The sequence below is a fragment of the Mobula hypostoma genome, chromosome 10 (genome assembly GCF_963921235.1).
Source record: "Mobula hypostoma chromosome 10, sMobHyp1.1, whole genome shotgun sequence".
Lineage (NCBI taxonomy): Eukaryota > Metazoa > Chordata > Chondrichthyes > Myliobatiformes > Myliobatidae > Mobula > Mobula hypostoma.
The window spans coordinates 34895449-35039627 of NC_086106.1; the positions used below are offsets into that span (position 1 = coordinate 34895449).

General features: G+C 43.2%; 1 protein-coding gene across 3 annotated transcripts; it reads right to left on the bottom strand.

Annotated features, from left to right (window-relative positions):
* Window positions 1–17224: 17224 nt before the first annotated feature.
* On the bottom strand, window positions 17225–90686 carry LOC134353273 (zinc finger protein 665-like). Of its 3 annotated transcripts, none has more exons than XR_010019570.1 (4): window positions 90373–90686; window positions 88330–88522; window positions 84632–84698; window positions 17225–17596 (listed from the first exon to the last, which is right to left on the bottom strand). XR_010019570.1 is itself a non-coding variant. In XM_063061305.1 (4 exons), exon 4 carries the CDS (start codon window positions 82924–82926, stop codon window positions 81289–81291), a length of 1638 nt encoding a protein of 545 aa, XP_062917375.1. In that variant the 5' UTR covers window positions 82927–82948; window positions 84632–84698; window positions 88330–88522; window positions 90373–90686; the 3' UTR covers window positions 80394–81288. The 3 variants fall into 3 exon arrangements, 2 of the variants coding, with proteins under 2 accessions (XP_062917375.1, XP_062917374.1); XM_063061305.1 differs by lacking the exon at window positions 17225–17596 and adding an exon at window positions 80394–82948; XM_063061304.1 differs by lacking the exons at window positions 17225–17596; window positions 84632–84698 and adding an exon at window positions 80394–82948.
* Between the last annotated feature and the right edge of the window lie 53493 nt (window positions 90687–144179).

Consider the following 144179-nt stretch of genomic DNA (forward strand, 5'->3'; position numbering starts at 1 on the left):
AACCGAGGGCTTCTGCAGCTCGAGTCTCACCAATACCCCAGCAGGTCAGGATGACTTTTCTTCGTGGTCTTCCGGAGCATCCACCAAGAGGTCCTTGACATCAGGCATTCCTGGAAATTCGGGGTTTCCCGTCACTTTAGCTACTTCCTCAGGCCGTAACACGACTGGTTTGGAGTGGGTTTACCACACAGTCCCTCGTTTATGCTCATCATCCAGCCCGGTGTGGCTACACACTTCCTCAGAAGCAGCTCGGAGACAATCTTCTCTGAAAGCTCGCTCCAACTTTTTCCTTGCAGGGTCCCATTAGCCTACTCATAATAGGGGTATTCGTCCCCACAAGAGCTGAAGTTTCACCCTTTTCGACCGGGTCCGGGCGAACTAACACAAATGTATCAAGCACCTCGGCTACTCCCACATCTTCCTCCGAAAAGTCCAGATTCAAGGACAAGTGACCATCATACGAGTAGTCATCCGTACTAAGACTCCAGACCTCTAGCGCATTGAACTGCGTCAATGGTAAATGCGTCAAATGCTGGTTGTAAAACAAACGGTACAGCAGAGTAACCTGAGAGCCTGTGTCAAGCATGGCTCCAGCATAAATACCCTCGATCCGTAGCGAAACACTGGAGCTTGGCCCCACTAAGCCTTCAGGAATCGATTTTTTTTTGCTTCAGGGTGTTCGTTGATACATTGATTGGAACGTATTCCCCCCGAAAAGCCAGGCCGTTCCCTCACTGGGTTCTAAGTTTCCGACGTCTTTCTCCGCTTAGGTAGCTGGGGCTCACTCTCCGAAGATTTCCCGGCCTTGACGAACCCGCCTGAAGTGATTCTGTTCCCCACAGTTATCGCAGAGAATACCGGAGGCCCCCCTTCTCGCTGGACCCCGTTCATTAGCACCCCTCTGATTAGTCCGTCCCGTCAGGGGGTTCGACTCCTAGTCGGCTTTGTCACGCGGGATGGTCGCACCCGCAGATAACAACGTGGATATCTCATTTCTAAACTCTGCCACGAGTTCCCTTATCACCCCCGAGGGAGGGCTATCAGGGATCACCAGCAACGGAGGCTACTACCGAGGACTGTACCCTCCTGACGGAGGTGTGACGCGCCTCTGTCGCATTCTCCTCCTCGCTTAATTCTCTGATCAGCTCGACAAACGAGGGAGTGGGGCACATCTTCAGAGACGTTTGGAGACCCCAAGCGATCATGTCATGTGTCTGTGCGTCTTTCAGGTAGAGAGCGATCTTGGGGGTCCATGTCCACAGCTCATTCAGAGTGGCAGCACAATTTGATACTGTGGTAAATAAAGCGAATCGCGTGTTTGTCTTTATTAGTCAGAGATACGTGTTCAAGCCTCAGGAAGTAAAGTTGCAATTTGATACGTGCAGAAGAGGTTTATAAGGATTCTGTCCGGATTAGTGGTTATGTCTGTATAAGGAGAGCTTGGGGAAACTAGCGTTGTTTGTACTTGAGTGGCCTATGAAGTGGAGACCTGAGAGCATTTTAGAAAATTACGGGAAGCATATAAAGTGACGGAAGCCGAAATATTTTCAAGAGGATTGAAATGTGTAAGACTAGAGAGCATGCATTGATGGTGAGAGGGAAATTTGAAAAGAGAGGAGCGGGCCATGCATTTTACATAGAGACTGATGTGGGTTTGGACTCGTCACTCGCATCCTTAGTCTTTACTTCATTATGAAATGGTATTTCCTGTTAATGGCAATCGAATGAATAAATTGGATAGGCAAGGGAACCAAGATCAGAGACCATGTTTCTCAGATAGAGCCATTCCTGTTCAGTGACACCATTGGACGTGGCCGAGTATTCCAACAAAATACTTCATTATCTCTTGAAATTAATGTGCTATCCATGTCAGAGCAATAACCAAGGCGCAGAAAAAAATTTGAAAGCAAATTGAAATCAATATTCAAAATTCCGTCAGTCTAACAAGAGAACATATGATGGCATTGCCGTGACTTTATGCATGTGCATTCATACTGAGAGCTTAGGGTGATTCTTGATTCCTGGTACCAGGTCTAGATGTAAGGAGGTTGGTACTTAAAATCAGCTGATGGAGTTTTGAGAAACAATTCCTCTCTTCGTTGCTCCATTCTGTTGTGAAAGAATAGCCCAACGAAAGAATGTAACGTACTGAACGACCAGTAAGTGACCGTTGCGCCCTTATCTTAAGTCGCCATCCGTTATTGTCCATCTGTTGTTCATTGAAAACCGCAATATCTGGGGTCGGGTTTGCCCCGTGCTGCTTTTAGAAGGAGGCGTTCGCTTAATTTCAAGAAGTAAAACTATGAGATGAGACACTGAAAACAATTATTGACAGATAGAATAGGTGGGTGGAGGCGGCAGTAGTTTTGTACAGCTGTTTCAGTGAGCGGAGCTGCCACCTGCCCTGCGTTGAAAAATCAAAGCCACAAGCATATTCATTGGTGATGTTGGACGAAAGTGAACATCTGATTCAATTAAGTCTTTAACCTGCGACTTTCCAATGCACATGTTTTGTACAGTGGCCTCAGAAACTCGCTAGCCTCAGAAACTCTTCAGATATGATTTTATAACCGATCACCAGTACAATTAATATATACAGATGCCCAATATTGCGTGTGCGCTTCAAGCACACGCTGATCAAAACATTAAAACTCTGTTTCTCTAAACGATTTTGGAATCAATAACGGGAAACAGCAAGACAGCAGATGATATTTTAAAAGATATTTTTTGCCATATTCCGTCAGAAGTTACATTCCAGAATGAGTCAGAAGTCAAAAATTGCAAAGAAGGAGGGAATTCAATTCTATTACAATCGGCAGGTTAGTAGTGCAGCTGCAATTGATGGAGCACGGGATGGCAAGTCTCCGTGTTTGATAGATTCATCTAAGAGTCTGAAAAGTAGTGGCTGCTAAGATGGTTTTTGACTTTTCAAATAACATTGGATTGTCGCTGTGATTTTCATGGATGGACCTGAAGTTAGACGGCATGGGATCCAGGGAAGTTTGGCCAGGTGGATTCAGAATTGGCTTGCCTGCAGAAGGCAGAGGGTGCTGGTGGAGGGAGTACATTCAGATTGGAGGATTGTGACTAGTGGTGTCCCACAAGGATCTGTTCTGAGACCTCTACTTTTCGTGATTTTTATTAACGACCTGGAGGTGGTGGTAGAAGGGTGGGTTGGCAAGTCTGCAGACGACACAAAGGTTGGTGGTGTTGTAGATAGTGTAGAGGATTGTCAAAGATTGAAGAGAGACATTGATAGGATGCAGAAGTGGGCTGAGAAGTGGCAGATAGAGTTCAACCCGGAGAAGTGTGAGGTGGTATACTTTGGAAGGACAAACTCCAAGGCAGACTACAAAGTAAATGGCAGGATACTTGGTAGTGTGGAGGAGCAGAGGGATCTCGGGGTACATGTCCACAGATCCCTGAAAGTTGACTCACAGGTGGATAGGTTAGTTAAGAAAGCTTATGGGGTGTTAGCTTTCATAAGTCGAGGGATAGAGTTTAAGAGTCGCGATGTAATGATGCAGCTCTATAAAACTCTGGTTAGGCCACACTTGGAGTACTGTGTCCAGATCCGGTCACCTCAGTATAAGAAGGTTGTGGAAGCATTGGGAAGGGTACAGAGGAGATTTAATAGGATGCTGCCTGGTTTAGAAAGTATGCATTATGATCAGAGATTAAGGGAGCTAGGGCTTTACTCTTTGGAGAGAAGGAGGATGAGAGGAGACATGATAGAGGTGTACAAGATAATAAGAGGAATAGATAGAGTGGATAGCCAGCGCCTCTTCCCCAGGGCAACACTGCTCAATACAAGAGGACATGGCTTTAAGGTAAGGGGTGGGAAGTTCAAGGGGGATATTAGAGGAAGGTTTTTTACTCAGAGAGTGGTTGGTGCGTGGAATGCACTGCCTGAGTCAGTGGTGGAGGCAGATACACTAGTGAAGTTTAAGAGACTACTAGACAGGTATATGGAGGAAGCTAAGGTGGGGGCTTATATGGGAGACAGGGTTTAAGGGTCGGCACAACATTGCGGGCCGAAGGGCCTGTACTGTGCTGTACTATTCTATGTTCTATGTTAAGTTCAATAATGGATTGCAATTCAATGTATCACATATGTGGAAGGAGGTCTTCGCATTTGTTTAGCCTTTCTGAATTCTATATGGCAAAACTACTATAAATGTCGTCCTAAGCCAATCAACATTGCTGCTGTATCTTCAAGTCTTTGAAATTAGTCCCTGGTCCTACGGTAACTGATGGGTCAGTGGTGTAACAGATAAGCAGCTTCAAGTTCCTGGGTGTCGTCATCTCCGAGGAAATATCTTGGGCCGAATACCAATATTTCATCTCATTTATAATGACCACTATTCTCAAAAATCTAGTGCTGTGCAATCGTTTGCCCAGTGACCACATGTGCACACTGAATTACTTTCTTTAGGAAAAACAGTATAAATAACCCAGTCCTAAAATCTGTAGACAAAGCATCACGTATCGACACCATTGATTCAGAAACCGGAAAAGGAAACGTTCGTGAAATATACTTAAAATGCCATCGAGATAAAGGGTAACAACCTTTTGTGCGCAGTTTAAATTCCTTTGTGCACTCATAGCAAAAGATGCATGTGCGCGCGCACACGCATACCTGACGGGAAAAATTGGGCAACACATTGAGGGAATCACGAATTAGGAATTTGATAAGATTTGCGATATCACCAAATGCACTCGCAAAATTCTTCAGATGTACGGTGGAGAGTATTCAGAATAGTTATTTCACCGCCTTGTGCAGAGGTTCCAAAGTGTAGTATCAAAAGAGTTTTCAAAGGGTTGAAGGAAGACTTAGTCATCTGCTTCACAGACGTAACCATACCACCATCATGAACATTGCAAAAGACAGTGTCCCAAGAAGGAGGCAGCCATTATTAAGCACTCTCACCAGGCGAGATGTACCCTCTTATTATTGCCACCGAGAAGAAAGTATAAGAGCCTGAACACCCACCCTCAGCTATCATATTTCTGGGAACGGTCTTTGAACCTATAAATACCTTGCGATTCCAATTCTAAGTGCTTATTTATTGCAACTTATGTTAATGCTATATCTTGCACTGTACCTGTGTTGTGAAGAAACACATTCAACGACATACTATATGTCAGTGATAATAAAACTGATTTACATTCTGATTCCAATTTCAAACAGAGTGGAATTGAAACCCATCGAATGCAGCCTAAGTTACATGCTGCTGTGCATTAAATATGTTGTCTGTTGTTGTCTTAGACAGACATGATAGTTTTACAGGGTACAGTTGTAATTTATCGGAGTGATCTGAAGATGTGGTCCTGATGTTTGGAAGAATTCAACGAAGGAGTAGTGAGAAGTCAGGGCATATATGTACTAAGTAAGATAAAATGAAGAGCTCCGATTTATAGATCAAACGTTGTGGGAAGTTCTGAACATGATGAACAGATTCTGGTTTTGCCAAATGCTGAATCTTGCATAAATTGTTAAGTAAAACATTTAAAGGAGGTATAAAGGATACAATTGGATAACACAAAAATGACAAAATTTAATGAAACCTTTTGTGCAGTTGTGACATGACACCCAGCACCCGTGTTTAGTCTTCGGACCGAGAAAAGCTTTCATGTCCTACACTTTCTTCCACAATCTGGCTACCTGCCATAACCTTCAGGCAACTATGCACTCAAAATGCATTACTTCGCCCGTGTCTCAGATATATTCGACCTATTCAATTTTGAGATATGTTCAGTTTCCCAGGAAATCTGGAGAACGAACTTGGGGAAATGTCTTCATTTTCCATTATATGCTAATTTTCCTGTTAACCACAAGTTTACAAATCATGACACCGATATTCTCATCCAAATTACATTGAACAACCAAGATATTGCTTCTTGAATACCTTTAAGCGTATCTCATGGATGTTGCGCTGCTGATGCTGCAAACCACCAGGAAATATCCCCATCGCGCACCACAAGCTCGGCAGGACTTGTTTTTGGAAAACCGATAAAAGCATCACGCACACACTATTCTATGCATTGCATTTACTTGTATATCGGTTTGCGGTCACGTTGACATGCATGCTCTATGCGCGTAGCATATTGTATGTACTCATTATGATAAAGTAAATGTACTTTCAGGAGTATTTGTGATAGCAAAATGTCTCGCCAATGTTGCAACAGCCGTGATATTTTCTGTTGTATTTGTGGCAAGTATACGCTTAAATGTCCAAGACGGAACAGGACTCCGCTTGTTACTAAGACATATAAGCTATACTTTGGGTGCAAAGTTCGTGATCAAGACAGAGCCTTGGCTCCTCACATTTGTTGCGCAACACGCGCTGTACTTTTAGAGCTTGGCTCAGAGGCGCTCGAAAGTCAATGACGTTCGTTGTCTCGATGATATGGCGAGAGCAGAACGATCATGTGACAGACTACTACTTCTGTCTGACCAGTGTGTCTCTGCTAAAAATAAGTAATCCATTGAATACCTCAATCTCCCTTCAGCCATGTGCCGCATGACAAATGTCTTCCAGTACAGAAGCCACCAGAGATATGGAGTCTAGAGAAAGCAAATGAAGCTGCCACGATGTACGCACCAGGTATGGAAAAAAGACAAAGATATTGACACAGATTTTGAACCTTTTAGAAGCTGTCTCGATAGCCAAAAGGTATGTGTAACAGTGGAGAGAAATTGCTCTTTTCTACCATATACTTTCCCCTTCAGTCCTGTGGCTCTTCCACCTATCGTGTCTCATCTTAACACATCATTGTCACTCGCCCATCCTCCCCACTGTTGCTTTCCTTCCGTCTCCCACGTGGGTTCACCTGTTTGTGTTTCCACCCTCTCCACGCTGTTCCATGCGGCTTCTGCCCTCCTCCTTTTCAGTCTTCATAAAGGGCCTCGGCCTGAAATTTTGACTGCAACACACAAAAAATACTGGAGGAATTCAGCAAGTCAGGCAGCATCTAGGGAAATGAATAAACAGTTGACATCTCAGGCTGAGATCATTCACCAAGACTGGAAAGGAAGAGGGAAGATACTGAATATGAAGATGGAGGGGGAGGAGGAGGACAATAAAAGGTGAAGGCAGCTGGGTGGGGATGACTGAGAAGATGGGAAGTGATACGTGCAAAAGGAGAAGAGCTGGAGAAGAAGAATTTTGATGGGAGAGAAGAGTGGATGACGGGAGAAATGGAAGGAGGATGGTCACCATGGAGGTAATAGGTTGCTGAAGAAAAGAGGGAGCAGGCCAGAGTGTGGAAATGAAGAAGAAGGAAGAGGAAAGGAAAGAATTAAAGTACCGGAAATTCCAAACATCAAAGTTCATGCCATTAGGTTAGAGGCTACCTAGAAGGAGTACGTGTTGCTCTTACAGCATGAGAATGGCCTCATCATGGTAGAAAAGCAGGCTCTGGACCAACATGTTGGAACAGAAATGGGGATCAGAATTGAAATGATTGGCCACCCAGAAATTCCTCTTTTAGCGATGCAGCTGAAGGGCTCACAAAGCGGTCCCTCAATATATTGTACATCAGATCTCAGCAATGTAGAAGAGACCACGCCCGGAGTATCGGACACATTCAACACCGATTTGCAGCTGAGATGTTGCCTCAACTGGAAGGGCTGTTTATGGCCCTCAATGGAGGTGATGGAGGAGGTCAATGGGCAGGTGTTTCACTTCTGCCGTTTGCAGTGTAAGTGCCAGGACGGAGATTAGGGGGGAGGACTTAATGCAAAAAGGAATCACGCAGGGAGTGATCCCTATGGAAAGTGAGAGTAGGGCCGGGGTAAGTCCACTTGAGTTTAGTGGTAGAGTCCCGGTGAAGATGGCTGAAGTTGTGGAGAATGCTGTGCTGAATACGGAGACTCGGGGGTGGCAGATAGGAAAAGAGGCATTATTACCCTGTCAAGGTGGCGGGAAGATAGGGTGAGAGCGTATGTCCAGGAAATGGAGTGCATGTGGGTCAGAGCAGCATCAATGGTGGAGGAAATGTCTACTGTTCACTTCCCGCCATAGATGCCACCTGAACTGCTGAGTTCCTTCAGTAACTTGTGTTGCATTTTATTCTTAAATGCCCTCTTCACCTTGCCTGAAAGCTCCGTAAGCAGGAACGCAAAGCTTCCAGAGGTGTCTTTTTTTTTACTTATAAGTATTATCTAAGATATTATAGTTCGTGTCTCCAATGTCCCCATTCATCTGCGTTTTTCACTACTTTCTGTAAAGGAACATATCCCATTTTATAGAACAAATCGTGGTTTAATTCTGAAAAGCAAAACGTGCAAAACAAATCATCAGAATTTACATCAAATTACAAAATAAATAAATATTTTCAGAACCTCAATTTCGATCCCCTCCGTATAATTTCAAGCAGCTAAATATTGACAGGTATGCAGTCATTTTGATTCTGATTACTTTCGTAGCAAAATTAAATCCTAGCGTCTGCCCCGAGGCTATATAGCTTAAAAGCTTCCAAATTGTAAAGGAACTAAAACAAGGAACTGGTATTTTCGCAGAAAGTTATTATGGCAGCCATTTCAGAAAACCTCAACATATGTTCCAGAACAAGGTGTTTTATCTTGCCATTGACAGAGAATGATATGATTCTCACAGTTATTCTATATTCCAATATGTGTTTGTTTAAAGTTAGTGAACTTGTTCGTACAATTGAGAGTGAAGGAACACAGCCTAAATTTTGGGTGTTCTAACCCTTCCGAAAGCCCTTCAGTCAGAAACGTTTCTCGTAATAATTTATCTGACTTTGATGTTAGGTACACTTGGAGAGAAGTTAGTATATACCTTTACCAAACAAACCAGATCTGAATTTCTTCCTGGCAAAGGGGTACAATAGGCTTTGATGATAAATTGACTAATGTTTTAAGTGTGGATGAATCCTTTTTATGGATAAGACTCATCAATCACAGTCACAGATGATTTAACAAACGACTTTGAAATAAGGCATCATCATAACGTCCAGAGAGCAAGTATGCTTTTAGTATTAGGCCCTAGGTATTAATGTGCAAGGACAGGTGGCTTCATGGCTCCAATGCTCAGTTACGGGCAGCCAGCTACCATTCAGCAAGCTGGGCACTATTTTCCTGCAATATATCAGCATATTATCTAAGATAAACATTTTTGCAAACTTTATTTCAAATCATAGGGACCTACGTGCATTACATACCGACAATGCTTGCTTTCTATTTACAGACCGAGCACAGTTTAAGTAAATTAATTATTGTACTAAATCTCTTCAGCATTTTTACTATCTGGGGAACTATGTATGACTAAATTCTAGATTCTAAGATTCTGCAGGTGCAAAAACATTATTATGTAAATCAGGGGCGAACCCACGCCATGCACTCATTTCCATAACCGCAATGAAACTAAAATAGCTATTCGGAATATGACTGAGCTATGCAAACTGGAATAGGAGCAGGAAACACCAAGGGGTGTAAGGCAGTGATAACAAGGGTAAAATCACCATTAACTTCCTTGTGAGTAAGAATGGCAAAATAAACAAATAATTTCAACACCATTTTGTGAGATTAGGCTGTAGTTCTGCAGATGTAATGACACAAGTCAGTAACCTAGTGGACAGATTTTAGAGGTGCGGAACAGCAAGAATGCATTAATCTGTCAGGATTTGTTCCTGTGATGTAGAGATAAATAGACTTTCTCAATTTATGCATCGAATTTAAATTATGCAGTTTTGCCCGTAATGCGTTGGGCAGTTTTGAATACTCATTATCTGGCCGTCCTCTTCGTCAGAGTGCAGTTTCCACCCTACCCGCCATCAAAGAGGTATATACAGGGAGGTGTCGTAAAAGGGCCAGTAAAATCATGAAAGATCTTCCCACCCTGTTCAGGGAGTGTCTGCCGCTCTCCCATTAGGGAGGACGATATGTAGCATTTACACGAGGACCACCAGACTCAAAAACAGTTAGTTCGCAGAAGTAGTAGGGTCGATCAACACATGCACCCACAAGCCACCCCTCCACACCCCCAACAACAACTACTTTAAAATTTCCTGTCAGTCATCTTACACTCAGACAATCCTGTGCTTGGCGTCACTTCATGTATACAAGCTATCTTCTATAGTGACATTTAATATGTTGTCACTATTTATAAGAGACTACTAGACAGGCATATGGAGAAATTTAAGGTGGGGGCTTATATGGGAGGCAGGGTTTGAGGGTCGGCACAACATTGTGGGCCGAAGGGCCTATACTGTGCTGTACTATTCTATGTTCTATGTTCTATATTTTCTCAGCTCAAGTCGGTAAAACCTGAGGTACGGGCATAACCAAGCACGCTCTTTATTATTATTACAGTATTACGATTTCACCTTGTTGTGGTTTTTTTACTGCATTGGATTCCGAATAACAATTATTTCGTTCTCCTATACATTGTATACAGGGGATTACATGAAGCAATCTTGAATCTTGAATCCTGAATTTTGATCAAAGTTTCAATGTATAGTCATTAGGCCTCAGTTTAGAAATCAAACTAGAACAGATTTGAAAGGATATTAATTCCTTCGGTGATTCAGAGTGCTAAATGAGAACATACGCGTATGTCGTGGAAATGCAATTCTCTTCAAGACTGCTCAGTCATTCCTCAGATTCTGGGTGATCTGCACTTTACTTTGCATTTTGTTGCTTGATCACCAGAATCTTTCATAGTCAGGGGTGGAACCAAGAGATGCCTGAACTTTTCCTCCAAGGATAATGGAGATTAACGAGATATTTCATGGACGTATTCGATGTTATTTGGTTATTTGATAGAAAAAAACTGAAGAATCATATTTGAAATTTTGAAGAGCTGAAGACCAGCGGGCAATAATGTTAAATATATGACAATAAACCAATGGGAGTATTGTATTTACTCCACGAGTTCTTATATTCTGGCAATTGACAAGATATTCAGCAACTATTTTCAATTAATATACAGTTTGAAATTAAATGTTCGCCAGTACAGACGAGGGGAGAGGGTGCTGGTTGAAACGGCACTATAGATTTCTAATAAGGCAGATTGGCCATACAGTATGTTGACTCATTCCAGATTTCTATGAATGCAATAAATCGCAACATGTAAAAATAGAGCCCATAGTGATGTGCATGAACGATATCTGTGCTTTGCTTGCACTTGGTTCAAGAGTTATTAATTTTTATTCGAAAGGAAAACAGCACCCACAAATATGTGGACGCTGAACAATCTGGTACTTATAACCACCCCGCCACAAAATTCATCCAGAGAAATTATGATTTTTATTTATAAATCATTTGGCTAAGGTTTAGACACAGTTTTGATGATGTCTGGAAACCATAAAACCTGGCAACTCTCAAACTGGACGCTGATAATCAGGTGTCATTTCACAACTCTTATTGATTGCACTGTTATTTTAATAATGATTAAGAGTGAGTTGTGCGGTTTATAATTTGTTGAATTGCAGTTGTTCTGCTTTTCAGACACGGGACTTTCTTTAGGCATTTGTTTCAAATTGCCATTAAGATGCGCGTGTACCAGACGAGCCTGGCTGGAGGCGAAGCTTCTTCAGGTCAGACAGTCATAGAATCATACAACATAGATGACGCCCTTTTGTCTACCACATCCAATCTGACTCTTTGTCCATACAAATTAATCCAATTATCCCACGTTAGGTCTGTGTGCTGTTGCGTACCCCGTAACTGGGTTGCCAAACCAGCAGAAATGGACCACTTAGTTAGAGTCTGGATTACTGGAACTAAGAAGGTTTTATTAAAGAAATAAGCAACACAGTACTCTAATCATAAGGATATAAATGCAGCAAGTTAGCGATGATAAAACACACATGTACACAGAACTAGGATAATAGGATCAATCAAGCTCTATCGCAGTCTAGGGGTAAAATGATCAGTCTCAAGTGACACAGAGGTCAGTTCAATTTAGTTCAGTTCTCAGTAATCGCTGTTGTGCCGTTGGGGGAAGAGAGAGATGCAAATCGGATTCCAAATAGACCTTCGATATTCCTCGCAATTAGCTTTCGGGCGAGCCCTTTGTAATGCCTTCTGAGGTCACCGACTGTGACCCCTCCGTTCCAGATACGATCGTTCTTCTGCGGTGACCCCGGTACCCAGGCAAGGGCAGACACACACACCAGGTACCCGCCGACCGTATCTTTCCACCCTGTGCGTCTATGGCTGGTCCCGCGACCAGACCCAAAAACTCTCACCAATTAATGGGGGGGGGGGGGACACCGCTTTCAGGGTCTCGTTACCTCGTGGTGTCGTGGTGTGTCTCCTGCCTTAGCGAACCTGTTCCTTTTATCCCTCTGCTGGGGTATCGCCTGTCCATCAAACTTCAAACAGTTCAGGTTCAAAGCAACCGGTCTTGACAATACTCGGAACTGTGTCTCCTTTTCGTTATCTCTCTCGTCCTCCTTTAACATTTCTGAATGTTCCCCCATTGTCCTTCTTATCAGCATCAATCTTCTGATAATTTGGTCTGTTGTCACATCCCTGTCCTTCAAGGATTTTTACCGGGATAAAAATTATAGTCATGAATTATTAGATACACACAGATATACATGTTTATCAGCTATTTGGATAATACAGAGAATTTCAAGTTGTCAGGACCTTGACAGACAGTCAGCAATCACATTTTCCGTTCCTTCTATATGTGTTTTCTTAATAATCCTCGAAAACCAGGCTCCAACTTAGCAAACTTCATAGTGGCCGAAAACAGCTGTGATCAGCGTAACTTCTCGGTGATTTTCGTCCCGGATACAGATAACAAGGGTCGTCCCATACCAATTTAGCATTCTTTGGCAAGAGCTTAGTAAGAGGGTGGGTAATATCCGCAAAGTTCTTGCAAAACTTCCTATAGTACCCCCCCCCCCCCACCATCTCCAAGAACATTCTCAGGGCTCTCTTGTCTGTTGGGGTTCGGACGTCAGAGATAGCCCGCACCTTATCTTGCATCGGTGCCAGCTGCCCCTGTCTTACCACAAATCCCAGATAAGTGATTTTCCGTGGCCAAATTCACTTTTTGCGAGGTTTACTGTCAGGCTGGCTTTAGACAGCCGTTTAAACAGTGCCACAATGTGCTCTTCCCACGTGTCACTCCAGACCACTACTTCGCCAACATTCACTTCTGTGTTCTTTAGCCCTTTTGTCACTGAATTAATCACTCTATAGGGATGTTGCTCATTAGGCTGCCCTGATGTGAAAACAACTCCATGTCCCAGCTCTTTGCATCACCTCAGGACATCTGGACCTATGTGGGCGTGCCGTTTAATTAGCTCTCTTAGCGGTTCGCTTTGTTCCGGGATTAAGAGAGAGAACTCACCAGCAAAGTTGGTCAACACAATAGAGGTCTCCCATCTGGTCAGCACCACACTTATCTTTTCAAAATGGATTTTCCCCTTATCAGGTGGCACCCTAGCCTCATTAATTTTCATGATATCACCAGCTAGATCTGTTTTCTGATCGTGGTGAGCTTTTAACATGTTAATAGCCTCTAACTGTGTTAACTCACGTCTGCAATAGTCAATAATATCCTTCCTCCTGTGCAGCCAGTAAAACTCTTTCATGATTCCGCAGACTGTTTCCTCCCCCCCCCCCCCAAATGTCCACCGAGGGGTATCTTGTGGGCCAGGTTAAGAATCTCATCCCCATAAATTTTTGGCACCATTCCCCATTCCTCATCTGCGGGCACGGTACTTGGTCTCCCTTTCTTCCTTAGCACTCCCTCCTCCACACAATAGCCCACTGGCTCCCTTTTTGATTCTGCGTCACAGAGAGCTGTCTCCACCAAAACCCTCAGTTCCTCGTCTAGCTCCTGTCCCTGTACAAATTCCTTCCTGGCTAATGCTAAGTCTGTTTCAGCTCCCTCACTTCCCCCTGTTCCACTACGCTCCTTCTTTTCACTTTCTACCTCCCCCTGGTACAAGTCTGGTAAAAACGTCTCAGCCAATTCTATATTTACGTCGGCACACGCCGAGTCACTGCGCAAACGGGATGAACCTGTGAGTCCATGGGCGGGGCCTCAGTGCTGGCAGGCTAACTTGTCAGTTTTACTGCTGAGAACACATTTGCGCCGGCGAGGTCATTACCGAGTAAGACTTCCACGCCTTTTCATCGGTAATTCGGGCCTCACCCCGATCGTGACCGGTCCAGAGACCAAGTCGCTTTTTAGCTGTATCTGGTGCAAAGGTACCGCCTCAGTCCGTTTCCCAATGCCTTTTATGACACTTGCTTTCCCAGTCTCGGTCTCTGAACTAAAGTCTAACACGCTCTTTCATCTCAATAACTGACACGCTCCCGTGTCTCTCCAGATCCGCACTGGAACTGGGTTTAACCCCTCCTTCACCGACACCAATCCGGCCGAGATAAACCTCTCGCGCCCTTCCTGCACTTTGTCAGACCTCTTCTCTCCTAGCGGTTTGTTTACCAGCTCAGTACAGCCAGTCGGAACCACCGCCTTTCCTTTTCCCGTCTCCTTCTTTGGGGCAAAGCATCTGGACGCAAAGTGTCCGACTTTCCCACAGTTATAACATACGACCCCAGGAGACTTCCTACCAAACTGCTCCCGGTCTACCTTATCCTTCTGACTAGTCCCCGGCTTACTTTCTGACTTTTCTGGCGGACTCTCCCCGCCGTCCTGACTACCCTTCTGGTAGCCTTTACTCGGGGCAAACTTCGTTTTATGTGTCAACGCGTACTCATCCGCTAACTTAGCAGTTGCTGCTAAAGTGACTGCCTCTTTCGCATCTAGGTAGGGACTCATACCTTCAGGGAAACAACCTTTAAACTGCTCAATCAGGATCAGCTGTAGCAGTCTGATATAATCCCCATTTACCCCCATCGAGGTGCACCAACGCTCACAATATGTCTGCAGCTCATGGGCAAACTCTAAATACGTGCGGTCCCACTGCTTCCTCGCATTCCGGAACCTCTGCCGGTATGCCTCCGGGACCAACGCATAAATCCTGAGGACGGCCTCTTTCACCACCTCATACCTCTGCGCATCTTCTGCGGACAAAGCCGAGAAAGCTTTTTGGGCTTTTCCTTTAAGTATACTCTGAAGCAAAACAGCCCACTTATCCCTCGGCCAGTCCTGACTTGCAGCAACTTTTTCGAAATGGAGAAAGTACCGATCCACATCGGTATCGTCAAATGGGGGAACCAGCCTTACCTCCTGGGTCGCCCTGAACCCTCCACCTTGGTTCGGCACGAGCCCCTGCTCTGCCCTTATCTTTAACTTCTCCAGCTCGAATTCCCTTTCCCTCTGTTTCTCCAACCGCCTCTCTTCTCGCTCCAACTGCCTCTCTTTCTCTTGCCGTTCTAATTGTTTCTCTTCGTGTTCTAGCTGCTGTACCCGGAACTTGTGCTCGTCTCAATTTTTCAATCTGTACCTGTACTGCGTCTCCACCAGGTTTTCCAACAGATATCACCTCCAGCTCCCCTTGGGGAAACACACCTTTAGACACATAATGCTCTAAGATAGCTCTGTGCATCTCCTCTCTCCTCATTGTCGACTTCCCCTTAACAAGATTCAACCGTTTGGCCACAGCTGCCAATTCCGCTTTCCTGGCATCCTCTAATGCCTCCAAGGTCGGCGCCTTTAGAAATTCCTCAATCTCCATTTCTGCTGTTTGCCTTTTCTTTCTTTCGGGAATTTTAACACAATCAATTTACCGCGTTCCAAATTTAGCGTTCAAAATCGCGGACGAGAATCCCATTTATGTTACGTACCCCGTAACTGGGTTGCCAAACCAGCAGAAATGGACCACTTAGTTGGAGTCTGGATTACTGGAACTAAGAAAGTTTTATTAAGAAATAAGTAACACAGCACTCTAATCATAAGGATATAAATGCAGCAGGTTAGCGATGATAAAACACACATGTACACAGAACTAGGATAATAGGATCAATCAAGCTCTGTCGCAGTCTAGGGGTAGAATGATCAGTCTCAAGTGACACAGAGTTCAGTTCAATTTAGTTCAGTTCTCAGTATTCGCTGTTGTGCCTTTGGGGAGAGAGAACGCGAATGAATATGCAAATCGGATTCCAAACAGATCCTCGATATTCCTCGCAGTTAGCTTTCGGGCGAGCCCTTTGTAATGTCTTCTGAGGTCACCGACTGTGACCCCTCCGTTCTAGATACGATCGTTCTTCTGCGGTGAACCCGGCACCCAGGCAAGGGCGGACACACGCACCAGGTTCCCGCCGACCGTATCTTTCCACCCTGTGCGTCTATGGCTGGTCCCGCGACCAGACATCGAAAAACACACCAACTTGTGGGGGCACACCGCTTCCAGGGTCTCGTTACCTCGTGGTGTCGTGGTGTGTCTCCTGCCTTAGCGAACCTGTTCCTTTTATCCTCCTGCTGGGGTATCGCCTGTCCACCAAACTTCAAATAGTTCAGGGTCAACGCAACCGGTCTTAACAATACTCGGAACTGTGTCTCCTTTTCGTCAATCTCTCTCGTCCTCCATTAACATTTCTGAATGTTCCCCCATTGTCCTTTTTATCGGCATCAATCTTCTGATAATTTGGTGTGTTGTCACAGCGCTGATACGCATTGCCTTCTCGTTAATCTGCAAGCCCAACTGAGCCATTGCTGGGGTTTAGATGAATGCAATAACGTTTGCTGTATCCAGTCCTTTCAGATTTTTCTTGATATGGTGTGGACTGAAACCGGTAGGCTGTAGAGTGTCTTTCCTGAAGGTGGAGATACCAGGAGGAAGTGGAGATTAATCAATTGTTCAGCACTTGGGGTTAAACATGCTCACCGATGTCACAATCGTGTACAGTCATATTATGTCCCACCATCATTGAAGATAGGGATATTCTTAGAGCCTCGTCTACTGAAAATAATTTAAAATTCGCTCCTTTATCTTTCTTATTCAACAGCAAGACGCATGAGAAAACAAAAAAAAACATTTTCAAGGTTGTAAGAAATGACTTTATTCGAATTATATAAAGAATAATCTCTCTCTCTCCCGACTGTCACCACGTTCAAATCTGACACCATTTTGTTGTACAATCTTGCAATTTGTGTTACTTGGCATTTATCGAAGACGGATCACATTTTATTCTTTTCTTATACTTCACTTCATGATATATTATACCAAAAAGCAAAATACTACATTGCAAAAACTAAACTACAGTAAGTACAAACTTAATATCAACAGGAATATTATAATTAAAGTTCCATATGGGTAATAAATCATACTGTATAGTTGGGACCTGATGCTATAATCGGCTAACATCTCCGTTCAGGCAGGGAGCTAAAATAAACTGTATTACAAGCAGGACTAGTATCACAGTTTTGGAAAGAATTGAAAGGATTCTAAGTTAAGGGTGTATCTGGACAATGATCTACAATTCCAAAACCTATTCCTAAAATTGGGATCACACATTTGCTTTGACAGCATGCGGTTTTATTCCATAGTGTGCTTAGTCAGTCGAGGTTAAACCCATTGAAGCGAGGAAAAGTTCTGTGGAGGTACGACTTTCGAGAGTCTTTCCGCGCATTCAGATCGCATTCTCCCTGGAGCATGGTCCATGTTGTTGATCGGATTACATCCAGCATCCTAATTTCACCTAAAATAAGCAAAACATGTGTTTATTATATGTCTTAAATCACTCTTATTCGATTTCCTCCTGTTTAAATACGAGGTGTTCTGCCCATTGTACTGACACACATTACCATCTCCGTTTGAAACAGCCTCCCCATTGTAATCGAGATCATTTGGAATGTACACCCATACTTGTCTTCCCCTGGGAAATCCTTCTACAGTGCACGCCTCTTCCTCCGGTTGCAAAGTACATTCTTGTAATCGATGACCTTTGGAAAAGGGCCTCTCATTCAGATTGTACAGGGCTTGGAGTAATGCAGTCATCCACCCCTGTAAGGTGTGGTTTGATATCCATAAGATAATCTGCTGTTTCGAATGTTCATTCATCCTCTCACTCAGTATGATTCTTATGGGTAATATGGTCCCTGATATGCCAAATAAATGTTTTTCCTGGAAGCCCAGTACTTTACTGGTTGTCCGTCAAAATGAAAACCATTTCCCGTTTATATTTTTGGGGATCCCCATAGTAACTAATTAACTTCTGCCATCACTCCCGAGCAACACACACACAAAATGCTGGAGGAACTCAGCAGACCAGGCAGCATCTATGGAAACGTTTCGGTCCGAGACCCTTCATCAGGACTGGAAAGGAAAAGGAAGATGCCAGAATAAGAAAGCAAACAAGCTAGAAGGTTATAGATGGATAGAGGAGGGGCAATGAGTTTGGAAGCTTAATCTAGTAGGATACAAATGTGCATCAAAGGAGAACGGGAAGGAGGAGGGGCACCAGTGGGAGGTAACAGGCTTAAGAAGCCAGAGAGGTGAATTGAAGAAGAGGGAAAGGGGAGCAGAAGTATCGGAATTTGGAGAAATCGATGTTCATGCCATTAGATTGGAAGCTACCTAGATGGAATATGAGCTGTTGCTACTTCAATTTGAGAGTGTTCTCATCAATGAAGAAGAGGTGGCCATGGACTGACATGTCAGAAGGAGAATGCAGATAAAAATGAATATTGATGGCACTGGGAAATTCCGGATTTGTAAATGAAGCAGAGAGACTCAACAGTGTGGGCTCCCCAGTTCGTCGGCAAGGAACCCCGACCCCGCAATGATCACCACTTCATCAGTCTCTAGCCATCCTCCTCTTCTTTGACACCCTCCTCTGGTCTTCTGCCTATCCTGAATGTTTTCATTATGGACGAGACATCATTCGGCTCAGATTCAGCACTCCATTCTCCTCATTGAACCTCAGACCTTATGAACGCACTGCCATCCACTCTGTCCCCAGCAATCCAAACCTTACCATCAAACCCGCAGGTAAAGGGGTGCTGTTGTGGTGTGGCGGACTTAGATCAACCTTGATAAGGCCTGGTGACAACTCTCAGCACCTCCTCTTACTTGCCCCTTGAAAAGAACCTCAGTAAGGACAATCAAGAGATTATCTCCAATACTATCATCAACCTCATCAACTCTGAAGATTTCCAATACACTGTCAACAAACTCATTGTTTATTTACCCCGCACTTCACGTGTCTACTTCCTACCCAAGATCCACAAAGCTGACTGTCCCTGTAGGCCTATTGTTTTTGCCTGCTCCTGCCCCACGAAGGTACATCACCAGGGAAGTGAGGAGTTGTTGCATTGTCCACTGCAGTGGACATGGCTCACTCCAGAGAAGCTGATTGTAGTGGATTAGCCCGAGGGCTTTTCGAAACACCAATGGACCAAATTGCTGAGTCAGAAAGGGCAAGAGCTGTGGCACTGTGTTTCATGAAGAAGCTACTTGTGGTACTCGGATGTACTTGGGACATCTTGTTCACCTGAAATGGAACATCTATGATTACGTGCTGTACGTTCTGCGTAGTGAGAGAGTTATCCTTAGTGAGCCTGGCTGCAGTTGGCATGCTGACAACAGCAAGCACTCGAGGTATTGAGTGCCACGATGAAGAAGTAAGAAACTGTGCACCACAACATCATGGAAATCATTGTAGGGTACTTCATTTAGGCTTATTTGGAAAAATCTCTGGCAAGTTATCATCACCATATCACCTGGAGTACAAGAGGTCTCAACACACTTGGCCACTGTCATACTACAATTAGGAATGCCTATCATTCGATCTCTACTCCACATTTTGTGAAATCTGATCATCTGGCTGTTCTCCTCCAATATACATACAAGCAGAGGCGAAATCACAAGGCTTCAGAGGTACGGCCAACAATGAGCTGTCCCGGGAAGTAGAAGAACGGCTACGGGATTGCTTTGAGTCAGTGGACTGGGCCGTATCCAAGCAGTCTTCAGAGCATCTGAACGGAAATGCCATGGTTTTCCCAGGCTTCTACAGATCGTCATAGACGAGGTTGTCTGGGGTTCAAATAAAAAGCTATTTGGAGTCAGGTGTTCCAAAATCATTGAGATGAGATTTGAGGTGTGGGTTATAGAGGTGTCCTACCCTACTACCCTATAAAAAACGACACACAGATTCAGGTTATGGCAGAGCCTGCCGTCTCAAGAAAGAGGCACCAAGCCTCAATTAGAATATCTTTCAGAGGATCTTTGAAGAAGAATTGTGGAGATGTTTGAAACTGGAAAAGGCCACTAAAGCCTTTCTAAAGACATGAGTGTTCATCATTCCACAGAAAGAGGTATTGGAGGAAACTAAGTACTGTTGCTACTTTCCCTAGGAGTGCGCATCCTGCAAAGATCACAACAAGAGCACATCGTGCAGTGCTGAGGGAGGTGAAAAAGAACCCAATGATAACAGTATAAGACCTGCAGAAATCTCTAGAACTTGTTAAAGTCTCTGTACATGTGTCCACTATAAGAAAACACTGAACAAGAAAGGTGTTCTTGGAAGGATACCACGACGTAAATAGTTGCTGTCCAAAAAAAAATACATATTGCTGTATGTCTGACGTTTGAAAACGCCCACCTGGATGTTCTTCAACACTTCTGGGACAAAGCCCTTTGATAGCTGAGACAAAAGTTGAGCTTTTTGGCAGAAATACATATTGCTATGTTTGGAGGGGAAAGGGCACTGCACACTAACACCAAAACCTCATCCCAACTGTGAACCATGATTTTGGGCTGTTTTGCTTTCTCGGGGCCTGGATAGCTTACAATCGTTGAGGGAGCAAAGAATTCAAATTTGTATCAAGAATGCCAGGGTAGCAGGCCGTTACCTGCAGCTTCATAAGGTCTTCACAATGAGGGACAGATGTGAATAGGAACAGGATATCCATAGTGAAAATAAGGCAATTATGAAACCGAAAGCTGTTGAAGTGATGGAGAACATGTGAAGTGTCACAGATGTAGGAATTAGAGTTGTTGTTAGGGATAGGAATGAACTAAGCGGGGCAAAATAGAGATGATATATGCAGATATGAGTTCGTGGGTTCTTTGTGTTCTGAGGCTTTGCCCTCTGATCGGACTTATCCACTTTAGGAAGCACCTTCCCCACCTCCGCTCTATCTAGGTCATTCAATACTCAATATGATTCAATGAGATTCCCCCCATTATTGTGAACTCCAACGAGTTCAGACCCAGGGCCATCAAATTCACCTCCTATGAAAACCATTTAATTTCGGGATCATTCTTGTGAACCACTTCCGGATCATCTCAAATGTCAGCATATTCTTTCTTATACAACGTGACAAAATTGCTCACAATACTGCAGTGGAGGTTGATATGTTCTTGATTTAGTAAGAGAGTCAATGATTACCAGGAGAAGGCAGGAGAATGGGATGGAGACGCATAATTCTCTCCGTGTGGAAAATAGCCCACGCCTTTATTCCTTTGACCAAAGTGCATTACCATGCACTTCCCTACACTATATTCCATCTGCCACTCATTTGGCCATTCTCCTATTCCATCTATGTCTTTCCGTGGACTTGCTACTTCATCAACACTTTCTACTCCTGCACTAGCTTCTTACCGTCAACGGGCCTTCTAGAGATCCAAGTAGACAAAATCTACTGACTCTACTTGGTCTGTCCTGTATTTATTTCTCTACAACATTGCAACAGATTTGTCAGGCAAGACTTCATCTTCAGGAGACCATTTTATTTTATCATGTGCCTCCCCAAAACTTCATCCTTAGTAATGCACTACAGCACTGAAGTTAGTGTACCTGGCCTGTAATGTTCTACCTTTTGCCTCCCTTCCTTTTGAAAGAGTGGAGTGGCCTTTGCAATTTTCCAATCCTCTGAAACCATTGCATAATCAAGTGATTCTTTGTAGATCACTATTAATACTTCTAAAATCATACAGTGCTGAAAAAGTGTGAAACAGAGTGATTGACAGCATTTGAAATGAATCGTGGGAGCACAGGAATCAGGTTTGTGGCTTTGAGCCGAGTGCTGGAAGGTGGGGTTAATACTGACGGTTGCTCACTGGTCAGCGTAGGCATGCTGAGTTGAATACCCTATTCTATACTATATGATTCTATGACATTAATTCCCATATTGTTAATAAGGACGATTTTCTGTGTCAGCGCATCTGTCGTTGAAAGGACGACCTATGTTTATTTTTTTTTCCTTTTGGTGGCATTGTTGAAACACAAACGTCGCGTATGTTCCTTCAGGTATCTTCGACAACCAAGAAATCAGCCTCACCTTTAAGCTTATTTTGCTGAGTGCTTACTATTTCTAATATTATTCGTCCTTTATTTGAATCCCAATTAAGCAGTCTTAAAATTCACGTCTTTCTCCATTTACCCCTCCGATCTCTGTAATCTGTCTCTGTCAGCCTCTTAACCAAGCTCAGATCCCTAATTTTCCCCTATTGAACATCCCCATATTTTATCACGTTACAATTAGCTTTGAATTATTGAGGACCTCGAATTCCTTTGGTAAATGTTCCGGTCTTTTAACATTCCTGTTATCCTTTAAAACTTCCTCTTTGTCCTAGCTTATTTTAATATCGCCTGATGAGGTTCAGTATCAATTGATTCCGATTCTGCGTAGCACAATAAGCATAGAACATGAAGCATGGAACGGTTCACCACAGAACAGCAAAATTGATTCAATAAAACAGATTTTGATTCAATAAAAGACAGTTGACTAATGTCTTCAAATAATAAATAATTACAGAGGACCTCACGTGGTCTGTACACACCAGCTGTGTGGTGAAAAAGGCACAGCAGTGCCACTTTCACCTCAGACGGTTGAGGAAATTTGCTATGGGCCCCCAAATCGTAAGAACTTTCTACAGGGCTACATCACTGCAGGGTATGGGAACTGTGCTTCCCTTAATCTCAGGGCTCTGCAGAGAGTGCTGCGGACACCCCAGCTCATCTGTAGTTGCGAACTTCCCATGATTCAGGACATTTACGAGGACAGGTTTGTAAAAAGAGCCCTTAGGATCATTAGGGACCCGAGTCACCCCAACCACAATCTATTCCAGCTGCTACCATCCGGGGAGTGGCACCGCAGCATAAAAGCCAGACCAACAGGCTCCGGGACAGCTTCATCCACCAGGTCATCAGACTGATGAACTCACGCTGATTTGAGTGTACTCTATATTCCATTGACTTTTATATTTATTATAAATCATTATAAATTACTATGATTGCAAATTGTACATTTAGACACAGATGGAACGTAGAGATTTTTACTCCTCATGTATGTGAAGGATGTAAGAAATGAAGTCAATTCAATGCAATATGATGAAGCGTATCAAAATCAACTATTTGCATAACTGAGCATATGATTGCTACTTCTAATTCTATTTTAAATAAAGTTACAATCTATTTAATGCTCTTGAATTGGTTTAAAACATTTGTTGGGAAAGTTACTGATTAAATTTCTTCGACAGTGATGTGAATAGATTATTTTTATAAACGTTATTGCTAAGACTGAATGATTAAAATCCTTCTGTAATAGTCATGAATAAAATAAATTATTCATTTAATAGTTTCCGTTCTTTTGGAACATGTCGCATTCTACAAAAGGTTATTTGATTGATCGTCAGCCTCAACGAGCGTTGGTTGCCTGAGTTAATTCCCTAACTTATTTCCTTTACTCAACATGTAGGTTTAATTAGCATTCTGTTTCAGTTTTATCATTATCACTGAATAGTAAAAGCTACATGAAAAAGTACTTGACGGCATGAGAAATTGAGCCGAGAATTTCCAGTTGCAAAAAAAAAAGTCAATGAGCATTTTATTGCATTCTCTTTGTTGACATTCTGACAGTAATATGTCACAAGTAGATAGCAAATAGTGTCAGTCAAAACAGCGATAAGCACCACCAGCACTTGGGTCTTCGGAGACTCTATCTTCCTCTCACTCCACCATCTCTGAACACCCAAACCTTCTTTTTCCTCAGACACAACCCCCTCTGATCCCAGCTCTCATCCATGTCGGGTCTTCACTATTTGCTTTGACCATTCCCTTTTTGAGTCAGAATGTCCTGTTCTCAGTAAAGGCCTCACCTTTATCCTCCAGCACCCACACCTCTGTAAATTCCGCACCCGCCACGACGCTGAGCTCTTCTTCCGCTGCCTCCGTTTCTGAGCCTATTTCTTTGGCAAGGACTCTCCACCCCGTAGCGATGACTACTTCTTCCGTTTTCAACTCTCCTACTCTTCCCGGATACCCCACCCTGGTGTCTGCCTGCTCTGGACCTTTTCTTTGCCAACTGCTGACGGACATCAACCATCTAGACTTCAACACTCGTCTCTCCAATTATAATCTCACTACTTCCGAACGCTAGGCTTTCCACTCACTCCATAACAACCCGAACGTCATCATCAAGCCCGCAGATAAAGGAGGTGCTGCAAAAGTCTGTCATACTACCTCTACCTTGCTCAGGCCCAACGCCAACTCTCAGACACTTCCTCTTACTTACTCCTGGAACTGGACTCCATTAAGGAACACCAGGCCATTATATGCCACACCATCACCAACCTCATTGACTCTGGGCATCTCCCATTCACCGTCACCAGCCTCATCGACGATTACATTGGTGCTGCTTCCTGCACCCATGCTGAACTCTTCGACTTCACGCACTTTACTCAATCTGCCCTCAAATTGACCTTGTCCATTTCTGACATCTCTCTCCCCTTTCTCTATCTCGCTCTCTCTATCTCTGGAAACAGCATATCCACTGATGTCTATTTTAAACATACGGACTCTCACAGCTACCTAAACCATACCTCTTCCCACACTGTTACTTGCAAAAACACAATTCCCTTTTCTTAATTCCTCCGTCTGCACAGCATCTGCTCTCAGGATGATGCTTTTCATTCTCGAACGAAGGAGATGTCCTCCTTTTTTCATAGAAATGGGCTTTCTTTCCTCCACCAGAAACGCTGCACTCAACCGCATTTCTTCCAATTCACATACATCTGCTCTTACCCCATCCTCCCGCCACCCTACCAGGGATTGGGTTCCTTTCGTCCTCACCTGCACCCCAATGGCCTCCGTGTCCAGCACATAATTCAGTGAAACTTCCACCATCTCCAACAGGATCCCACCGCCAAGCACATCTTTTTCCCCACCCCGCTCCCCTACTCTTTGCTTTCCGCAGAAACAGCTGCCTACACGACTCCCTTGTCTGGTTATCCCTCCCCACTGATCTCCGTCATGGCACTTATCCTTGCGAGCGGAACAATTGCTACACCCTGTATATCGGTGAGACCCGATGTAAATTGTGAGACCGCTTCGCCGAGTACCTACGTTGGAAAAAAGTGGGATCTCCCAGTGGCCACCCATTTAGTTCCACTTCCCATTCCCATTCTAATATGTCTATCCATGGCCTCCTCCATTGTCGTGGTGAGGCTACACTTAGGTTGAAGGAACAACACCTTACATTCCGTTTGGGTAGCCTCCAGCCTGATAGCATGAACATCGAACAACACACATAAAAGTTGCTGGTGAACGCAGCAGGCCAGGCAGCATCTCTAGGAAGAGGTGCAGTCGACGTTTCAGGCCGAAACCCTTCGTCAGGACTAATTGAAGGAAGAGTGAGTAAGGGATTTGAAAGTTGGAGGGGGAGAGGGAGATCCAAAATGATAGGAGAAGACAGGAGGGGGAGGGATGGAGCCAAGAGCTGGACAGGTGATAGGCAAAAGGGATACGAGAGGATCATGGGACAGGAGGTCCGGGAAGAAAGACAAGGAGGCGGGGGGGGGGGGAACCCAGAGGATGGGCAAGGGGTATATTCAGAGGGACAGAGGGAGAAAAAGGAGAGTGAGAGAGAGAATGTGTGTATAAAAATAAGTAACAGATGGGGCACGAGGGGGAGGTGGGGCATTAGCAGAAGTTAGAGAAGTCGATGTTCATGCCATCAGGTTGGAGGCTACCCAGACGGAATATAATGTGTTGTTCCTCCAACCTGAGTGTGGCTTCATCTTTACAGTAGAGGAGGCCATGGATAGATATGTCAGAATGGGAATGGGATGTGGAATTAAAATGTGTGGCCACTGGGAGATCCTACTTTCTCTGGCGGACAGGGCGTAGGTGGTCAGCAAAGTGGTCTCCCAGCATGAACATTGATTTCTCAAACTTCCAGTAATGCCCTCCAACCCTCCGCTCCTTCACCATTTTCCATCCCTTTTCCCCTCTCTCACCTTATCTCCTTGCCCGCCCATTGACTCCCTTTGGTGCTCCTCCCCCCCCCACCCCCTTTTATTTTTTTCCATGCCCTTCTGTCACATCTCGGTCTACAAACCCCCTAATGAACCATTCATGTGGCCGCTTAACCTAAATCTCCAGGACAAAATGTACCTCATTATTGGTAACTTTAATAGCCATAGCACCAACTGTGGATACGAAGATGACAATGCAAATGGAGAAGAAGTTGTATCATGGGCTCTAGACAACAGCCTTGAGCTACTATACGAGTCAAAGGACACCTCTGCCTTCACAAGTGCCAGATGGAGAAAAGGATACAACCCAGACCTTGCCTTTGTTACCTCGGCAAGCTTCAACCTCTTCCCAAAGTGGGGATACCCAAATCCCAACACCGCCCAGTCCAGGTAGAATCCCTTCCAGTTCTGAGACTTGTACCATCAAAGTACCAACTAAGATTTAACCTGAGAAAAGCGAATTAGACATCTTTCGCAGAATCCCTTGATGAACTTATCGATGTCATACCACCAGAACCTGATCAGTATGATGAATTTGTCCTTCTAATCTGGAAAGTAGCGCAGCAGAACATAGCTAGAGGCTGCAGAACCAAATATATTCTGGGATTGACTAATGATATCAAGCAAGGTTATGATGAGTATGTCAACTTATATGACCAAGACCCGTTTGGTCAAGACACAATTGGAATGGAAGAGTCAGGTCTGTCCATACTGAGCCAAGAGACACAACAGCGTTGGAAGGAACTGATAGAAAACACAGACATGACCAAGAACAGTAAGAAGGCATGGGCAACTATTCGAAAACTCAACTCAGACAATAGACCACCACAGAGAATTGCTGCCGTAATACCCAATCAGGTTGTCCACCAACGAATACTAAAGAGATGAATAAATAACAATGAACGGAGGCAAAAGGAAAAGCAACATCAGGAGATGGAGTCAGCTCTCTCAAACGGGAATAACAACTTTCTACCTCTCACCCTAGAAAAATTAAAGGATGAAGTATCATAGCTAAAATTCAACAAAGCTGCTGGCATAGATGGGATTCTTAATGAATTCCTTAAACATCTTGGACCTAAGTCACTCCACTGGCTTCTGTCCCTTTTTAGCTGTTGCCTAAGATCATTAAAAATACCTAAAAGTGGAGAAGAGTCTGAGTTGTTGCTCTCCTAAAGCTTAATAAAGACCCCAACATTCCAAAAAATTACAGAACGATTTCCTTGCTCTGCACCCTCTATAAACTCTACGAGAGACTCATATTGAAAATCATAGCGCCCTTAGTTGAAGATCTTCTAACACCAACCAAACCGGGTTCAGGCGAGGCCGCACTTGCTCCATACCACCCCGAACCCGGTATCTTGAGGATGGGTTTGAAATGCGACAAATTACAGGGGCAGTGTTCGTTGACTTACTAGCAGCATACGACATTGTAAATCACAGAGGCCTTCTGCTGAAATTATCTAAAAGAACGAAACTACAGTCAAAGTAATAAGAAGCCTCCTGGAAAATCGCAGATTTTATGTAGAAATGAATGGAATTAAGAGTAGGTGGTGTCCACAAAAGAACGACTACCACAGGGATCAGTCCAGGCACCTCTACTATATAATGTCTACACAAACGACCAACCAACCTTTCCGAACACACGCAGGTTTATGTATGCAGACGACCTAAGCATAGCAACACAAGATAAATCATTCTAAGAAGTTCAAATACGACTTAACAGCAGTCCTCGAAGCAATGAAGCAGCTCGGAAACTGAAGATCTTCTGGTGTGGGAAGGAGCTCAAACACCATTTGATTCGAATTTACCTGGGCGTAACACTGGATAGGACGCTCGCATTTGCCACCCACATCCAAAAACTCCGAGGGAATGTGGGCTCTCGCAATTCTCTCTTGGGAAAAAAAATAGCAGGCACGAAACGGGGAGCTAATGCTCACACACTTAGATCAACTGTCCTAGCACTCTGCTATGCACCTGCAGAATACCGTGCACCCATATCGGGCAGATCAGCCCATACGAAGAAAATAAACCCGTTGCTTAACGAAGCCCGCCGAATAATCATGGGCACACTATGCCCCACACCCACTAACGTCATTTACAGACTTGCAGATATCGCCCCCGCCCCCCTGAGATCTGAAGACACACTACAACAAAAATTGAAAAAGGTAGACAGAACTCGGATCCACGGCACCCACTACATCATCATGTGCCATTTTCCAACTACCTAAGATCGAGGAAAAGCTTTGCTACAGTGGAGGAACTACCGCACGGAATATCCCCCCAAACATATAGGATTGACCTCTGGCAACAAACAGAAGCCAGATCCCCACCAAACAATACAGTGCAAGACCCCACCGAAATGTTGCCAGACGAGGCACTGCTAGACAGACGGAAGTGATGCACTCTCAACAGAGCGAGAGCGGGAGTTTGTAGGACGGGAGACAATATGGTGAAGTGGAGTTTAAAGACCAGTGAATCCTGTGAGCGTGGCGAAAGGGTGCAGAACATTGAACATGTTCTGCGCAACTGCCCACTCTCACCTGATTTAGCTGACACTGACCGACTCAACATCAACCAAACAACACTAGAGGAGCTGGCTGTTTTGGTATGACAAGTTATGATGTTAACTTCGTCCCTCCCCCTTCAGGTTTCACCCTGTCTCCTTGTGTTTCTTTCTCCCCGACCTTTTGAATCTACTCCTCAGCTTTGTTTTCCGGTCCTGCCGAAAGGTTTCAGGTCAAAACGTCGACCATACTCTATTCCATAGATGTTGCCTGCCCTGCTGGGGTCGCTCCAGCATTTTGTGTGTGTTGCAACAATAAGCATATAATCTATTGCCGAGATAATTTATTTTTCTCGTGATTTTCAAGTTTTTGCTTGATGGTTCACAGTATTAGATTTTGGCTTCTCCCGGGTTTCTAACAGGATGAAAGGTTTCGATCTTAACATTAAAGAATTGGAATGTTACTCCCGTTACCGCGGTGATGTCAAGGTTCAGGTCTGTGAAGTCCGCATTCCGGTTCATAGTCCGGTCCATCGATCCATATTCCAGGTTTTTCGGTTTTCCCTTTCCCTGTTGTGTGCCTTAATTGAGGCACATGATTCTGATTTTGGGCTGGCTACATAAATAGCTCCTGGGTTCAGCTTCATTTTCTGGACTGTTCCTGTCCCTTCCTTTCATTCTGTAGTCCTCGCCTGCTACCTCGCTTGTGTCCATGCCTCCGCCAGGTAGGTTTGGCCATTTGCCGCTACCTTGTGTTAGGAACTGTCTCTGTGTCCACTCCTTCGCTACGTAGATCTGGCCGTTTGCCGCTACCTTGAGTTAGGAACTGTCTCTCTGTTCCATGTCCCAGCTCTGTGTTACATGTTCCTGTCCTCTCACGACCGAGGCTCTGCATTCCTGTCCTCTCACGACCAAGGCTCTGCGTTCGGTCGGATGCTCTTATATTAACAGACCGATGTGCTGCGCAGGGTCTCCTTTCATGGACATTTGATTGGGCTGAAGGCCATCACGGTTCCATGAAAAATGCGGAAACTTTCCACATACAATTGGACTACCAACGTAAATAAATAACCAAGAAGTGTATACATTTACAGCTGCATTGTTCTTCCAATGCGAGCAGACAGACAGCTTTCGGGTTATGTTAATGCATTTTTCTGCACACCGCGAGTGCAATATCATCAGGCCACTCCGTAAATACCAACTGTGATAAAAGGTCAACAGGGAAGATTGGAGACTTCGTTTACAGCCGAAAAACATAATAGATTCCTTCTTTTACAATTCTAAATGATAGCAAGATTATAGACTCAACTGTCTATGCGGGACCATGAGAAAATCTGCAGATGCTGGAAATTCAAGCAACACACATAATGTGCTGGTGGAACGCAGCAGGCCAAGCAGCATCTTTAGGAAGAAATACAGTCAATGTTTCGGGTCGAGACCCTTCGTACGGAAAAAAGAGATAGTAAAAGATTTGAAAGTGGGCGGGGGGGGGAGAACCGAAATGATAGGAGAAGACAGGAGGGGGAGAGATGAAGCCAAGAGCTAGGAAGTTGATTGGCAAAAGAGATAAGGCTGGAGAAGGGGTAGTATCATAGAACTGAGGGCCTTGGAAGAAAGAAAGGGGGAGGGGAGCACCAGAGGAAGATGGAGAATCTATGCGGGATCATATTACTGTGCATACTGTAGAGATTGCGGTAAGGTAAGGATGGAAGACCACAAGCCGGAAAGGATGACTGCGGTGGTATGTTGTCAGATGAGAGAAGGGAGACCGCTGGGGACCAAATTAGCCATTGCGAACAGATCGGTGAGAATGACTGTGATAGTGTTTCATTAGAAGAACATAGTGTCCCTTTAGAGAGTAAGTAGTGCCGGAGACAGACAAGATAGAGATAAAAGGATGTAAAATACACCTAACAACTAAGGGACATTTGCTTTACTAACTTCATCGGCTGTCAGCTTCAAGTTGCGATTTGCTTTTCACACCTTGCAATTGTAAGGGACTCAAAAACATGTAACTTACCAAATGGTCAATGTCGTTAACTGACAGGCCAATCTGCATTAAAAAAAATAGCAGTTTTCTGTTCAGACACTGTGGGGACAGGGGCCATGCTGTTCTATTTGTGTATAAGTAAAATAAATAATTTGAGTCAGAAGGTTGCGTGTGTTCTGCCTAGGCCCAGTGATGTTCGTTATTTTATTATCAGCGGCTACAGTTACTTGGAGGTTCCACCGAGGCGGCTAATTCTACGGAAAAAGTAAGTCAACCCCGGTAGACGAACAGTCTTAAATCCTAGGCTGCTTCTATTCAAGCAGAGGGCTGAGTCTATTGCTGAAATGTACGTTTTCCTCCAGTGTGAAACAGTCAAGTCAAACCAACATACATAGACTACAGCATTAACAAAAAGATTTCCATGGTCTGGATATTGTCCCACATTAAGTTGCAGTGGTCCGGGTTGTGCCCTGCATGAAGCAGAAAGAAACTCGGTGAGTATGTGGTTAAATTCCGAAACGTGCATCTCGATTGTGTGTGCGTGAATGGTAGCATGAAATTCCCCTTTTTCCGGACCTCTAAAGGACTCAGTACATGTTTGTACCAGAAGCCATTAGGTATGTTCCAAAGTGTATTATGTTGGTGGAATGGACTAAGTGAGTCTACAGACGCCGTTAGAGAATGGGAAATGTGAGACTATCGAATGGCCTGTCATTGTTTAATGTAGATGTGAAATGCTAAAGTCATTAGGTGAATCATGTAAATAGGTAAAGTGAGCAAAAGTTAAAGAAGGGAAAGGCAGAGAAAAAACAGACAAAAGATAATAATGTTTACCTCAGTGTTTCAAAAGAAATATTTAGCACCAGAATCTGAGAATGAACTAGATGTTGTATCCCTTTTCTGGATGGCTGCCAGTGACTAGTGGTGTTCTGCAGGGGTCAATGTGGGAACCACTTCTTTTTATGCTATGCAATATATAAATGATTTAGATGATGGAATAAATGGCTTTATTGCCAAGTTTGCAGATGATATGAAGATCGGTGGAGAGGCAGGTAGTGTTGAGGAAACAGGTAGGATGCAGAAGGATTTTGATAGATTAGGAGAATGAGCAAGAAAGTGGCAAATGAAATACAATGCTGGAAAATCCATGGTCATGTACTGTGGTAGTAGAAATAAATGTGTGGACTATTTTCTACACAGGGAGAAAATCCAGGAATCTTGAGTATTGTGAACAGTTTTTGTCCCCTCATCTCAGAAAAGATGGGCTGCCATTGGAGAGGGTCTAGAGAAGATTCACAAGGATAATTCCAGGAATGAAAGGGTTATCTTATGAGGAACATTTGATGGCTCTGGGTCTGTACTTGCTGGAACTCAGAATGATGAGGGGGAATCTCATTGAAAGCTTTCAAATGTTGAAAGGCCTAGACAGAATAGGTGTGGAAACAATGCTTCCCATGGTGGGAGAGCCTAGGACAAGAGGGCACAACCTCAGGATAGAGGGCACCGTTTCAAAACAGAAATGCAGAGAAATTTCTTTAGCCAAAGGGTGGAGAATTTGTGGAATTTGTTGCCACATGCAGCTGTGGAGGCTGGGTTGTTAAGTGTATTTAAGGCAGAGATTGATAAGTACTTGATTGGACATGGCATCAAAGGATACGGGGACAAGGCCGGGAACTGGGGTTGAAGAGGAGATCAAAAGAAAGGATCAGCCAACATTGCATGGCGGAGCAGAGATGGGCTTAATGGCCCAAGTCTGCTCCTATGTTTCATGGTCCAATCCACCTCGAGTATGGCTCATGTGACACACCGGAAACTTGTAATTTTTTTTTTTTGTTTTGAACAGCGTAGCTGTTTAGATAATACCATTCTCAATATATGGGGTTTGCAGTTCTTTGATTCAACAGATATGGAAATGGGATGATGGACATAGCAGGAGTAAACATGGGGATGGAAGTGTATGTATTTATTTGCAAAAAGCCTGCCTACTGGTATTGAAGATGCCGTCTGGCCAAGGCAACTTTGGGAACAGTTCCCACCTCCACCACCACCAGCACCATGGACAATGCAGCTTACTTTAAATAATAAACACAAGAGATTCTACAGATGCTGGAAACCCAAAGGAACACACAAAAAATGCTGGAAAAAACTCAGCTGGTCAGGCAGCATTTATGAAAATGAATGAACAGTTGACGTTTTCAGCCAAAACCCTCTTCAGGACCGGAAACAAAGGGGGAAGACAACAGAATAATAAAAAAGTTGGGGGGGGGGGAGGGAAAGGTGGACTAGCTGTAAGATGGTATGTGAAGCAAGGTGGATGGGAAAAGTAAAGCAGTGGAGAAGAAATCTGATAGGAGAGGAGAGGGAACCAAGGGAGAAAAGGGACAAGGAAGAGCACTAGGGGGAGGAGAAGAGGTAAGAATCCTCTTAGAAGGAATAGAAGGATAGGGGGTGGGGAAAGTACAATAAGGAGAAATTGATATAAAGGCAATCAGGTTGGAGGCCACATGGACAAAATATGAGGGGTTGCCCCTCCACCCAGAGAGTGGACTGCTCATGGAAAAAGAGGAGGCCAGGTTCTGACATGTCCGTACGGAAATGGGGATAAGAATTAAAATGATTGTCCACTGTTAAATTCTGCTTTTGGCTGATGGATTGGAGGTGATCAAAAAAATGGTCCACCAATTTACATTAGGCCTCATCAGCGCAGGCCACAACAAATTTGTAGGTGAAGTGTTGCCTTACCTGGAAGGACTGTTTGGGGCCATGAATGGAGATAAGGGAGGAAGTAAATGGGTAGTTGTAACATTTCTGTATTTACTTTAAATATCCGTTCCTGAACCATACTTTGGATTTTGCATTATTTTAATTCGGACCGTTGTGAAATGCCACCTGACAAAGCCTGCCTGTTATTTTTTTTGATGGTTTTTCCTCCCGATATGATAGTGAAAAACAGTGAAAGCTTCTAGTGGACATCATATAATATCTTAAGCAGCACAACTATCTTCACTCCTGTTTGCTCAAGCAGATGAAACCTTTTTGCCTAAACAAAAGCCTGCATCTTTGCAGCCGGTGCACTGAATTTCAGTATGCCTTTGGAGTAGTTCATGATAAAGGGTAATTATGGAATCTACATGGGTTTCCCACCTCCAGAGCGCCAATTAAACACAGTCCAATTACTAACTGGGCGGATAAACTAACGAAAGGGAATAAAAGAGATAGCTACTTTATGAAGGCAAAGGCAGATCTTTAAGCCCGGGTCACATACTTTATAGACATACTTATTCCCAGATAGATAGACATACTTTATTGATCCCGAGGGAAATTGGGTTTCATTACAGCTGCACCAACCAAGAATAGAGCATAAATATAGCAATACAAAAACCACAAACAATCAAACAATATGCAAGCTATGTCAGATTGAAATAAGTCGAGGACCAGCCTATTGACTCAGGGTCTCTGACCCTCCATGGATGGAGCAGCAAATTTCGATGGCACAGGCAGGTACAACCTCCTATGACGCCCAGTGTTGTATCTCGGTGGAATATGGCAGGAGTCCAACAGCAAAAAGTTCAATATCTGGGCTACAAACACATTCCTCGATCGTAATATGACCAGGATTGCACCATCCGTTGTTAACCTGAACAGAAAGCCCCTAGCTCCTTTATGCTTACCACTCTCAGTGCACTTCAAAATGTTTTGGTGGGTATGTGCTCGTGCAGCCATGTTTCAGTAAAACACATAACACTGCTCTCCTGAAATGTTCTCTGACTCCTGTCTAGTGCCATCAACTCGTCCATTTTATTACCCATCAAACTTCCCTTCTCCATAAGTCTCTGTTGTCTCTACCCGGTCCTCTTTCCTCACCTTTTTGATCCCCCTAATTAAACAGATAGGCATCCATACTATGAGTGAACTGTGATACAACACTAACACAAGCTCTTAAATGTTCACATCAACAGGTAATTGAAGCCCAGTGTTGTCACTGGAAAATTTGAATATGGTTTTTGAGCTGTGATTAGCCAAACAGTCAGGTGTAAAGCAAGTAGAGTGAGGGGCTAAGCACACAGCCATGTGGTGCACCTATACTGATAGAGATCATGGAGGAGATGTTTTTGTCAACCTGAACTGACTGGGGTCTACAAGTGAGGGAATCCAGAATCCAATTGCACAAGTAGGTATTGTGGCCTAGGTCTTTGAGTTTATTCATTAGTTTTGAGGGGTGATGGTAATAAAAGCTGATCTGTAATTGATAAGTAACATTCTGGTGTATGCATCTTTGTTGTCCATAGGATTATGTGAAGAGCCAATGAGATGGCATCTGCTGTGGACCTATTAGTCTGGTACACAAATTGGAGTGGATTCATCGCCAATGAGGTAGGAGCTGATATGTTTCATCACCAGCCTCCCAAAACAAATAATCACCATGGATGTAAGTGCAACTGGGCAACAGTCATTGAGGCGGGTCACCAGGCTCTTCCTGGGCACGGGTATGATTGAAGTCTACTTCAAGCAGGTGGGTACCACATACTACCAAAGTGAGAGGTCAAAGACATCACTAAACACACCAGCCAGTTGGTCAGCACAGGTCATAGAACTCAAATGCTTTCAATGAATTCACCCTCCTGAAGGCAGCCCACACATTATTTTCAGAAGCTGTAACCAAAGGATCATCAGCAGATGTGGCAGTTTGCAATTGTTCCTCTGTGTTCTGATGATCAAAACATGCATAGAAGGGATTGAGCTCATCTGGAAGCAAACCCCTGCTGTCCCCCACATCGCTTGATTTAACTTTGTAGAAGATAACAACATGCAAACCCAGCCACATCTGTCGAGCATCCTTCATTGTTTCCAGGTTGGTCCAGAATCCCATCTTCACCCCTGAGATGGCTTTCCACAGATTATACCTGCACTGTGTGTAGCATTCTTGGTTTCCTGACTTGAATGCCTCTGATCTGGCCCTCAGCAAATTTTGGATTTCATGGTTCATCCAGGGCTTCTAAATGGAGAAGACTCTTAACAATTTCATGGGAACAGTCTCATCTACAGCTGTCTTAGTCAAGTCTGTATAACCCTGACTGGTAATCTTTGATATAGCTGTTAGTTAGTTCACAGATGACAGTAAAATAGGGTGATAGAGTTATAGAACACTACAGCACAGAAACAGGCCCTTTGGCCCATCTGGTCAATGGCAACCTGTTATTCTGCCTCTGGATAAAGGCAATTAGCAGGAAAGGTGTAGGTGGTGTAACTTTATTGGAGTCTTCTTCCTAACTATATTGTAGAAAAATCATCACCAACAGTGAGATAAGTGTAAGATCATATGGCAACATTACCAGTCCAGGCAATGCCCTCTATTAGACAGTTATTGTGAATGCTGATTCAGTGACACGAGTAAGCGGGAAGATATGAGCATAAGCCGATAAGGTATAGGAGCAGAATTAGTCCAGTTGGCCCATCAAGTCCGTTCCAGCTCTCAGCCCCAATCTCCACCGTTCCCCAGTATCCCTTTATGCCTTCACTAATCAAGAATATCTTAACCTCTGCCTTAAACATAACCAATAACTTGACCTCTATAGCCACCTGCGGCAACAAATTCCACAGATTTGCCACTCTCTGGCTAAAGAAATTCTTTCTCAACTCCATTCTAAAAGGACGGTCTTCTGTTCTGAGGCAGTGTCCTCTGGTCTCAGACTCTCCCACCACAGGAAACGTCCTTTCCACTTCCAATCTATCAAGGCCTTTCAACATTCGATAGGTTTCAATGAATTGGACAGTGACTAATCACTACACGGGAGCATGAGAAGAGAGTTACCTTTTCACTAAGGTTTACACTGAGGATTAAAAAGACAGAACTTGGTGGCAGTTTTTTGGAGTTGGACTGTGACCAATCACTGAACAGGACTCTTTAGAAAGGGCAAATAAAAGAAATGCAGGCACAAGCGGAGGTATCTTTGTTGTGAGTGGGCCAGTGTTTAGAGTGCCTTTGGCTCATCAGGCTTGGGTCAGGTACGTTTCTCTATTTCTTTTTAGTTCTTCATTCCTTGCCTGTTAGGGCACAGTTAGTGCAGTGAGAATGCCTCTAGGAGTCATGTTTTGTTTTGTGTGTGAAATGTGGGAATTTTAGGAGACCTCCAGCCACAAGAATAACCACATTGCAGCAGGCTCACTGAGCGTCAGCTCCTCAGGGAACATATTAAGGAACTGGAGCTGCAGCTTGGTGACCTTTGGCTCATAGGGAAAATGAGGAGGTGATAGATAAGAGCTACAGGGAGTTAATTACCCCTAGGATGCAGGTGGCACATCTGATAAGTGGGTGACAATCAGGAGAAGAAATGGAAATGGGCAATCAGTACAGAGTACACCTTTGCCCATACCCCTCAATGATGAATTCACTTTGGAAACTCTTGAGGGTGATGACCTGCCGGGGGGAGCTGCAGTATTCATGTCTCTGGGTGCTGTGGCTCAGAATAGAGGTGAAGAGGACTTCTGTGTTGATAGGAGATTCCACTCTTAGGGGAACAGAGATGAGATTCTGTGAACGTGATAGACACCTGGATAGTAAGTTGTCTCTCAGGTGCCAGGCTCCGGGATGACTCGAATTGTGGGTAGCCAGAAGACTTGGGTATACATTGACACCAATGACATAGGTAGGAATGGTGATGAGGTCCTGAAGAAAGATTTTAGGAAGGTAGGTAGAAAGGGGAAAGTAAAGATCTTCAGTTTGTATGTAAGGGGTTTCTTCTTTTATGTTACTGCTAAGGCTAATAAAATGTCTTCTCTGTAATATTAACTGCTGAGTTAACGGTAGCAGCGTGTTTCGGTTATAGTTACTGATAATGAGAATTGTATTCATTTGCTAAACAACTGGGAGAAATGTTATTCTTTCTTGTGTGTCTGTAAGCTGTTGTTTTCGTGGGCTTTGGGCAGAAGGTTCGATGGGTTCGACAGAGAGAGGAGACGCGATGCTGTAAGCTGGGCGATGGAATGGACACTGAGCAGGAGTCCGAGGCCCATGGTCTTCAGCGAGGAGAGGAGATGAGGACAGACTCGTGTAGAGCATTTGGTCGACCACCGAGGGTGGTCCCATTGGAGGTCGGTGGAGTTCGGAGGACATCGACTGGAGGAAAGGGAGACCTGGTTCTGTAAGAGCTCCAACGAATTATCTGTGCACAGAACTGATAGAGTTACTGACTTGGCACCTTTATTGTATTTGTTTCTACTAACCCATCACCAGGAAATACTTATAAAGTGTAATCATTTAATCGCATATGGTGCACTTTCTGTTATTTGACGAAAGTGAGCTGAGCGAGCCTTAGGCTTACCAGGAGGCTACATGTAATATCTGGGTTGTTGCCTATGTCATGTACCAGTGAGGGTAAGATTAGGATGACTTAGCAGATGAATGCATGGCTGAGGAACTGGTGCAGGGGGCAGGGATTCAGATTTTTGCATCATTGGGATATTTTCTGGGGAATATACAGCCTGTAGAAAAGGGATGGGTTTCACCTGGACCCAAGGGGAATCTATATCCTTGTGGGATGGTTTTCTTAGAGCCGTTCAGGAGATTTAAATTAATTTGGCAGCGCCATAGGAAATAGAGTGATAGTATTGAATATGAGGTAGTTGGTAGGCAGTGTGTAGTGAGACTACTAGCAAGGGAAAGCTGATGATTTGGCAAATTTGAGTTGACTAGATGAATTGTAATGTAAAAGATGGACAAAATCAAAAAAACATGAATACAGGGCCGAAGGCGTAATATTTGAATGTGTGCTATAAACAGAATAAGGCAAGTGAATTTGTACACAGTTACAGATTAGGAAGTATGATGTTGTGGGTGTCACTGGATCATGGTTGAAAGAAGATTATAACTGGGAGCTTAACCTGCAAGGATACACATTCTATCTTAAGAACAGGCAGGTAGGCAGAGTGGGTTGGTAAAAAATGAAATCAAATCTTTAGAAAGAGGTTACATCAGGTCAGAAGGTATTAAATTGTTGTGGGTAGAAGTAAAGAACTGCAAAGATAAAGAAAAATACCCTGGCAAGAGTTATATTCAGGCTCCCAAACAGTAGGAAAGATGTGGTCTCTAAATTACAAATGGAGATAGAAAATGCATACCAAAAGGACCTGGACCCATTGGAATTTGCCTATAGTCACAATAGGTCAATAGCAGATGCATTCTCCATGGTTCTCCACACAGCTTTAGACCACCCAGACAACACAAACACCTACGTCAGGATGCTGTTCATCGACTGTAGCTCAGCATTTAATCCCATCATTCCCACAATCCTGATTGAGAAGTTGCAGAACCTAGGCCTCTGTGCCTCCCTCTGTAATTGTATCCTTGACTTCCTAACTAGATGATCACAATCTGTGTGGATTGATGATAACATATCCTCCTCACTGATGATCAACACTGGCAGGCCTCAGGGGTGTGTGCTTAGCCCACTGCTCTACTGTCTCTATACACATGATTGTGTGGTTAGGCATAGCTCAAATGCCACCTACAAATTTGCTGACTATACAACCATTGTTGGTAGAATCTCAGGTGGTGACGATAGGGCATACAGGAGTGAGATATGCCTACTAGTGGAATGGTGCTGCAGGAACAACCTGGCACTCAACATCAGTAAGACAAAAGAGCTGATTGTGGACTTCAGGAAGGGTAAGACAAAGGAACACATACCAATCCTCATAGAGTGATCAGAATTGGAGAGAGTGTACATCTTCAAGTTCCTGGGTGTCAAGATCTCTGAGGATCTAACCTGGGCCCAACACGTTGATGTAGTCTTAAAAAAGGCAAGATAGGGGCTATACTTTATTAGGAGTTTGAAGCGATTTGGCATGTCAACAAAGACACTCAAAAACTTCTGTAGTTGTACCATAGACAGTATTCAGAGAGGTTGCATCACTGTCTGTATGGAGCAGCTACTGCACAGGACCAAAGGAAGCTGCAGAAGGCTGTAAATCTAGTCAGCTCCACCTTGGGCACCAGCTCACAAAGTACCCAAAATATCTTTAGGGAGTGGTGTCTCAGAAAGTTAGTGTCCATTACGAAAGACCTCCAACACCCAGGGCATGCCTTTTTCTCACTGTTACCATCAGGTAGGAGATACAGAAGCCTGAAGGCACACACTCAGTGTTTCATGAACAGCTTTGTCCCCTCTGCCATCTGTTTACTAAATGGACTTTGAAGCTTTGGACACCACCTCACTTTTTTTAGTATACAGTATTTCTGTTTTTTGCAGTGTTTAGTAATCTATTCAACATACGTAATTGATTTATTTGTTTATTTATTATTATGTTTGTTTTCTCTCTCTCTCTCTGCTAGATTATAGACCATAAGACAAAGAAGCAGAAGTCAGCCATTCGGCCCATCGAGTCTGCTCCGCCATTTTATCATGAGCTGATCCATTCTCCCATTTAGTCCCATTCCCCCCGCCTTCTCACCATAACCTTTGATGCCCTGGCTACTCAGATACCTATCAATCTCTGCCTTAAATACACCCGATGACTTGGCCTCCACTGCTGCCCGTGGCAACAAATTCCATAGATTCACCACCCTCTGACTAAAAAAATTTCTTCTCATTTCTGTTCTGAATGGGCGCCCTTCAATCCTTAATTCATGCCCTCTCGTACTAGACTCCCCCATCATGGGAAACAACTTTACCACATCCGCTCTGTCCATGCCTTTCAACATTCACAATGTTTCTATGAGGTCTCACCTCATTCTTCTAAGCTGCAGGGAATACAGTCCAAGAGCAGACAAATGTTCCTCATATGTTAACCCTCTTATTCCCGGAATCATTCCAGAGAATCTTCTCTGTACCCTCTCCAACGTCAGCACGTCCTTTCTTTAATAAGGAGACCAAAACTGCCCACAGTACTCCATGTGAGGTCTCACCAGCGCCTTATAGAGCCTCAGCATCACATCCCTGCTCTTATACTCTATTCCTCTAGAAATGAATGCCAATATTGCATTCGCCTTCTTCACTACCGACTCAACCTGGAGGTTAACTTCAAGGGATCCTGTACGAGGACTCCCAAGTCCCGTTGCATCTCAGAACTTTGAATTCTTTCCCCATTTAAATAATAGTCTGCCCGTTTATTTTTTTCTGCCAAAGTGCATAACCATACACTTTCCAACATTATACTTCATTTGCCATTTCTCTGCCCATTCTTCCAATCAATCCAAGTCTCTCTGCAGACTCTCCGTTTCCTCAGCACTACAGGCCCCTCCACCTATCTTCGTATCGTCAGCAAACTTAGCCACAAAGCCATCTATTCCATAATCCAAATCATTGATGTACAATGTAAAAAGAAGCGGCCCCAACACGAACCCCTGTGGAACACCACTGGTAACCGGCAGCCAACCAGAATAGGATCCCTTTATTCCCACTCTCTGTTTCCTGCCAATCAGCCAACTCTCTATCCACTTATGTAACTTTCCCATAATTCCATGGGCTCTTATCTTGTTAAGTCGCCTCATATGTGGCACCTTGTCAAAGGCCTTCTCAAAATCCGAATATACAACATCCACCGCATCTCCCTTGTCTAGCCTACTGGTAATTTCCTCAAAAAATTGTAATAGGTTTGTCAGGCAGGATTTTCCTTTAAGGAATCCATGCTGAGTTCTGCCTATCTTGTCATATGCCTCCAGGTACTCTGTAACCTCATCCTTGACAATCGACTCCAACAACTTCCCAACCACCGATGTCAAGCTACCAGATCTATAATTTCCTTTTTGCTTCCTTGCCCCCTTCTTAAATAGTGGAGTGACATTTGCAATCTTCCAGTCCTCCGGAACCATGCCAGGATCTATCGACTTTTGAAAGATAATTGCTATTGCCTCCGCAATCTCCACAGCTACTTCCTTCAGAACACACGGGTGCATTCCATCTGGTCCAGGAGATTTATCTACCTTTAGACTATTCAGCTTCCTGAGTACTTTCTCTGTTGTAATTATGACTATGGACACTTCTCTTCCCTGCCACCCTTGAGTGTCCGGTATACTGCTGATGTCTTCCTCAGTGAAGACTGATGCAAAATACTCGTTCAGTTCCTCTGCCATCTCCTTATCTCCCATTACAATTTCTCCAGCATCATTTTCTATCGGTCCCCTATCTACTCTCACCTGTCTTTTACTCTTTATATACTTGAAAAGGCTTTTAGTACCCTCTTTGAAAGGAAGCTAGCAAATAATATCATAGTTGATCTTTTCCCTCTTAATGACCTTCTTGGTTTCCTTTTGTGAGGTTTTAAAAACTTCCCAATCCTCTGTCTTCCCACTATTTTTTGCTTCCTTGAATGCCCTCTCCTTTGCTTTAACTTTGGCTTTGATTTCTCTTGTCAACCACGGTTGCATCCTTTTTCACTCGAAAATTTCTTCTTTTTGGGAATATACCTGTCTTGCACCTTCCTCATTTCTCACATAAATTCCAGCCACTGCTGCTCTGCTGTCTTTCCCACCAGTGTCCCTTTCCAGTCGACTTTGGCCAGTTCCTCTCTCACGCCGCTGTAATTTCCTTTACTCCACTGAAGCACCGACACATCAGATTTCGGCTTCTCTTTTTCAAATTTCACAGTGAACTCAATCATGTTATGATCACTGCCTCATAAGGGTTCCTTCACCTCAATCTCACTTATCACCTCCAGTTTATTACGCAATACCCAATCCAGTACAGTCGATCCCTTAGTGGGCTCAACAACAAGCTGTTCTAAAAACCCATCTCGCAGACATTCTACAAATTCCCTCTCTTGAGATGCAGTGCCGACCTGATTTTCCCAATCCACTTGCATGTTAAAATCCCCCACGATTATCATAACACTGCCTTCCTGACAAGCCTTTTCTATTTCCAGTTGTAATTTGTAGTCCACATCCCTGCAGCTGTTTGGAGGCCTATAAATAACTGCCATCAGGGTCCTTTTACCCCTGCTATTTCTTAGCTCAACTCATAAAGTTTCTGCACTTTCCGATCCTATATCACCTCTTTCTAATGATCTAATATCATTTCTTACCAATAAAGCTATGCCACCCCCTCTGCCTACCTTCCTATCCTTCCGATATACCGTGTGTCCTTGGATGTTCAGCTCCCAGAGACATGCACCTTAAGACCAGTATTTGATACTTTTCACTTTGATTTCACTGCAACTTTATTGCACGGCAACTCATCCTAATGGCTACAAATTTGCCCCATCACCTGCCTGTCTATTATGTATTGCATTGAACTGCTGCTGCAAAGTTAACAAATTTCACATCACATGCTGGTGATATTAAACCTGATTCTGATTCTGAACACCTACATGATGCCTTTTTAGTGCAGCTCATGGTTGAGCCTACCAGGGGAAGTCTGCATTACCTGTGCTGTGACATTTGCTTACAACTGCAGGATTGACCACCATCTAATCTGATCTGTCATTACAGTCATTCTGGATCCAAGTCAATTATAACAGCAGAAATGGTGGCATTAGAAGATCAATGTTGAAGAACTGAATGACCACACAAAGACTGATTTTCTTTCAGTGACAAGGTAATGGACAGTTCACCTCAATGAGGCAGTGCTAGCCATCAACCACCCATTTACATTAATCCTATTCTTTCCACACTGCCATCAACTGTCTCATGTCCGTACATTTACCTACACACTACGGACCAATTATAGTTGGTAATTAACCTGACAATTCCCCCATTTCTGGGATGTTATGGTGGGTGTGGGGATCTGGAACACCTGGATGAAACCTATGGAATAACATAAATAACATGGAAAACTCATACAGACGACATGGGATTGAACCTGTGTCACTGAGCAGGGAGGCAGCAGCTCTATCAGCTGTATTACTCTGCCACGCCTGTCAAGACCCATCACAAAACCTGATGATTTTTTTCAAATTACCCAAAATGGCAGTAGTCCATCACAATGTATGTGAGCTGAATAGTAAATTTGCTGATGACACAAAACTTGGCAGACTTGTAGATAGTGAAGACGGTTTTATAATGAGGCACTCAGATCAGCTGGAAAGTGAAGTGGAGTAGTAACAGATAAAACTTAATCGAGAAAATTGTTGAAGAACGCATTTTAGAAGGACAAATGCTGGTAACAAAATACACAGTGAATAATAAACCTTATGAGTCTTGGCATTCCAAGAGACCTAAAGATGCAAGTGCATTATTTCCTGAAAACAGCGACACAAGTGAACAGGATACTGAAGAAGACATTTCGCATGCATGCGTTCAAAGGTCAAGACATAAGAATCAGGACATTATGTGCATTATGGTTTGGCTGCACAGAGTATTATGCACAGTTCTGATTGAAACACGGGATGTGGTCGTATTTGAGAGTCTGCAGAGGCGATACATCAGAATGTTGCCTGGAAAGGAGGGCTTCAGTTATAATGAGAAATTGTATAGGCTGGGTTTGTACACACTGGAAAATAAGAGTCTGAGGGGTGACCTTACAGAGGTTTATAAGATTATGATAGACATATTACAGGGATGATTCTAGCATGGATTAAGCAGTGTCCTATTCTGAAGATGTTCCCATTGATCCTAGGCTCTCCCAATGTTGGAAACATCCTTTCCACACCCACTTCATACTGCTCCCTGACAACCAGGAAATACAAATCAATTTGTTTAATTATATAGATATATGCCGTCAAATGAAACACATTTCTCCAGAGTAAGGTTTCCAGACAGTAGTACATATAACACACTACATCTTATGAAAGTAAGGATAAAATCTAGATGAAATATACATACATAAAGTGCATAAATTAAACATTGCTAGGTAACAAATTGATTGACCGGTAACACCTCGAGTGCAATGCGATAGAGAGTTCAGAAGCCTAATGACTTGAGGAAAGAAACTGATCATTTATGTTTTTATGCATTGGAGCCTCCTGCCTGATGGTACAAAGTCAAAGAGGATGCTGGATGTATGGGTGGGTCCTTTATCATGTAAGGTAAAATAATTGGGATAAACGTACGCAATTCACAACCATCAACGTTGAGTTTAAGAGGCTGACTGACGCAATGACGATATTACGTAAAAGTCTGTTAGCGCTCTTTTGTTGTGTAGGTTCCGGAGTTCTATAAAATGTTATGGGTTTTCGTTAAATATAAATCACCTCATTTTATTTGAGGAAAATCTTCATTGGTGACCTCAGTGCTCTAGGATGATTCGGGAGTTATTGAATCTGTTTGGACAACACAGTCACTTTCAAATTGCCAGAGTTTTGGGACAAAAATGCCGTCACTTGGTTTGTACAGGTGGATACCCATTTTGCCCTTTGACAAATCTCTGCAGACAATACCAAATATCTCTATATGGTAGCGTCGCTCGGCGGTTCCATGACTGCTAGAATGGTGAGTCTGCTTGAACATGATAAATACTGATCTGAAAAATCTTCTAGAGGTGGAGCGGTCAAAATGCTCGCGATTCCTTTGCTTGCATCTTTGGAAAAAACTAAATCGCTTTGTTTCATACCTCTTTTTTTTTCTTTTCAAGATTCTTTTGAAGACCCTGACCTGGAGTTACACTCTGACTTTGGTTCTTTGCGGGAATGGGACCCGCTCTCAGGGACTCATAACCGGCCGCTTTTTGATATCCCAAGGCGAAGCACGCCTCCTGGGTTCTGGATTTTCGTGGCTCTGGAGATATGCTGATTCTAGGCTGGTGCCCCTGATTGAAGTATCGTAGAAGAAGTCAGAACATTGGGAGCAGCGGGTTAAATGCTGGGGGTTGTGCGTCCGGAGAGCTGCGCCCTTCTTGTGCTGACTGTCTGGGCGCAGAGCTCGGAAAAATGACGCAACAGACTATTAATATCGTAAATTGGCGCGTTGTCTGGTATGTCTCTCCTCTCGCTGTGAAATGGGGCATCTCTTTTTCACTTATTAGGGAGAATCGCTTTTTCCCTTCTTAAAGAGAGAGCCTATGGTATGTCAAATTAGTGGGTGAAAGAATAGTTTTTGGGGTACTGCAAGTCTGTGTCTTTATTGATGCTTGCTGCACATTTGAGTGTTCGGTGGAGGGCGCTGATGCTTTTTGCTGGTGCGGGGTGGGGCTATCGTTGCCTTGTTGCTGCTTGTACATGGGAGGGGTGAGCTGGGAGATGGTTGGGGTTCTAACATTTGAACTGTCATTCATTCTTTGGGGCACTTCTGTTTTAGTGGATGTTTGCAAAGAAAAGCAACTTCAGGATGTTGTATATATTTCTCTGACATTAAATGCACCTTTTGAAACCTATTGAATCACTTTTTACAGACTTTTGGAGTATCGGCATCTGAGTGTACCAAACCTTCCTTACCCGTTCTCCATGATGGTAAGTCTGTGAAGCTAATGGACTACATGTCCATCCTGGGAAATCACCATTCTCGTTGTAATTTTAAAGAAAACCTCATGCGCAAATGTCTTATCCAGTTCGCGTAGCCCTCGCTGATGCACGCAGGATAGGCTATAGGGAGCTTGCTAAAATGGTTGATAGTTTACACTCAGCTAGGCAGCGGGGCATCATTCCTCATCCTTTCTCTTCCTTAATAAGACTAGTCAGCAAGGCCCCCAACATGGGGACACCTGCGCTGCGAAATAGACAACACTGGACCTATGCTTTCACCATACTTGCTTTAGTAGTAATGCTCGGAGGTGCTGACTGCTTTGCAGTTTCGACAATGCCCGCATATCAGGGCACCAGAGGGCTCAGAACACTGTGGGTTCCAATTGCCAGCAATGACTAATCTCCAACTATTCTAAATTCAGGACTAAAGTTAGTCAGAAGATAACTCTGATTGAAAGCACCGAAAGAGTAATCAGAAGCTTTATTTCCAAGGCAAAACAGGCTGTCCATTTATGATATAGTGCAAATGAGGTCTGTACAATCGGTCAGAATTGGGGAAAGTCAAGTAAATATGTCATGCACAGGGCTGCCAGTGGCCGCATTGTGTCAGTGACATCTCTGTGAACAGCTTTTCAACTTATTTCCACTTTGATATTCTTACACATGTTACTGCAATGTAATCTAACTCAACACATACCCAAGTTGCTTTTATAAATCAGTATTTGCAATCACTAACGACAGATACCAACAAGTTCTCAAATGAAGGTCTGACTTCATCGCTCCCTTCAGCATTTCTACTGTCTGTGCTGCCCCCGAGTGTTTAGTCTGTGGAATGACAGGCTGCATTGCCGGGACTTATACCATCCATTTGTGGGACATGTTGCTCAGGACCTTCGGAGATATGTGTGTTTTTTTATTTTCGTGACTTTTTTTTTTGCTTGCCATTATGAATGTGCTATGTATGTTTTGCAACTTGGTCCCAGAGGAACACTGTCTCGTTCAGCTGTATCCATGTATGTTTGAATGACAATTAAACTTGACTGAAATTGACTTGATTTGTTTTGATGTGAAGGATATTTTCAATGTAAATAGATTTTGCTCAATGGTTTCTGATTTACATTCAAAAGCTTAGTTATGATGACACTCAATGGTCACTCCTTTGCTTGCATCTTTGGAAACAGTTCTATTTCAATCTTTAATATCGCTAATTTTCCCTTTCAGGGTTCTTTTGAAGACCCTAACCTGGAGTTACATGCCGACTTTGGTTCTTTGCGGGAATGGAACCTGCTCTCAGGGTTATACGACTGGCTGTTATCCATCATGCCAAGAATGCGGAGTCGCCTTGGGAGGCCTGGGATCTCGTGGCTCTGGAGACGGGTGAATAGCAGGTCAGTGTCCCGACAGGAGATCAGTGTGTCGTGGGAGTGGGAAGATGTACAGCTGTGGGAACAGAGCTTGGAAAAAGTGACACAATGGACTTTTAACACCGTAAACCAGCGAATTGTTTTCTTATGTCTCGCCTCTTGCTATGAAACGGGGAGGGGGAGAGGGGGAGAGGGAGAGAGGGGGAGAGGGAGGGGGAGGGGGGAGAGAGAGAGGGAGAGGGAATCAGAGAGTCAGAGTCAGTCTGTGGTATGTTGAATACCGGGTGAACGAGTAACCTTTGGGGTACTGCAAGTCTGAGTCTTTGCCGTTGTTTTGCTGCACGCTTGAGTGCCCGGTGGTGGGTGCCAGCTTTTTTTTTTGCTGGTGGGGGGAGGGCATACTGTTGCTTTGCTGCTGTTTATGTGCGGAAGGAAGGGGAGCTGGTGGGGACTTACATTTAACTGTCATTCATTCTTTGGGGGCACTCCTCTGTTTTTGTGGATGGTTGTGAAGAAAAAGCATTTCAGAATGTATACTGTATACATTTCTCTGACATTAAATGTACCTTTGAAACCAATTTTCAGAAAAGATGCAAAATGCAATTGGTGAAAATGATTATCAACCTCACTTTTGCGGTTTATACTCTTAGAGCTTTGCACGGGCACACTGGAAGGAATAGAAATCTGGTTACTATCAACCATGATTGCTTTGTACAGTGGAAGAGCTGAGAGAGATGAGGCTTACAGCATAGAACAGACATCACACTTCAGTATAGTATTGGCCATTGGAGAGTGGTTCACTTTCCAATGAGACTGTATTGCTCTTGTAGACAAATGATCTCCTGTAAAGTCAGTTTCTAATAGAGAGTGAGTACCAAATTGGCTGAAGTGTTTGTGAACCTGAAAAATCAATTCTGCTCTGCTGTGCGGTCAGATACCCATAATCAAATCAGTGAGACAATCACCACCACTCCCTCTCACTGGGTCACTGAAGCCATAATGACGGAGAAAGACCCTGTTGCTCCAGAAAATAAAGGACCGTTACATCACACTCCAGTTCAACTGGGAATGTAGTAGGCTACACAATCTAGATCTGAATACCACTGAAGTTACAAGTGAAGCTGTACAGCTCTTCCTTGAGTCCCTTTCTTCCCTGTGTCACAGCCTCAGTTTGGTTTGAATCTGCTTCCTCCACCATTCCAGACAGCGTTTTCCATATCACAAATGGCTAAGCAGAGTGTCTAGTGACCTGTTTATTGGATTTTAGTCAAGTATTTGATGAGAGTGCTGAGAAACATGATGACGTTTGTTAATGTGGTACACTACACCATATACATTCTGTGGGGAAAAATAATCAGGAAGATCTATTACATTGTCATAGAATGATACTGCACAGAAGGTGGTTACTCAGCTTGTTGGGTCCATACCAGCTTCTCTGATAAGAAATCCTGCCAATCGCACACCTCTCTGTCCTACAGATGGTTTCCTTTCAGAAAACTTCTCTGTGCTGTGTTCATCATTTTCCTTCTGAGCGCTTCCTTCACTGACACCTACAATAGATCTGACATAACAGCTCCTGATACCTAAAGTGGACATGACAAGGCAGCTTCCAAATCTTAAATTAAGTACCTACAACTCAATGTGGTTTCTTGGGGTCCCTAAACAGACATTATCCACAAAGGTTGCATTTCCCCCTTTCGCCTGATCATGAAACAGCTCCCTGGCCCAATCCCAAGCAACTGAGCTGTAGGAAAGTCCATGATTATTACTCAATCACAGAATGGTACAGCACAGAAGGGGGCTATTCAAACTGTCTTGTCCATACTGCTCTCTGGATTTAATTTGGTTCTAACTGTGTTCTCACTTGTAAAAATTGTGTTTAATTTATGTTGAATTTGTTTTTCTTGTGAATACTGGTGTTTCCTGTCTGTGCTGCTGCAAGTATGTTTTCCAAGCAACTGAGTTACCATAGAACCATAGAAACTACAGCACAGAAACAGGCCTTTTGGCCCTTCTTGGCTGTGCCAAACCATTTTGTGCCTAGTCCCACTGACCTGCACATGGACCATATCCCTCCATACACCTCCCATCCATGTATCTGTCCAATTTATTCTTAAATGTTAAAAAAGAATCCGCATTTACCACCTCATCTGGCAGCTCATTCCATACTCCCACCACTCTCTGTGTGAAGAAGCCCCCCACTAATGTTCCCTTTAAACTTTTCCCCCCTCACCCTTAACCCATGTCCTCTGTTTTTTTTCTCCCCTTGCCTCAGTGGAAAAAGCCTGCTTGCATTCACTCTATCTATACCCATCATAATTTTATATATCTCTATCAAATCCCCCCTCATTCTTCTACACTCCAGGGAATAAAATCCTAACCTATTCAACCTTTCTCTGTAACTGAGTTTCTCAAGTCCTGGCAACATCCTTGTAAACCTTCTCTGCACTCTGTCAACCTTATTTATATCCTTCCTGTAATTTGGTGACCAAAACTGAACACAGTACTCCAGATTCGGCCTCACCAATGCCTTATACAACCTCATCATAACATTCCAGCTCTTATACTCAATACTTTGATTAATAAAGGCCAATGCACCAAAAGCTCTCTTTACGACCCTATCTACCTGTGACGCCACTTTTAGGGAATTTTGTATCTGTATTCCCAGATCCTTCTGTTCTACTGCACTCCTCAGTGCCTTACCATTAACCCTGTATGTTCTACCTTGGTTTGTCCTTCCAACGTGCAATACCTCACACTTGTCTGTATTAAACTCCATCTGCCATTTTTCAGCCCATTTTTCCAGCTGGTCCAAGTCCCTCTGCAGGCTCTGAAAGCCTTCCTCACTGTCTACTACACCTCCAATCTTTGTATCATCAGCAAATTTGCTGATCCAATTTACCACATTATCATCCAGATCATTGATATAGATGACAAATAACAATGGACTAGCACTGATCCCTGCGGCACACCACTAGTCACACAACTAGTCACAGGCCTCCACTCAGGGAAGCATTTCTCTACCACCATTCTTTGGCCTCTTCCATTGAGCCAATGTCTAATCCAATTTACCACCTCTCCATGTATACCTAGTGACTGAATTTTCCTAACTAACCTCCCATGAGGAAATTGTCAAAGGCCTTACTGAAATCCATGTAGACAATATCCACTGCCTTCCCTTCATCCACTTTCCTGGTAACCTCCTCGAAAAACTCCAATAGATTGGTCAAACATGACCTACCACGCACAAAGCCATGTTGACTCTCCCTAATAAATCCCTGTCTATCCAAATGCTTGTAGATTCTGTCTTTTAGTACTCCCTCCAATAACTTACCAACTACCAATGTTAAACTCACCGACCTTGTTGTTAGAAAGTCCATGATTATTACTCAATCACAGAATGGTACAGCACAGAAGGGGGCTATTCTCACTGTCTTGTCCATACTGCTCTCTGGATTTAATTTGGATCTAACTGTGTTCTTATGTGTAAAACTTGTGTATAGTTTATGTTGAATTTGTTTTTCTTGTGAATACTGGTGCCTCCTGTCTGTGCTGCTGCAAGTATGTTTTCCATTGCCTGTGCATACGTGTGTGTGTATATACAGTATATATATGTACAGATACTTGTGCATATGACAAACAAGACCATGCCTTGTACATTCAAATCAAAATCATTAATATAATTACAGACAACAAAGGTCCCAACACTGATCCCTGTAGCACCTCTACTGACAGATCCCTAGTTTGAGAAACAACCCTTGACCATCACATTACTAACACTGAGTCAATTATGAATGTAATCCACAGTCTCCCCCTTTCTCCCATATGATCTACCCTTCCACACTAGCCTGCCATGAGCGAAGTTGTCAAAGGCCTTGATAAAGTTCATATAGACATCCATGACCCTACCCTTTTGGAGCAGGAGGTACAGAAGTCTGAAGATCCACACCACCAGATTGAAGGACAGCCACTTCACATCAACAATTTGGTTCACACACACACACACACAAAACCATGGTGACTGTCCTGAATTAGAGCCTGTCTTTCCAAATGTTGTAGACCCTGTCTCTCAAAAACCCCTCCATCTATTTACCTGCCATCAATGTCTGACTGAAGCCTGTAGTTTCTTGGTTGTTTTTGCTTCACTTTTTAAACAATAGTATCACATTAGCCACTCTGCACTCTTCCAGAATCTCACCTGTGGCCAGAGATGAAGCAAAAATCTCTGCAAAGGCATCCACAATTTGTTCTCTAGGGTCTCAGAAGGTCTGAAACGCATGTGGTAAGGCCCTGAGGAAATAGTCCACCTTAATGCACTTTGAGACTTCAATACCTCCTCCCTACTAATTCATAAATAGTTCAAGACAACACCACTCAGTTCCGTATGTCCTCAGCTTCCATCTGAAGAGAGAACACTCATTAAAAATCTCATATTTTCTCTTTGGATTTATTCACAGATGCCCATGCTGATCTTCAATTGACCTATTATCTTCATAGCCACCCTTTTACTCTTAATATATCTATATAATCTTCAGGGATTTTGCCTTGCTTTGTCTGCCAGATTATTCTTATATCCTCTTTTTGTCTTCCTGTCTTATCCCTTAACTGTGCACTTTGTATAGTCATGAAGAGATTTACAACTTCCAAGTTGCTTATCTGCAGTGTACGCCTCCCATTTCATAACCACAGTCTCAATATCTCCTATTACCCAGGGTTTCTGAAACTGGCCAACTTAACCATTCAACCTAGTAGCACCATGCAGTTCCTGAACACTTGACATCAGATTTTTAAATGTCTCCTACTTGGCAGTTGGTATTTTTCCTGCAAGCATGCACACCCAATCACCCACTGCAAGACCCCACCCAATTAATTAACAATTTTCTCGGCCCCCGTTCAGCTCCTTCACCATAGGCCATAAGACAAACGAGCAGAATTAGGCCATCTGTCCCATTGAGTCTGCTCTGCCATTCAATCATGGTTAATCCTTTTTTCCTATCTCCTTGTCAACCCCAGTTCCCAGCCTTCTCCCTGTAACCTTTGATGCCATGTGCAATCAAGAACCTATCAATCTCTGCCTTAAATACACCCAACGATCTGACCTCCACAGCTACATATCCAACAAATTCCACAAGTTCACCACCAACCCGCCCCCCCCTTGGCAAAAGAAATTTCTCTGCATTTCTGTCTTGAAAGGGCGCCCCTCTATCCTGAGGCTGAGCCCTCTTGTCCTCGACTCACCCACCATGGGAATCAACCTTTCCACATCTACTCTGTCTAGGCCTCTCAACACTCAAAGGGTTTCAATGAGATCCCCCTCATCCTTCTGAAGTCCAGTGAGTACAGACCTAGAGCCATCAAACATTCCTGGTATGATATGATAACCCTTTCATTCCTGGAATCATCCTACTGAACCTCCTCTGGACCCTCTCCAATGCCAGCACATCTTCACTAAGATGAGGGTCCCAAAATTATTCACAATACTGAAGGTGAGGCCTCACCAGTGGCTTCTAAAGCTTCAGCATCACATGTGAGTCAGTACTATCCTTCTCCATGACTATTTTAACCTGAAGAAATTATGGTCACTTGAACTAGTATGCTTACTAACAGATTCTTCTATCACTTTCCCGACCTCATTCCCCAGGATAAGGACCAGTTTTGCATCCTCTAGTAGTTCCTGTATATATTGCTAAGGAAAGCTTGCTTGGACATGTTTCAGAAGTTCCGATCCATCCAAGTTTTTTTACACAAGTTCAGCCCAATCAATGAGGGAAGTTAAAATTGCCTACTTTTAATAGGCATCCGTTAGTGTCATGAGACCATGGATTTGCGTCTGGGCAAGGTTGTCTGAAAGACCAGCAGTTGCCCATGCCGCAAGTCTCCCCTCTCTACGCCACCGATGTTGTCCAAGGGGAGGGCATTAGGACTCATACAGCTTGGCACCAGTGTCGTCGCAGAGCAATGTGTTGTTAAGTGCCTTGCTCAAGGACACACACGCTGGCTCAGCCAAGGCTTGAACGAGCGACCTTCAAATCACTAGACAAAAGCCTTAACCACCTGTCCTAATCACCCACTAATACTATTATATTCACAAATAGCTATAATCTCTACAATTCTGGTTAACTAATGGAGGAACTACAAAATAGTCCCAACAGAGTGACCATCCCTTTCTTCTTTCTAAGTTCTGTGCACATGGTCTCACTGGATGATCCCCTAAGAATATCCTCTCAATAGACCATTCTTCTGTCCACTTTCACTTTCTTACTTGCATCTCTGTCACACCTGTAGCATCTGTATCCAGGAATGTTCAGCTGTCAATCCTGTCCTTCTGCCAGTCAAGTTTCTGCTATGCCTGTGATATTACAGTCCTCAGAGCCAATTAGTGCCAGAGGTATTCTTCTTACCTGTCAAGCTCTTGTTTTAAAATAAAAGCAGTTTAAGCCAATAGTCATTCATCTCCCTTTACTGTGCCCTTTTCTAACCTGATGCCTAAATTTTAACACATTGGCTACATACTATTCCCTGATTTCTTATTAGCCACTTATACAAAATACTGGTGGAACTCAGCAAGTCAGGCAGATTCTATAGAAGGTAATAAACAATCAATGTTTCAGGCTGAGACCCTTCATCAGAACTGGAAAATAGGTGGGTTAAAGCCAGAGTAAGAAGATCGGGGATGGGAGGAGTACAAGCTGGTTGGTGATAGGTGAGACCAAGTGAGGGATAAGGTGGATTGGTGGGAGAGGTAGGATAACGTAAGAAGCTGGGAGGTGATAGGTTGAAGAGATAATGTGATGAAGAAGGAGGAATCTAATAGGAGAGGTCAGTGCATTATGGAAGAAAGGAAAGGGGTGGCAGGACCCTGCAGGAGGTGATTGGCAGTTCAGAGAACAGAAGGGTTCAGAGAGTGAATCAGAATGTGGAATGAAAAATGAGAGAAGGGGAGGGTGAATCAGTTACCAGAAGTTAGAAACTCTCATGGTCATGCCATCAGGTTGAAGACTATCAAGATGGAAAATGAGGTTTTTTCTCCTCAAACCTGGGTTTGGCCTCATTGTGGCAGTAGAGGAAGACATGGATAGAAGTGGGAAGGTTGCCCCATCCTTCCCTCCATCTCCTTTCCCTTATAACTGCAAGGCTTCAATACTTTATATGCATTTTCTGATTGATAGAGAGCTGAGATCTATTGTCCCAACACCTTCCCATAGGTTACCTTCCTCTCCTGCAATCTCATTTCCCACTAGCTGCTCCAACCTCATCCCAAATTGTTGCTGAATACCTCATCCATCTCTTCGCTCCCTTGCTATTACACTTAGACCTGGCCTCATGTCTTTACCTTTTGTGAACTTCAGCTCACTCCAAACCCTTTTGCTGCATCTGAACTTGCATCAAGTCACACTCACCAAATTGATTACTCCTGTGAAAATACCATTTCACTCCTTTATAAATACAGTTGCTCACTACTGCACACCTCAACAGACTTTCACCTGATCCATCAACACCAGCTCCATAGCCAAGAAAGCACAGCAGCATCTCTACTTTCTGCAAAGGCTGAGAAAAGTCCATCTCCCACACCCCATCCTCAACACATTCTACAGAGGATGTATCAAGAGCATCTTGAGCAGCTGCATCACTGCCTGGTTTGGGAATTGCACCGTCTCAGATCGCAAGACCCTGCAGCGGATAGTGAGGTCAGCTGAGAAGACCATCAGGGTTTCTCTTCCCGCTACTACAGACATTTACACCACGTGCTGCACCCGCAAAGCTAACAGTATTGTGAAGGATCCCACGTACCCCTCACACAAACTCTTCTCCTTCCTGCCATCTGGAAAAAGGTACCAAAGCATTTGGGCTGTCACGACCAGACTGTGTAACAGTTTCTTTCCCCAAGCCATCAGACTCCTCAATATTCATAGTCCAGACTGACCATCTACATCATTTATTATTATGTTGTAATTTGTCCTCTACTGTGTCTATTGTCTTGTATATTAATTCTTGTACTGCCCTGCACTTTTTTGTGCACTTTATGTAGTGTTGTGCAGTTTTTATGTTTATTTTACATAGTCTTACTTAGTGTTGGGCACGTGGTCAAGTGGTTAAGGCATTTCTCTAGTTATCTCAAGGTCGCTAGTTCAAGCCTCAGCTGTGGCAACGTGTTTGTGCCCTTGAGCAAGACACTTAATCACACATTACTCTAGTCTGTGCGTGGAGTGGCGCCCCACACAGACTTCCAATCTGCACCTTGTAAGGCATGAAAATGCCCGATGCAGGCCTCTCATGGTCTGAGTCGACGTTCCCTCCCACTCCGTTACATAGTTTAGTGTATTCTTATGCTGTCTCACATAGCCTAGTGTAGTTTAGTGTTATTTCCTGTAGCACCAGGGTCCTAGAGGAATGTTGTTTCGCTTTTACCGCTTAAGGTCTTAACTTGACTTTCAAGTTGGAGTCACAGAAATGAGGCCTGGAAGTTTCACTCAGAAAACAGACACTAATTTATTTGAGAAGCACAATAAGGAAACATTTACCAATTAAGCTATGTGGGTAGAGACAGATGTGAGTTAAGAAATGGGATGCACCTTACTCTGTATGGCCTGGGTCTTCTTTGGGTTAACTGGATTCTCACCTTGGCTCATCGTTGGAAAAGTTCACCCTGTAATCACAGAGGGTTTCATGTCGACGCAGCAGCATTGAGTCATCTGAGTTCATACACTGAGCACTCAGACTGGCGAGTCACATCCATGGTGATGGAAAAGTAGTTGGGGAAATCAGTAGCTTTTATAGTGAAGATCCCATACAACCCTAGAATAGAAAGGCAATTTTACATAAGGGCAGAGCCTTTAAGGGGCTTGACCAAATCCTTATGCCAATATAGATGTGACGAAAAACCAAGTTATCAGAAGATTGATGCAAATGAGAGAGATAAGTGATCAATAGAGAAACATTCCAAATGTTAATGAGAGAGGAGAGAGAGATAACGGAAAGGGACACCAGTCCGAGTATTGACAAACCGATTGCTTTGAACCTGATCTGTTTGAAGTTTGATGGACAGGCGATACCCCAGCAGGGGGATAAAAAGATCAGGTTCGCTAAGGCATGACAGACACCATGAGATCACGAGATAATGAGACCCTGGAAAATCGGTGTGCCCCCACAAGTTGGTGAAGTTGGAGGTCTGATCGCGGGAACCGACCATAGATGCACAGGGTGAAAAGGGTATGATCGGTGGGAAGCTGGTGTGTGTGTCCGCCCTTGCCTGGGTGCCAGGTTCACCGTGGAAGAAGGGTCATATCCGGAATGGAGGGGTCACAGTCGGTGACCACAGAAGACATAAAAGGGTTCGTCCAAAAGCTAACTGCGAAGAACAAAGGTCTGTTTGAATCAGAATTTGCATATCTCCCTCTCTCTCTCTCCAATGGCACAACAGCGATTACTGCGAACTGTAAAAAGCTGAACTGAACTCTGCATCACTTGAGACTAATCATTTTACCCCTAGACTGCGATAGAGCTTGTTTGATTCCTATTACCCTAGTTCTGCGTACATGTGTGTTTTATCATTGCTAACCTGTTGCATTTATTTCCTTATGTTTAGAGTACTGTGTTACTTATTTCTTTAATAAAGCTTTCTTAGTTCCAGTAATCCAGACTCCAAATAAGTGGTCCATTTCTGCTGGTTTGGCAACCCAGATACGGGGTACGTAACATAAGTGGGGGCTCATCCGGGATTTTGAATACTAAATTTGGGACTGGGTAAATTGATTGGGTTAAAATTCCCGAAAGAAAGCAAGGACAAACAGAAGAAATGGAGATTGAAGAATTTCTAAAGGCGCCAACTCTGGAGGCATTAGAGGATGCCAGGAAATCAGAATTGGCAACTGTGGCCAAACGGTTGAATCTTTTTAAGGAGAAGTCGACAATGAGGAAAGCAGAGATGCACAGAGCTACCATAGAGCATTATGTATCTAAAGGTGTGTTTCCCCAAGGGGAGCTGGAGGTGGTATCTATGGGCAAACCTGGTGGAGAAGCAGTACAGCTGCAGATGGAAAAATTGAGACTCGAGCACGAGCTCTGGGTAAAACAGCTGGAGTGAGAAGAGAGGGAGAGGCAGTTAGAACGGAAAGAGAGAGAGAAGGAAAGGGAGGTTGAGCTTGAGAAGTTAAGGATGACGCTAGCGCAGGGGCCCATGCCGAGCCAAGGTGGAGGGTTCAGGGCGACCCAGGAGGTTAGGCTGGTTCCCCCATTTTAGGAGGGCAATGTTGATTGGTACTTTCTCCATTTTGAAAAAGTCGCTGCAAGTCAGGACTGGCCGAGGGATAAGTGGGCTGTTTTGCTTCAGAGTGTACTTAAAGGAAAAGCACAGCAAGCCTACTCGGCCTTGTCCACAGAAGATGCCCAGAGGTATGATGTGGTGAAAGAGGCCATCGTCGGGATTTATGAGTTGGTCCCGGAGGCATACCGGCAGAGGTTCCGGAATGCGAGGAAGCGGTGGGGCCGCATGTATTTAGAGTTTGCCCGTGAGATGCAGATGTATTGTGAGCATTGGTGCGCCTAGAAAGGGGTCACTGGGGATTATGACAGACTGCTACAGCTAATACTGATTGAGCAGTTTAAAGGTTATGTCCCTGAAGGTATGAGACCCTACCTAGATGAGAAAGAGGCAGACACCTTAGCCGCAACTGCTAAGTTAGCGGATGAATACGCATTAATGCACAAAGCGAAGTTTACCCCGAGTAAAGGCTCCCAGAAGGGTAGTCAAGAGGGCGGAGAGAGTCCGCCAGAAAAGTCAGAAAGTAGGCCGGGGACTAGTGAGAAGGATAAGGTAGACCGGGAGCAGTTTGGTAGGAAGTCTCCTGGGGCCGTATGCTATAATTGTGGGAAAACCGGACACTTTGCGTCCAGGTGCTTTGCCCCAAAGAAGGAGACAGGGAAAGGGAAAACGACGGTTCCGACTGGCTGTATTGAGCTGGTAAACAAACCGCTAGGGGAGAAAAGGTCTGATTTAGTTCAGGAAGGGCGTGAGAGGTTTATCTCGGCCGGATTGGTGTCGGTGAAGGAGGGGTTAAACCCATTTCCAGTACGGATCTGGAGAGACACTGGAGCTTGTCAGTCATTGATATTAAAGAGTGTGTTAGACTTTAGTTCAGAGACCCAGACTGGGGAGGTCAGGGTGATAAAAAGCAGTGGGAAAGGGACTGAAGCAGTACCTTTGCACCAGATACACCTAAAAAGTTACTTGGTCTCTGGACCTGTCACGAACGGGGTGAGGCCCAAACTACCGATGGAAAACGTGGAGGTCTTACTCGGTAATGACCTTGCCGGCGGAGAGGTGTACCCAGTAGTAAGATTGACAAGCCAGCCTGCCAGCATTGAGGCCCCGCCCATGGACTCACAGGTTTATCCCGTTTGCGCAGTGACTCGGCGCATGTCCAGAAAGTCTGCCGAAGTGAATATAGATTTACCTGAGACGTTTTTACCAGCCTTGTACCAGGAGGGGTTAGAAAGTGAGAGCAGCGTAGTGAAACGGAAGTTAAGGTAGACTTATCATTAGCAAGGAAGGAATTTATACAGGCACAGGAGCGAGACGAGGAGCTGATGGTTTTGATGGAGACAGCTGTCTCCGAAACAGAATTAACAAGGGAGCCAGTGGGCTATTATGTGAAGGAGGGAGTACTAAGGAGGAAATGGAGACCAAGTACCGTGCCCGCAGATGAGGAATGGGGGTGGTGCCGAAAATTTATGGGGGTGAGATTTTTAACCTGGCCCACATGATACCCCTCGGAGGACATTTTGGGATGAGGAAAACAGTCGATAGAATGATGAAAGAGTTTTACTGGCCGCACAGGAGGAAGGATGTTATTGACTATTGTAGACGTCAGCTAACACAATTACAGGCTATTGATATGCTAACAGCTTGCCACAATAGGCGAACAGACTTAGTCAGCGTTATCACAAAAATTAATGAGGCTAGGGTGCCACCTGATAAGGGGAAAACCCATTTTGGCCAACTTTGCTGATGAGGTTTCTCACTTAACACCCAAACAGAGCGCGACGCTAAGGAAGCCAATTAACCAACACGCACACGTATGTCCGGATGTCCCGAGGCGTTGCGAAGAGCCTGGACATGGTGTTGCTGTCACATCAGGTCAGCCTAGTGAGCAACACCCCTATAGGATGATTAATTCAGTGACAAAAGGGCTAAAGAATGCAGAAGCGTATATTGGCGATTTAGTGGTCTGGAGTGACACGTGGGAGGAGCTGTTTAAAAAGCTGTTTGAAGCCAGCCTGACAGTGAACCTCGCAAAAAGTGAATTTGGCCATGGAAAGATCACTTATCTGGGATTGTGGTAAGACAGGGGCAGCTGGCACCGATGCAGGCTAAGGTGCCAGCTATCTCTGAAGTCCCCACCCTGACAGACAAGAGAGCCCTGAGAAGGTTCTTGGGGATGGTGGGGTACCATCGGAAGTTTTGCAAAAAACTTTGTGGATATTACCCTCCCTCTTACTAAGCTCCTGCCAAAGAATGCTAAGTTTGTGTGGGACGATCTTTGTGATATTTGTCCGGGACGGAAACCACTGAGAATTTACACTGATCACAACCCATTAGTGTTTTTGGCCACTATGAAGATAGCTAAGTTGGAGCCTGGTCTTAGTGGATTATTAAAATAACACATATAAAAGGAACGGAAAGGTGATTGCTGACTGTCTGTCAAGATGTTGACAACGTAAAGTTCTCTGTATTAGCCAAATAGCTGATGACCCTGTATATTTGTGTGTGTCTAGTAATAATGTATTCATACCTATAATTTTTACCCCGGTAAAAATCCTTTGAAGGATAGGGGTGTGACGAAAAACCAAGTTATCAGAAGATTGATGCAAATGAGAGAGATAAGTGAGACAATGGAGAAACATTCCAAATGTTAATGAGAGAGGAGAGAGAGATAACGGAAAGAGACACCAGTCCGAGTATTGACAGACCGATTGCTTTGAACCTGAACTGTTTGAAGTTTGATGGACAGGCGATACCCCAGCAGGGGGATAAAAAGAACAGGTTCGCTAAGGCACGACACACACCACGAGATCACGAGATAATGAGACCCTGGAAAAGCGGTGTGCCCCCACAAGTTGGTGTGAGTCGGAGGTCTGGTCGCAGGAACCGACCATAGACGCACAGGGTGAAAAGGGTACGATTGGTGGGAAGCTGGTGTGTGTGTCCGCCCTTGCCTGGGTGTCAGGTTCACCGCGAAAGAACGGTCGTATCCGGAATGGAGGGGTCACAGTCGGTGACCACAGAAGACATAAAAGGGTTCGCCCGAAAGCTAACTGTGAAGAACAAAGGTCTGTTTGAATCAGAATTTGCATATCTCCCTCTCTGTCTGTCCAACAGCACAACAGCGATTACTGCAAACTGTACTAAGCTGAACTGAACTCTGCGTCACTTGAGACTGATCATTTTACCCCTAGACTGTGATAGAGCTTGTTTGATTCCTATTACCCTAGTTCTGTGTACATGTGTGTTTTATCATTGCTAATCTGTTGCATTTATATCCTAACGATTAGAGTACTGTGTTACTTATTTCTTTAATAAAACTTTCTTAGTTCCAGTAATCCAGACTCTAACTAAGTGGTCCATTTCTGCTGGTTTGGCAACCCAGTTACAGGGTACGTAGCATAGATAACTGAATGTTGATCTGATCACAAGAAGAGATGCACTTCCTTACCCCAAGTGCAATGGTCCAGCAGTCTGGAGGAGTTGGATGACCCTTATCTGTAATACTCCTATGACACACTTGTGAAAGCTCACTGGACCCTCGAACTTGTTCCACTGAAAACCAAAGTCAAGAGTAAACAGGGTTCCCTGATTCCATGTAGCTCTTCCTCAATGTCTAGTGCCATTAGTGCACCCAATGCATGGAGATAAAATTTCAGACAAGCAAGGAGTTGCCAACCACTTGATGGTACACAGAGATTTGTGTCCTTCCTTTACTCACAGAAAGTTGGACATTAGATTCCCTCCTTTGAGGAGTGACCTATGTTATATAAGTGTGCTCCTATCTGAAAGAGCTGCTGATTTGCCCCATTCTATTGTCCAGTCCCAGAGGTTCTGCATATTCATTTCCTTTAGTCAGAGTGCCAATTCCTTCCTGTAAATTACAATAGAATCAGCATCCTCCACTTTTTCATGCCTGGTATCCCAGATCACAACTGGCCGAGTCATTGACTTTTTCCACAGCTACTTGATATGATGCCTTGAACTCAGATTACAGAACACAAAAGGTATAATATTTTCTGCTCAAATTTTGCAGAATAATACTGTTATTTCACTGTATGTTTTGATGCACATGTGATAAATAAATGAATTTGAATCTGAACAAAATCTGTACTTTTCCATTCTACAATCCTTATGTATTAACACGTGGTGATGCCGATGCATCTTTAACAACATCAGAATTATGCATGTCTGTCTTGCAGGCAGTCAGCATGAAACAAATACAAAACCTTCCTATAAAGCAGACACATTGCCATTTGGAGATATATTTACATCCTTAACAGCTACAGGTTGTGCAACCAGGTCGTAGGAAGCCATCAACATAGGTCTTGTTTAAGTTAAATATTCCTCAACATATTCTCATTTGACCCCTCTAGACCCCATTTCACTCCCTCCAGTCATGCTCCAAATAGACCATGGCTGCAACATGACCCCCAACCCCTCGGCCCCCATCCCATCCACACCGATCCACGACGTGTGGATCACACTCTTACAGCCTCTTTGAGACTCATGCTCCACCTTAGGGTGTCTGTGTGTAACCAAGTGACCGCTGAACATCATCTTTTATTGTTAAATTGCACCTATGTATTCACCTTGGTAATGCTAAAATAGCTGCCTGTGCCTTTAAGAGAAAACAGTGATGTCATTATAAACATGTGGAGCAGAAAGAAGAGTTGTAAGGTTCTGGAAAGGACATTGCATGCTAGTCGTATGGTGAATAATGTTTGATAATAGCCATATAAATTTGTTTATACTTGTTTGTAAATCTAGAATATTGGTAATTTGACATGTTTTAAATGTGGATACTGTAGATTTTTGTGAGTAATATATCGGCGCTCGAGGTTGTGGAGAGTTCCTCATTGGCCTAGTAGGTTAGTTTTTTTAGTAATTTAAACTCCAGGGCAATATATTGTAAAATTTATTTTTGTATTTCTTTATTGTTTCATGACTGAGTGTGAATGTAACAGAGTAATATGAATGTGTTAATCTTTACGTAGCATGAGCGAGGCGAACTTGTTTCAGGGTCTCTAGCCCAGAGATGGGCAAGCAATGGCGCATATGCCAAAGGATGGCGCATTGGTGATTAGAAGTGGTGCACTGCAGCCCAGTGATAATAATAAAAAAATAATCCTACTCATGCAAAAAGTATTAACTAAAAACCGATTTGTAGAAAAAAGAATCTATAACAGGAATTCAAGTAGCTTAGAGCTAGAAATGGGTTTTACTGAGAAAAAATCTAAAACTTAGCAAATATTCTTTGCGATTTTATTATTTTCTGCATATCTTTTGGAGAATGTTATCTTCTTTCACATTAATCTGTTCTCAATTTTAAAAAAAGGTTCAATGAGTCAACTAGGTAAGAAGGACTTTTGTTCTGCAATCGTTTCATAACTGTTCAATACACATTTGATAATTGTTTGATCCTGAGGTGCCAGGCATCTGCACCAGCGGTGTGTCGCAGGTTTTTGCCAGTCAGTTTACAATTAACACTCATGCACTACGGAGTTGTGCTTTGTTCGTCCTTTGTGAACATTGGCAGTTTTGTACTATTTCAGAAACTCTAGCCTATACAGTATGTGTTTGGAAGTAAGCATGTGTGTGCCAAAAGATGAGATGTATTTATTCATATTTTTGATGTTGTGTATAAGGTACAGGGTTAGTGGTGTTCTAATGTTGTTTGTATTTTTTTTAAGAATTGCCACCTCTGAATTAGTTTTGTATATTTTTTTAAATATTTATTCATACGTGACAATGCTGTGGACCAATTAAGCTGAGATTGTACAAGCAGGAACTGTTTTTTTAAAACAATTCATTTTGTTGTTTTATTTTGATAGCCGTGTTATGCATGAAAACATGTAAAACAGATAAAGCATTTATAGACCCAAAAAAAGTATTTGTTGTCCTGTGTGTGTATTTTTCCCCAGGTAACTCCAAGCTAGTTTACAGGGTTTTTGATATTTTTTACTGCAGTACAATATACAATACACAAGATGGTAGTGGTGAAGGACAGGTCAGCTGGTCCCAAGAGATGGAAGGAGAGCCTGTTATCCCACAGAGATGGTGTTAGAGCCTTTAAGTCAGGCTGGGACATCTGGGACTGATGTCAGGGTGCAGAACGGAGATGGTCATCCTGAGCAACTGCTGCCATTGCCATTGTGTTTTCTACAAGAGATGTCAGCAACCCCTTCACCAGGTTTGTTGTAGAGACTTTAAAGACCTGAATTTTCATAATATTACATGCAAAGGATAGGCAAACTGAACCTGATTTGAATGAACAAATTAGAGAGTTGTGCAGTCGACATGAGGAAGCAATGGCAACTATAGATAAATTAAGCCAAGGTCCTATGTATATGTTCCAAGGGAAAGACACTTTTCTGTATTTATGGGGAATGTTGAGAAAGATGGGAGATTTGTTGATGAATTTATTGAAGTCAAATGGGAGCTTCCTGCTAGAAATCAGTCTGACCAGGTTCAGTATGGTTTTGCTATGTCACTGCTCAGGGGTGCAGCTCTAGAAGAAGCACATATACACAGCGATGCTGAGGAAGACCAGGCTGATGACTTGTTCACCTATCTCAGGGAAGCTTTTAGTGACAACCATAGTACACCCCAGCTGTTGCATAGCTTTTATAGGCACAAACAATGTGAGAGTGAAGACATAAGAGAGTTCTCACATGCCCCAGCCCAAGCTCTTAACTTGCTACTGAAGCGTTCCCCTGATGCTGTGGCCAATAAGAGGGTGGTGCTCAGAGATAAATTTAGAGAGGGCAGCAGAGACCCTTTCCTTAGAATTTGTGTGTAACAACCCTGAGTTATCGATGATAGAAGTACGAGAGGAGGTTCATCTGTGGTTTTTAGAAGAGTCCTCAGGAAATGCAAAGACTGTAAAGCCAAAGTGTAGCAGTAGCCAGGCACAGTGCTCAACTCTCAAAGCTCAGGAATCAAAGCTCTGTCACTCTAGTTGATGTCCTTAAAGTAATTCCAGACCAGGGCAAAGCCATTAGTGAGTTGACTCAAGCAGTGAAAGATCTTGCAGTACACCCAAATTACAGCCTAGGTTCAGAAAGGATGGGCAACCAATATGTTTCAAGTGTCAGGTAGGAGGGCACATGGCCAAGAATTTCCCACAGAAGTGAAGAGCAAGAGCTCCTCCAGTCCTCAGGTTGCTGTTAGTCGGATTTGGAAGAATCTCATACACTCAGATAATGTACAGCCATACCGTGATCATTTGCTGCAACGTGCCATAGGAACATGTCCTGTCGTTGAGCTTAAGGTATCAGGTGTCACTGTCCGTTGTCTGTTAAACACAGGTAGTCAAGTGAGCATCATGACTGAGTAGTTCTTTTGAGAACACCTGAATGGAGAGGATGAGGATATGTTGTCCACTGTTGGCTGGCTTAGGTTAACAGCTGCTAACAGTCTTGATTTTCCTTATCTTGGATATCTAGAGTGAGAGGTTCAAGTGATGGGCATGAAGATACAAAATTGTGGCTTTCTAGTGTTCAGAGATCTTGTTGGCACTGAACAACCTGTCCCATGCATTGTAGGCATGAATATTATAAGCCAATGTAGACAACTTGCTTATGCTGAATTTGACACAACCTTAGAAAGAATGTTGGATTCTGATTGGAGGGATGCTTTCCAGAAAGTATAGATGCACTCTACCAAAAAGAAAGCTGTAGTCCGAGTATCGGGAAAAGATACTGAGCACATACCTGCTGAATCTGTAGTTACCATTGTGACTAGGGAGGCCAGTAGAGATGCTGATACTGACCATAAGATGTTACTTGAGCCACTTAACACCCCTCTACCAGATGGTCTTGTAGTTATTCCCATGCTCGTTGACTCTCGTAGTGCCAGTACAGGTTTTAAACCACTCTTGAGAGGATGTATGGCTTTCACTTAGGACGCAGTTTTGTATACTGTCAAAGGTAGAATGTGTAGATCGTGATCACTAATGTGCTGTAAGATTTCAGTCAATCTCAGCTGGCATTGAACAAGTGATAGTTGATGTAAAGGAGGAGAGTAGTAACTCTGTCAAAGTTAATTCTAGACAGACTCAAAATTAGGAGTACTGAAGAACAACAAGCTCATCTAAGAGTTTTACTGGTTAAGAACCTAGATTTCTTTGCAGTTGAAGATGTAGAGCTTGGGTATACTGACAAAGTCAATCATGAAATTCAGTTAATGAATTGATGAGCCTGTTTCACAGCCATACTATTGCATTCTGCCCAATCAGTACGGTGAAGTGAAAAAGCACATCTCAAAGTTGTTGGAGGGTGTGATTCAGAAGAGCAATAGTGCATATGCCTCACCTGTAGTGTTGGTTTGGAAAGCTGATGGTAGCATACGACTGTGTGTAGATTATCGGAGACTGAACAAGAGTTTTGATACTCTGTGGGGAGTGCAGTTTTTCTCAGTGATAGACCTCATGAGTGGTTACCACCAAACAGCAGTAGAGGAGCGTGATAGGCATAAGACTGCTTTTTTGACCCCATTTGGTCTTTATAAATATCTTCGCATGCCATTTGGGGTCGCAAAGGGCTGACGACTTTCCAAAGACTCATGCAGGCACCTATAAATGACTTAGTCTTCTAAATTATGCTAGTGTATCTAGATGATATTCTGGTGTATTTGCAGACTTTACAAGAACGCTTGGAGAGGCTTGACACTGTGCTTCCGCACCTCAAGGAGACTGGTCTGAAGGTGAAATGGGAAAAATGTCATTTTCTGCAGTCAGGGTTTAAGTTCTTAGGACACCAGATATCAGCCTAAGGGATAGGTACAGATCCCGAGAAAGACTTGCCTGTTGAGCAATGGCCAGCCAATCTACAGTCAAAGACTTAAGATCATTTCTTGGCTTTTGTAGTTGTTATACATGGTTCACTCAGGGATTCTTAAAGATTGCAGGTCCACTGCATGATGTAGTGAACGTGTCTTAGTGCAGGGAGTCTTAGTAAAATAAACCAGCTGTTGAAGCAGTCTTGGACGTAAGATTGTCAAACAGCCTTTGACTTGCTCAAAGAGAAACTGACCAGTTCGCCTATCTTTGGCTTTGCCAATTTCACACAGCCTTTCGTAGTGGAGACTGATGCAAGCAGTACTGACTAGGAGCTGTTTATACCAACAACAGGGAGAGACAAAGAGGGTTATTGCATCTGCAAGCTGACGATTGCAAAATGCTGAAAAGAATGAAAGGAATTGGAGCAGCATGGAATTAGAGCTGCTTGCACTTAAGTGGGCTACAGTAGAGAAGTTTCTTGTCTACTTATTGGGTTCCAAATTCACCAAAATTACTGATAATAATCCATTATCCCACTTGTAAACTGTGAAGTTGGGAGCAATTGAGCAGAGATGGATCTCACAGCTGTCAGTGTTTGACTTTGATGTTCAGTATCCTCCAGGTTGGAGCAATACCCTGGCTGATGCTGTCTCTGGGCAGCCATTTGTGGGGGAGCCTGAGCCTATCTCAGAGGATGTTGAGTTTGACAGGTGTTACGTATCCCGTAACTGGGTTGCCAAACCAGCAGAAATGGATCACTCAGTTGGAGTCTGGATTACTAGATCTAAGAAACTTTTATTAAAGAAACAAGCAACACAGTAATCGAAAGGATAATAAATTCAACAGTTCAGCAATGATAAACACACGTGCAGAGAATTAAGATAACAGGATCAATCAAGCTCTATCGTTGTCTAGGGGTAAATGACCAATTTCAAAGTGACACAAAGTCCAGTTCAATTTAGTTCAGTTCGCAGTAATCGTTGCCATGGCGATGGACAATGTGGGGGGAAGGAGAGAGAGACAAGAACAAATGATCATTCAAAACGGCTTCCACACACAGACCTGCGATATTGCTCACAAGCAGCTTTCGGGCGAGTCCTTTGTGATGTCACCTGAGGTCACCGACTGTGACCCCTCCTCCAGATGCGGTCGATCCTCTGCAGTGAACCTGGCACCCCAGGCAAGGGCAGACACACACCGGGTTCCCGCTGATCGTACCTTTCCACCCTGTGCGTCTAAGGCTTGGTTCCGCAACCAGCCTTCCAAACGACTCCCGCCACTTGCGGTGGGGGGGGGGGGAGCGCACCGCTTCCAGGGTCTCGTTACCTCGTGGTGTCGTGTGGGTTGCCTCAGCGAACCTGTCCCTTTTTATCCTCCTGCTGGGGTATCGCCTGTCCATCACTTCAAACAGTTCAGGGTTCAAAAGGGGAGCCACTCTAGACAGCTCTCTCTCCCGTCCCTTCATTACACAGCTCCAGATCGCCTGTCCATCACTTCAAACAGTTCAGGGTTCAAAGGGGGAGCCGATCTTGACAATACCCAGACTGATGGCTCCTTCATTAACATCTCCAAATGCTGCCTCATTGTGTTCCTTATCTCCCCCTCCCCTGAGGACAGGTGGCAGACCAACTGCTGATGCCACTGGTGCTAGCCCAGGCCAGCAAACATCTTAATTTATGTGTATTCTCGTCACACAGGTCTGTGGCCACCTGTAGTCCTCTGAATCATGGCACTGCTCTTGACCCGCCACTGGTTACAGCTGGTCTTAAAAGCTGTAAGATTAAGGAAATTCGAACTCTTAAAGCTGATACTAGTGATGTTAAGTGGGCTGATGCATGGAAGCACCTCAACTTTCCCTGGTTACTCCAATGGGGACTTGCACACTTTTCAGCAGCAAGACCCTGTGTTGAGTGTCTTTAGAAACTATGGGACAAAAAAAAAGCTGGATGGCAAGGAAGGTAGAGTTCTGCCTAAACCAGTTTTATCTCTGTTGAAGCATTGGGGAGTATTGTGTAGTTGAGGATGAGAAGCATGTGGAGCGTTATCAGCTTCTGCTACCTACCAGCTTGAGGAGTAAAGTGTTAAGGTATGTACATGACTCCATGGGCAATCAACGCATAGAGCGTGCCTTGCAATGTTGAGAAGTATATGTTTTTAGGTGGGCATGCACAAGGATGTGGCATGGTGAATCAAAAATTGTCCGCGTTGTGAGTTAACTAAAATGCCACACCCTAAGATCTGCCCACCCCATGAAATTATTTCTTGCTTCTAGGCCGCTCGAAGTTGTCGCTGTAGATTTCATTTTGCCTGAGCTGGCAGCTGACAGGCGTGAGAATGTCTTAGTAGTCACAGATATCTTTACAAAATTCACCCAAGCATTCCCAACTCAGGTCAAAAGGTGGTACCACAGCAAAGGTGTTCTTGAGGGAATGGTTTATGAAGCACGGTGTCCCTGAGAGGTTGCAGTGTGACCAGGGCCATAACTTCAAAAGTGAGGTCATAGCTGAGCTTTGCTAACTGCACGGGGTAAAGAAATGTCATATTACACCCCATCATCCTACTGGCAAAGCTCAATGTGAGCGTTTCAACAGGGTGATGCACGATTTGTCGTGTACATTGTCTCTGCAAAACAAACACAGGTGACCAAAGCATCTATCCAAGTTGGTGTATGCGTATAATGTGACGCCACACGTAACCACCAGATATCTCCCTTGCTACCTACTGTTCAGTGTTGATCCCCACTTGCCAGTGGATGCTCTGCTGGGTCAAGAACAGTCTGTAACCAGGAAATATGACTGGTTAGCCAAACACCAGAACCAACTGAGTGAAGCTCATGCCACAGCAAAAAAATAAAGGCTGCAGAACGCATTGCCTTACAGGCAGACAAAATTCATTGTCCTAAGATTGATGTAAATGCACTGGAACAGACCGTTAGGCTGTAGTAAGATACCGGATTCTTGGAAATCAACTGTTGACAGGGTGGTAGAGGTACTGGACAACATGTACACGGTGGTACTTTTGGAGGGAGGGCCTATCAAGAGGGTGTACATAATCACGACCCTAGCCTTGACCACAAACCGTCTGGAACTGAGACCATAGTGCTTGTGACAGCTGATACAGGGTCAGATGTTGGTAGTCTCCCTGTTGCAGCACACCGCAGGAGTAAAGAGTAAAAGCCGGACAGGACTCCAACCCACCACGAGCCAAGGTCAGTTTTAGATGTGGCTTCCGTAAGTCCTGCAGCAGTGTCACAGATACTGGCCAGTCTATGTTCAGTTCTCACAACACACTGGAGGAACTCAGCAGGTCGGGCAGCATCCGTGGAAATGAACAGTCAACGATTCGGGCCGGAACCCTGCGTCAGGGCTGAAGAGGGAAGGGGCAGAGGCCATATAATGAAGGTGGGGGGAGGGTGGGAAGGAGAAGGAAGTAGGAGCCAGGTGAAAAAACAGCAAGGGGAAAGATAAAGGGGTGGGGAAGCACAGTGGGGATAGGCAGGAAAGGTGAAGAAGGAATAGGGGAAAGCACAATGAGAAGTAGAAGGAGGCAGAACCATGAGGGCGGTGATAGGCAGCTGGGGGAGGGGGCAGAGTGAAACTGAAATGGGGGAGTGGGGAGGGAATTACCGGAAGTTGAAGAATTCAATGTTCATACCAAGGGGCTGGAGACTACCCAGACGGTATATGAGGTGTTGCTCCTCTAATCTGAGTTTAGCCTCATCATGGCAGCAGAGGAGGCCATGTATGGACATATCCGAATGGGAATGTGAAGCAGAGTTGAAGTGAGTGGCTACTGGGAGATCCTGTCTGTTGTGGCGGACGGAACGGAGGTGCTCGACGAAGCAGTCCCCCAATCTGCATCGGCTTTCACCGATGTAGAGGAGGCCACACCGGGAGCACCGGATGCAATAGATGACCCCAACAGACTCACAAGTGAAGTGCTGCCTCAGCTGGAAGGACTGTTTGGGGCACTGAATGTTGGCAAGCGAGGAGGTGTAGGGACAGGTGTAGCACTTACGCGGGAAATGGAGGAGGTGTGGGTAAGCGCATCATTGATGACGGCAGAAGGGAAACCGTGATCCTTAAAGAAAGAGGTCATTTGAGATGTCCTGGAATGGAAAGCCTCATCCTGGGAGCAGATGTGGTGGAGACAGAGGAACTGGGAATAGGGAATGGCATTTTTACATGTGGCAGGGTGGGAAGAGGTACAGTCGATGTGGTTTTAAGAGTCAGTGGGCTGATAGAAGATGTCAGTGGACAGTCTGTCTCCAGAGATGGAGACCAAGAGATTGAGAAAGGGGAGAGAAGTGTCCGAGATGGACCAAGTGAATTTGAGGGCTGGGTGGAAGTTTGAAGTAAAGTCGATGAAATTGTCGAGCTCAGCATGGGTGCAGGAAGCAGCACCAATGTCCTCACCTACCACCCCACCAGCCCCCAGATTCAGCACATTATCCTCCGCAACTTCAGCCACCTTCAACAGGATCCCACCATTAAGCATATCTTTCTCTCTCCACTTTCCGCAGGGATCATTCCCTCAGCAACTTCCTGGTCCACACGTCCCTCCCCACAGATCTCCCACCTGGCACTTATCTCTCTATGCGTAAGCACTACGCCTGCTCTATTGCCACCATTCAGGGCCCCAAACAGTCCTTCCAGGTGAGGCAACACTTCACTTGTGAGTCTGTTGGGGTCATCTATTGCATCCGCTGCTCCCGGTGCATCCTCCTCTACACCAGTGCGACCCGACGCAGATTGGGGGTCCACTTCGTCGAGCACCTCCACTCCGTCTGCCACAACAGACAGGATCTCCCAGTTGCCATCCACTTCAGCTCTGCTTCACGTTCCCATTTGGATATGTCCATACATGGCCTCCTCTACTGCCATGATGAGGCTAAGCTCAGATTAGAGGAGCAACACCTCATATACCATCTGGGTAGTCTCCAGCCCCTTGGTATGAACATTGAATTCTCCAACTTCCGGTAATTCCCTCCCCACGCCTCACCCGAATTTCACTCTGCCCCCTCCCCCTGCTGCCTATCACCTCCCTCATGGTTCTGCCTCCTTCTACCACTCATTGTGCTTTCCCCTATTCCTTCTTCACCTTTCCGACCTATCCCCTCCCCCACCCCTTTATCATTCCCCTTACTGTTTTTTCACCTGGCTCCTACCTGCCTTCTCCTTACCACCCTCCTCCCACCTTCTTTATAGGGCCTGTGCCCCTTCCCTCTTCAGTCCTGTTGAAGGATTCCGGCCCGAAATGTTGACTGATCGTTACCACAGATGCTGCCCAACCTGCTGAGTTCCTCCAGTGTGTTTTGAGTGTTGCTTTGACCCCAGCATCTGCAGAGTGTTTTGTGTTTACTAAGTTCAGTTCTATTCAGAGAGGCAGCCAAAGAGGTTAAAAGTACCTTTGCAGTGAGCAAGTAATCGAGGATGCTTACCTGTATGCATGGGAGAATGTAAACAGGTGACCATTAAATATCATTTTTTTATTATTTAAGTGCACATATGTATTCACCATGGTAATGTTAAAATAGCCTTTAAGAGAAAACAGTGGCATTATTATGCACGTGTGGAGTAGAAAGAAGAGTTGCAAGGTTCTAGAAAGGACATCAAAGCTAGTCTTACGCTGAGGAAATGTGAATAATATTTGATAATATCATTGCAAATTTGTTCATACGTTTGTAAATCTAGAATATCGGTAATTTTACATGTTTTACATGTGGATGCGTTGGTGCTGGATCGCATGGCTCTGGGGTTCTTTATCAGCTTAGTAGGTTAGTCTTTTTAGAGATTTAAACTCCAAGGCAATATATTGTAAAAGTTTACTTTTGTCTTTCTTTATTGTTTCATGACTGAGTGTGAATGTAACGGAGTAATGTGAATGTGTTAATTTCTATTTACGTAGCGTGAGTTGAGGAATTACATGCAGAAGTAAAAGGGCTAGAACCTAACAGACTAATTGGCAGTTTGACAAGTCGTTTGGTGAGAATAATGTGTGAACAAAGTCGTTTTTTTTTGCATGGGAAAGCTTCTCCCTTATCGGTATGGGGAAACAATGTATAACAGTAGCTCCATGCAGAGTTCTGGGCTCATTTGGCTGCACATTTTCTCAAACTCGGTGAGCAGGGACTCTGTGTTGCCAACTGAGAATGCAAGCTTGCTAATAAGCAGTATGTACTTTAAAGTAAACTGTGTTTGACAGTTATTCCCTGGGTCTGAACCTAAGGGCCTCTGGTAGAGACACAGATCGACATGTGAGCGAGGAGAGCTCATTTCAGGGTCTAGCCTATTATGCACAAGGAGATGGTTGGGGCTATCCAGCTAGGCCGCCAGGGACTTGGATGGACAACCTACAAGTGGTGGTCATCTTCTACAGGTAAGGAGCGCCGTGAGCTTGTAACACAAGAAATACAAGAGGTAGAAGAGGAGAAGAGGTTAGCTAAAACAGCTGGCCTGGCCAAACAAGGGGTTTGGACCAGATGGGAAAGTGTTGAAAAACGACATCTATCTTGGAAAGTTCTGTGGCAGATGGAACCGCTCCGCATCTCTTTTCTATGCAGAGCAGCGTACGATCTGCTCCCAACACCTGCCAGCCTCAGCACCTGGTATGAAGATAAGACAGACAGGTGTGCTGCTTGTGGTGAGAAGGGAACACTTCAACATATCTTGAGTGCATGCAGTCAATCTTTCCAGTGGCATGTACACTTGGAGACATAACAATGTTCTCAAAGTTGTAAAAGAAGCGGTTGTGCAGAGAGTACTGCAGCTCAACTTACCTCATGCCCCATGCTGCACAGAACACCACGTCATTTGTGAAAGAAGGCTCCAAGTCAAGGGTGTACAGCGCAGGCTCACGATCAAGCATACTTTCTTCAGCCAATGATTGGTGTGTCAAGGCCGACCTGGACAGGAAAGGCAGTTTCCCAGAGCAAATAGCTTTCACCACATTGTGTCCAGATATAATCGCATGGTCTGACACCAGTAGAGATGTGGTTATTGGTGAACTCACAGTCCCCTGGGAAGACAACATCGATGAAGCCCATGAGCGCAAGTTAACCAAGTATGCAGAATTAAGATCAGAGTGCAGAGACGGAGGGTGGAAGATCTCATGCTATCCATTCGAAGTAGGCTGCCGTGGGTTTATTGCATTCACTTTCCAGAAGTAGCTGCATAACCTTGGCTTCACAAGAAGAGAGATCAAGTCAACCAGCAGGGCTGTAGCTGAGGCAGCAGAGAAAGGATCAGCATGGGTGTGGACCAAGTATGTCCAGAGGGGCAGATAGTCAGACAGTGTATACATATCTTGCAAACCCTTCAGTAGTTGCATGGACACCTGAAGAGCAGACTATCTGTTGGATGGAAGTGACCAACAAACCTGATAGAGGCAGATGCCAAGTTCTTAAGCTCACCAGTGGGAGGTGGTGCTTTAGCACTGCTGGCCCACCACCTCGAGGGAGTCTTGATCATAAGCGGGCCGAAACTCCTGAAGACAGGTGGCAGATCAACTGATGATTCCACTGATGATAGCACAGGACAGTTAACATCTTAATCCACGTGTATTTTTAACTCTGTGTTTGGAAGTTAAGCACATGTGTGCCATAGTGAGTATATCTTAGTTGAAGTTAGATGTATTTATCCATATTTTTGATGTTGTGTATAAGGTACAGGGTTGGTGGGATTCTAATGTTGTTTGCATTTTGTTTTAGAATTGCCACTATCATATTCACTATCAAAGAACATCTGCAGGCATTCTGACCTCTGCAAGGGACTGGCAGCTGTTGGTAGACCTTGAAGGGAAGCTGAAGTTCCCCAACCATATCGCAGCCACCACCCTACGACCAGACATTGTCCTAGTGTCTGAGTCGACTAAGCAAGTGGTGCTGCTGGAGCTGACAGTCCCATGGGAAGATAGCTTGGAAGAGGCCTTTGAAGGGAAGCTCTCCAAGAACGCAGCACTGGTCAGCAACTGTCAGCAGGCTGGATGGAGAGCGAGGTGCCTCCCAGTGGAGGTTGGTTGTAGGGGATTCATAGCCCATTCTTTAGTTAGAGCCTTCAGTATTTTGGGCATCGAGGGAGAGAGGAAGAGGAGAGCAGATGCGGCAGAGAGGGCCTCAAGATGGCTGTGGCTCAAAAGAGGGGAGCCATGGAATCATAAGTAGCTAGCCATCTGGACACAAGCTGGGGTCTGATCAGCCCTGGCTGGATCACTTGGAGGAGGTTGTATGATGTTGAAAGACCCGAAACCCCCGATGATTCCAGGAACATTACTGAAGAGGTGTCCAGAAGCATCAGTAGATGTATGTACACAGATATTAGTTTTGTATATTTTGTTTTATTTATTTTCATACTGCATATGTGACAATAGTGTGGACCAAAATTAAGCTGAGATTGTACCAGCAGGAATTGTGTATTTTTAAAATTCATTTTGTCATTTTTTCTTTTGATACCCTCTTCCTGCATTAAAACATCCAAAGCAGATAAAGAAATTAAAGACTCAAACAAGAATTTGTTGTCCTGTGTATGTATTTTTCCCCAGGCTACAAAATGTGGGACAAACCTATCACTGATGTTAACTACTCAAGGCCTGACATATACTGCAGGATATATTGGAGTTCATCCGAATTAAAGTCATGCAGCAGCAAGCCCTGTGGTAATTGTTTATTGGCTGGTGTGTTGTGCACTTGTACAGCATCAGAGGGCAGTTTATTTATTGATAAATCCATTTGCTGGATGGCTTCTTATTTTAATATAAGCTTTCAATGCTTGCAAACAAAACTGTGCTGTATTGTGAAGGTAAAAAATTTAATGCTCGTCAAATGTCTCTCCACCATGGCATCAGAAGTGACTGCAGGAGTTTTGATTATACAGTACAGTGGAAATACAACCGTGGGGGCATGAAAGCTAGGTCAGTACAGGGGTGGGACTCATGAAGAGTGATGACAAGTGGTGATTGGTTCTGGTTTGGGGTTTTGAGCTAGTGCTAATGTATCGGTTCATTTCTGCAGCATTTTGTGTCAGTGGAAAGGGTATAAAGTAGTGCAGACTGAGAACTTGGGGGTAGTTTTTCAGGGTTTCACCAACAGGCTGCTCATGAACTACACCATGGACTGGCATAACGGGAGGTGTGCTGCAGTGAGAGAGACTCTTGTATACCTGGACAAGTATTTTAATGCTTACTCTTTTCTGTCCTAATAAACACAGCTTTAAGTAATAATTTGTATCTGTGTCTTCCTGCCTTTCCAAGCTGGTGCCAAGAGCCCTTATTTGTGATGGACAAGTACATCCCAGGAACAGGCTATCTGGCATAAGATGAATGAGCTGAACATGATGCAAAATTAAACTAATCTCTTCTGCCTGTACCCATATTCCTGTAACCATGCATATTCATGTGTCTGTCTACTAAGCACCCCTATTGTAACTGCTTCCACCACCACCCCGGGGCAATGTGTTCCAGGAATCCACCACTCATTCCAAAAAAAACTTGCCCTTCTAATCTTTAAATATTCCCAGTCTCACTTTAAAGTTATGCCCTATGATATTTGACACTTTTACATTGGGGTGGTGGGGGGGAAGATTCCGACTGTTTCCTTATAATTCCATGTAATCTTCTTCCATCAGTTTATCAGTATTTTTTCGAGAAGTACAGCATCAAAACAGGCCCTTCAGCCCAGCTAGTCTATGACATTTAAACTGCCTACTTCCAACGACCTGCACCTTGACGATAGCCCTCCCGTTCCCCACTATCAATATACCTATCCAAACTTCTCTTAAACATTGAAATAGAGGTCACATGGACCACTTGTGCTCACAGCTCCTTCCACACTCTTCCAATCCTCTGAGTGAAGAAATTTCCCCCATGTTCCCCTTAAACTTTTCACCTTTCAGCATTAAGCTATGGCCTCTGGTCATAGTACCACTTAACCTTATTTCTCAGATTAAAACTTAACTAAAAAAAAAAGCTCCCTGATGCTTTGGTTGTTAATCACCTGGACGGATGTGTTAGTAGATTAAATACATATGTGGAGTGATCACATTTAAATGCTAACTGAGGGTTCAAAGAGAGGTGAGGCACTGTGATATCCTGCCTGATGAGATCCGCAGTCCGCCTAAAATTTTCTGGCGAGAGGTTAGCAGAAGCAATGTCCTCTGACAATAGAATGTCAAGCAAATCAGTGAACCAATCATTTACTCTCTTGCTTGTTGTGAACAGGATGTTTCAGCGGCCCTCAACCAAATGGTAGTCGGTCTTCTGCTCTCATCGTGTTATACATATTTGCCCGTACGCTACTGTAGTGAACCAGAACAGAATACTTCTCCTTTTCCATGCCAAGGTATAAATGCCTGCCTTGTGGGCAGTTTCCTACCAAGCCCCATGCTCCGCTTGTAAACATCAATCAGCAGACCTGCATCTATGCACTGCATTATAACTGCGGGGCCAAATTCTCATGCTCAGGAAATTCTGATTAACTCTAGTGCCAATGAATACTCAAATCTGCAAGTTCAGGCCCTAAAAGCTTAGCTTTGTTAATCACGTCTATATGGAAACACAGTGGAATATGCCTTTTGCGTCAACTCAAATTTGATCATAAGACAGAGGATCAGAATGTCATTCGGCCCATTGACTCCTCACTGCTTTTCTTCATGTCTGATTTATTATCCCTCTCAACTCCATCCTCCTGCCTTCTCCTCATAACCATTGACATCCTTATTAATCAAGAACCTCAACCTCTGCTTAAATATACCCAGTAACTTGCCTCTACAACTGTCTGCAGTAATGAACTCCACAGATTTACTACTCTCTGGCTAAAGAAATTCCTCATCATCTCTGCTGTCAGGGACCAACCTTCAATTCTGAGGCTGTGCCCTCTGGTGGTAGACTTGCCCACTATAGCAAACATCTTCTGTCTTTTACTGGCAGTTGGCAGTCCAATTAAAGTTGCACTACTGATAGTAAACATCCTCTCAACATCTATATTATCCAGGCCTTTTAGTATTCTATATGTTTCAATGAGATTCTACCCCTTTATTGTTCTAAACTCCAGTGAGTACAGGACCAGAGTCATCGAATGCTCCCCATATGTTAGTTCCTTCATCCCCAGAATCATTCTCGTGAAATTCCTCTGGACCCTCTCCAATACCAGCATATCCTTTGTTAGGTTAGATGCCCAAACTGCTTACAATACTCTGTGGTCTAACCAACATCTTATAAAGCCTCAGCATTACATCCTTGCTTTGATGCTCCAGTGCTCTTGAAATGAATGCTAACATTGCATTTGCCTTCCTTACCACCGAGTTAACTTTTAGGGAACTCTGCAAGGAGACTCAGAGGTCCCTTTGCACCTTTGATTGCTGAATCTTTTTTCACCATTTAAAAAACAGTCTATGCTTTTATTCTTTCTACCAAAGTGCATGACCATACAATTCCATCTACCATTTATTTTCCCATTCTCCTAATCTATCTTAAGTTGTTTTGCAGATTCCCTGCTTCCTCAACACTACCTGCCCCTCTGCCTATCTTTAGAGTCAAACTAGGCCACAAAGTTATCAATTCTGTCATCCAAGTTACTGCCATACAATGTGAAAGAAGCGGTCCCACACCAACCACAACGCAACACCAGTAGTACCAGCAGCAAACTAGAAAAAAAACCAACTTATTCTCATCCTTTGCTCCTGTCAGTCAGCTAGCCAATCTTCTATCCATGCTAGTATCCTTCCTGTAATACCATGAGCTGTTACCTGTTTTCAGCTGCCTCGTGCAGCACTTTGTCAAAGACCTTCTGAAAATCCAATTAAACAACATCCACTTTCTTTACTTTGTCTAGCCAACCTTTTTTTCCCGCAAAAACAATTTCAATAGATTTGTCTGGCAAGATTTCCTCTTCAGAAACCATGCAGACTTTGGCCTATTTTATCATGTGTCTCTAAGTACTGCGAAACTTCATCCTTAATAATAGATTGCAACATCTTCCCAACCACTGAGGTCTCACTCATTAGCCTATAATTTACTTTCTTCTGTCTCTCTCCCTTCTTGAAGAGTGGAATGACATTTCCAAGTTTGCAGTCCTCTGGAAAAATGCAGAATCCATTGGTTCTTGAAATGCCTTCACGATCTCTTCACGACCTCTTCCAGAACTCTGATGCTTGTGACCATCTAGTTCATGTGACTTATCTATCCTCAGACCTTTCATTTTCCCAAGCAGTTTCTCCCTAGTAATGGCAACTTTACTCACCTCTGCCCCTGATACTTTTGAACTTTCAGCATACTGTTTGTAACTTCCACAGTGAAAACTGTTGCAAATTACTTATTCAGTTCTTCCGCCATTTCCTTGTCCCCCCATTACTACCTCTCCAGTGTCATTTTCCAGCAGTGTCATATCTACTCTTGCCTCTCTTTTACACTTTATATATCTGAAGAAACATTTGGTATCTTTTTTAATATTATTGGATAGCTTAACTTCATATTCCATCCTTTCCTCCTTTTTGACATGTTTAGTTGCTTTCTGTTGGTTTTCAAAAGTTTCCCAATCCTCTAACTTCCCACTAATTTTTGTTCTATTATATGCCCTCTCTTTGGCTTTTATGTTGGCTTTGACCTCCTGTCAGCCATAGTTGTGCCATCCTGCCTTTAGAATAAAGTATAAAGTATAGAATACCTCCTCTCCCTTGCAATGTATCTATCCTGCATCTTCCAATTTACTCCCAGAAACTCCAGCCATTGCTGCTGTGCCATCATCCCTGCTACTGTTTCCTTCCAATTAATTTTGGCCAGCCCATCTCTCATGATTCTGTAATTCCCAGTTATTGACACAAATTTCATAAACTAAACCTCACAGATGATGACAACGATCTCCTCCTCGCTCATATAAATAAACTTCATAGTGACTTCTCTCTATCCCTGATACTTAGTACCCTACTGATTAACATAAATCAAACCACACAAACCTGACAGACTGCAAGTCTTTCGGGGTCATCCTATCCAGGTAGGGTAACACTTCACCTGCATGACTGTTGGGGTCATCTACTGCAGACATCCCACCCTGCAAAATCTCATTTCAGGGACGTAGCTCCATCAATTTGCAGGAGACTCCCGGAACTTCCGGGAGAGGTGGGATGTCTGCTACTCTATCTGATGCTCTCAGTGCAGGATCCTCTACATTGGTGACATCGATGTAGATTGCAGGATGGCTGTAAGAAACTTCTTTGCTCCATCTGCAACAGGCAAAATTTTCTGGTGGCCAACCATTTTAATTCCACTCCCCCTTCTCATTCGGACATGTTTTTCAATAGCCTCCTCTACTGCCATGATGAGGCCACTCGAAAGTTGGATAGACAACAACTATTTGGGTAGCCTCCAACCTGATGGCATGAACATTGATTTATCTAATGTACAGTAATTTCTGACCCCTTGCCTTCTTGGATCCCCTTTTTCCCCCTTCCCTTTTCCTCACCTGCCTATTACCTTTTCACCTCTCTCTGGTACCCCTCCTCCTTCCCCTTTTCCCCATGGTCCACTCTCATCAGATTCCTTCCTCAGCCCTTTACCTATCCATATATCATCTCCCAGTTCTCACTTCATCCACCACCAAGCTTCCCGCTCGCCTCGCATCACCTGTAGCTGCCAGCGTGTACCTATCCTCCCTCACCTTCTTATTCTGGCTTTTTCCTTCCTTTCCAGTCCTCCAGAGGGGTCTCAGCACAAAATGTTAACTGTTTATTCCTTTCCATAGATTTTGTCTGGTTTGTTGAGATCCCCCAGCATTTTGTTTCTGTGATCTGGCAAGACCCCATTACCAAGAAGATTTCTGTCACATAAATGGACATTTATAATTCTCTAAAAGAACTGTCATTATATTCAGAATTTTGGTTGAGTGATTAATGTGGGAAAGATTAATGGGAGAAAGGCAGGTGTCAACAGAAACAAATGTTAATGAACAAGATGTATATGGATTAGCTCCAGATATAAACAGAATTCAGTTTTGTACATTAAAACTCCAATAATGCACTGGTGTTGAATGCACTAGCAAAGTTTACTAGACTTTTGGATTTCTTTCCCATTGTCTCACATTTATTTTGCACTTTTTTAAAAAGGAACATCTGTTACACATAATAAATTTTCCAGTGAACTCTGTGAGTTTAAAGAGAGCAGGACACACAGCCCAGTGAGTTTCAGCTTGTATTTCAGAGAGTGAGGACAGGGTGTACAGCCAGGACTGGTGACTGCAATCTTTATACACTTCATCCTTTCTTGGTCCCAGCTCCAGCTGTACACTCGGATTATACTCTGGACCCCAGATTGATTTTAGGAGTTCTGCAAATGTGGATTACACTCTGTAGCCTAGTTCGAGCTACACACCCAGATTATACGGTGGATCCCAGTTCTGGCTTGAGCTCTGAGTCAAAGCTCATTGCAATCTTAACCCCCGCTCAGTGATCCCGATCCCAAATACAAACCCAAGCCATGCTGGCCCTTCACCTTCACCTAACAAGTGCTGACCCGACACCCAGTGGATAGCAATGACTTAGCATCCAGGTTAGTTATAGAGTAATACAACACAGGAACAGGCCCTTCGACCCAACTCATCAATGCCAACCAAGATGTCGAAACATCGGATACAAGATTATCATAACTTTACTGCAGTCACCTGTGAGTTTTTTAGTAGCTCAACAATTCAAATATTGAGAGAATTCTCTACCAACTGTGGAATTTTTAATGGCCTCTTCCAAGGGCAAGTACATTGGTGTTTTACAAATCACTTGCTTTTACAACAAATTTCACAGCCCAAACACTAAAAGCTACCGTATCAGATTGAATAAGCTAGTGTTTAGTGAAATGAAGTAAATCTCTGTCGACACATGGATTAGGTGTATCAGTTCTCTTCAGTGTGAAGAAACTGGTACCTCATATGCTTGGATCATCTACTGAATCCTTTCCTACACAAAGAGGAAACCATCTCTCACCAGTATGAAGACGTTTATGTTCAGTGAGATGAGAACTGCAAGTGAATCCCTTTCCACAGTCTGAGCAGGTGAACGGCCACTCTCCTGTATGTGTGAGTTGGTGTCTCAGTAGGGTTGATGACTGCGTGAATCCCTTCCCACACACTGAGCAAGTAAATCGCCTCTCTCCAGTGTGAGTGAGCTGGTGTCTTAGCAGATATGATGAAAGGGTGAATTTCTTTCCACACACAGAGCAGGCGAATGGCCTTTCCAAAGTGTGAGTACGTTGGTGTCTCAGCAAATCGCTTCTGTGTTTAAAGCTTTTCTCACAGTCAAAGCATTTAAAAGGTCTCTGATCAGTGTGAACAAGCTGATGTCTCAGCAGGTGGGAAGACAGGATGTATCCCTTCCCACAGACAGAGCATGTAAACGGTCTCTCCCCAGTGTGCACACATTGATGGACATTAAGGTTGGTTGAACATCTGAATTTTTTCCCACACAGTGTGCATTTGAAGGGTTTTTCTCCAGTGTGGATTCGCTGATGCTTCAACAGGTCGGCTGACAAAGTGAATCCCTTTCCACACACAGAGCAAACGAATGGCCTCTCTCCACTGTGAATGAGTTGGTGTCTTAGCAGTGTGGATGACAGGGTGAATCCTTTTCCACACACTGGGCAGGTAAATGGCCTCTCTCCAGCATAGGCACGATGCCATACCAGCAAATCGTTCCTGTTGCCGTCAGTAAACTGAAATGGATCCTGATTGCTATGAACAAACTGGTGAGTGGTGAGCTGAAGGGAACGCCTGAAACCTTTCCCACCTGCCCTGGTACACTGGTGTGCCAGTTGGCTGGATGGTCGAGTGAATCCCTTCCCACATCGAGAGCAGGTGAATGGCCTTTCTAGGGCATGAGTGCGTTGATGTTTCAGCAGTTCTTGTTTGCTTTTAAAGCTCTTCACACAGTCAAAGCATTTAAAGGGTCTCTTATCAGTGTGAACAAGTTGGTGTGCAGTGAGGTTGGATGAAGAAGTGAATCCCTTACCACACTCAGAACATGTGAAGGGTCTCTCTCCACTGTGAGTGTGCTGGTGTTTCAGCAGATCACTGCTGTTTTTAAAATCCTTTTTACATAGAGAACATTTAAAAGGTCTCAAATTGGTGTGAATAAGTTGGTGTGTTTGTAGGTTGGATGAAGAACTGAATCCCTTCTCACACACGGAGCAGGTAAATGGTCTCTCTCCAGTATGAGTCTGTCGGTGTTTCAACAGATGAGCCCTGCTTTTAAAGCTCTTCTTACATTCGGAGCATTTGAAAGGTCTTGCATCAGTGTGAACGAGTTGGTGCGTCTGTAGGTTGGATGAAGAAGTGAAGCCTTTCCCACATATCGAACAGGTGTATGGCCTCTCCCCAGTGTGAACTCGGTGGTGCCTCAGCAGCATGTAAGATCGGGTAAAACCCTTCCCACATAAAGAACATCTATACTGTTTCTTCCCAGTCTGAATGGTGTTTTTCGCTTCTGTGTTTAGTGACCGGTGTTCAGTGGTGAATGAACTGACCAACTCATTCAGGTTTTGACCCGATGTTTGGGTTAAGCTTCCCATCGGCAGATCTTTTCCTAGTAACCTGTGAAACGAATTCAAAATGATAAAGTACATGAGAGAGGACAAAAGAACAAAAGCAATCAACTTCAGTGAATCTAAGTGATCTGGAGTAGTGGCCGCCAACCGGTCGATCTTTGAGACTTTCCCAGTAGATCCCGAAAAAAATCAAAAATAAATACACAAATACTGTTGTAATGTGAGCATTATAAAAATAAGTAATACTAATTAGGATAATGGTAATATAGCAATACTTTTGCTACTGAAAGCTGTTTGAAAAGAGAGATTGTTTCCGGGTTGCGCGGTTTTCGTTCATTCTTTCTGCCCAGTGTGCATGTGTGTAGCTGCCCCGCCATGCACCACATTTTCAGCGTAGCTTGTGCTGCATCAAAGTGACCAATTAGATTAGATAAGAGTACAGACTGTCACAAATATCAATATACCGCATTCGCTCGTGATATCCTGATAGCATGGCAGAGGCTCCACGAAAGAAGGCAAAAACGTACAAATTCCATCCAGAATGGGAAGAGGAATTTCTATTTACCTTGGTGAAAGACAAGTGTGTATGTATGTTGTGCCACCAAACACAAGCACTGACTAAAAGAGGGAATCTGGAGTGGCACCACAACACCAACCACCAGAAATATAAAGACACCTACCCCCCAAAGAGTGCAATTCGTTCCAGGAAAGTTGAGGAGCTGAGATCTGGGTTGAAAGCCCAGCAATCGTTTCTCACAAACATGCTGCTCAAAATAAGGCTGTTATTGAAGCATCATTTCGTGTAAGTCACCTTTTGGCTAAACACAAGAAGCCTTTTTACAGATGGCGATTTATTCATTGGCCATTACTGCAGAGACTGTTTTTAATGACTTTAAAAACAAAAACTGCATCACAACCGCAATACATAATATACCACTTAGCCCTGCAACAGTGACAAGGAGGGTAGAGTCACTGTCAGAGTTCGTGGATCGACTTGTCACTCTGTGAATATTATTCACTACAGTTCGATGAATACCTGGATGAAATGCAAACAGCTCAGCTTGTTGTATTTGTCAGAATGGCTTTCCAGGATTTTACAAGAAAGGAGGACTTCCCCACTCTTTTGCAATTAAAGGAGAGAATGAGAGGTGAGGATATTTACAACGAGTTTAAAAAATCTGTGAAAATGACATCCCCATTCATAAACTGGTGGCAATTACAACTGATGGGGCCCCAGCAATGTGCGGTGTGTGCGTTGGTTTTATAGCACTGAAAGTCAGTACCTACTTCGGGTCAACTTATCAATGTGAAGTTGCATTTTCACAGATGAAAATTATTAAATCTAAGTACAGGAGCTGTCTTACTGACCAGACTGTCTCAGACTGGCTGTAGTTATGAGCCAAATTTCAGGGAACTAGCAGAAAGTATTCAGCCCCAGTCATCACACTGAGTGCAATGGCCAATTTTTATTCATTTATTTTTCGTGTTAAAATAAAATTAAATAATGAAACATAGAATTAAAGGTGTGAAGTATTGTAATATTCTTAAAGAGAGGCAGCTATGACCTATTTCCTATGCTAGTTACAGTGTTTTCTTGTTTGAATTAATTTGAAATTTTGACAAATGTATTTTGTGTAATTCAAATACAATTCGCCCAAATAAAAGGCCTCAAATTGGAAGTACAATCCGAGCTGTGTTCTCTCTAAACGATTTAGTAGGTAGATCTTACCTTTCACTCAGGTCGAGGTAAGGGATCTTGGGCTTAAAAAGATTGGTGAACACGAATCTAGAGGATCCTAGGGGGAGAAAAAAATAACCCTGAAATGCTGCTTCAACTTTGTGATTCAGGAAAGAAACCCAAACCTGGTCTGGAGCTATGCAAGGGTCACAGACAGCAGAATGAAAGGGGGTGGAGGTCAAGGACTTTGTACATTTAACGAAGTCTTGACACGAAGTTACATAACTTGCAGCCTCCAGCGTCTCGAAAAAGGCAGAAGGTGCAGCAAAATACTGACATGCTGCTGGAGTGAACAGCTGTAACTGCTTACCCAGCAGCAATGCACAGGGACTTGTGCAGAGCACCCTGGTTAACTTGCAGGTTGAGTCGGTGGTGAGGAAGGTAAATGCCATGTCAGCATTCATTTCAAGAGGTCTAGAATACAAGAGCAAGGATGTGATGCTGAGGTTTTGTAAGGCACTGGTGAGGCCTCACACTGAGTATTGTGAACAGTTTTGGGCTTCTCATCTTAGAAAAGACGGGCTGGCATTGGAGAGGGCCCAGAGGAGGTTCACAAGGATGATTCCAGGGATGCAGGGATGAAAGGGTTATCATATGAGGAAGGTTTGATGGTTCTGGGTCTGCACTCACTGGAATTCAGAAGGTTTTGGTGGGGGGGGATGGAAATCTCATTGAAACCTTTTAAATATTGAAAGGCCTAGACAGCAGATGCGGAAAGGATGTTTCCCATGGTGGGATAGTCTAGGACAAGAGGGCACAGCCTCAGAATAGAGGGGCGTCCTTTCAAAACAGAGACGCGGAGAGATTTCTTTAGCCAAAGGGTGGTGAATTTGTGGAATTTGTTGCCACATGCAGCTCTGGAGGCCAGATCGTTGGGTGTATTTAAGACAGATTTTTGATCAGCCAGGGAGATAGCTGTAGTAAGCAAAAGGTTGTGATTGTGGGAGATTTTAATTTTCCACACATAGACTGGGAAGCCCATACTGTAAAAAGGCTGGCTGTAAAATATGTGCAGGCTAGTTTTTTGCAGCAATACATAGAGGTACCAACTAGAGAAGGGGCAGTGTTGGATCTCCTGTTAGGGAATGAGACAGGGCAGGTGACAGAGGTATGTGTTGGGGAGCACTTCGGGTCCAGTGATCACAATGCCATTAGTTTCAATATAATTATGGAGAAGGACAGGTCTGGACCCAGGGTTGAGATTTTTGATTGGAGAAAGACTAACTTTGAGGAGATGCGAAAGAATTTAGAAGGAGTGGATTGGGACAATTTGTTTTATGGGAAGGATGTAATAAAGAAATGGAGGTCATTTAAAGGTGAAATTTTGAGGGTACAGAATCTTTATGTTCCTGTTAGGTTGAAGGGAAAGGTTAAAAGTTTGAGAGAGCCATGGTTTTCAAGGGATATTGGAAACTTGGTTAGGAAAAAGAGAGATATCTACAATAAATACAGGCAGCATGGAATAAATGAGGTGCTCGAAGAATATAAGGAATTTAAAAAGAATCTTCAGAAAAAAATTAGAAAAGCAAAAAGAAGATATGAGGCTGCTCTGGCAAGTAAGGTGAAAATAAATCCAAAGGGTTTCTACAGTTCTATTAATAGCAAAAGGATAGTGAGGGATAAAATTGGTCCCTTAGAGAATCTGAGTGGACAGCTATGTGTGGAGCCAAAAGAGATGGGGGAGATTTTGAACAATTTCTTTTCTTTGGTATTCACTAAGGAGAAGGATATTGAATTGTGTAAAGTAAGGGAAACAGGTAGGAAAGGTATGGAAACTATGATGATTAAAGAAGAGGAAGTACTGGCGCTTTTAAGGAATATAAAAGTGGATAAGTCTCTGGGTCCTGGCAGGATATTCCCTAGGACCATGAGGGAAGTTAGTGTAGAAATAGCAGGGGCTCTGACAGAAATAGTTCAAATGTCATTAGAAATGGGGGTGGTGCCGGAGGATTGGGGATTTGCTCATGTTGTTCCATTTCATACAAAATGGTTTTAAGAGTTAAACTAGCAATTATTGGCCTATGTGTTTGACGTCAGTTGTGGGTAAATTGATGGAAAGTATTCTTAGAGATGGTATATATAATTATCTGGATAGACAGGGTCTGATTAGGAACAGTCAACATGGATTTGTGCGTGGAAGGTCATGTTTGACAAATCTTATTGAATTTTTTGAAGACGTTACTAGGAAAGTTGAGGAGGGTAAAGCGGTGGATGTTGTCTATATGGACTTCAGTAAGGCCTTTGACAAGGTTCCACACGGAAGGTTAGTTAGGAAGGTTCAATCTTTAGGTATTAATATTTAAGTAGTAAAATAGATTCAGCAGTGGCTGGATGGGAGATGCCAGAGAGTAGTGGTGGATAACTGTCTGTCAGATTGGAGGCCAGAGACTAGTGGTGTACCTCAGGGATCTGTACTGGGTCCAATGTTGTTTGTCGTATATATTAACGATCTGGATGATGGGGTGGTAAATTGGATTAGTAAGTATGCAGATGATACTAAGATAGGTGGTGTTGTGGATAATGAAGTGGGTTTTCAAAGCTTGCAGAGAGATTTAGGTCAGTTAGAAAAGTGGACTGAAAGATGGCAGATGGAGTTTAATGCTGATAAATGTGAGGTGCTACATTTTGGTAGGACTAGTCAAAATAGGCCATACATGGTAAATGGTAGGGCATTGAAGAATGCAGTAGAACAGAGGGATATAGGAATAATGGTGCATAGTTCCCTGAAGGTGGAATCTCATGTGGATAGGGTGGTGATGAAAGCTTTTGCTGGCCTTTATAAATCAGAGCACTGAGTATAGGAGTTGGGATGTAATGTTAAAATTGTACGAGGCATTGGTAAGGCCAAATTTGGAGTATTGTGTACAGTTCTGGTCACTGAATTATAGGAAAGATGTCAACAAAAATAGAGAGAGTACAGAGAAGATTTACTAGAATGTTACCTGAGTTTCAGCACCTAAGTTACAGAGAAAGGTGAAACAATTTGGGTCTTTATTCTTTGGAGCATAGAAGGCTGGTGGGGGGGTGGGGTGTTTGATAGAGGTATTTGAAATTATGAGGGGGATAGATAGAGTTGACGTGGATAGGCTTTTTCCATTGAGAGTAGGGAAGATTCAAACAAGAGGACATGAGTTGAGAGTTAGGGGGCAAAAGTTTAGGTGTAACATGAGGGGAAACATCTTTACTCAGAGAGTGGTAGCTGTGTGGAACGAGCTTCCAGCAGAAGTGGTAGAGGCAGGTTTGATATTGTTATTTAAAGTAAAATTGGATAGCTATATAGACAGGAATGGAGGGTTATGGGCTGAGTGCAGGTCAGTGGGACGAGGTGAGAGTAAGCATTTGGCATGGACTAGAAGGGACGAGATGACCTGTTTCCATGCTGTAATTGTTATATGGTTAAGGCATCAAAGGTTACAGAGAGAAGGCCAGGAACTAGGGTTGAGGAGGAGGAAAAAAAAGGATCAGCCATGATTGAATGGTGCAGCAGCCTCAATGGGGCAGATGGCCTAATTCTGTTCCTATGTCTTATGTATATTCAAGATACCTTCTCCACGTGGAGAACTGCAGTTCAAAGTGGCAATCAGTACACTTGTGAATGGAGTGATTGCCAGCTCCATGCATCTGAACAAGACACCCTTCCCGTCAACAGCAACAATGCAGATGAGCTCTACTTGAAGAATGTGACTCACCATCTCCTTCGTATCATTGACACTAAAGGGTGATCTCACCATTGCTCATATCAGATTCACATTGACTAACTTGGTCAGGCAACTCAGGCTCCAGCAGCACAATGCATTGTAAAGCTCACTCTCCCTTTGTCCTCTGGGTTCTGCTCGCTTCCTGTTGGTCCCAGACAGTCATTCAACACTTGGTGGCATTATGCTGCAGAATGAGGGAGGAAGAAAGGAAATAATATGAACTGGTAAAAAAAAAGTGAAATGTAATTGAATTTATACTTAAAAGCATTTAAAATAAAGCTGTTGTAATTATTTTTTTTGTACCTGTGGAATGACAGTGACATCTGGCTATCTGGCTATGCAGAGAAGTTTTATTTTATTTAGAGATACAGCACCGTAGCAGACCCTTTCGGCTCATGAGTCTGCACTGCCCAATTACACCCATGTAACCAATTAACCTTTAGGATGTGGGAGCAAACTGGAGCACCAAGAGAGAACCAATATGGTCATGTGGAGAACGTACAGACTCCTTACAGCCAAAAGCCATGACATTGGTGCTCCAGTAACATTACACTGACAACTACTATTCTCAAGTCACCTTCTCATGATGCCTGTTAGCCTAACAAAATGAGGTATAGTGATGAGGACCAAGATATAGTCAAGGGAGGTAGAGGAGTGCTTGCAAGACTGCTTTGTCAATGGACAGGACAATATTCAAGGATCCAACTTCGAATCTGTATGAATACACCACTGTTGTCACTGACTTCATCAGCACCTGTGTCACTGGGAGGCACCCATTTTAATTCCACTTCCCATTCCAATATGTCAATCCATGGCCTTCTCCACTGTCGTGAACAGGCTGCACTCAGGTTGGAGGAACAACACCTCACATTCCATCTGGGTAGCCTCCAACCTAATGGCATGAACATTGATTCCTCAAACTTCTGGTAGTGGCCCAACACCCTCCACCCCCCCGCTCTCTCCTTCAGCAGTCCCCATCCCCTTTTCCTTCTCTCACCTTACCTGCCAACCGCCTCCCTCTGGTGCTCCTCCCCACATTTCTTTCCTCCATGGCCTTCTATCCTCGTCTATCAGACTTCCCCTTCTCCAACTCTACATCTCTTTCACCAGTCAACTTCCCAGCTATCGACTTCATCTCACCCTTCCCCCGTTTCGCCTATCACTTTGCGTTTCTCTCTCCCCTCCCCCACTTTTTAAATCTACCCCTCAACTTTTTTTCTCCAGTCCAGTCGAAGAGTTTCAGACAAAAACATCGACTGTACTTGTTTCCATAGATGTTGCCTGGCCTGCTGAGTTCCTCCAGCATTTTGAGTGTGTTGTTTGGATTTCCCGCAACTGCAGATTTCTCTTGTGAGAGATTCAGTTGTTGTTCAGGCCAGGCATCATAATGGGGAAGAAATGTGACCTAAGCGACTTTGTGAAATGATTGTTGGTGCCAGATAGGGCAGTTTGAGTATCTCAGCAACTGTTTTGTTGCACCGGCAATTCTACTGCATGTTTTGATGTAAATGTGATCAATAAATCTGAGCCTGCAAGTATTTATAAAATGTCACATCTTTCAAAACTGCCTCATTCTCATTTCTTCTAGAATTATAGCTATTGCCTTAATAAAATATTCTTCTGTTCAAGAATCAATGATCACAAATTCTACGCCATTTCCCTCGTTCCAATTGTTAGAGTAAATTCTCCACCAAGTCGTTACACTGTAATTTCTGCCTTTAACTTTCTGAACGTTTCAAGGAAGCTTAAAACCTCTCGTAACAGCACTTCATTCTTTCCATTAGACATACTTTCAGCATGGAGTTAAATCGTTCAGAAATATCAACAACAGAAGATTTTGCATTTCACATTTGCAGTCACCAAAAATTCTTCCACAAAATGTCCGAGTAAGTACCTAGCTTCTATTTGTATTTCCTGCACATCTATTTTTGATCTTCACTGAACATTTTAACGAGCTTTGCCCACTATCACTGTTGAGCCCACCCACCACATCGAGCTTCTATCTGTATCTTAAAACTTAGTGGTATCTCTCACCTTTTTCCAGCTCTGGTGAGAAGCCGAAGATCGGAAACCTGCCTTCAGTCAATCCGGCTGGGTAACTCAAAGCCCATGTCAGAAGTACGCGTGCGCAAATTCACGCCGTGCCACTGTAGGCCGGTCTTCCCTTCTCCTACCACCACTTTAAACTTCGCGGGATTCAGAGTTCATCAAGGTGCAACTTCCCCGGGCTAATCTTGAAACCTCTCAGTAAAACACGTGGCTTGAATGAGACTTTGACTGAAAGCGGCTCATCAATTGTGGTAACGGCTCACCGTGTGTTGGAGGTCTGAGGAACAACAGTGCGCATGCGTAGCCATCTTGGGCACGGTTTGAAATCATGTGGACGGAGAAGCGGAAGTATGAAGCATATTGTAAATACGGAATGAAGTTGGGTCGCAGAGCTGATCAGGAGAAGCGAATCAGTGAATGTTTCAGGGCGAAGACCCCGTTGTAATAACAGGAAAGGACACAAAATCAGCTTGTGAAGGCATGAAGACGGTGGGGGTGGGGTAATGACTCACGGTAAAACCGGAGGTGACCAGCTGTTTACGTGCTGATCTTGTCAATGAATGAATGGGAACGGTTAAAGTGGGAGCAGAGATGAGCAAAAATGGAAGGTCTGAAAATGCAGGGAAGGAGGACATACCCAGCAGCCTGACCTTCTAGTCATGTTCTCCACTTCCAGAGAGAAATAAAACACAAACTACGTCAATATCATGGATGGATGACTGATACAAGCAGATAAATCAAATTGTCTGAAGTTGTAGAATTAAACATTCATAAATTCATGGTGATTAATAATTATACAGCACTGAAACAGGCCCTTTCGCCCAACTTGTTCATACTGACCAAATGCCAACCTGTGCTCAATTGTTTTGCAAATTTGCAATCTCATTCTGTGTCTTGTGTATTTTAATCTTCTGGACCAGTCCATCATATTACACATTGTCGAAGGCCTTGCTAAAGTGCATATAGGCATCACCCACATTGCCTTTTACAATCCCCTTGGTCACTTCCTCAAAATACTCAAACTTGTGTGACGGCATCTCTCACAAACAATGTCGCACTGACCCACCCTAATCAGTTATTACCTTTACAAATGCAAATAAATCCTATCTTTCAGAATCTTGTACCATAACTTTCCTACTATAGTTCTTTGTTGTTTTTTTAGCATCTTGGTTTATTCTTGCAGCCCGTCAAAAATAAACACACATCAACCTTCTTACAGTCTTCTAGTAAATCACTTGCTGCTAAGAATGAAACAAAAATCTCTGGCAGGACACCAATAACCACAATAATTTCCACACTGTCCTATGGTACAGTTGGTTAGTCTTTTGAGATTTATCCAGCTTTATGTGTCACAAGTACACCAACACTTGCTCCTTCATAATATCGATATATTTCAAAGTATCACTGTTCTCATCCTGTATTCAATAGCTTCCAGGTCCTTTATTGTAAACAGAGTCAAAAAAGTATTCCATTAATGTCTTATTCACCCACTGTAGGTGCCCTAAACACCAGTGGTGTAACAGGCTGAAATTAACTAACTCACTTGCTGCGGGTACACAACTTGTCCAGACTCTGGAAGACTGCAGAGAGGAAGTGATTGTGACAGCAGGTTCAGAGGCTGTTATCTACTCGAGACAGTTTAGATCTAGAACATGATTACCATTCATTGACAAAACAGTGGTGTTCAATTCAATTTGTTGTATTTGATTAAAATTAGTGGGCAGTAAAATCATAGATTAGATTTGTACCAGCTATACAAATCGAGATTCCATTTCTGAGATCTGTCCAGAAAACAACCTTTCCATAGGTCATAAATATACAATTTCAATAAGGATTGATTAACATGAGCACATAGTTACTGTCTTCTCTGTGACCATAAAACCATAGGAGCAAAATGAGGCCACTTAGCCCATCAAGTCTACTCCACTATTCCATCATGACTGATGTATTATCCCATTTCACTCCATTCACCTGCCTTCTTTCCATGACTATTGATGACTGTACTAATAAAGAATCTATCTCCCTCCGATTTGGCCTCCATAACTGTTGTGCAATGAGTTCCAGATATAAAGAAATACCTCCTCATATATCCTTGTATTCTGTGTATTTACAATAGTACAGAATCATACTGTCCCACATCCATTGGCTAGTTTTCATGTCCAGAAAGTATCAATGGATGTTATATTGTTGGATAAAGTATTTTACAAGTGCAAATAGAGGAAAATGTGCCATTGATATCTAAAGCAGGTCACTTAACTGGACAATAGTCTCAGTTTGAATACTGCCACAGAGTATCATGTAAACAGTTGATATTTGACGACTGGTTTTCTGCTGAATTAACTAGCTGCTACCTGAAGATGTTTGTATCCCTACAAACCAACAGGAGAAACCCAGGTTGCTCTCCTTGTACCAGAAGGGTTTGTGTGATGATCAGATAAATATTGAAATGAATTTTCAAGACTGTTTAGTATCATTTCCTATACAGAAGTTTAAGGAGAATAAAATGTTTGTTTTTACGGATCCAATGCAGCAAAAAAACACAATAAATAAGATAAGGAGCACAATAATACACAATAAATATAAGTATATAAGATATCTTATATACATAGATTAATTGTATGTCCATTAAGTGACGCTAAGCACAGGAGTGCCTGTACCTAAGGTGACTGACAGGAGATAATAGGTAGTGCAGGTTGGTAGTGTGGACAGGTGGGTTAGCTGTTGGAAGTGTTAAACTGCCATAATGCTTGGGGAAAGTAATTACTTTTGAGTCTTGTGGTCCTAGCATGGATGTGGCATAGCCTCCTTCCTGATAAGAGTGGGACGAACAGTCCATGAGGAGTGTGGGTGGAATCCATGTTGATGTTACTGACTCTTTGCTGGCATCTTTCTGTATATATTTTCTTGATGCTGCGTAGGCTGGTGCTGTTGGTGCATTTGGCAGTTTTGATGACCTATTATAGAGCCTTCCTGTCTGCCACACTGCAGTTTCTATACCAAGCAGAGATGCAGCTTCTTAGGATGTTCTCCACTGCCTATCTGTAGAATGAAATGACTATAGATGTGCATAATTCAGCTCTCTTCAGCCTCCTCAGGAAGTTGAAGCATTGATGAGCTTTCCTGATTGTGCATGTCATCTTTTGGGACCAGGAAAGGTTGTGCAAGATATGCACGCCCAAGAGTTTGAAACTGCCTGCACTTTCCACTGATGTAAAGAGGGGTATGAGTGGTGCTAGTTCTTCTGAAGATGATAACCATCTCCTTTGTCTTGTTGACATTGAGCAAGAGGCTCTTTAACTAGCACCTGTCCTCGAGCTCTTCCACCTCCTCATTGGCTGTTTCATCATTGCTGGTGATGAGCCTCGCCACTGTTGTGTCATCGGTGAACTTATAATGTGATTACTCAGGTGTTAGGCTGTGCTGTCATGTGAGTAGAGTGTACAGCAATAGGCTCCCTGGAGGGGCACCTGTGTTCAGGTAGATGGGGAGGGAGAAGTGGCTGCATTCCGGTTACCTGAGGTCTGCTGGTTAGGAGGTCCAATTCCCAGTTGCACAGTGGTGCAATTAGACCAAGGAGCAGGAGCTTGTTCACCAAGATCTGTGGGAAAATAATGCTGAATGCTGAACTGAAATCCAGAAACAGCTTTCTGATACATGTCCTTGTTTTCTAGGTGTTTCAGAGCCAGGTATATGACAGACTTACTCTTTGTAATATTTATAAATGACCTGGATGAGAAAGTAGAGGGATGGGTTAGTACGTTTGCTGATGACACAAAGGTTGGAGGTGTTGTGGATAGTGTGGAGGGCTGTCAGAGATGACAGTGGGACATTGATAGGATGCAAAACTGGGCTGACAAGTGGTAGATGGAGTTCAACCCAGATATGTGTGAAGTGGCTCATATTGGAAGGTCAAATATGATAGTATTAATGGTAAGACTCTTGGCTGTGTGGAGGATTAGAGGGATCTTGGGGTCCAAGTCCATAGGATGCTCAAGGTAGCTGCGCAGGTTGACTCTGTGGTTAAGAAGACATACGGAGTATTGGCCTTCATCAATCGTGGAATTCAATTTCGGAACCAAGAGGTAATGTTGCAGCTATATAGTACCCTGGTCAGACCCCACTTGGAGAACTGTGCTCAGTTCTGTTCGCCTCACTACAGGAAGGATGTGGAAGCCAAAGAAATAGTGCAGAGGGGATTTACAAGGATGTTGACTGGATTGGAGAGCATGCCTTATGAGAATAGGTTGAGTGAACTTGGCCTTTTCTCCTTGGAGCGACGGAGTATGAGAGGTGACCTGATAGAGGTGTATAAGATGATGAGAGGCATTGAATGTCTGGATAGTCAGAGGTTTTTTCCCAGTGGCTGAAATGGTTGCCACAAGAGGACACAGGTTTAAGGTGGTGGGGAGGAGGTACAGAGGAGATGTCAGGGGTAAGTTTTTTACTCAGAATGTGGTGAGTGCGTGGAAAGGGCAAGGGTGGTGGAGGCGGATACGATGGGGTCTTTTAAGAGACTTTTGGATAGCTACATGGATCTTAGAAAATAGAGGGCTGTAGGTAAGCCTAGTAATTTCTAAGGTAGGGACAATTTCAGCACAACTTTGTGGGCTGAAGGGCCTGTATTGTGCTGTAGGTTTTCTATGTTTTCTATGTCTATGTTTCTAGATGCTATTTGATGTGTCGGTGAAGAGAAACTGTTTTCATTATCAGAGCGATGAAGAAGCATGGAACACAGAATGAAGGGGAGAGATTAGCATCTGGTATTCTCAGGACATATAGTGGAACAGATGTAACTATGACCTTGTAAAGGGATCTAGATAATTATCAGAAGGGAAAGAAATTGCATTCCTCCTGGAGAGAATGTCAAGATGGTAACATTAGTGAGAAATCATTCCTCCAATTTCTTAGGTGATCACTCAGGATGGATGATTATTTGCTATCTCTTGTGGAGATTAATTTTGCCAATGTAGGACCCACAGGCTCAAGCACAAGTGGGCCAAAAGCTACAGGTGAGTAGCGTGTGATGTGATGTATTATTTTCACTCTTACTACTGACTTCTCTGTGTTTTCAATGGAAAAGCAATTGTGTAATTGTGGAATTAATCCGTAGTGACACTGGAATGTTCCTTCTTCATTTGAGAAGTCACAGAGAAGGGGCCAACCGTGTGTTTCATTTTTTTCAAAATTGTGTTGCTGCAAATTTTCATGGAGCTCCTTGACTCTTTCTCTCTTTCAACCTGGTAATTATTTCCCAAGAAAGAGTCCAGAAAAGAATCTGTTACTGTAATTTATTCCAGGTATATGGAAAAGGTTTATTGTTCAATGGAGCTGACTGAGTGTTAACAGTGTTTCAATGCTGGCCTGGGAGAGGACACTGACAGTAGTTGCTTATTTTTCAGATGGATTGACGGATTTTGAGGAAAAGGTAGAGTTAGTATTTTTCACTGCCTCAGAGTGCCTGCTATAAGTCAACTAGTTTTCACAAATTAAATTAATGGGAGCAGGAGTAGCATCATTCACCTTTCAATGCTGCTTTTCATTTCAATGCATTCATAGCTAATTGTCTCTGAATGCCACATCCCCACTCACTCCATACCCCTCGATATGTTTAGTGTCCATAAATCTGTACTAAAACTCTAGTCCTGTATACTGCGACAAGAATACACATAGATGTTAGCGGTCCTGTGTGATCAGCAGTTGGTCTGCCACCTGTCTTCGGGAGAGAGAGAGAGAGATAAGGAAGACAATGGAGCAGCTTTTGGAGATGTATAATCAAGGGACGGGAGAGAGAGCTGTCCAGAGCAGCTCCCCCTTTGAACCCTGAACTGTTTGAAGTGATGGACAGGCGATACCTCAGCAGGGGGATAAAAAGGGACAGGTTCGCTAAGGCAGAACACACACGACACCACGAGGTAACGAGACCCTGGAAGCGGTGCCCCCACCGCAAGTCGGCGGGAGTCGTTTGGAAGGCTGGTTGCGGAACCAAGCCGTAGACGCACAGGGTGGAAAGGTACGATCAGCGGGAACCCGGTGTGTGTCCGCCCTTGCTTGGGTGCCAGGTTCACTGCAGAGGATCGACCGCATCTGGAGGAGGGGTCACAGTCGGTGACCTCAGATGACATCACAAAGGACTCGCCCGAAAGCTGCTTATGAGCAATATCGCAGGTCTGTGTGTGGAAGCCGTTTTGAATGATCATTCGTTCTTGTTCTCTCTCTCCTTCCCCCCACATTGTCCATCGCCATGGCAACGATTACTGCGAACTGAACTAAATTGAACTGGACTTTGTGTCATTTTGAAATTGGTCATTTACCCCAGACAACGATAGAGCTTGATTGATCCTGTTATCTTAATTCTGTGCACATGTGTGTTTATCATTGCTGAACTGTTGCATTTATTATCCTTTCGATTACTGTGTTGCTTGTTTCTTTAATAAAACTTTCTTAGTTCCAGTAATCCAGACTCCAACTGAGTGATCCATTTCTGCTGGTTTGGCAACCTAGTTACGGGGTACGTAACATAAGTGGGGTTCTCGTCCGTGATTTTGAACACTAAATTTGGGACAGAGTAAATTGATTTGGTTAAAATTCCCGAAAGGAAGAAAAGACAAACAGCAGAAATGGAGGCTGAGGAATTTATAAAGGCGCTGACCTTGGAGGCATTGGAGGATGCCAGGAAATCGGAATTGGTAGCTGTGGCCAAACGGTTGAATCTTGCTAAGGGGGAGTCGACAATGACGAGAGAGGAGCTACATAGTGCTCTACGATAGCTCTGTGTATCTAAAGGTGTGTTTCCCCAAGGCGAGTTGGGGGTGGTGTCTATTGAAAAACCTGCTGGAGACGCGGTACAGGTGCAGCTTGAAAAACTGAGACTCGAGCACGATTTCCGGGTACGGCAGTTGGAGCGAGAAGAGAAAGAGAGGGACAGACAGTTGGAGTTAGAAAGGCAAGAGAGAGAGTTAGAAAGGCAGGAGAAAGAGAGAGAGAGAGAGACAGCTGAAGCGAGAGGAGAAACAGAGGGAAAGGGAATTTGAGCTGGAGAAGTTAAAGATAAGGGCCGAGCAGGGGCTCGTGCCAAACCAAGGTGGAGGGTTCCGGGCGACCCAGGAGGTTAGGCTGGTTCCCCCATTTGACGATACCGACGTGGATCGGTACTTCCTCCATTTCGAAAAAGTGGCTATAAGTCAGGACTCGCCGAGGGATAAGTGGGCTGTTTTACTTCAGAGTGTACTGAAAGGGAAAGCCCAAGAAGCTTACTCAGCTTTGTCCGTGGAAGATGCCCAGAGGTATGAGGTGGTGAAAGAGGCCATCCTCAGGATTTATGAGTTGGTCCCGGGGGCATACCGGCAGAGGTTCCGGAATGCGAGGAAGCAGTGGGACCGCACGTATTTGGAGTTTGCCCGTGAGATGCAGACATATTGTGAGCGTTGGTGCGCCTCAAAGGGGGTAGAGGGGGATTATGACAGACTGCTGCAGCTGATCCTGATTGAGCAGTTTAAAGGTTGTGTCCCTGAGGGTATGAGACCCTACCTAGATGAGAAAGAGGCAGCCACATTAGCCGCAACTGCTAAGTTAGCGGATGAGTATGCGTTGACGCATAAAATGAAGTTTGCCCCGAGTAAAGGCTACCAGAAGGGTAGTCAGGACGGTGGGGAGAGTCCGCCGGAAAAGTCAGAAAGTAAGCCGGGGACTAGTGAGAAGGATAAGGTAGACCGGGAGCAGTCTGGTAGGAAGTCTCCTGGGGTCGTCTGTTATAATTGTGGGAAAGTCGGACACTTTGCGTCCAGGTGCTTTGCCCCAAAGAAGGAGACGGGAAAAGGAAAAACTGCAATTTTGACTGGCTGTATCGAGCTGGTACACGAACCGCTAGGGAAGGACATGTCTGCCAAAGTTCAGGAAGGGCGCGAGAAGTTTATCTCGGCCCGATTGGTGTCAGTGAAGGAGGGGTTAAAACCAGTTCCAGTGCGGATCTGGAGAGACACGGGAGCGTGTCAGTCACTAATACTGAAGAGTGTATTAGAGTTTAGCTCAGAGACCCAGACTGGGGAGGTAAAGGTCAAAGGTGTTGGGGAAGGGACAGAGTCAGTCCCTTTGCACCAGATGCACTTACAAAGCAACCTGGTCTCTGGACTAGTCACGATCGGGGTGAGGTCCGAATTACCGATGAAAGGCGTGGAAGTCTTGCTCGGTAATGACATCGCCGGGGGAATCGTGTTCCCAGTCGTGAGATTGACAGGTCAGCCTGACAGCATTGAGGCCCCGCCCATGGACTCACAGGTTCATCACGGGACCGCGGTAGTGAATTTAGCTGAGACGTTTCTGCCAGTCTTGTACGAGACGGTGGTAGAAAGTGAAAAGAAAGAGTGTAGTGAGACAAGAGGTAGTGAGGGAGCTGGGACAGAGGTAGCATTAGCCAGGAAAGAATTTGTGCAGACGCAGGAGCGAGACGAGGGACTGATGGTTTTGGCAGAGACATCTCTCTCTGACACAGACTCGACAAGGGAACTAGCAGGCTATTGTGTGGAGGAAGAAGTGCTAAGGAAGAAAGGGAAACCAAGTACCGTACCCGCAGATGAGGAATGGGGTGTGGTGCAAAGGAGTTATGGGGATGAGGTTTTCAACCTGGCCCACAATGTACCCCCCGGTGGAAATTTTGCGGTACTGGAGGGAACAGTTGGTGGAACCATGAAAGAGGTTTACCGGCTGCCCAGGGGGAAGGATGTTATTGATTATGACCGACGCGAACTGAGACGGTCACAGGCTTTTGATATGCTAACAAACCTAGTCGGTGTTAGCGTGGAAATCAATGAAGCTAGGGGCCCCCTGATAAGAGAAAAAAACCATTTTGAAAAGATTAGTATGGTATCGATCAGATGGGAGAAGGCTATTGTTTTGGCCAGGTCTGCTGATGAGGTCTCTCCCTTAATCCCCGAACAAAGCGACTCTTTAGGAGAAGTAATTAAATGACTCGCACCCGTGTGTTTGATTGTCCCGAGGCGATGCAAAGAACTGGGACGTTGGGTGGTGTCTGTTACAATAGGTCAGCCTAGCAAGCAACATTCATATAGAATGAGTAATATAGTGACTAAAGGGCTGATGAACACAGAGGTGTGTATTGGCAATTTAATATGGCTGTCTGAAGCCAGCTTGATGGTGAACCTTGAAAAAAATGAGTTCGGCCACACGTAGGTCACTTACCTGGGAATTGTGGTGACACAGGGGCAGCTGGCAGCGATGCAAGCTGCAGTGCAGGCTATCGCTGACCTCCCAACCCCGACAGACAAGGGGGCCCTCAGAAGGCTCTTGGAGATGGTGGGGTACTGTAGGAAGTTTTGCCATAACTCTGCGGTCACTACCCCTCCCCCTCCTACTAAGCCCTTGCGAGAAAAAACTAAGTCGGAATGGGACGACCCTTGTTATTGTGGTCCGGGACAAAACCAAATGACAGGTTACATTGATCGCAATTCATCAGTGTTTTTGGCCACTATGAAGTTTGCTAAATTGGAGCCTGGTCTAAGGGATTATTAATAACACATATAAAAGGAACAGCAAATGTGATGGCTGACTGTCTGTCAGGTGTTGACAACTTCAAACTCGCTGTATTAGCCAAATAGCTGATAAAGATGTATATTTGTGTGTGTATCAAATAATGTATTCATGTTTGTAATTTTTACCCCCCGGTAAAAATCCTTAAAGGGGGGAATTGTGACAAGAATATACATAGATGTTAGCTGTCCTGTGTGATCAGCAGTTGGTCTGCCACCTGTCTTCGGGAGAGAGAGAGAGATAAGAAAGACAATGGAGCAGCATTTGGAGATGTGTAATGAAGGGACGGGAGAGAGAGCTGTCTAGAGCGGCTCCCCCTTTGAACCCTGAACTGTTTGAAGTGATGGACAGGCGATACCCCAGCAGGGGGATAAAAAGGGACAGGTTCGCTGAGGCAGGACACACACGACACCACGAGGTAACGAGACCCTGGAAGCGGTGCCCCCCCCCCCGCCCCCGCAAGTCAGCGGGAGTCGTTTGGAAGGCTGGTTGCGGAACCAAGCCTTAGACACGCAGGGTGGAAAGGTACGATCAGCGGGAACCCGGTGTGTGTCCGCCCTTGCTTGGGTGCCAGGTTCACTGCAGAGGATCGACCGCATCTGGAGGAGGGGTCACAGTCGGAGACATCACAAAGGACTCGCCCGAAAGCTACTTGTGAGCAATATCGCAGGTCTGTGTGTGGAAGCCATTTTGAATGATCATTCGTTCTTGTTCTCTCTCTCCTTCCCCCCACATTGTCCATCGCCATGGCAACGATTACTGCAAACTGAACTAAATTGAACTGGACTTTGTGTCACTTTGAAATTGGTCATTTACCCCTAGACAACGATAGAGCTTGATTGATCCTTTTATCTTAATTCTGTGCACATGTGTGTTTATCATTGTTGAACTGTTGCATTTATTATCCTTTCGATTACTGTGTTGCTTGTTTCTTTAATAAAACTTTCTTAGTTCTAGTAATCCAGACTCCAACTGAGCGATCCATTTCTGCTGGTTTGGCAACCCAGTTACGGAATACATAACAATACCAAGACTGTGACTTCTTTTCTAGACTGTCTCATCAGCTAAGGGAAAGTTCCTTCTTTCATCCAGCCTATCCGGATAGAAATGTGACTGCAACTCAATTACATCTCTGTCTGCTGTTTCCATTGATGCCGCAATTTCAACTGATCTTTCAAATGTGAGTTGTGCTCCAGTTGCAAACACGAGGAAATTCTTCAGATGCTGGCAATTCTAGCAACACACACAAAATGCTGGTGGAATGCAGGGTCTTGGCCCGTAGTGTCGACTGTACCTCTTCCTATTGATGCTCCCTCGCCTGCTGCGTTCCCCCAGCATTTTGTGTCTGTTGCTTTGGATTTCCATCAACTGGCACTTAGTTTTCATTGGCTACTTCATTTGCTTCAAAATACTGCTCAAATCGCTCAGTGTATATCAGCCAGTTATCTTTTGTGCAATCCAAAAATCTATCTTTCTATGTAGCCAGCTATTTCGTTTTTTTATTAAATTATTATTATTATCCCCAGGCACTGGCTGCTTATGGAACTGAATTTCAACAGTTTTCTGCATTTTTAACTCAACTGCCTTCCTCCTTTTCCAAAGAAATCGAATGTTGTGCTTTTTGTTTAGCTTAAACATCTCGCTGCACTTCAGTGCGTAGGTAGTTGTCTTGGGTTCTTTTTAAAAAATATCTCATCACTACTTCTATGTTTTTGTAACTCCATAAAGTACCTGTAAGAAAAACATAGGAGATGAGGATAAATGTGTACTCTTCATTTTTTACTTTAGGGAGGCATGCACCTATGATGTAGTGCTGTAATCATGTATGGTATTTACGTACTTTTAGAACATAGAACATAGAATAGTACAGCACAGTACAGGCCTTTCGGCCCACAATGTTGTGCCGACCCTCAAACCCTGCCTCCCATATAACCCCCACCTTAAATTCCTCCCTATACCTGTCTAGTAGTCTCTTAAACTTCACTAGTGTATCTGCCTCCACCACTGACTCAGGCAGTGCATTCCACGCACCAACCACTCTCTGAGTAAAAAGCCTTCCTCTAATATCCCCCTTGAACTTCCCACCCCTTACCTTAAAGCCATGTCCTCTTGTATTGAGCAGTGGTGCCCTGGGGAAGAGGTGCTGGCTATCCGCTCTATCTATTCCTCTTATTATCTTGTACACCTCTATCATGTCTCCTCTCATCCTCCTTCTCGCCAAAAAGTAAAGCCCTAGCTCCCTTAATCTCTGATCATAATGCATACTTTCTAAACCAGGCAGCATCCTGGTAAATCTCCTCAGTACCCTTTCCAATGCTTCCACATCCTTCCTATAGTGAGGTGACCAGAACTGGACACAGTACTCCAAGTGTGGCCTAACCAGAGTTTTATAGAGCTGCATCATTACATCGCCACTCTTAAACTCTATCCCTCGACTTATGAAATCTAACATCCCATAAGCTTTCTTAACTACCCTATCCACCTGTGAGGCAACTTTCAGGGATCTGTGGACATGTACTCCGAGATCCCTCTGCTCCTCCACACTACCAAGTATCCTGCCATTTACTTTGTACTCTGCCTTGGAGTTTGTCCTTCCAAAGTGTACCACCTCACACTTCTCCGGGTTGAACTCCATCTGCCACTTCTCAGCCCAATTCTGCATCCTATCAATGTCTCTCTGCAATCTTTCACAATTCTCTACACTATCTACAACACCACCAACCTTTGTGTCGTCTGCAAACTTGCCAACCCACCCTTCTACCCCCACATCCAGGTCGATAATAAAAATCACGAAAAGTAGAGGTCCCAGAACAGATCCTTGTGGGAAACCACTAGTCACAATCCTCCAGTCTGAATGTACTCCCTCCACTACCACCCTCTGCCTTCTGCAGGCAAGCCAATTCTGAATCCACCTGGCCAAACTTCCCTGTAACCCATGCCTTCTAACTTTCTGAATAAGCCTACCCTGTGGAACCTTGTCAAATGCCTTACTAAAATCCATATAGATCACATCCACTGCACTACCCTCATCTATATGCCTGGTCACCTCTTCAAAGAACTCTATCAGGCTTGCTAGACACGATCTGCCCTTCACCAAGCCATGCTGACTGTCCCTGATCAGACTATGATTCTCTAAATGCCTATAGATCCTATCTCTAAGAATCTTTTCCAACAGCTTTCCCACCACAGACATAAGGCTCACTGGTCTATAATTACCCGGACTATTTCTACTACCTTTTTCGAACAAGGGGACAACATTCGCCTCCCTCCAATCCTCCAGCACCATTCCCGTGGACAACGAGGACATAAAGATCCTAGCCAAAGGTTCAGCAATCTCTTCTCTCGCCTCGTGGAGCAGCCAGGGGAATATTCCGCCAGGCCCCGGGGACTTATCTGTCCTAATGTATTTTAACAACTCCAACACCTCCTCTCCCTCAATATCAACATGTTCCAGAACATCAACCTTACTCATATTGTCCTCACGATCATCAAGTTCCCTCTCATTGGTGAATACTGAAGAGAAGTATTCATTGAGGACCTCGCTCACTTCCACAGCCTACAGGCACATCTTCCCACCTTCATCTCTAATCAGTCCTACCTTCACTCCTGTCATCCTTTTTTTCTTCACATAATTGTAGAATACCTTGGGGTTTTCCTTTACCCTACTCACCAAGGCCTTCTCATGCCCCTTTCTTGCTCTTCTCAGCCCCTTCTTAAGCTCCTTTCTTGCTTCCCTATATTCCTCAATATACCCATCTGATCCTTGCTTCCTAAACCTCATGAATGCTGCCTTCTTCCACCTGACTAGATTTTCCACCTCATCTGTCACCCATGGTTCCTTCACCCTACCATTCTTTATCTTCCTCACCGGGACAAATTTATCCCTAACATCCCGCAAGAGATCTCTAAACATCCACCACATGTCCATAGTACATTTGCCTGCAAAAACATCATCCCAATTCACACCCGCAATTTCTAGCCTTATAGCCTCATAATTTACCTTTGCCCAATTAAAAATTTTCCTGTCCTCTGTGATTCTATCCTTTTCCATGATAATGCTAAAGGCCAGAGAGCGGTGGTCACTATCCTCCAGATGCTCACCTACTGAGAGATCTGTGACCTGACCTGGTTAATTACCTAGTACTAGATCTAGTATGGCATTCCCCCTGGTCGGCCTGTCCACATACTGTGACAGGAATCCGTCCTGCACACACTTAACAAACTCTGCCCCATCTAAACCCTTGGAACTTATCAGGTGCCAATCAATATTAGGGAAGTTAAAGTCACCCATGATAATAACCCTGTTATTTTTGCTCCTTTCCAAAATCTTCCTGCCAATCTGCTCCTCTGTATCTCTGCTGCTACCAGGGGACCTATAGAATACCCCCAATAGAGTAACTGCTCCCTTCCTGTTCCTGATTTCCACCCATACCTACCTAACAGAGGATCCTGCTGCATTACCCACCCTTTCTGTAGCTGTAATAGTATCCCTGACCAGTAATGCCACCCCTCCTCCCCTTTTTTCCGCCCTCTCTACCCCTTTTAAAGCACTGAAATCCAGGAATATTGAAAATCCATTTTTACACATAATGCATATTAAGTTATGCAAACAAAGAAGGCTTAATCAACAATATATTTACAATATTACTCAAATGTTAATCAACCAACCGTTGGTCATGGAGAACATCCAGGTACACGAAGGCAAAGTGGTTTCGCATCTCTCAGGTAATATCGTTGGTAAGTGCCTGGCAGACCGCAGGGACGTTGACTAAACTGAACTACATGACAGCATACTCATAGTGGCCAGTTTGGGGTGTTAAATGTGGTCTTTCGTGAATCACTCTCCCTAATTCAGACCAGGTTTTATGCATTTTGGAGGTCCAATTTAGTAAAGATGTTTGCTCCTTGTAGCAAATGGAAAGCCATGGTCATCAGTGGCAAAGAGTACCGGTTCCTCACTGTGATTGTATTGAGGCTTCAATAATGCCAGGATCTATCATCATTTTTCACCACAAAGAAGCCCGCATTTGCATGTGATGTGGCAGGGCAGATGAAACCAGATGCTAGATCATCAGGGATGTACTCCTCCATGGCCACGCTTTCTGGAGTTGACAGGAGTTGTGATTTCCTCAAGGTGGACATATTCCAGGTAGCAATTCATTGCCTAATCATAGGTTAGATGTGTTGGGAGTATTTTGCCCCTCTTCTTACTCTAGAAGTCTGCATTCTCAGGTGGAACTTGGACCAGCCCAAGAGAGGAAAGTGGCCAGCCTAAGAGAGGTGGGTAGGCAGGCAGCTCGGCAGCGAGAAGATCATCTGTGGAGAGCACAACTGAACCAGTCAATTTATAGGATGGAGGGATAGCCAGGGCTGTTCAAATGTCAACAGGAACTTAGGAGAATGAATAAGGTGAAACTGGATGATCTAGGTATGTTGTTCTATATGTAGACAGATGGGAGCTGCAAGGTGACAGATCCTCCTAGGGCCTGGAGGACTTCCGCCCAGAGCCGTGGCAATGACGTTGGTCGAGACAGGCCAAAGGAACTCAGAGATGCCTTGCTAACCTGAGGTCCATGAAATTGCCTGCTGCACCAGAATCCACAAAGGTTCTAGTAGCATGTTGTTGATCGCCCAAGGAGATGGAGGTACACAGCAGAACCCTGGAAGTAGTAGATCTGGAATGAATGGTGGATCTTATCACATACCTACCTTCCCTGGATGTTTCCCGACATCTTAGAACAGACAGATATGACACAGCTCACCACAGTAGGCACAGCACCTTTCCTTCATTCTCTGGTCCCGCTCAGCTGAGAATGTTGGTTTCTGCCCATTGCATTGGGTCCTCTGGAGGAAATCAAGGGGGGTTGTGGGTGTGTGACCACATTGATGATGATGATATCGGAGAGGGTCAGGGACTGACAACCCTAGTGAATTCATGGCAGCGCTCTCTTCTCCTTTCCTCAAGATGCTTGTCAACCTGGATGGAGGTATTGATGATAGGCTAGAGATTTTCAGCTGGTCACTGACTGCCAATTCATCTTTAATGTCACCTGATAACCCATGGTAGCTATAAATCCTTTGAAGTTCCAACCATTCTACCGTCAGGGTGCAGAATTTGATTGCATATTCAACCAAATTACAAATTGATAAATGTGGAGGAGTCGGTTAGCTACCTCTTGTCTGCAGACTGGGTATTCAAAATACCCTCTTCGTCTCCCTGGTGACATGGGATACATTTTCACAACTTGGAGAATTCTCCCAGAGCTCTGTAGCCCAGCCGAGAGCTTTGCCAGAGGGAAGAGGGATGATATTATCCACTTGGCAGTTGTCTAAGGGGAACCTGGTGGGTTGTAGCTCAAAGGCCATAGAACATTGCATAAGAAAACCTCTCCATGTTCCTGGGTTGCCATCAAATTGCTTGGACCCTGGCATGTTTGCAGTGTCAGCAGACATTTGCAGGCTCAGCCAGATGGTCTCGGTGAGTGATTATAGGGTCGTCAATATCTGCTGCGGCAAATGTTCATGTCGACTTACCATGACTTCCTGGATAGTGAGCATTGATGAGAGATGTTCATACTCATACTCTTCTGGATTATTGAAAGGCTTAGTTTTGCTGTACAGGAGGGGTTGCAAGGTCGGGTTTGAACCAGGGTTATCATTGTGAAGTTTTGTATCTTTATCCAGTGGACCTCCAGGAGAAACTTAGACCAGGTGGCTAGCAGACCAGACGCAAGGATGGATTTGAGTAAAAAATCTTCCTTCTTGTGGACAAAGGCTGGGGCTTGTGAGTCACGACACTCAGGGTACGTAAGAGTAAGTAAAAGCAAACACAACAAAGGGGATCTAAATAGTCAAACAAAACAAGGCACAGGTGAATTTCTAACTAAAACAAGGCAGGTGAAAATAATGAAATACTAATGGGAGCAGGTGGAGCAGTGTGGAGCCCAGAGGAATTTTGCGCCCCTATATGGTCAGACCGTGGCATGACAGCTAGTGAATACAAAGATGTGCATTCCAAAGATGTACAGGTTAGGATTAATAAATTGTGGGTATTCCACATCTGTATGGTGTCACTTGCAGGCTGTCCCCACCACATGTTGTGTTGTGTTGGTCGTTGATGCAAACAGCACATTTCAGTGTGTTTTGATATTTCTATGACATTTGACAAATAAAAGAAGTTAATCTTTTGATCTTTGCAACGTAAATTAACCTGTTTTTTTTTTCTCATACAACAACGCTACCTTCCCAGAAATCAGTCTGATATGGAACTCTCTCTATGTAAATCTGATGATGAACTCCCTCTATCCCATGTAAGGAAACAAAAACTTCACATGACATGACCTCTCCCCCAAGGCACTATAAAATTGTCATGAGATATCTTGCTTCTATAATCAAAACCTCTTATGATTAAGCCTACATACTATTTGCCTTCTTAACTAGTTGTTATATCTGCATGTTTGCTTACAGTGACAGGTATCCAAATTCACCAAATCTCTTTGTTTATTAATATTTCTCAGGTGATCAACATTGATATAATGCTATACCTTTGTGCTTGTCCTACTGAAGTGGATAATTCTAAAGTATTGCTGCATCTAATGCATATCCTACACACTGAAATTGTCTAAATCCTTTTGAAGCCTCTTTGCTTTCATTTCATTAGGCAACACAGGAATCTCACATTTGGTTCCCTCATTCAAATCAGTGATACATACTTTGAATTTATATGGGACCCATACATTTGGCAGTACCCCTCTATTTGCTGTTTGTCTGACCTGAAGATAACCCATTTATTCCTTCAGTTACCTGTCCCTAAACCAGTTGCTCATATGATGCTAGTATACTACCCTCAGTCACATATGCTTGAATTTACTGTATGTGGGGCTTCAACAAAATGCTTCTAGCAATCAAAGTGCACTGTATAAACAAGTAATCCTTTACCTTCTCAATTGCTAGGAACATTCAGACTATTCAAATAGCTTATTGAAGATTAACATAAATATTGCTGTGTAGGCGGGCAACATTGCTGGTGTATGGAAAGTGAAATAGAATTAGTGGTTCATTTGAAGATTCTATGCTCAAACAGAGAAAGATGAAAAAAGGTTGGGGTTAAATTACAGAAAATATGGAGGGAATGGATTGGGAAACATGATTATCTCTGATAAGGAAATGCTAAGGATGAATAGTAATAAGCCATGTCATCGGTTCGTTTGATTAATGGAAGTAGGTATAAAGGAGAAGTTGAAGGAAGGAACATAAAGAGTGTTATATGAGGGCAGTTATAGAGGAACATTAAATTTGTGAAATGCAGAGATGCCTGATAGGTCAAACTGTGGCAGTATAGGGAGAAGAAGTGAACTAAAATCTATAATGGATTTGTCTCTATTGTGCTCAGGTGTAATCTTTCTTCTTTTATATAATAATGCATTACTGTAGACTGTGTCTGATATCCGCACTTCAAGTCAATCACTTCACACTTACAGTATTGCAAGTAATTTCATGTCACCGCTGCAATTTTCAAATACTCTGTTCTTTTATATCCTCAGTCAATGTTATGTATTAACAGCTTCACTAGTTTTGTTTAATCAGCAAACTTACTAAACAGGCCACCTCTGCTCTCTACATGTCAATGACAAAAACAAAGCTTCCAGCACCAACCACAATTAATTACAGGCATACAATTGGAAAAAGTACCCTCGGCCACGACTTTTCACCAAGCAAAATTTTGATCTTTTTTGCCAAAATATTGAACTTGCTCAATATTCTTAGTTATCTCCTGAAATGTTTCATAGTTCCTTAAGTATTTTTTCAATAATTCACTGACGAATGGTTTGCTGGTTCTTTGTATGTTTTCTGTATTTCGTGACTTACTGTTATTTTTGAATGAGGGGCAATATTTACGATCTGGTCTGTGTGCATTGGCTGCCACTGATAAAGATGTAGATATATCCCTTGGAGCTCAGATAATTTCATCACTTGCTTCCCAGAATCTCAAAGAATACAGACATGAGGAAATCTGCAGATGCTGGAAATTCAAGCAACACACAGCCCGAAACATCGACTGTACCACTTCCTGTAGATGCTGCCTGGCCTGCTGTGTTCACCAGCATTTTTGTGTGTGTGTTGTCTCGAAGAATAGGTCCTCTTAGATACCTTAGGCATTGAACCATCTTATTTGTTATCCATCTTCTGGTTAAGATAGCATTACTGACCAATTTTGTGTGACATTCTGGTGGTCAAAAAGATAAGAAATCCAACTAAAAGCATCACTAAAATACCTTTTCTGTGGTAAGTTCTGTTAAATTATCGCCGCAAACAGAGAAGAGGCGAACAGTGGTGAAGTGAGTTCAGAGGATGAGCCAAGATAGATTGTTGCAGAATCGTTGCAGTTAGGGCTCCGATGCCTGTATAGCCAGTCCGGCAGCTGGCCCAGGAGCGAGGTTGGTTCGCTCTGGGCACCAACCTGATCTGAAGAACTTGACAGTGGCTTCGGGCTGGGCGACAGAATCTGGGCCCAGAACGAAACACTGAATGATATGATCCAGACCCGGTGCCTGGGTCCTGGTGTGAGATATCTTAAACCCTTTAGACAATTTAAACAGCGGCCCAGTTCGGAGATGAAAGCCAATTTCGCTCACTCTCTGTGACCTCCACTCCTCTCTCCAGGGCGCTGAAGCCTTTCGCTGTTCCGTTGTTGGGTCAATTTAAATGCCGACCCAGAAAAGGCAGGGCATCAGTTGGGACGAGAGTGGATTTCACTCATTCTCCACGACGTTCATCTCCATGGTGCTGTGTCCAGTAATATGATGGACTGATAAGCGATGCTTTGGGCTTACTTCGAGCTGCTTCGGTGTTCGGATCTGAGGACTCTAACTTGGTTCAGAATGCTGTCGTCCGCTTCAGCTGTTTGCATGATTTGTATTTTTTTAATTTCTCTTGCGCATCGAGTGTTCATCTTATTTTAAATTTTAATTGGGTTCCTTTGGGTTTCTTGATTTGTGGCTACATGTGAGCAAGCAAATCTCAAGGTTTATTAATTTATGCATTCCTTGATAATGATTAAATTGATCTTGAATCTTGAATCTTATTGTGTGCCAGCATCTTTAGCATTTCTCTTTTCTGATGTTTTAGTACATCAGCATAGCACTCCCCTAAATCTCCAGCTGGCACCTCTTCCTCACTGTTGAGTACCAATGAAAATTATCAGTTCAGGAGAGATATTTCCTATTATTCCCTGAGGGGACCAATACTTTCCCTGATACACCCTGACTTCAAATAAACTTAGACATGGGTTTTTGTACTTCTCTCTGGATTTGCTTGTCCAGATCACTTGGTGCCCCTCCCCACTTTTCCTTTGTAACTTTTTTTCTTAACTTCTCTCCAATACACCCTATTCACTTGAAAATAACATGCTTCCTTCTTTTTGATATGACCTTCCAGTTTCTTAATTAACCAAGTTTCCTTAATCTTACTGTCTTCTCTTCTTAAGTTATTCTTGATTAGTCAGAGCATGAAGGGATACATGGAGAAGGCAGGAGATTTGGACTCAGAGGGAAATGGATTAGCCATGATGAAACAGTGGAGAAGACTCGAATGGGCTAATTGATCTAATTCTGCTCCTATATCTTATGGTCAGAAGGGACTGAAGAGGATGTCAGCAGTAATAGGGGACTGTATAGTAAGACAGACAGATAGGTGATTCTGTCAAGAATAGTCACCGAGCGGAAGAGGATGTCAGCAGTGATAGGGGACTCTATAGCAAGGGGGACAGATAGATGATTCTGTTAAGAATAACCAAAGAAACATGCATGGTTGTTTCCCTCCCAGGTGCTAGGGTCCATGATGTTTCAGAATGTGTCCACAGTATCCTGAACAGGGAGCAACCAGAAGTCATGGTGCAATTTTCTACCAACGACATAGGTAGAAAAAGGGAGGAGGTCCTGAAAACAGAATACAGGGAGCTAGGAGGGAAGTTGAGAAGCAGGACCACAAGGGTAGTAATCCCAGGGCTGCTACCTGTGCTACGTGACTGGGGAATAGACTGTGGTGGCTGAAGAATTGGAGCTGGGGGGAGATTCAGATTTCTGGATCATTGGGGCCTCTTCTGAGGTAGGTGTGATCTCCACAAAAGCGACAGTTTGTACTTCAGTCTGAGGAGGACCAATATCCTTATGGGCAGGTTTGCTAGATTTGTTGGGAGTGGTATAAACTAATAGGCTGGGGTATTGGAACCAGAGCTGAGGATGAGCAAGCAGGTTTACAAGTAGATGATGGGTGTAATATGAATGTATGGGTGTGATATGAATGTGAGGAAGGACAAGCCAAGGATTGGGTACAAATGCAGACAGAGCAAAGAGTTAAATTGTACTGCTATGGCAAATTTCAAAAGGGTGAAGAATGCAGGACTGAAGATGCTGTACTTAAATGCATTCAGTATTCGAATGAAGGTGGATGAACTTGATGTGCAACTAGAGATTGGTTGGTATAATGTTGTGGGCATCACTGAGGCACGACTGAAAGAAAGTCACAGTTGGGAGCTTAATATCAAAGGATATACTTCGTATCAAAAGGACAAGCAGGAAGGCATAGGCAATAGTATGGTTCTGTTGGTAAGAGATTGAATAACATCTCTAGAAAGAGGTGACGGTCAAAGAATGTCGAATGATTGTAGGTGGAGTTAAGAAACAGCAAGGGTAAAATATCATTATGGGAATCATATAATAGTAGTCAACATCTTAGGTTGAGATTGCAAAGGGAGCTGGAAAGGGCATGTAATAAGGGTAATGTCACAATTGTAATGGGGAACTTTACTATGCAAGGGGATTGGGAAAATCAAGTTAGAGTCATATCACAAGAGAGGACTTTGTTGAATGCCTGCGAGATGGCTCTTTAGAGCAGCTTGTGCTTGAGCCTGCTCAGGTAAAGTCTATCTTAGATTAGGTGATGAGTAATAATCCAGATTTTATTAGGGAGTTTATGGTAAATGAACCCTGGGGAGGCAGTGATCATAATATGATTAAATTGACACAGCAATTTTAAAGGCAGAAGAATAAGTCACAAAGTGGAATAAAGAGAATTGCAGAGACATGAGAGAGGAGCTTACGCAGGTGCATTGGATGGAGAAAGGACAGGCAGTGGATGTCATTTACTTGGACTTCCAAAAGGCATTTGATAAGGTGCCACACATGAGGCTGCCTAACAAGTTAGAATCCTATGGCATTACAGGAAGGATACTAGTATGGATAGAGAAATGGCTGACAGGCAGGAGGCAGTGAGCGGGAATGAAAGGGGCCTTTTCTGGTTGGCTGCCAGTGACCAGTGATGTTCCTCAGTGGTCAGTATTGGGAAGGCTACTTCTCACATAGATTATCAGTGATTTAAATAGTGGAATTGATGGCTTTATGGCAAAGTTTGCAGATGATACAAAGATAAATGGAAGGGTAGGTAGTGCTGAGGAAGCAATATGTCTGCGGAAGGACTTAGACAAATTGGGAGAATGGAGAAAAAGTGGCAGATGGAATACAGTATTTGTAAATGTATAATAATGGATTTTGGTAAAAGGAACAAAACCTCAATCTATTATCTAAAGAGGGAGAAAATTGAAGCATCAGAATTTTGTGCAAGCCTCCCAGAAGGTTAAGGTACTGGTTGAAGAGTGGTAAAGAAGGCAAATACACCATTGGCATTCATTTCAACATTTTTATAGAATATAAAAACTAGGAGTTAATGCTGAGGCTTTATAATACATTAGTCAGGCTGCACTTGGAGTATTGTCAAGTATTGTCACCATATCTCAGAAAGGATGTGTTGTCATTGAAGAAGGTCCAGAGGAGGTTCAAGAGGACGATTCCGGGAATGAAGGGGTTAACATGAGGTGCACTTGGCAGCTTTGGGCCTGTACTCATTGGAATTTAGAAGAATGCATAGGAATCTCATTGAAACCTACCAAATGTTGAAAAGACTTCTTAGGCTGGATGTGGGGAGGATGCTGCCTATGGTGGAGGTATCCAGAACTAGATGGCACAGCCTCAAATTTGAGGGGTGACCCTTTAGAACAGAGGGAAATGAGGAATTCTTTTTTGCCAGAGAGCAGTGAATCTATGGAATGCTCTACCACAGGCAGCTATGGGGGCCAAACCGTAGGTATATATTTAAAGCGAAAGTTATAGTTTCTTGATTCGTCACTGGCATCAAAGGTTATGGCAAGAAGGCAGGTGTATAGGGTTGAGTGGGATCTGGGATAATTTTTGATTGGTCACTGGCATCAAAGGTTATGGCGAGAAAGCAGTTGTAGGGGTTGAGTGAGATCCGGGATCGGCCATGATGCAATGGCGGAGCAGATGCAATGGACTGAATGGCCTAATTCTGTTCCTATGTCTTATGGTCTACTGGGTATGCTGACCTTCAATTCTTTCGATCTCTACTATTTGACACGTTTTGCACACTTATTTACAATCAGTTGCAAAGTCCCAATGATACCATACAGTGTATTTTCTAGTCATTGATACTTTAGAAACCTAAGTTACTATTCCCTTCTCTAGGTTACTTTCAATCCGTCTTGTCAAAAATCATTAATATATGAACTTTTATTTGTACACCAACTTTTCTTGTGGCACCTTGAAGAATGGCTTCTGAAATGCAATTTCACTGTAATTATTTACTTTGTTACATCTTTGAAAAACATGATGCATTTGTAAAATAAGACTTACTTTCCAAATAAACAAGTTGACTCAGTTCGTTTACATTCATCTACACCAAATGACAGGTGGTGTAGATGAATCAATTATAAATTCCAACATCGCGTGCTTCGCTTGTTGTACTGTAAAAGCCCATTTCTTGTCTCCTTCCCCCATTGAACAATAGTCATAGTAGCAGTTTTCAAACATTCTCTATCTTCCTGAATCTCATTGCACTTTGAACATTAAAAAAAAATCAACCAATGGTTCTGCTCACTCTGCAGCCACGTACTTTAGTATATCCTTACGTGAATCATTAAAACTTGAATGCTTTCATGAGTTTTGTCTCATTAGATCTTTTAATAGTGTGTTCCTTGCAGCTGAGATTGTTACAAGTTATTCCATATCAATGGAAACTCGGGAACCTTTGCGACGTTTGCATTTACTCCACAATTAAGAATGCTGCAGAGTACTGATTAAACTTATGTATCACTTCATTGTTTTCTATTATCATTTACTCAGTCTAGAAGCCTTTCAGCCCACTTAGTTGAGTTGCCTCATTACTTTTGTATGATCATAGAAGCCCCTACTGTTCTTTTCTTGTAACTTGTTAGATTTACTCATAATGATTTAACTTCCTCCCGACTAACTTTGTAATCTCCACTACTCCTGAAATCTAGACCACTCTTATCTCTGCCCCTTGCTACATTATACAGTCTCGCTTTCACCTTTTTCCCTTTGACTTCCATTTTCAACTAGTAACAGCTTATCTGTCTCTTTGAGTATCTGCTTTTAGTTTAGATACATTTCTGCCATGTTACTAACCAGTTGTATTAACATCTGCCACTTCACATTACCTTAGCCTGTTTACGAAGTCTACTTAACACAATATTTCTTTCTTGTCTTTAAGGTAAGGATATTGGATATGCCTTGAATATCATTCCTCAAACTGTGTCTGGAATTCAAACATTGTAACACAGTCCTCAAGAAATCCTTAACTGTGACATATTTTATTAACCCACTGTCATTACATATGACCAAACTTGAAAATTTTTGTTCCCAGTTACCTCATCAATGAAACAGTCTGTGACACATTGGCTAATTTCCCTTCCATGTTCACCTTGCTTATCTAATTGATGCAATCGAAATACAGTTCTCTTCTTGCACACTTTTGGTACTTCACATTATAGAAACATAGAAAATAGGTGCAGGAGTAGGCCATTCGGCCCTTCGAGCCTGCACCGCCATTTATTATGATTATGGTTGATCCTCCAACTCAGAACCCCACCCCAGCCTTCCCTCCATACCCCCGACCCCTGTAGCCACAAGGGCCATATCTAACTCCCTCTTAAATATAGCCAATGAACTGGCCTCAACTGTTTCCTGTGGCAGAGAATTCCACAGATTCACCACTCTCTGTGTGAAGAAGTTTTTCCTAATCTCGGTCCCAAAAGGCTTCCCCTCTATCCTCAAACTGTGTCCCCTCGTTCTGGACTTCCAATGTGTTGAAAAGCAATATATTGGAAACAAACCTATGTGCAGGTCTTATCCAGGATTCCTGTCCTCTGATATTCATTATTTCCAACTGAATGATAGCACGTTCGTATCATCTACTTCCCATTTTGGCAGGATATTGCTTCTTTATTTGATAAACAAAACTAAGTCACCTTTTTGTCCATTGGTTAGGAAAAATGATTATCCCAGAATACTAGATAGTTAGTTAGTTAGACATACTTTATTGTTCCCGAGGGAAATTGGGTTTTGTCACAGTTGCACCAACCAAGAACAGAATACAAACATAGCAATACAAAACCACAAACAATTAAATAATAATATGTATACCATGCCAGACGGAAATAAGTCCAGGACCAGCCCATTGGCCCACAATGTCCAACCCTCCAAGGGAGGAGCTGCAAAGTTTGATGACTACATGCAGGAATGACTTCACATGATGCTCAGTGTTGCATCCCAGTGATATGAGTCTCTGGCTGAATGTACTCCTGTGCCCAATGGTGTAAATGATGCTACATGTCGACGTCGGGTAGGCAGAGGGAGGGATGTACACAACAACCACAATTGCGTGTAAGATTTCCCTTGGCAAATAATATGGTCGGAGTCCAAGTTCCAAGTTCCAAGTTCATACTGAGTTCCAACTTCCGGTTGTCGTGGAAACGTCTTTCAGAAATAGCTCTTATATCATACATTTATGTTGCCATTACTACTATCAAGAATATAACAAGCTTTTAACTTTCCAACTCATTACCTTCTCTGACTTACTTTCTGATACGTACACACTCTGACTTGAAGTAGAGCTGGTTTCTCTTTAATAGAATCTTATATATTACTTTCCAAAAGAAGTCTCTCCATTGTTTGAAAAGTAGCTTTTTAATAGACCGGATGCTACTTTTCTTTAACCTGAGGTCAAAATAGATTAATCAAATGGAACTATCTTTCTTCGTCACTTTCAAAGCAAGAACGTTGTTTCAGATTTGAGTGAACCAGGTGTTATCAGTAGCAGTCACTAGCTAAGTGTGGCCCTCAGAAAGCTCAAAGATGGATATTCCCATGAAACTCCTTGAAAACTTATTCAAAGCTGACAGCAATGTATCAAGCATATTTTCCATTTGCTTCACACAGACGTTCAAATGCAATATACTGGTTGTAGATTTATGAATTTACGGTTATACAGTATATCTGAGGAAACACCATAGTATATTAACAAACATTTTTATGGAACATTCTAAACCAAATTGTTCCTTCTTAATCCAAACATATGGTTTTTGTTTTGCTTGATAAAAGAACAACTTATTTTTGTTTTGAGATATGGCATCTGAATGAGAGTTAGATGCTTATTTATTGATGTAGAGTATAGTATGGTGGTTATAAAGTAATGAAGAGGACAAGAAGCAGTCAAGAAATATCAATGGCACATAAAAGTAAGGAAGATCACAAGGCTTTTTATAAGTATATTAAGGTTCCACAGTGTAATGGAAAAGAATGGAACATTTTAGGATAAAATGGCAGGCATTTTGTTTCCAATAGAGCCAGAGAATATGGGAAGATTTTGAATGAATACTTTCCCTTGCATTGAAAGCTCTCAGGAGTGTGAAGGAGTTGAAATGGGAAACATGGGGTTGAGATTATAAACAGAATCTAACCTTACTTAATTGTGCTTGGATAGAGAGCGATGGCTGCCTCCTCCATTTTAATCAGGGCTTCAATATCTGTTGAAAACCAATCAAATTCCACTGAGTCTTGTTTTTTGATTCTAACCAGAAAAATGAAAATTCATGTAGTCTCAATATTTCTCTTTTGAAGTTCTCTTACTAGGGATTTTTTGCCGGAAAACAAACAACCCCAATTCATATATTCTGGTTCTCTTCTGATGCCTTTCTCTAATTAGAATCTCAACTTGAGGGTTAACTGTATCCTTAATTATATTAAAGCTAATTGAATTTTGATAACTAGATCTAAATTGTTCCCCTACACGCATGTCTGGCAGCTGCTCTGTCTCATTCCCTACAAGGAGGTCCAGTATTGCACTGTCTCTTGTTGCGACCTGTATATCGATTAAGTAAACTTACCTGAAGACATTTGACAAACGCTAACTGTCCAGTGCTTTTATAGTATGCGAGTTCTAGTTAATAAGCAGAAAATTAAAAACACCTACCATAACAATCTTATTATTTTTGTAACTGCTATCTCACTACCTATTTGCTCTTCTAAATCCCGCTGAATGTTAAAAGATCTATCATATCAATACATTAACTTTGTCATCCCTTTCATATTCTGCAGTTCCATCAATATTGTCTCAGTAGATAAGCCATCCAGTAGGTTTCCTCTGAGCACTGCCTTGAAATTTTCTCTGATGAGTAATGCCACCCTTCCCCATTAATACCACCCCCTCTATACTGTGTAAATGGCGGTGAAGATGGCCAATGTGATGTTAGCATTCATTTCGAGAGAACTAGAATATAAAAACAAGGATGTAGTGTTAAGGCATTATGAAGCACTGGTAAGGTCTCACATGGAGTCTTGTGAACAATTTTGGGCCCCTTGTCTAAGACAGGATGAACTAACATTGGAAGGGTTTAAAAGATATTCACAAAAATGATTCCGAGATTGAAAGCCTTGTCATAGGAGGACCATTTGATGATTCAGGTCTTCTATTCACTGGAATTCAGAAGAATGAGGGGTGATCCCAGTGAAACCTATCGAATGCCGAAACATTTGAATAGGGTGGATGTGGACAGGATGTTCTCTATTACTCAGAAACACAGAAACATAGAAAATAGGTGCAGGAGTAGGCCATTCGGCCCTTCGAGCCTGCACCGCCATTCAGTACGATCATGGCTGATCATCCAACTCAGAACCCTGTACCTGCCTCCTCTCCATACCCCCGATCCCTTTCAAGGCCCATATTCAACTCCCTCTTATGGATGCTTTCAAGAAGGAGCTAGATAGGTATCTTATGGATAGGGGAATCAAGGGTTATGGGGACAAGGCAGGAACCGGGTATTGATAGTAGATGATCAGCCATGATCTCAGAATGGTGGTGCAGGCTTGAAGGGCCGAATGGTCTACTTCTGCACCTATTTTCTATTGTCTATTGTCTATATATAGCCATTGAACTGGCCTCAACTGTTTCCTGTGGCAGAGAATTCCACAGATTCACCACTCTCTGTGTGAAGAAGTTTATCAAGGCTTCCCCTCTATCCTCAAACTGTGACCCCTCGTTTTGGACTTCCCCAACATCGGGAACAGTCTTCCTGCATCTAGCCTGTCCAATCCCTTTAGAATTGTATACGTTTCAATCAGATCCCCCCTCAATCTTCTAAATTCCAGAGAGTATAAGCCTAGTTGATCCAGTCTTTCATCATATGAAAGTCCTGCCATCCCAGGAATCAATCTGGTGAACCTTCTTTGTACTCCTCTATGACAATAATGTCTTTCCACAGATTAGGGGACCAAAACTGCACACAATACTCCAGGTGTGGTATCACCAAGGCCTTGTACACCTGCAGTAGTACCTCCCTGCTACTGTACTCGAATCCTCTTGCTATGAATGCCAGCATACCATTCACCTTGTTCACCGCCTGCTGTACCTGCATGCCCACTTTCAATGACTAGTGCACAATCACACCCAGGTCTCGTTGCACCTCCCTTTTTCCTAATCGACCACAATTCAGATAATAATCAGTTTCCCTGTTCTTGCCACCAAAGTGGATAACCTCACATTTATCCACATTAAATTGCATCTGCCATGAATTTGCCCACTCACCTAACATATCCAAGTCACTCTGGATCCTCTTAGCATCCTCCTCACAGCTAACACTGCCACACAGCTATTGTGGGAGAGTCTAACACCAGATGACACAGCCTCAGAATAGAGGGATGTCCTTTTTGAACAGAGATAAGGCAGAAATCCTTTAGGCAGAGAGTGGTGAATCTGAGGAATTCATTGAGACAGGTGGCTGTAGAGGCCATAAATACGTACATTTAAGGCAGAAGTGGATAGATTCTTGGTTATTCAGGGCATGAAAGTGTCATGGTCTGGATCGGGGTCCCTTTAAATTTACGTTGTTTGTGTTATCATCCAGACCGTTGATTCCCTGTTTTCCCGTGTCCCTCGACTTTGGTGATTACAGGCAATTAACACTCACTCAGCTGAACCGGTAGTTTATAGTCTCCGGCTTTCAGGCGTTTGGTGCGGGAGCGTCTGCAAAGTCATGGCGTGCCAATGTCATCTGGCCGGAGCAAGCCTTGTCTCCGCCCGAAGCGGTGTCGGTAATTCACCTTTTCTCACTGGAGCAACCCTGTCCAGTTACCTTGCCGAAGTGAGCCTGCAAAGTTTCCTCATCAAGGTGGGTCAGTCAGCTAACCTGCCAGAGAGAATCAAGAGCCGCTGACTACTGTTCCCGGGTCGAGTCGAGAGCTCGGCACTACCCGGAGGTTCCAAGCACCGTGTCCTGGCTCCAGTGGCATCCAAGTACCACGTCCACATCTTGGCTCTGGTGGCATCCAAGTACCATGTCAAGTCCTGGCCCTGGCGGCTTCCCAGTTCTGAGTCTAGTCCTGGCCCTGGCGGTCTGTGATTCCTGTCCTACCCCCTTGTCTGAATCCCTTCTCTGCCCCTCTCGCCTCTAGCCCTCGTCTGCAGCCCCTGTCTGCACTTTGGTCTAGTTCCATCACCGGAGCTGGATAGGTACTGTCTGGTGTTCATTCCTGTTGGTCTTGTCTTGTCTTGTCCTCGCCTCCTTGGGGTAAGTATGGCCGTCTTGCCATTGCCCCACGGGGAGTCATGTCTTGTCTTGTCCTCGCCTCCGTGGGGTAAGTCAGGCCGTCTTGCCGTTGCCCCGTGGAGGGTCATGAATCCCGGCCCTATGTCCTGTACCCAAGGAGGGGTCCCGGCTCTCTGTTCTGTGTGTGAGTCCCGACCCTATGTCCTGTACCCAAGGAGGAGTCCCGGCTTTCTGTTCTGTGTATGTGTCCAAGGTTCCACGTACCTGCTCTCCCGAGACTGAGGCTCTGTTTTCCATGTTCCTCCTCTCCCTAGCCCATGTCATGTCCGTGCCTGGTTCTGGGGTCCGAGCCAGAGGCAAAGCCCAGGTACTGGGTCTTTGCCCAGTCTCGGGCTCGGAGTCCATACCATAGCCTCTTCATGTCTTCTCTAGTTCTGGGAGCTGATTCAGAGTCCAAGCCCAGACCCTTGGTCCCAGCCTAGTCATAGTCCTCAGTCCTTGTCCAGTTCACTACACCTGCTCCTACGTAGCTCTCCTGATATCAAACTATAAACTAAATCTAAGTAACCTCACAAGATGTGTCTTGCATTTGGGTCCACCCTTGCTCCCAAAGCCCCCACCACTGTGACAGAAGGTATACGGGGAGACGGCAGGAAACCGGGGCTTTGAGTGTAAATGGATCAGTCATGGTGAAACAGTGGAATAGTCTCAATGAACCAAATGTCCTAATTCTGCTGCTATATCTAAAGGTATTATGGTCTAAACAATGGAACTCTGGACTATTCAGCTGCAGGCTTGCCCAATCCAATCATTCGAAACCAAGTTTCACTAATGACTGCAATATCAAAATTCAGTGCATAAACACTCTCAGTTCATCTTCCTCACCTACATAGCAATGTTTATATCATTATAAATTTTAGGGGTATTTCATTAAATCTTTCCTGACCGGCGTTGTTTTATTTGTTTCAAGAACAAGCTAAAATGTTGCCCATTTGCAATGTTAATGTTCCTTTCTACCTTTGGCTTTCAATTTTGCCAAAACAAGAGATGCCTTTTTCAGTGATATGCAATTTTTAAATGCTATGGGAAGTTTATTGCTGAAAGAGATAAGTCCACGGAAGAAAAAAGGAAGCTTCTTCCCCCTATTTCTTTCTTCCATGCCCTTCTGTCTCTTTCACCAATCAACTTCCCAGCTCTTATCTTCATCCCTCCTGCTCCAGATTTCACCTATCACCTGGTTGTTCTCTCTCCACCACCCCCCCCCCCCACCTTTTAACTCTACTCCTTAGCTTTTTTTCTCCTGTCCTGCTAAAGGGTTTCGGCCTGAAACATCAACTTTACATTTTTCCATAGATGTTGCCTGTCCTGTTGAGTTGCTCCAGCATTTTGTGTGTGTTGCTTGGATTTGCAGATTTTCTCTTGTTTGTGAACAGAAAACAATCACTCCTTTTGGCATGGTTAAATCTAGAACTAATTAATAATGTAAGTTAGAGGTAAAACGTAATTAAATAATTGTCTTTTATTATGCAGTAGTTTTCACTTTGTAACTTGTATCTTGACATAATCTAGATTTAGTCATTTAGTCCATTCGTGTGGCCACTCAGGAGCCACATCACTCACATGGATTCCTCCACAACCTAAAACGTATAAGCAATTCAGATGAATAGAAAATTAATTCCCAATGAGTATTCCTACCAATCTGAGACCGCAGTCACCATAGGACTCCACCCAATATTAATTTGCAGCTGACTCTTGATGTGTGAAACCGGCATATCGAGTAAAATGGGGGAATCTATTTTAATGGAAAATATGATTGCTGATGACATGTAAATGCACAATCTTGCAATTTAACGAAGTCAAGGGGTACTTGAAATCTATTGTATATGAATGTACGCGACAATGTTCTTGACACAGACAAATACCTCAGAACAACACTGATCAACACTGCAGCACCTCAGGGGAGTGTGCTTAGCCCACTGCTCTACTCTCTCTATGCCCATGACTGTGTGGCTAGGCACAGCTAAAATACCATCTATAAATTGCTTATTGTTGGTATAATCTCATGAGAGGGTGTACAGGAGTGAGATCTATTGGAGTGGTGTCACAGCAACAACCTTGCACTCAACTTCAGTGAGATAAAAGAGCTAATTGTGGACTTCAGGAAGGGTAAGACAAAGGAACACATGCTAATCTTCATAGAGAGATCAGAAGTGGAGAGAGCGTGCAGTTTCAAGTTTCTGGGTGTTAAGACCGCTGAGGACCTAACCTGGTCCCAACTTGTTGATGCAGCTATAAAGAAGGCAAGACAGCAACTATGCTTCAGTAGGAGTTTGAAGAGGTTTGGTGTGTCAACAAAAACACTCAAAAACTTCGATAGATGTATCATGGAGAGTTTTCTGACAGGCTGCATCACTGTCTGGTATGGGGGGTGGGGTGGGATGCTACTGCACAGGACCGAAAGAAGCTGCAGCGGGTCGTGAATTTAGCCGGCTCCATCTTGAATACTAGTCTACAATGTACCCAGGACATCTTCAAGGAGCGTGTCTCAAAAAGGCAGCATCCATTATTGAAGACCCCCAACATCTAGGGGATGCCCTTTTCTCACTGTTACCATCAGGTAGGAGGTATAGAAGCCTGAAGGCACATATTCAGTGATTCCGCTTCTTCCCCTCTGCCATCCGATTCCTAAATGGATATTGAATCTGTGAACACTACGTCACTTTCTTAATATATATGAGTCATGTTTTTACATGATTTTTAATGTATTCAATATACATATACAATATTGTAATTTATTTATTTATTCTTTCATATCATGTATTGCATTGAACTGCTGATGCTAAGTTAACAAATCTCACGACACATGCTGGTGATAATAAATCTGATTCCGATTCTGAACAACATTTCGTTTTCTGCTTTCGACAATGGGCGTTGTAAATGGGAAAATGGTCTTTGAGTCATCAAGAATGCTTTTGCATTCAGTTAGAACATGTCAGCTCTGTGTCTCAGTTAATTTTTCGATAAACTCTGAAAAGGTACTGACCAACAAACTTCCATGTTGAATCTAATTATTTTGGTTATCACCAAACGTCGATATCCATTTATAAGTTTTGCTTTCTGTTTCGGACCTCAAACATTTTCAATCAATATTATTTTCTGATGTGATCCTTCAATAACTTGGTTTAATTTAAACGACACACCCTGTTTGTATTTGCTGTATTTAACCTGGGATTAAAACCAAACAATGACATAATGCATTCCATAGTAATTGAAGTATTTATTTCCATAGTGACAACCCTACCGTCAACTCTACCGATATCTGATATTCAGATCTCCAGTGGTCTCCGTCACTCTTCATATTTAAATGAGAGTTTCCAGGAAAGATTTAAGAACTTTGAAGAGATTGTGACAATACTGTTGGAAAGAGTTATCTGGCTCTGTTATCACAGGTACTGCTTATCTCTATGTTAGTGCCAAATAACGTGAATGACAGTAGAATGCAAATCGCGATGTGGTGCAGGGGAACATGGAGAGAAAATTAGATATCCAAGCTCAAGATATTTTTTAAAAATCTATTTTTACCTTAATTTCTTAATAATCAGTTTGAACGGATATCTCAACCCATTTCTGAATTCCTCTCTGAACTTTCTCTGAGTACCTGAATAAATACATGTATTTGTGCAGCAGCTGAGGAGATGCAGCATGACCCCAGTCTCCTGGAGAAAGAACCTCGGGTTTTTAGCATTGTTTCCCGTAGCATAATTACTCTTTGGAAATCGGACAAATAAAAAATTACAGCATAGGTCGCCCACGACACGATGAAACTACCCAAGATAGTGAAGAGTAAAACTATAGACTTTCTCCGGCTCTGCATCTCGGGATCACTCTGCTTTTCGCCAGTGTTCCGGGTCCGGAGTCTCCTCCGAGCTCCATTCGCTGCGAAAATGTGTCTGACGGTCAGGGCGTTGAGAAGTAACATCAGGAGGAAGGGGCAGATGGATTTAAGATATGGTCAAGCCAATTGTACGCAGTCCATAAAGGATTCGAATAAAAGCTTGATCTCAAATTGCGTTACCAAGGCACATTGTTAATTATACACAGAGGTTCAAGAGCAAAGTACATGGGATTTTTTTTCAGGAAGCTCACGGCACAGATTACTCCTATGACAATGGTGGCCATTTCCTCCTGCAGTACTTTGATTTCAGCTTCTGACAACAAATAGACACAAATCGATCGAAGGTGAAGGCAAGTGTTAACCACACCGAGCTGTCCCTCGTTACAAATATTAGAGTTAGTTTTAAACTGCATACTGGTGTATTCTGGAAGGAAATTACAAGGAAAAGATAACATGCTGATTCGATGTAATATCACGGCAATGATCAATACCAAAAGATCCGACACCGCCATGCCCACTAGATACCGAGTGTTGCATTTGGAAAGGCCGCACTTTCCGCGGGACAGGATCAGAATCGTTACCAAATTGCCTTGTGCTTAAAAAGACAAAATCAATCAGTTAAGTGATTCAAAGGAATACGTTGCTCTCCAATGTCACCTTTGTCCACACCCAGCAGTATCAAAGCAGACAGCTGTTTAGAAAGCATAGCTGATCTTCCTTTAAGAGGTATCCGATCCAACATAACAGATACAATATTTAGATATAGATCGAATGGCTTTAGCAGTCACTTCTCCTCAGCATCATGAAGAAAATTCGGTTTACTGGGACCATGTAACACAGGGGGAGCTTGAAACGAAAACCTTTTGCCCTGGATTTACAACGTATAAATTCATATTACAATTGGAATATTAGAAACATACAGCACAATACAAGCCCTTCGGTCCACAAAGCTGTGCCCAACATGTCCCTAGCTTAGAACTACCTAGGCTTTACCCACAGCCCGCTATTTTCCTAAGCTCCATGTAGCCATTCAGGAGTCTGTTAAAAGACTCTATCGTTTCCACCTCCACCACCGCCGCCGGCAGCCCATTCCACGCAAATGTATTACAGGAATATATTTTGATCGAACGCATTGATAGCGCACTGACTTTGGTCCCGCTGATCTGAATAATACGAAAACTTAAATGATACAACCTGGAGCGCCAAGAGCAGCCAGAGCTGGGTACAAAACAGCGTAAAACAGACCCGAAACACGTCCATGCATTTTCTATCAGAACGCTTGACGCTCATGTAGTGCACTGTGCAATAACTCTTTTATATATTTCTGAAGTGTTTCCATGGTCCATTAAAACACTTAGGTCACATTATTACTGATATAATGCGGCCATCAAACAAACAAATTAATTCACTTAGTTCTTTTTCCCCAACAGTGCAAATTACTCAGACGTCACTTTCGATATGATCTGCAAATCATGAGTTGAAAACCGATATGATGCATGGGTTCAGAACAATAAAAACAGAAACTATGAATATCAAGGTTGCATTCATTGCTGCCCTGGGCTGATCCGAAAAGCAGTTGCTGTCTGAATTTGCAGCTCCCACATCTTGTATGTCTTTAATAATTTTCAGAGCGAATGGAAGTATTCCTGTAACATATACTCTCCAAGTTCATCGGAGTTGCCGAAAATGATGTGTTCTTCATTTTGCTTAGTTTTGTTTATTTTCGATGTAATTGTGTCTATTTTAAAAATGTTTGGGATATCTAAAGCAACATTTCCATTAAATCTCGGAGATATATTTATCTCTGGTATATCAGGATACCGCGTATTGTCCTGCATAATGTATGGTTGCAAGAAGTATGTCCAGTCACAGCTCTTCTCGTAGCGCATGGCTCCATCTGAGAGGCAGCTGGACTCACCGAGGAAAATCTAGGCGGCAGTGAGGGCTATAGGTAGTATCTTAAAGGAGGCCGCCTCACCAAAGATTACTTTATTAAAGGCAAGAGAGTAATTTAGGAGTCTCCCGTGGCTATCCCCTCTGAAACACGGATACCAATTCAGCAATTGCTGCCGGGAGTTCCCTCTCGAGAGAGTATAGCTGCAGCAGGCAGAGCAGTCGGATGTCAATTGACTCTGCTGTAAAGCATGGTGTAACAACATCGAGGAGAGCAGTAGTCTCTTTTGTCTCTTCTGTCAGCAGAACAAATAGATGTTTCCGTGGCTGCCAGTGGGCTCCAGGATTACATGTTCGCTCCTGGTACCAGGGTGCTGTATATTTCTGACTGGCACACGACGTTGTGACAGAGGAAGGTGAACACTTGGAGGTCGTTGTTCATTCTGAGACCAATAACCGAGACAGAAAGAGCGATGGGTCTGGCAAAGATAATTTTGATAGTTAGGACGCTAGAAATAATAAATAGATAGATAAACAGATAGATAAATCTAAAATAGAAGTACTGAAGATTTATTCTCAGGATTACTCTTGTGCTACGAGTTATGAAACCAAGAAGCAGAGAGATAGGAAGTGAGATACGTGACCAAGGAGCTAGTGCAGGATCGTGAGCTTCAGGTATATGACCGTTGGGTTATTTCCAGCGTAGTTTGGAACTATAAATAGGGACTGCTTGCCGCTCTAACGAGGGGAGCCACTATTCTTTCCAGAGTATTTTCTAGTACTGATCTGGAGGATTTGATCTGTCTATTCTGGTGCGCGTAGGAGGCGAAGTCTCTGAGATCCAAAGCAGTTGTGTGGAAGGTGCTAAATTTGAGGCCAACGTGAATCAAAGTGAGCAAGATCAGTAGGCAGGAAAGCCAAAGGCTAGGCATTGAGCAAAGAAGTTCGGAGATACAAATTGCAGTTATTGTTATGCAAGAAAACTGAGAGATAAGGCGGAGAAAGTCAGGGCAGGAATGGGAACTCAGCATATGGATTGATGCATGACACTTCGGACAATATGGCTGAAAGAGAGACATGACTAATATGTCATATTTTCCGAGGCATAAATGGCACAGGCATGCTCGAGGTCGAAAAAATAGAACAAGATGTAATTGTTATAAAAAGGTCAAAGATAGTTTTGATTATGGAAATGATCACAGTAGTATATCGGGGTGGGGGAGGCAATGCTTTACGAATTGCCCAATGAAGCAATCTAGTGGAATCCAGAAATAAGTAGTGGATGATTACTTCGAGATATTTGTCGCCCCCTCACACGTAGCCCAGGGAATTAAAGGAGCAAGTATGTAGGGTGATCACCGATTACTGTAGAAATATTAGGTTCGCAACAGGGTTGATTTCAACCTCCCCTCTTTTGACTGGGACTGCAATCGGATAAATGTCATCGATAGGGTGAAATTTGTTTAAAGCGCTCCACATTTTCCCCACTGCAAACAAGATATTGTTGGCTGTACTAGAGGGGACAATGTTAGAGAGGCAAGTGCTTGTGGTATCAGTGGGAAACTCTTTGGGAGAAGTGCTTAGAACTCTATCAGTTTTTAAATAGTTTTGGGGCAAAACAGGTCTGGTCCAAATGATGAAAGCCAAAATTGGTGCACAGCAACTTTTGAAGGTATTAGGAAGGAACGTGCAAATGTTGACTGGGAGATGGTATTACTAAGTAAAGGGACATGTGGCAAGTGGGATGCGTATGGATTGGTTTATTGGAATAATGGTAATTTGTATCTCCCAATTTACTTAAACATGAAATAGCCAGCATTTTCGGATTAGAATTAAAGGATAAACTGGTAGAATTAGAGGACCCTATTTGCCGAATGATATGGAGTCTTTTAAAAGGAAACTGGCAGATGAGGCAGTGAGGATGAAACGAATCTATTTTGACAATGGCGAACCCGGGTATGCCAACTTGATGATTTCTAAAATGAAACTGTTGATGTTGATGAATGGTTGCTCGGTCATATATTGAAATACCTATTTCTTTCAAACTAAATATGACTCATACTTTGGAATCATGCGTTGCTGGAAGAGACATGTTGAGGTTAACAATGTTATTAGATAATAATAAAACTGACAATCGTGCAATTGAAAAATATATAATTTCCTTTTACCATGAGTCCAGAATGCTTGAATAGTTTTCCATCCGATGTTTTGTAGAGGCGCGTTTCTTCATGGCAGATAAAAGGTGTGCTTGTGCCGCTGAGGAAAGAGTATTCGAAAATTTGAACACAACGCTTTGTTGCCTCGCGAGCGTACTTCCAGGTTAATCATTAATTTTGAATAGTATATTGTACATACATGCAGAAGGATTTGAATACACCAAGGAGCGTTGGATGATAATCACCCTCCAGCAGTTGGAGGACCAATTCAAAGTTCAAGTTCAAAGTAAATTTATTATCAAAGTATCTATTTGTCACTATACTACCCTGAGATCAATTTCTTGATAAAAGGGTTCAAATGCGGTGAGTCAGACAGAATTTGAAATACAACTCATGTTTAACCAATGTAATAGATCTTTTTGTCGATGTATTTTCTGAGACAATGAGGGCAATGAAATTAATGTATTTCAAACTCCAAAAGCTGAAAAAGCTGCAAAAACAATAATAAATAACACCTTATGGACCCTAACTAACATGCAACAGAGAATTTTGTTGAATATTTGTGTTTCGATTGGAGGAAAGGCAAAACCGATGGATTCGATTGATTGTTGTTAGAATCTTGCCTTCATTGCTTTATATTAATTCCATATATTTAAGTCTATAAACCACAACTACCAATTTGTTGATAACGCAAACCGTGGCAGTATTGCGAACTGTGAATTCATATTGGTAACCGTAGCAAGGTAAATCAAACAAGTTAAGTGTGCAGACTGTTGGAGCCAGTGGTCGAAGCAGGTAATTTTATAACACTTTTAAAACATCGTGCTAGCAGATGAATCTCATTTCATAGAAAACTACCCAGAGCTGGTAAATAGGATTAATGGACAAGAGGCTCTGCCTGACCCTAACATGGTGATGGGCATGTTTTAGAGTTCTGTAGCTATACAATGTGGCACAAACCAATTTCTCCGGAGAAATATCATTTGTCAGTAGATGCTCTTTGGTAGGAAGAGCGAAGAGGAGCACCAAAAAAACAATATACAGTTCTATTAAAGTTTGGAAGTAAAAAGAGGGTCCGGGAGAATAGATGCACAACTTAATGAAACCGATGAAAATGCTAGGGCAGCAGTTAAAAATATCAAGTGGCATACAATAATTCCGTACTTTATTAATCAAGACGGAGAGTGAAAAACACATTCACGATCAATGGCAGATTGTGTGGCCAGGTCTGTTTTCCTTGAAGCAAAACAAGCAAAAGATGCTGAGAGGAAATGTATAGAAGGTTAAGGAACTATAAGACTGGTGAATAGCTCAGATAACACTGGACAACTAGGATTTCGCTTCCTGAAGACATCTGGGCGTATCTTATGGACTTTGGGCTGTTAATCATGAATATCACAATGAAACGTCTCTATCACACACCATTGAAGCCTATATTTGTTATTTCATTTCATAATCCAAGTCAATTAAAATGTTGCCCACAATGTAAGATGAAAAGATTTTTATCTTGTCCAGTCATACCTGGGCATGCTTAGGCAGCCCAGATGTTGCATGGCAGGATAGGGTTTACAATGGCAATGCAAGCTCCACACACACACCCTTCTGTGCATTGTGTTTACATGAATATTGGTTGCGAGCACGTTGTTGCACATGCCCTATGCTCATAGCATATTGTGTATACTTACAATAAATTAATTGTATTTTCAGGAGAATTTGGGATAGTAAAGATCCCGCCAATGTTGCAACAGCCACTATACTTTATATTATATTTGTGGTGAGTGCACTCTGAAATCTCAAAGATGGTAATGAATCCACACATTAAGAAAGCCTATGAGGTCTACTTTGGGTGTAAAATTGGTGACCATGACAAAGCCTGGGCTCCGCACTTTTGTTGCTCAACATGTGCTGTCAATCTTAGAGCTTGGCCCAGTGGCATTCAGAAATCAATGCCTTTCGCTGTCCCAATAATATGGCGAGAGCAGAAGGATCATATGAGAGATTCAGATTTTGATCCTTTTATGTCGAGCGAGCCTCATCTTATAACTCTATCTGATTAAAAGGGCTGGTCAGAGACTTGGGCTTGTCAGAGGCAAAAGCAGAACTACCGGGTTCAAGACTACAGGGGTGGAAAGTGCAATCACCAGTCATAATATTTTTTGTGAAGGATTTCAATACTTGAGGAGCTGTTTCCCCAAATAATCGATTCAAATATTAAGGAAGGAATTTTGTTGGTCCGCAAATCAAACAGGTCATCAATGTCAGGCAATTCGAAAAACTTCTTAGTGGGTCCGGAGAAAATTGCACAGAAGGCATTCAAGGATATTGTTGAAAATTTGCTTTGCAACTACAGAGTGTGAAACTATGTGCAGCTAGTTGGCAGCATGTTTCAACCGTACAACATCATGAAGTGCAACTGTCACTAAAGATGCATTTTCTGCATTCCCATGTCGACATCTTCCCTCTAAATCTTGGAGGAGTGACGAGAATGGCGGATACTTTTTTTTCCAGAGTATTAAATCGAATTGACTTTATTTCTTACATCCTTCGCATACATGAGGAGTAAGCATCTTTGTTATGTCTCCGTCTAATTGTGCAATGTGCAATCACAGTAATATATAATAATTTATAATAAATAGGACAGTCAATGTAAAATAGAAATACATCCAAATCAGCGAGAATTAATCAGTCTGATGGCCTGGTGGAAGAAGCTGTCCCAGAGATTTTTGGTCCTGGATTTTCTGTTGCGGTGCCGTTTCCCGGACGATAGTAGCTGGAATAGATGGTAGTTGGGGTGACTCGGGTCACCAATGATCCTTCGGGCCCTTTTTTTACAGCTGTCTTTGTAAATGTCTTGAATTGTGGGAAGTTAACAACTATAAATTCGCTGGGCTGTCTGCACCACTCTCTGCAGAATCCTGAGATTAAGGGAGGTAGAGTTCCCATACCAGGCAATGATGCAGCCAGTCAGGATGCTCTCAAATGTGCCCCTGTAGAAAGAACTTCGGATTTGGGGGCCTATACCAAACTTCCTCAACCATCTGAGGTGAAAGAGGCGCTTTTGTGCCTCTTCACTTCATAGCTGGCGTGTACAAACCACGTGAGGTCCTCGGTGACGTGAATGCCGAGGAACTTAGAGCTGCTTACCCTCTCAACGCCAGATCCATTTATTTGCGGCCATAGAGTATCAGGGGAATGGAACTCATCAATGCTGTCTGATTATTGTTGGAAATTTAAGCGAGGAGTCTACGAAACTGAGTACAAACGAAAATCATCAATGACACATTTTAGCTTAGTTGAACTATGGCAAAGCGTCAGCACCATCATGCAATTAAATGCATTATATTCAATAGAAGGTAATTTCTTGTTTCTCAAAATTACTACATATTACAGGTAATTTGAAATTATATTTATGTTCAGCTTCAAACAATCTTTAATAAACAAAACAGTTCGAAGAAAGAAACACTTGAACAAGTTTGCTGTCCCGTGTAACCTTATGTTCCCATGCTAAGTGTATCTACAACTGGAGGATATATGTTTAATGCGAGAAGAGGGAAATTAAATGAGATTGGATTGGCGATTTTTACACAGAGAGAACAACAATTATATGGAATGATGTCCAGAGAGGGAAGGGCAGTGATAACGTTTAAGTGGCTTGTTGACAGCTACTAGAAACAGCAGGGCAGAGGGAAATATAGCATTAATGAAGGCAAGTAGAAAGTATAGATGGACATGCTTTTCGACACAGACGGACTTGTCACTAGTTGTACGGCTAGGACTCCAACAGTAACAACGTCGTGCTGAACCTTGGTAACACATCGGGCAGCCTCAGGTGGAGTGTAAGTCAAACGAAAACTTTTAATGCTGGACATTTGAATTGAAATATATATATATATCAAAGAGTGAGCAATTCAGACGGCATCTTATCTTTAGAAGGTGAAACAGAGTCAATGTTTCTGGTCAAAGACTCTTCATTAGAAATAGAAAATATATAGATATTTTGCAGATAACTGGTCGAATATTCATGCTACCAATCGCCCTCCATTCTACAGTGAAGAATCGGGGAACACATTATGTTTATTTTCCCGAATATCTGCTCGCTTCGTGTGTCGTAGTTCATTGCTTTCGCTTTTAACTTTTTAATGTTCTGACGCATTTAGAGTAATTTAAGTAACGTATAATTCTTCCGCTTTACCATCAGATTTCTGAACCGGCAGTGAAGCCATTAACACTTCCTCAGTGTTTTTCGCTCTCTTTTTGTACTTCTTACCGAATTTAACGTTCTTTACACGCAATGTACTGCTTCCGCAAAACAATACATTTCATGATATACGTCAATGAAATTAACCGTGTTTCTGATTCTAATATGTGCTGGCGATAATACGTGAGGAGTCTCTGTTATGGCACAATGTTTCAATGTAAACAATTTAATATGCAAAAAAGGGGGGAAAGCAACTTATTTTCTTAATGCCTTCTCGGTGCACATTTTTACCAAGCGCAATCCTTACCAGGGGCTCAACCAAAATGGCGTCTGACGAAGGAAAATGTCAGCGCTAAGTAATACCCTGTTGTTTACGACGACAACAAATATCAACCAACAGAATCAATGGCTATATTAGTCCTTATCTTATATATGCATCTACATTCCGTTCACTCCACACATAAGTTAAAAATGTATTTCAGAAGCTTTGTAGCTACGGGATATTTGACTATTTCAACTAACATATGCGATCTGCTGTTGCATTGGCACATTACTCATAAGCAGCATGTTCGGATGATTAAATTCATATGGTCTCAATCTGTCACGGAGGGAAAATTCGAGACAGATCCGATAAAAATTATGGAGGATAATCCATTAAACCAAGTCTGTTGGCGTTTTAAGAGACGGCTCGGAGTCTTTATCTTTGTTCTGTTTCGGAGGAGAAGAAGTGATTGAGGAAAGCTATAGTGAAACGCCTTGATAACGATGGTAAATAGTGTACCACGGTTCATTTGGAAGCAGGACATCTCAGAGGTACCTGAGTGGAATGTAGCATTTTTGGAAGAAATACAAGGGAAAAAGAGGAAATTCAAGAAACTATGCGAAACTGTCAGTTTGGAATGAATGTTTGTCTTTTGTCTAGCAATGAAAATGGAGACGGGGCTATCCAGAGAGGAAAGGGTGGAGAAAAAGATATACAGTTATATCAAATGTACAGACCCCAGTGATATTGAACATCAAAATTAGAACATGTATTTTCCCAGCGACAACAGACGAGTGTGGCTACATTCCATGATGCAGGTGCTAACCATTAAAATCTCTTTCCTGTAATAACAAACCGCTTGGTAAAAACATAGAGGCCTTGGGAGAAGTGTAAGAGGCTCAAGAACACATCAGACATACAAACTTTCCCAGCTCAAAGAAAGAACAGTTTGCTCTGTATCAAGTTGGAAACTTTGGGCCAGAACTGGCAACGGGATACGCAACTGTTATTATTTTTATTTTGTGTACACGCAACTGAAATTGATATTATCAAAAGGCGGCATAAAACATTAAGGAGTATCACCATTCTGCAAATGACCTCTTCTCATTACTACCACTGGGGAAAAAGGTACTGGCTCCTGAAGACCCACACTCAATATTTTAGAAATAACTTCTTCCCTGATGCTATCAGACTTCTAAATTGCCCGTAAACCCATGTACAATACTTGCTATTCTAACTTTGCACAATTCATCTATCTAGCTATATACCTAGTTACTGTATCAATCTATCTGGCTGTATATCTATCCAACTGTCTGTTTGTCCATCGATATATATGTGTGTTTATTTATTATTCTAACTTACAGTAACTGTTTATGTCTTACACCATGCTGCTGCCACAAAATGACAAATTTCACGACTTGTGTCAGTGATAATCAACGATATTCATCTGTTCACTTAATTTTAAAAGATACAACAAACTAACATCAGTTTATTATAAGCCACTAATAAACGTAAAAGTGAAACCAAGGGAATCATTTAGCAACTGTAAATAACATTAGAGATAGACACACTCACACTAAATGCCAGAGGAACTCTCCTGGTCAGGCAACATCTATGGGGTGAAATAAACAGTGGATGTCTCAAGCCGCTACTCTTTATGACAACTGGAGAAGAAGTGTGAAGATGCCAGATTAAGAAGGAGGAGGCACACCAGAGACAGACAGAGAGAGATGATTATACAAGAGGTAGTAAGAGGGGAGAAAGAAAGGTGAACAAAGTGGAGGGAGGAGAAATTACTGGGTTACATAAATCGAAGTTCATACTACCAGGCTGGAGGCTACCCAGACAGAAAATGCGCTCAAACACAATGAAATCTGCAGATGCTGGAAATCCAAGCAACACACACAAAAATGCTGGTGAACGCAGCAGGCCAGGCAGCATCTATAGGAAGAGGTACAGTCGACGTTTCGGGCCGCGACCCTTCGTCAGGACGAACTGAAAAAAGAGATAGTAGGAGATTTGAAAGTGGGAGGGGGAGGGGGAGATCCGAAATGATAGGAGAAGGCAGGAGGAGGAGGGACAGAGCTATGAGCTGGAGAATTGCTTGTCAAAATGGATTCAAGGCTGGACAAGGGAGAGGATCATGAGACGGGAAGACTAGGGAGAAAGAAAGGTGGAGGGGAGCCCCGAGGGTGGCGAGCAGGCAAGGAGTTGTAGTGAGAGGGACAGAGGAAAAACAAAAAGCGAGAGAGAGAGAGGGGGAGAGAGAGAGAAAAGGGGGAAAATAAAAAAAAAGGTCGTGTTAAATTCCAGAGAGTGGGCAGAAATGAAAAGGGGAACATGGTTATCTCTGATAATATGACACTATGGTTGACATGGTAATGAACTGTAAACTATGTCATCCGTCTGATGATTAATGGAAGCCGTTATATGAGAATTCGAGGAACATAAATGGTGTCATATGAGGGCAGTTAAAGAGGAACATTAAATTTGTGAAATGTAGTAATGTCGGATATGCCTGGTAGGTCGATCTCTGGCAGTATAGGGAGAAGAATCGAACTAAAATGCGTTTGTCACCATTGTGCTCAAGTGCTGTCTTTCATCTTTTATATAATAGGTCGTAGTGGGGAGAATGTAAGAGAATGGCTTTGAGAGGGATAATAAATCAGCCATGATGGAATAGCGGAGCAGACTCGATGGTTCGAACGGCCTAATGCTGCTCCCATATTACATTGTCTAATATCCTTTTAGATTCCTGTTATCGACACTAATAACTACACACTTCTGCATATTTAGGCTCTGTTGTCAACTCTCAACCTACGGTTCGGTGACAACAATCCTGGCCTTTTCAAACATTCCTTTCCTGCCTTGTAACTAAAACTCTTTAATCCAAACAGAGTACTGATTACTCTCTTTTGAAATCTTTCAAATGCTATAATTTCTCCCCGAGAGACAAGACCTGTACACATTACTCTAAGTGCTCTGAAACCGGCATTTGTACATTTACACACGACGCCTCAACTCTTATACTCCACGATCTGGCGAGATACCGGCTTTGCTATGGTATCCACCTGTGTCGGCATTTAAGGAGCCATGAACTTGAAGTCCTCTCTATATATCAAGATTCACAGTCACTTCAATTGCTGCATCCTGTATCTCATGTCTGCACTTCAATTCATGCACTCACACAGTATTTCCAGTCATTGCGTGTCATTGCTGGGACTGTCATGTGATCTGTCCTTTTATACCTTAAGATAACGTTTCGTACTATCTTCGACTTCATCAGTTTTGTTTCATCAGCAAACTTACTAAACAGACCACCTCGATTCTTAACCATGTTAATGACAAACAACTGACCTTCCCTATTAATCACAGCGTACAATCGGAAAACCACCTTCGACCACAGCTGTCTGACACTTGTCATCGAGAAAAATTGTGATTAATTTTGCCAAAATATCTGGGATTCCATGTGCTTCGTCAATGTTCTTTGTTATCTGCTGGAAAACCTCAAATATTTTCGCAGCAATTCACTGGCAAGTGATTTCCTGCCACTTGTCGTATTTCACAGCATGTTTAGTCTACATGTGATAAATAAAGATAATCTCTTTTCTAGGAGTAGACCATAAGACCATCAAACTGAGCTTGTTCTTCTCCTATGACTGTGGCCTTATAGATGCAGAATTAGGAAATTCGGCCTCCGTCATTCTATCAAGGCTGTTTATTATCCCTCGCAACCATATTCTTCTGCCTTCTCCCTTTAACTTTGATGCTCTGAATAATCAAAAATTTATCAACAGCCGCTTTAAATGTACCGATGACCTAGCCCTCTGCGGCAATGAATTCCACAGATTCACTATCCTTTGGCACTCCAATCCTTTGTACTCCTAGGTCCCTGTGTTCCACAATACGAGTTACTATTGATTGTATAGGTCCTACTCTGGTTTGAATATCCAACGCCTCAAAGATTCAACATACAAAGTACAACGTACATTTATTGTCGAAGTACGTACGCAGTATACAACCCTGCAATTCGTCTTCTGACGTCGAGACCGAGACGTCGACTGTATTCTTTTCCATTGATTCTGCCTGACCTGCTGAGTTCCTCCAGTATTTTGTGTGTGTTGCTTGGATTTCCAGTACTTGCAGATTTTCTCTTGTTTGTGGGTTTTTTTTTTTGTTTTTTGTTTTACTAACCTATTGTTATTTTTGAATGGGGGGATATTTGCGATCCTGTCTTTGTGCATTGGTTGCCGCTGTTAAAAATGCACCTGCTTCCCAGAATCTCAAAGAATCAATCATAATATCCGCCAGTGTCTTTAATTTTTCCTCTTTCCAGATGCAGCCGTATTCCAGTACATCGACATACCACGCCCCGAAATCTTCATCCTGCATGCTTTTTTCATTATTGAGTATGAATGAGAAAGATCAATTTAGAACGCATGTAGTATTCCCTGTCTCTCATATAAATTTCCCTGTTATTCCTTGAGAGGGCGAGCTCTTCCCTTGATACACCCTGCCCTTTAATATATCTATGCATTGAGTTTGTGAATCTCTCTAGCTTTACTTGTGAAGATAGTTCACCACATCCCCCCACCTCGCCTTCGTAACTTCTGTCTTAATTTGTCTCTAATACTTCCTATGAATTTGAAAATACCCATTTCTCTAATTTCTTTAAACAAGCTTCCCCAATCTTACCGTCTTTTCTCATTAGGTTTGTTGGAAAATGGTGACCTTATTGACATTGTAATTTTACTAGTTCTACTCTTTGTCAAGTTTTGTCCACTTATTTACAATCAGTTGCAAAGCCTTAATAACGCCATCACAAGATACCCTACATTCTATTTATAAGTCATCGAAAATTTAGACATTTTATAGTCCATTCCCTCGTCTCGGCTACTTTCAATCCGTGGTGTCATAAATTATTAATACAATGACCTTTTAATACAATGAACACCAAACTTTTCTGTGACGCACTGAAGAATGGCTTCTGAAAATCCAATTTTACTATATTTATTTAGTTTATTACATCAGCGGTCCCCAAACACCGGGCCGCGGACTGGTACCGGGCCGCAAAGCATGCGAGGAAACGATATGATTTGGAGATAGGAGTCAGCTGCACCTTTCCTCATTCCCTGTCACGCCCACTGTTGAGCTCGAACGGACGCGAGGTCATTACCCGCGCGTCATTCATCTCAGCGCGGGAAGGACATTAACTCCTCGAGCTTGCAAATAATGGTGGGCTGAAAATCATATTTGACACAACATCTCTAACGGCATTCTGGATCAAAGTCAAGGCAAAATATCCTGAGATAGCCACGAAAGCACTGAAAACGTTGCTTCCATTTCCAACATATCTCTGCAATGAATGCAACGAAAGCTAAATTGCGGAATAGACTGGACATAAGAAACCTCCTTCGAGTATCGCTGTCTCCCATCACCCCTCGACAGGACCGTCTTGTTGCAGGGAAACAAGCCCAGGGCTCCCACTGATTCAGCGATATTGGTGTGTTGCAATGATTTTATATGTTCATACGGGGCAAATATGTGCTGTGTATTTAATATCCAAATGTTACTTAAAATGTTATGATGCTATTGACTTATATAACCATATAATAATTACAGCACGGAAACAGGCCATCTCTGCCCTTCTAGCCCGTGCCGAATGCTACTCTCACCTATTCCCACCGACCTGCACTCAGCCCATAACCCTCCATTCCTTTCCTGTCCATATACCTATCCAATTTTTCTTTAAATGGTAATACCGAACCTGCCTCTACCAGTTCTACTGGAAGTTCGTTCAACACTTACTTCAAGCTCTCCTGATAATTGACAATGCTATATTCATGCACGGAAAATATATGCTGTGTGCTTAATATTAAATTCGTTAGATAAACCCTTTCAGAAACGAAATTGAGAGTATTAGCTACTTATCACCTATATTGCGTTCGTGATTAACACCCCCTCCCCCCGAACAGAATCGCCAAAAACGAATTGTAGAAAAAAAGGCACGTGCACGTACACACATGCGCAAAGGTGCCCGCGCAAGGCTTCATGGTCATTGTAGTCTTGAGGGCAAACTCTACGTATTTGACTGCTACGCTTGTTCGTTTGCAACCCTACCCTGCCCCCCCCCCCACCCCCGTCGGGAGGTCCGCAAGAGTATTGTCAATATGAAACCGGTCCGCAGTGCGAAAAGGGTTGGGGACCCCTGTATTACATCTTTAAAGAAGTCTGATGCATTTGTCATTTTGGCGGCGGTGATACAGCCAGTCAAGATGGTAACAACCACGGATTCGGCAACGCAGCAGATACGGCAAATGCGCTCATGAATATGCACGTGTCAGCTAATTATTATTTCGTCGTGACGGTAGTTAACTCCATTCTATTAGTCGCAGTGCTTGTCGAGACTTGAGCAAAGCACAGCAGCGCTTCACTGCCTGTTGCATTTGGCCTTGCCTGAGAAATAACTGTCGAGTCAACTGACTCTAAAGACTAGCGGTATCAGTTTTATATTTAGTTATTTCTTTCAGCCGCAGTGCTGGCTTTGTTTTCTATTTCAGAGTTTTAGTTAACGGCCCTGTTTTGCCTGGCGTTAATTGTTTTTCTTTCCCTCTGACTCTGTCTGCATTGAGTCTGTGAACTATTGACCCGCTTCTGTATCTCTCTCTCTCCGTACTTGGACTATATCCATACGTAGTGACAGCAAGTCTCAACCATCCAAATTAAATAATAATTAGCTGATGCGTGTATATTCACGAGGATATTTGCCATATCTGCTGCCCTACCGAATTCATGGTTGTGACAAGGATGTTCTCAATGGTGCCGTTGTAGAAGGTCTTGAGGACTTGGGGACACATCCCGAACTTTTTCAGTCGCCTCAGGTGGAAGAGATACTGTTGTGCTCTTTTTTGCCACGCAGCCGGTGTGTACAGTCCAGGTGAGTTCTTCGGTGATATGTATACCAAGGATCTACTCTAATTGACAGATTCTTACTTTTCCTCAATTATAAATTCCAGCATCACATGTTAACCTAGTCGTCCTATGATATTCCTCCTCTTGTTCCACCCTTTATTGTACAATAGTCAGATTTGCTGTTTTCAAGCATATGCTATCTTCCTGAAACTCGGTGAATTTTGGAAATGGAATATATCAACCATGGTTCCGCTCACTGGGCAGCAACACCCTTTAGTATATCCTAATGTAGATGATTAGAACTTGATGACTTTTATCATTTTCGTCTCCTTAGATTCTTCAATAACGTGTCCTCTTTGAATGAGATTGTTACAAGTTCTTCCTTCTTAATGGAAACTTGCCTATCAGGAACCTTTGGGAAGATTGCACTGTACTCCACTATTACGATTGATACTGAATATTGATCAAACTCATCTGTAACTTCGTTGTTCTCTATTATCACTTTTCAGTCTAGAAGCCCAGGGCCACTTAGCTGAGTTGCATTATTACCTTTATATTGCAATAAAAGCCCTCGCTGTTTGTTCTCTTGTAACTTGTCATTTTTTTTCTCATGATGTATTTACCTCCTCCCTACTAATTTCGTAATCTATCACTACTCTTGAAATTGAGAATACTCTAATCCCTGTCCTTTGCTACATTATGCGGTCTTGCCTTTGTTTCCACCCCAACCCCCTTGACCTCCATTTTAACTAATAAAGCTTTCTCTGTCTCCTTGACTTCCTTTAATTCGGATACATTACTGCCCTGTTAATAACCAGTTGCTTTAATATCTGCCACCACACTTCGACCTGTTCACGCAGTCTGCTCAACACAACCATTCTTTCGTGTCTTTAAGATGAGGATATTGGTTATGCATTGAATACCATGCTTCAAACTGTATTTGGAATTCAAACATTCTAGCATAAGACCTCAGGGAATCCTCAACAGTGACACATTTTATTAAACCACCATCATTGCACATGACCTAACTTAAAATGCTTGTTTTCTGTTAAGTTCTGTAACAGACCTCTCCAATGGAAACAATCCACGACACTCTGGCTAATTTCCCTTACATTTTCACTTGGCTTATCTAATTGATGCAGTCAATACCCAGTTCCCTTCATGCACTGATTTTGTATTAGCCACTTATTTAATGAGAAGTAATATTTTGGAAATCTATGTACACCTCCTATCCATATCTTCTGTCCGCTGATATTCGTTATTTCCAACCGAACGATAGCACCTTCTCTCCAACTTCATCCACCATTCAGCACGATATTGCTTATTTATTTGTTGAGCAAGGCCAGCAAGGTTTTGTGAACGGTTATGTGTGGAAGTGAGAAATAAGAAAGGGATGACCACGGTAATGCATATTTTCTAAAGGCCATCCAATACTCCGAGGGATTTAGAGGAACACATTTATTGAGAGACTGCAGACTGTTACAAGAAACAGAACGCTGCTATAGTAGGTGATTTTAACTTTCCGCATATTAACTGGGATTCCTATACAGTTAGAAGACTGTATGTGATAGGGTTTGTGAACTGTTCAGCGAAGTTTCCTTCGCCAGAACTTTGAAATTCCAACGAAGAAGTGTGCGATAATAATCTGCTATTAGGGAATAAGACAAGACAGGTCACAGAAGTTTGTGTTGTGGAACATTTTGCACCTGATTATCAGAAAGCCATGAGTTTCTAAGTAAATGTGCAAAACGATAGGTCTGGTCTGCGGGTCAATATTCTAAATTGGAAAAAGCCGAATTTTGATGTATCAGAAAGTATCTGGCAAGTGTGGATTGGGACAGGCTGTTTTCTGGCAAAGTTGTACTTGGTGCAGAGGGGGTCATCAGAAGTGAAATTTTGAGAGGTCAAAGCGTGTGTGTGTCAGTCAGAATAAAAGGTGTAGGGAACCTTGGTTTGCAAGATATATCGAAGTTCTGGTTAAGAATAAAATGGAGGTGCATAGCAGGTATATGCAGGGGTATAAGAAATGAAAGAGGCCACTTAAAAAAGAAATCAGGAGGGCTAAAAGAAGGCCTGAAGTTTCCATAGCAGACAGGCTGAAGAAGAATGCTATAGGATTCTACAGATATTTTCAGAGCAAAAGGACTACAAGTGACAAAAATGGTCCTCTGGAAGATCAGAATGGTTACACAGGTGTGCGGCTGATCGAGATGTGGGAGATCTTAAATGATTTTTTGCACCGGTGTTTACATGAGCGAAATACACGGAGTCAAGCAATTTCAACTTCATGGACCCTAAGCAGATTACAGAGGAGGAGAAGTTTGCTGCCCTGAGGCAAATTAGGGTCTATAAATCCCCATGGACTGACAAGGTGTACTCTCGGACCATGCGGGAGGCAAGTGCAGAAACTGCCAGGACCCTATAGAGGGAAAGCTATTGGACGGTACTCTAACGGAACGGTTATATAAATATCTGGATGTACTGATTAGATATATTGAAAATGGCTTCGTGCGTGGCAGGTCATGTATAACTAATCTTGTAGAGATTTTTTTGAGTTAGTTAGCAGGAAAGTTAATGAAGGCAAGGCAGTGGATGTTGTCTACATGGACAAAAGCAAAACATTTGACAAGGTCCCGCATGGGAGGTTGGTCAAATTGCTCGGAATTTAAGATGAGGAAGCAAATATGGATTAGATATTGGCTTTATGGGAGAAGTCAAAGAGTGGTAATAGATGCCTTGATTTTAGTCTTTTGAGTGACTTACTTTGGAGGTGCCACAAGAATCGGTGCTGGTTTCATTGTTATTTGTTATCATCCAGATCGATAATATGGATAACGTGATTAAATGGATCAGCAAATTTGCAGATGCTGTAGCGCAAAGATTGAGGGTGCAGTGGACAGCGAGGAAAACTATCATGCCTTGCAGCAGAATCTGGACCAGTTGGAAAACAGACTGAGAAATGGGAGATGGAATTTAATGCAGAGAAGTGCAACAGGGTAGGTCTTACACAGTGAACGGTTGGCCCTGTGCAGTGCGGTAGAACAAAATGATCTGGGAGTATCGGCCTTTAATTCATTGAAGTGGCCTCTCAGGTTGCTAGGGTCGTAAACAAGGCTTTTGGCACATTGGCCTTCAAAGGATTGAGTACAGGAGAAGGGATGTTTTGCGAAATTTGTGTGAGACATAATTTGGAGTATTGTGTACAGCTTCGATCACCTACCTACCGTAAAGATGTAAATCAGGCTGAAAGATTACAAAAAAGAATAACAAGAAAGTTTCGGGGTCCAGGGACCAGAGTTGTAAGAAATTATTGAATAGGATAGGACTTTATTCCTTGGAACATAGAAAACTGAGATGAGATTTGATAGTGATATCCAAAATTGAGGGATGTAGTAAGAGTAGCCCGGCAGGTGGTGCAGTGGTATCAGCACTGGACTTTGAGGCGGATGGCCCTGAGTTCCATACCGGCCGGGTCCCACCCTGGGAAGCAGCAGTTTCTATGCGGAAGAAAGTCTTAGCAGTCTACTTCCCTATCTTGCCACAAAACCGTATCCGTAGGGATCCTATGAGCCGACGACGACTCGATGGAAGTTAACCAACAACAACGATAGATAGACTAAATGCAAGTTGTTTTTTTTTCCACTGAGTCTCTGCAACTAGTGGTTATGGTTTAAGGGTAAAAGGTGAAAAGTTTAAAGAGACATGAGAAGAAACTTTTTTGCCTGGGGGTTAGTGTGAGAGTGTTGAACGAACTGCCAGCATAAGTGGTGCATATGACATTTACAAGATGGATAGTAGGGAGATGGAGGGCTATGGTCCAGACGCACTGCAACGGGAGAAGGCAATTTAAATGCTTTGGTATGGAATAGATAGGCAGAAGGGCCTGTTTCTGTGCTGTACTTTTCTCTGACATTGTGACTCTTGGTAGCTCCGTCGTAGATGGAGTGCTGTTTACTGCCAAAATAGTTGAATCAAATTTAACTATTTCTTTCAGTACCTTTTCAAAGAAGTTCCCTCGCTTCTGATCTGAGTGCATCTTTAGCAGTCACTAACTACATATAGCTCACAGAAATCTCAAAGGAGAAGCTTTATATGAAACTCTTGGGAAACACATTCAGTTTCAAACATGTTTCAAGCACGTTTTCCATTTGTTTCTCACAGTCGTTCAAATACAATATATCGTTTGCAGATTTATGAATTACATATATCTATGTATCTGATGAAACAGCATAGTATTTTAATAAATATTTTCACTGGTGTACAACTAATCTTTTCTCATTAATCCATATATATGTTTTTGTACTGCTTGATAAAAAGCAACTTCTTTTTTTGAGACATGAGTACAAGCAATCATTCAATGCTTATTTATTGATGTAGAGAATGGAAAGGTGATTAAAAAGTAATTTGGAGGACAAGGAGAAGTCTAGAAATATCATTGGCAGATCACAAGGCCTTTTTATGTATATTCAGGGTCCAAGAGTGTAAACGGAAATAGTGAAACCTATTAGAATAAAAAAAGCTATTTTGCTTCGTTGGAGGAGAGAATATGGGAAAAAAAAATAATGAATATTTTCACTTGCAATAGAAGCTTTCAAGAGTGTGAAAGGCTTGTAAGCGGGTTACGGTGTTGAGATTATAAACTGAATCTAATTTTAATTAGGGCTTCAATATCTCCCAAAAACCAAGGTTCGCCGTACCTCTGTGTCTTGATTTTAATTTTAACTAAAAAAAAATAGCAAAGTCATTTATTCTCAATATTTCGCTTTTGTAGCTCTCTACCTTACTAAGCATTAATTTGCCGGAGAACAACCTATCCCAATTCACACCTACCGGATATCTGCTGATGCCTTTCTTTAATTTAGAATCTCAACCCAAGGACCGATCCTAATGTTCTCCATAATTATCTTCAATCTAATGGATTTTTGATAACTAGATTCAAAGTTTTCCCCTTCACACACTTCTGGCACCTGCTCTGTGTCATTCTCTACAAGGAGATCCAGTATTGCACCGCCTGTCTC